The sequence below is a fragment of the Symphalangus syndactylus genome, chromosome 23 (assembly GCF_028878055.3).
Source record: "Symphalangus syndactylus isolate Jambi chromosome 23, NHGRI_mSymSyn1-v2.1_pri, whole genome shotgun sequence".
NCBI lineage: Eukaryota > Metazoa > Chordata > Mammalia > Primates > Hylobatidae > Symphalangus > Symphalangus syndactylus.
The window spans coordinates 7,120,062-7,264,240 of record NC_072445.2 but is presented as its reverse complement, the minus strand read 5'-3'; positions in this window follow the sequence as shown (position 1 = coordinate 7,264,240).

The following is a 144,179-nucleotide window of genomic DNA, read 5'->3' as shown; positions in this document are numbered from 1 at the left end:
GTGAGACCCAGAGCAGAGGATGCAGTTGAGTCACACACTCAGATTCCTGACCCATGGAAAATGTGAAATAATACACTTGTGTTGTGTTACACTTCTAATTTTGTTGTAATCTGTTATGCAGCAAGAGGAAACTGACATATTATGAAGGTTACACAGCTGATGAGGAGTTAAGTATTTTGCTGAGGAAGCTCAGCTGCAAATCCTCTGGCCTCTCCCATTATAGATGGTTGCCTTCAAATTCGAGGACTCAGCCGTGAACCAGTCCAGGGAACTAGCACAACCCTTGTCCTCTGGGCCAAGCTCCTAGGTAGTTCCACTCTCATTAGAGAATTACGGTTTGGTCCTCTGATGACCAAATTTAAAGACAAATTATTGGTGATTTGAAATTTATCTGAATGCTAATATATGATTAGCTCTAACAATCCTTAAAAAGAAAGAAAGATTTTCTAATAATTACTTTTATTCCTTTAGCAAATATAAGTACATCTGAATCAGGTCTTTTAAACTGATTTTCTTTTAATGAAAATAAAAGTTGGGGGCCTGAAAGAATACATACAATGTAAAAGCACAATAGAGCTAAGATATTTGAGGAAGTGTCTATTCAGGGCAGCTTGAATCTATGCTCCTGGAAATAACATTTTAAAAATAAAAAAGAGAAAGATCTAAATATTTTAAAGGGTGTATGTACCTAATAATACCTGTCTTTTCCAATTTTATTTCAAATGTGCCATGCTGCCATAAAATAAAGGTAAGTTTTTTTTCTTTGTTTGTTTGTGTTTGACTTGTATATCTTTATCACAGGAGTATAACAAAGATTATATGTATAGTCATTAATCAATTTGCATTCCAGATTGTTATTATATATATATTTGCATTCCAGATTGTCCATATATAGGGAAATAGATAAGTTGAAACAACTTTCAGAAAGAAATGAAGCAAAAGTGGTTAATAAATATAATAGCATAAAAATTATTGTAAGAAACCGAAAGATTTGTAGCCCGTAAAGATTTCATTAATGTGGTGAGAGACACAGGCTCCGTATCTCTCTGTTGTCAGAGTTAACTTGATTTCCTCACAAAAAAGTGCTTTCAACAATCATTGTGGTTGCTTATCCTAGAATTATAGAATATGTTTTTCTTTGCTCAATTGTAAAGTAGTAATTAGTGCTTATTCTCAGGATATTTTAAATAATGTGCGAGAACAATTTACAATCTCAAGGAAGATGACTGCAAAGCGGCTTTTAAAACACTGTGTATATGATTCAAAAATCATTGGTAAAGACATAACAATCGTGTTGTGTTGAATACTTACTTCCAAATCGATGCCAAAGATTGTTGGCCACTAGTTAACCATATTTTGAACTATAAGAAACAAAATCTTTGGCAAATTCTGTCTGTAAAAGCATCAGAAACCTAAAAAGCCTCTACTTAGAAAATGAAATTTCCCTTATAATAACCTTTCCTCCAAAGGGTTATATTTTTGTAATGTTATGGAAGAAATAAAAATTATTTGACAAAGTAAAATTTTAAATGCCTAAAAATACAGCCTGATATGAGTTTTCACATTCATACCAATTTTTAAACTAAATATAAGCATGTGTATATATATATACACTCACATATATGCTGCCATTTGTAGTTTTACTTAGACATGTTGATTCAGTGCAGTGGTTATTCCAAATTTTGTCTGAAATATTTTAGATTAACTATTTAAAGAATAGTCCCTGTATTGAAAAATTGTCCATCCCATGGCAGTGCAGATGATAAGCTTTCTGTACTTCTGTATTATTCCCTGCTCTCAACAGCTGCTCTTAATTGAACCCTAGGTACGATTTAGGATTGTTTTCTTTTGCTTTGTTGTTCTAAGAATTCTCACTTTAAATCCGTCTAAGGTTACAACAGCCTCTTATCATGTAGCTTTCGTACAAATGTGACATGGTCTCATTATATTTCTGCCAATGGATTTTATCGCTTTAATAATCCTTTGCAATATTTATAGAATGTCATGATGAATCATATTATATTTATCATATCACACAATAAATAGCATGACATGCTAATAAATCATTCCAGTTTGGAGAGTGTTGAAATTATTCTTTGTAAGCTTACATCAAAATGATTAGTCAGCATCCAGTCTCTGCATTAAATCTGTAGTCTTACACCAATTTATAACTTAGAATGGATAATGCAAATGAATACTCAAAATTATTTAATTATTTGCTAATATTTTATATAAGTTAACTTCTTTAGTTGTACAAAATACTAAATTACGGAACCAAATATCTTTTATAATGAACCATTTTCTTAAGAATAATACAATAGACATAAGTCTAATAAGACTTTGCAAAAATTGAGATGTTTGTTGAACATTTTTCAAATTAGCAAGAATAAATTTAAGAGAAAACTTTATTTTAAGGATATTAGAATCCACAGAGAAGAAAGGAATAGAGAAATATGATTTAGTCTGCCAATTTTATATGTGAAAAAACATAGGCTCACCTATGTTAAGGAATGCAATCAGTTAGACTGACAAAGAAATGAAATTAGAAATTAGGTTTTCAGACATTTATCTTAGTGGTACTTTATAACAAGTTCTTTTCTGTTCTCTTTAAAATTTCATGTTGAGTTTTAAGAATTTAAGAAATAATATATAAATATTAAAAGATAATTAAGCTGATAGATATAATCAATCAAGTTAGCTTAGATTGCATCAGAATCTTTTGGAATCCGGGTGTTATCTTCTTGGCTGCGTGTTTGAAGCCAGCAATTTCTTTTCAATTGTCTTTTGCCTTAATGTGAATTCTTTATTAGCTCTTTCGAAACAAAGACACTTTCCATGGACAAATACGAGTCTCCAGCTCGATGACTGTAGGGTTCCTGAGGTTGTGTGGCTGACACAGGAAGCCCGAGGCAATAGCTGAGCAAAGTGGTTCAGGTTGTGAATTCTGGAGTCGGCTTTTTTGGTTTGAATCCCAGATTAGACACAAATCAGAAATGTGATCACAGGCCAGTTATCTGATTTTTCTAAGCCCCAGTTCCCTTCTGTTAAAAATGGGGATAATAAAGAATACAACACAGCTCACATCTGTTGTATGATTAATTATTGTATATCAAGATCAAAGGAGGACAATATCTGCATAATAATCAGCAAATAACAGCTATTGTGTATACTAGTAACAGGGACTAAGAGGAATCTTTCTGAACAAATGTTTGGAAAACATGGTAGAGATTGGCAGCCAAATTTAGTCAAATAGTTTACAGAATTCCTGCGATTCACTGCTTTTCTTTACAATAGATACCAGAGCCTTGGAAATGTTTTTTTTAAAAAAAACTATTGTTTACCTAAAGATCCATAAATATATCAGGCTCCGCACAATTAAGTAGAAAAAGAATCTTTTTTATATTATTATTATCCTGTAGCATTTATCTGTACTTGGTGTCATATCAAAAACCTTTGCGAGAGGGCCTGGTTTCTTCCAATTACAAAGTAGGAAATGTATTTATTTTGTAAACTTTCACCAGTGCTCTAGTTACCAGTATTTATTTTTGCCTTCTAGTCTTACGAGAAATCTCACTGAAAACTACAATACCCTCTAGTGTACATGATTGCATATAGTTTAAACATTGTTGTTTTAGGATTTTTATGCAAAGTAGTAAAAATTTGAGGTTAAGCCCTAAAATATCATTTTATTCATTTATCTGGCAAACTTACTGAACATGTAATATGTGATGGATAGTAATTTAGCTGCTGGATATATAGCAGTGAACGACGGGTAAAAATTTGTGTTCTCTTAAAATCTAAAGGGGTAAGACAATTATCAAAGAAAATATTTAAAACTCTTAATATGTCGTGTATTGGTGAGTGCTAAGGAGAAGAAGTACACGTGGAGGGTGGAGGGTTACAAGGTCAGGAAAGACTTCATTAAGCAGGTGAAATGTGAGCAAAGGCACAAATGAAAAGAGAAGGCAAGCCCTGCAGAATAGCCTAGTTGTTAAGAGCACAGACTTTGCAGGTACAGAGGCGTGCAGGTGTCTGGTGTGTTTGAGGGAGGGTAAGGAGTTCTGTCTGACTGGGCTGTAGTCAGCAAAAGGACAGTGAGAGCAGAAGGGGACAGCGGGGTAATGGAGCCAAATTACATAGTTCCTTGTAGGCCTCCGTAACACCTCAGGCTTTTACTTTGAATGAGATGGAAAGCCACTGAGGAGTTTGTAACCAGCCATACCTTATGGTCTGGTTTAATACGAGAAACTGTCACTGTGGGTGCCATGGAGAAGGTGCCCTAAGAGGCCACAGTGTGTTCATAGGAAATGCTAAGCCTTCTACCTGTGTGCCAGACACTGTCACCTCTCACCTAATGCAGGAACATCATTCCCCCAACTTTTCCCTTTCTTCTGCATCATCAATTCTCCTCTTGCTAATTAATAATATTCTTCATATGCAAACATGCTACAATTATTCTTATTTTAAAATACCTTTCCACATTCTACAAATCTCTCAAGATACTGCCTCCGTTCTCTGATCCTCAGAGCAAAACTCCATGCACCCATTATACCCAAATCCTTTCATCTTGGTTTTTAAAGATTCCACCCCAATCTGCCTTCTCCTTTTCTACTGTCCAAAATTTGTTGTTGCCAAGGACAACATTGATCTCCATATTCTTCAACTTTTAGTCCTTTTCACAGAATTTGACACAGGTAATCACTGACTTCTCCTTGAAACATGTTTGTCACCTGGGTTCCAGGTCACAGTATTGTCAGTTCCATTCACCTTGTTACAGCTGCTGCTTCCTGCGTTCCTTCGTTCACCACCATCTTCCTGATTTCTCAGTTACAGCACAGAAGGGATGATTCTGGCATTTATTTACTTTATTTAAATGCATTTTCTTTTTTATCTCAGATGGTGTCATGCTTTAACTCCTATGCGTATACTGCCGATTTTCAAGTGTTTAATCCCCAGCCTTCATTGTGCTGTAGAACTCTAGAATTGTACATTGAGCCACCTAGTTGATATCACTTCTTGAAATCTAATAAGTAACTCAAGGTTATTATTTGCAAAATTGACCCTCTGATTTTCTCCCTAAACCTGGTTCTGCCGCAACTTGGCCAGCTCAATAAATGACAGTTTTATTCTTCGATAATTTAAACCAAACTCTATGAAGTTATCCTTACCTGCTATTTCTAGTTTTCCCAGATTCAATCCATCAGGAAATCCTGCAAGTCTACTTTTAAACTGAATGCCTGTTGAGGTAATTTGCACTGACACTACTTGGTATAAACCACCATCAGCTCTCAATGGAATATTGCCTTAGTTTCCTGTTTGCGTCTAGAGCTGATGAAGCCGGACAGCAGGCTGATGGCTAGTTTTTTTTTTTTTTCCTGAAAGAAATAAATTATTGTAATTTGGTGGGTCTTAAATAACTGACTTAGAAATTATGTAATCTCATTAAAATTCCTACACTATTTTTTAATGAAAATTAGAAACATCCTAAACTTTGTTTAGTAAAGTCTTGACAAGTTCTTTCTGTGTGAGTTTTAATGGCGAAATCTTGTTCAAGAACAAAGAACACGTCAGACGTGTTAGGTAAGGGAAGGTCTAAGCTAAACTCAGAGAGAAGAGGCCTATTGCTTTATTTGAATTTGTGATTCTTTGAGATTCTTAATGTCACAAAAACAAGTATAAAAAGAAACCATACAAATACCTCATTAGCCATCTAGTTTTTAATATGCTGTCTAACCAAGGGTTGCATTTCTTGAGTCAAAGGTAGCATTTTATGATTCATAGTTTCTACCATTGCTAAAATTTTAAATTTGGTCTTAACATTTGATTGGTTCTCTTTCATAATTGCAATTTCAGGGCCTATAGTTTGTCTGGGTTGATAATTATTCAGATGAATGATTTATCCATTTAGATAAACATCAACTGGTTCTAATAATTTGCAGTTACTGTTTATGTCAGGTTGCTTAATCATAAATGCTTTCTTGAGACCCCCTCTTTGTCAAAACTGTTCTTTAGATTCCCACAAAACACTTTTGGAGTTAGAATTTTCCCTATCATTTCTAAAGATAAATGGAAGAACTCAGAAATTAATTTGACCTCTTTGCTGCCTTGCCATCCTGCTTAATTACTACAGAGTTAACTATAAAAGCTATTATCTCATCAGTAACTATCTAATTTATAATATCCTATATTGAGTATAAAATGTATGAACTGGTTGGGTTATCTGGCTTTATGTTACATAATTGCCCATTCAAATTTTTATTTCAACCTGGTTTATGTGCTTTGCGACATTTCGGATATATTCGTATTTTTAGGTATTTCTCGTTTTAGTAGAGACTGATGTTCTTAAATACAAGCTTTTACTTTGATTTTTATCAGCATTGTGAGCAATTTGCTCATTTTCTAATCGGACGTTTTCAGGTCATAGAAAAATTAAGGAATGATATTGTCATTTAAATTCACTAAGAGAGTTGGAAACACCAGTAGTGATTTACAAGTTAAGGAAAGTAAACAGACGCTTTAAAAATATATATTTTTTAATGATTATATTATTATTAATTGAAAGCTGATTTTTAGGAATGGAAACAAATGTAGATTTGTGGGTTCTTAATGTCAAGCTAACACCTGTTTCTGGTAGTTTAATTTACTTTGGTTCACTGTCTTCTTCATGTAAGAGTAAAAACTGTTTTGTGGAACACACTTCAGTACCAAGAAAAGCTTGTTAATAGCTGTTCTACAGTATATATTCTCAAATTCGTGTCATGCCACATCTTTTCATATGTTGTAAGTCAGTGGTTTAGGACATTAAAAAATGATGTTTCTCAAAACACTTGTTATTTTCTCACACATACTGTGTTCTAGCATTCTAGAAGTGTTTTGGTAGATTTAAAGATTGGTTTGCTCTGTCACACTATAATCTAACAAAGTTTTCTTTGGCTTTTAAATCTAATCTCTGAGGCTGGATAGTAGGCTTTCTTTCCCCCACAAAAAAACTCTTCGTTGGATTTTTTTTCCTTGAGGCATATCAAATTCTTATTTCCTTTAGGTTATAAATAAATAGAGACTCAAAACATTGTGTCAAAACTTTTTCATATTTTACCCCCTATTTTGTGGAGAAATGTTTCGAAAAGTAGCCAATGCTATATTTCTTAGTTGTATTTTATTTTTATTTTTACTTCATATTATGTTGAATATAAAATAAAACTTGAGAGATGCATTTACCAGTTTATTCAATAAGGCCTTTTCTTTATATATACTCCTAGATAAATTTTAGCAGGAAAGTCAGAAACTTGTACTAAATTAAAGCTTAGTTTTTTTTTTGTTTTTTTTTTTTAAGACCTACAAACTCCTCTTGTATCAGCACACTTCATATTATGGCTTAAGCTGTTATCAGAAATACTATTTCTTAATATCATATATTATTTTTAAAGCGCAAAAATTTAATACAGCTCTATTTATTAAGACCCTCACAGATCAAGAGCTGAGGGTGTTTATAAATGAAACATAAAAGATGACAGACATAGGGCCAGTGGTCTCGAGCAATGTCCATGAAACCCCAGTGCAGGAATGCAGGCAGGCCTCAGAGGTAGTAAAGTTATACTAAGAAGTAGAAAGTTGACAATTGTTTCTCTACCTATTCAGACCTCTGTTTCCTCATTTGTCAAATGAAATCAATAATAGAAAGTACCTCCCAGGACAAACGATGGGATGGATATAAAGCATTCTTACACTTTAGCACATAATAATTTTTCAGTGTTCCACAAGAAACCTTTATTTTGATTTATTTTATTTTGTCCCTATTCTTTCCCCAGTCACTTGAAATGTTGGAATGAAGGTGAGGGGACTGATCTGCTTACTGCTCTTGTGTTGTGGCTGAAATTTGTAGGGGAGGCTGCTCTCCATAATTAAGTCTAGTATCATTGTTTCATACGTGTGTCTTTAATATTTTTAAAACATTTATTTAAAAACTTAAGCCTAACTGATTTGTGAACTTCTCAGAATGAGTATTCTTCTGAAAATGTTAAATTAATAAGAAAATTAAGCACAATATAAGGAAGACATTTATATAAAAACTGAACAATAAGTTAAATTGGAGTGTAGTCAAAGGCACTTGGGATGCTAGAGCTGTTATAAGTGAGCTTTCAATTTATGTCAAGAGTCCTGGTAGATGGAAGATTAAGAGTCTTTGTATCTTACCATCTTATAAAGTAAGTTATACGGGTTCAACTAGAGAGATAAGCAGTGTCCTGACAAACGTGAATACGGGTTCCCTTTTAAAAACGTTTCTAATAAAGGCATTGCGTTGAGCTTGCCTCCAATGTGGCATCTCGGTGGAGACCTGAAGCTGAGGCTCCAGGTCCGTGGAGGTCATTTCTCACTCTTCAGTTCCATCAGATGATGTGCCAGGGGTTAGGAGAAGCTACACCCCGTCTCACATTTCAACTCTGCTGCAATGAGAAGGAAATAAGCCAAGGAAAATGCCTTACTGCGTTAAGGCAGGGGCAAGAGAGAAGAAGAGCACCATGGTTTGCTCATGATTAAAAAATATTCAGCCAGATGGCCCACAAGTAAATGTGGCCCAATTAATTGGTAATGTGTAATCAGATTAGAATCTCTTGCCTTCTTAGAGGAGTAAGAAATGGGCAAAGATATGGACAGAGGTGCCAAACATATCTTCTTTCTTAATTTCTCATCAGGAAAAATGTTGATTATGAGTAAAAAGGAAGGAATTAATTGAAGTTAAACTAATATTAAGTGAGATGGATCAATATGTTAGGTTAAATACTTGTCATTAATCTGGAGGAATTAGTATAAAGTAAAATATAAGACTGTTCATTGTAAAATAGTCAATAAAATGAATATAAAGGCACATAGCCCACATATGCTAGTTTTTTAATGAAAAAGGAAAGTTCTGTTTCAGATATGGCCCTTCAAAATATATGTAAAGAAGACACAAAATAAATTGATCAAAAAATGGTAAAGTAACATGTCAGATTACTTTTAAAAATTGTTCCTTTAAGCAAAAGTTAATGAAATGGTGGTAGTTGCATATAAAGAAAGAAATATGTGACAATAGGGTCTTTCATATTCACTAGAAACATACTTGGGGATGAGACTTAACCCATAAGGCATGAATACGAACAGAAATGGAAGACATTCAGACACAAGTGATCATTTGTGAGACATGAGATTGGTCGTATTTATCCTGCTGAGTTCTTTGTTGAAACGACATTGCTTCCCCACATGATATTTCCCACAGCCCGTCTGAATTATGCTGTGTGGAGCCGTGTCACCCAGGCTTTCTGTGCCAGGGCCACCGTGTGATGGCTCATCCAGTATCTACTATAGACTAGCCAGTAACTTCCAAGGCTGAGAGTGGCCAGGGGAGGAAGAAAGATTATGTCATTATTACCAGGAAGGCAAGGTACACTGGTGATATCTACAGCCTGAATGTTTCTACAGGAAGAGTGTTTCAGAAAGGCTCAATCAAAAATATAGTTCAACTCTTTTGGTTGAATGCAAAGAACAGAACGAAGTTTCACAGAATGCTTCTGTGTAGTTTAGGTTTGAATATATTCCTTTTTCACTATTACCCTCTTAGCGCTCCGAATGTCCACTTGCATTTTCTACAGAAAGAGTGTTCAGAACTGCGCAATCAAAAGTATGGTTTAATTCTGTTAGCTGAATGCACATATCAGAAATAAGTTTCACACAATGCTTCTGTGTAGTTTTTATTTGAAGATATTATTTTTCCCAATAGAGGCCTCTTAGCGCTCAGAATGTCCAATTGCAGTTTCTACAGAAAGAGTGTTTCAGAAAGGCTCAATCAAAAGTAAGGTTCAACACCGTTAGTTGAATGCACAGAACAGAAAGAAGTTTCATACAATGCTTCTGTGTAGTTTATATTTGAGCATATTCCTTTTTCCACTGTTACCCACTTAGCGCTCCGAATGTCCAGTTGCATTTTCTACAGACAGAGTGTTTCAAAACTGCTCAATCAAAAGTATGGTTTAACTCTGTTAGCTCAATGCTCAGATCAGAAAGAAGTTTCACAGAATGCTTCTGTGTAGTTTATATTTGAATATATTCCTTTTTCCACTACTACCCTCTTAGCGCTCCAAATGTCCAGTTGCATTTTCTACAGAAAGAGTGTTCAGAACTGCTCAATCAAAAGTATGGTTTAACTCTGTTAGCTGAATGCACAGATCAGAAAGAAGTTTCACAGAATGATTCTGTGTAGTTGATATTTGAAGATATTACTTTTTCCACTATTACCCTCTTAGCGCTCCGAATCTCCACTTGAATTTTCTACAGAAAGAGTGTTTCAGAACGGCTCAATCAAAACTAAGGTTCAACTCTTTTAGTTGAATGCACAGAACAGAAAGAAGTTTCACAGAATGCTTCAGTGTAGTATTTAGTTGAAGATATTCCTTTTTCGACTATTACCGTCTTAGTGCTCCGAATGTCCACTGGCAGTTTCTACACAAAGAGTGTTTCAGAACTGCTACTTCAAAAGTAAGGCTCAGCTCTGTTAGTTGAATGCAGAGAACAGAAAGGAGTTTCAGAGAATGCTTCTGTGTAGTTTTTATTTGGAGATATTCCATTTTCCACTATTACAATCTTAGCGCTCCGAATGTCCACTTGCATTTTCTACAGAAAGAGTGGTCAGAACTGCTCAATCAAAAGAATGGTTTAACTCTGTTAGCTGTATGAACAGATCAGAAAGAAGTTTCACAGAATGCTTCTGTGTAGTTTTTATTTGAAGAAATTCTTTTTCCCAATATAGGCCACTTAGCGCTCTGAATGTCCAATTGCAGTATCTACAGAAAGAGTGTTACAGAACTGTTCAATCAAAAATAAGGTTCAATAGTGTTAGTTGAATGCACAGAACAGAAAGAAGTTTCATACAATGCTTCTGTGTAGTTTATATTTGAAGATATTCCTTTTTCCACTATTACCCACTTAGCGCTCCAAATGTCCACTTGCATTTTCTACAGAAAGAGTGGTCAGAACTGCTCAATCAAAAGAATGGTTTAACTCTGTTAGCTGTATGAACAGATCAGAAAGAAGTTTCACAGAATGCTTCTGTGTAGTTTTTATTTGAAGAAATTCTTTTTCCCAATATAGGCCACTTAGCGCTCTGAATGTCCAATTGCAGTATCTACAGAAAGAGTGTTACAGAACTGTTCAATCAAAAATAAGGTTCAATAGTGTTAGTTGAATGCACAGAACAGAAAGAAGTTTCATACAATGCTTCTGTGTAGTTTATATTTGAAGATATTCCTTTTTCCACTATTACCCACTTAGCGCTCCAAATGTCCAGTTGCATTATCTACCGAAAGAGTGTTTCAGAACTAATCAATCAAAAGTAAGGTTCAACTCTTTTAGTTGAACGCACAGAACAGAAAGAAGTTTCACAGAATGCTTCTGTGTAGTTTATATTTGAATATATTCCTTTTTCCACTATTATCCTCTTAGCGCTCCGAATGTCCACTTGCATTTTCTACAGAAAGAGTGTTCAGAACTGCTCAATCAAACTGTGGTTTAACTCTATTAGCTGAATGCCAATATCAGAAATAAGTTTAACAGAATGCTTCTGTGTAGTTTTTATTTGAAGATATTCTTTTTCCCAATATAGGCCTCTTAGCGCTCAGAATGTCCAATTGCAGTTTCTACAGAAAGAGTGTTTCAGAACGGCTGCATCAAAAGTAAGGTTCAACTCAGTTACTTGAATGCAAAGAACAGAAAGAAGTTTCACAGAATGCTTCTGTGTAGTTTGTATTTGAATATATCCCTTTTTCCACTACTACCCTCTTAGCGCTCCAAATGTCCAGTTGCATTGTCTACAGAAAGAGTGTTCAGAGCTGCTCAATCAAAAGTATGGTTTAATTCTGTTAGCTGAATGCACAGATCAGAAAGAAGTTTCACAGAATGATTCTGTGTAGTTGATATTTGAAGATATTAAGTTTTCCACTATTACCCACTTACCGCTCCAAATGTCCAGTTGCATTTTCTACAGAAAGAGTGTTTCAGAACTGCTAAATCAAAAGTATGGTTTAACTCTGTTAGTTGAATGCAGAGATCAGAAAGAAGTTTCACAGAATGCTTCTGTGTAGTGTTTATATGAAGATATTCTTTTTACCAATATAGGCCTCTTAGCGCTCAGAATGTCCAATTGCAGTTTCTATAGAAAGAGTGTTTCAGAACGGCTCAATAAAAATAAGGTTCACCTCTTTTAGTTGAATGCACAGAACAGAAAGTAGTTTCACAGAATGCTTCTGTGTAGTATTTAGTTGAAGATATTCGTTTTTTGACTATTATCCACTTAGCGCTCCGAATGTCCACTGGCAGTTTCTACACAAAGAGTGTTTCAGAACTGCTCATTCAAAAGTAAGGCTAAACTCTGTTAGTTGAATGCAGAGAACAGAAAGGAGTCTCAGAGAATGCTTCTGTGTAGTTTTTATTTGGAGATATTCCCTTTTCCTCTATTACAATCTTAGCGCTCCGAATGTCCACTTGCATTTTCTACAGAACGAGTGTTTCATAACTGCTCAATCAAAAGTATGGTTTAGCTCTGTTAACTGAATGCACTGATCAGAAATAAGTTTCACAGAATGCTTCTGTGTAGTTTTTATTTGAAGATATTCTTTTTAACAATGTAGGCCACTTAGCGCTTAGAAAGTCCAATTGCAGTTTCTACAGAAAGAGTGTTTCAGAACGGCTCAATCAAATGTAAGGTTCAACTCTGTTAGTTGAATGCACAGAACAGAAAGAAGTTTCACAGAATGCTTCTGTGTACTTTTTATTTGAATATATTCCTTTTTCAACTATTACCCTCTTAGCACTCTGAATGTCCACTTACATTTTCTACAGAAAGAGTGTTCAGAACGGCTCAATCAAAAGTATGGTTTTACTCTGTTAGTTGAATGCACAGATCCGAAAGAAGTTTCACAGAATGCTTCTGTGTAGTTTTTATTTGTAGATATTATTTTTCCCAATATAGGACTTTTAGCGGTCAGAATGTCCGTTTGCAGTTTCTACAGAAAGAGTGTTTCACAACGGCTCCATCAAAAGTAAGGTTCAAATCAGTTAGTTGAATGCACAGAACTGAAAGAAGTTTCACAGAATGCTTCTGTGTAGTTTATAATTTCATATATTCCTTTTCCCACTATTACCGTATTAGCGCTCCGAATGTCCACTTGCATTTTCTACAGAAAGAGTGTTCAGAACTGCGCAATCAAAAGTATGGTTTAGCTCTGTTAGCTGAATGCACATATCAGAAATAAGTTTCACACAATGCTGCTGTGTAGTTTTTATTTGAAGATATTATTTTTCCCAATATAGGCCTCTTAGCGCTCAGAATGTCCAATTGCAGTTTCTACAGAAAGAGTGTTTCAGAACGGCTCAATCAAAAGTAAGGCTCAACTCTGTTACTTGAATGCACAGAACAGAAGGAAGTTTCATACAATGCTTCTGTGTAGTTTATATTTGAACATATTCCTTTTTCCATTTTTACCCACTTAGCGCTCCGAATGTCCAGTTGCATTTTCTACAGACAGAGTGTTTCAAATCTCCACAATCAAAAGTATGCTTTAACTCTGTTAGCTGAATGCTCAGATCAGAATGAAGTTTCACAGAATGCTTCTGTGTAGCTTATATTTGAATATATTCCTTTTTCCACTACTAAACTCTTAGCGCTCAAAATGTCCAGTTGCATTTTCTACAGAAAGAGTGTTCAGAACTGCTCTATCAAAACTATGGTTTAACTCTGTTAGCTGAATGCACATATCAGAAAGAAGTTTCACAGAATGATTCTGTGTAGTATTTAGTTGAAGATATTCCTTTTTTACTATTACCCACTTAGCGCTCCGAATATCCACTGGCAGTTTCTACACAAAGAGTGTTTCAGAACTGCTCCTTCAAAAGTAAGGCTAAACTCTGTTAGTTGAATGCAGAGAACAGAAAGGAGTCTCAGAGAATGCTTCTGTGTAGTTTTTATTTGGAGATATTCCCTTTTCCTCTATTACAATCTTAGCGCTCCGAATGTACACTTGCATTTTCTACAGAACGAGTGTTTCATAACTGCTCAATCAAAAGTATGGTTTAGCTCTGTTAACTGAATGCACTGGTCAGAAATAAGTTTCACAGAATGCTTCTGTGTAGTTTTTATTTGAAGATATGATTTTTAACAATGCTGGACTCTTAGCGCTTAGAAAGTTCAATTGCAGTTTCTAAAGAAACAGTGTTTCAGAACGGCTCAATCAAAAGTAAGGTTCAACTCTGTTAGTTGAATGCACAGAACAGAAAGAAGTTTCAAAGAATGCTTCTGTGTACTTTTTATTTGAATATATTCCTTTTTCAACTATTACCCTCTTAGCGCTCTGAATGTCCACTTACATTTTCTACAGAAAGAGTGTTCAGAACGGCTCAATCAAAAGTATGGTTTTACTCTGTTAGTTCAATGCACAGATCCGAAAGAAGTTTCACAGAATGCTTCTGTGTAGTTTTTATTTGTAGATATTCTTTTTCCCAATATAGGCCTTTTAGCGGTCAGAATGTCCGATTGCAGTTTCTACAGAAAGAGTGTTTCACAACGGCTCCATCAAAAGCAAGGTTCAAATCAGTTAATTGAATGCACAGAACTGAGAGAAGTTTCACAGAATGCTTCTGTGTAGTTTATAATTTCATATATTCCTTTTCCCACTATTACCGTATTAGCGCTCCGAATGTCCACTTACATTTTCTACAGAAAGAGTGTTCAGAACTGCGCAATCAAAAGTATGGTTTAGCTGTGTTAGCTGAATGCACATATCAGAAATAAGTTTCACACAATGCTGCTGTGTAGTTTTTATTTGAAGATATTATTTTTCCCAATATAGGCCTCTTAGCGCTCTGAATGTCCAATTGCAGTTTCTACAGAAAGAGTGTTTCAGAACGGCTCAATCAAAAGTAAGGCTCAACTCTGTTACCTGAATGCACAGAAGAGAAAGAAGTTTCATACAATGCTTATGTGTAGTTTATATTTGAACATATTCCTTTTTCCATTATTACCCACTTAGCGCTCCGAATGTCCAGTTGCATTTTCTACACACAGAGTGTTTCAAATCTCCTCAATCAAAAGTATGGTTTAACACTGTTAGCTGAATGCTCAGATCAGAATGAAGTTTCACAGAATGCTTCTGTGTAGCTTATATTTGAATATATTCCTTTTTCCACTACTAAACTCTTGGCGCTCCAAATATCCAGTTGCATTTTCTACAGAAAGAGTGTTCAGAACTGCTCTATCAAAACTATGGTTTAACTCTGTTAGCTGAATGCACATATCAGAAAGAAGTTTCACAGAATGATTCTGTGTAGTTTATATTTTAAGATATTCCTTTTTCCACTATTACCCCCTTAGCGCTCTGAATCTCCACTTTCATTTTCTACAGAAAGAGTGTTTCAGAACGGCTCAATCAAAACTAAGGTTCAACTCTTTTAGTTGAATGCACAGAACAGAAAGAAGTTTCACAGAATGCTTCTGTGTAGTATTTAGTTGAAGATATTCCTTTTTCGACTATTACCCTCTTAGCGCTCTGAATTTCCACTGGCAGTTTCTACACAAAGAGTGTTTCAGAACTGCTCCTTCAAAAGTAAGCCTCAGCTCTGTTAGTTGATTGCAGAGAACAGAAAGGAGTTTCAGAGAATGCTTCTGTGTAGTTTTTATTTGGAGATATTCTTTTTTCCACTATTACTATCTTAGCACTCCAAATGTCCACTTGCATTTTCTACAGAAAGAGTGTTTCAGAACGGCTCAATCAAAACTACGGTTCAACACTTTTAGTTGAATGCACAGAACAGAAACAAGTTTCACAGAATGCTTCTCTGTAGTTTTTATTTGTAGATATTCTTTTTCCCAATATAGGCCTCTTAGCGCTCAGAATGTCCAATTGCATTTTCTACAGAAAGAGTGTTCCAGAACGGCTCAATCAAAAGCAAGGTTCAACTCAGTTAGTTGAATGCAAAGAACAGAAAGAAGTTTCACAGAATGCTTCTGTGTAGTTTATATTTGAATATATTGCTTTTTCCACTATTACCCTCTTAGCGCTCTGAATGTACATTGCATTTTCTACAGAAAGAGGGTTCAGAACTGCGCAATCAAAAGTATGGTTTAACTCTGTTACCTGAACGCACATATGAGAAATAAGTTTCACACAATGCTTCTGTGTAGTTTTTATTTGAATATATTATTTTTCCCAATATAGGCCTCTTAGGGCTCAGAATGTCCAATTGCAGTTTCTACAGAAAGAGTGTTTCAGAACGGCTAAATCAAAAGTAAGTTTCAACACTGTTAGTTGAATGTACAGAACAGAAAGATGTTTCATACAATGCTTCTGTGTAGTTTATATTTGAACATATTCCTTTTTCCACTATTACCCACTTAGCGCTCCGAATGTCCAGTTGGATTTTCTACAGACAGAGTGTTTCAAAACTGCTCAATCAAAAGTATGGTTTAACTCTGTTAGCTGAATGCTCAGATCACAAAGAAGTTTCACAGAATGCTTCTGTGTAGTTTATATTTGAATATAATCCTTTTTCCACTACTACCCTCTTAGCGCTCCAAATGTCCAGTTGCATTTTCTACAGAAAGAGTGTTCAGAACTGCTCAATGAAAAGTATGGGTTAATTCTGTTAGCTGAATGCACAGATCAGAAAGAAGTTTCACAGAATGATTCTGTGTAGTTTATATTTGAAGATATTACTTTTTCTAGTATTACCCTCTTAGCGCTCCGAATGTCCACTTGCATTTTCTACAGAAAGAGTGTTCAGAACGGCTCAAACAAAAATATGGTTTTACTCTATTAGTTGAATGCCCATATCAGAAATAAGTTTCACAGAATGCTTCTGTGTAGTTTTTATTTGAAGATATTCTTTTTCCCAATATAGGCCTCTTAGCGCTCAGAATGTCCAATTGCAGTTTCTACAGAAAGAGTGTTTCAGAACGGCTGCATCAAAAGTAAGGTTCAACTCAGTTAGTTGAATGCAAGGAACAGAAAGAAGTTTCACAGAATGCTTCTGTGTAGTTTATATTTGAATATATCCCTTTTTCCACTACTACACTCTTAGCGCTCCAAATGTCCAGTTGCATTTTCTACAGAAAGAGTGTTCAGAACTGCTCAATCAAAAGTATGGTTTAATTCTGTTAGCTGAATGCACAGATCAGAAAGAAGTTTCACAGAATGATTCTGTGTAGTTGATATTTGAAGATATTACTTTTTCCACTATTACCCACTTACCGCTCCAAATGTCCAGTTGCATTTTCTACAGAAAGAGCGTTTCAGAACTGCTCAATCAAAAGTATGGTTTAACTCTGTTAGCTGAATGCACAGATCAGAAAGAAGTTTCACAGAATGCTTCTGTGTAGTGTTTATATGAAGATATTCTTTTTACCAATATAGGCCTCTTAGCGCTCAGAATGTCCAATTGCAGTTTCTATAGAAAGAGTGTTTCAGAACGGCTCAATCAAAATAAGGTTCACCTCTTTTAGTTGAAGGCACACAACAGAAAGAAGTTTCACAGAATGCTTCTGTGTAGTATTTAGTTGAAGATATTCCTTTTTTGACTATTACCCACTTAGCGCTCCGAATGTCCACTGGCAGTTTGTACACAAAGAGTGTTTCAGAACTGCTCCTTCAAAAGTAAGGCTAAACTCTGTTAGTTGAATGCAGAGAACAGAAAGGAGTTTCAGAGAATGCTTCTGTGTAGTTTTTATTTGGAGATATTACTTTTTCCTCTATTACAATCTTAGCGCTCAGAATGTGCACTTGCATTTTCTACAGAACGAGTGTTTCATAACTGCTCAATCAAAAGTATTTTTTAGCTCTGTTAACTGAATGCACTGATCAGAAATAAGTTTCACAGAATGCTTCTGTGTAGTTTTTATTTGAAGATATTCTTTTTAACAATGTAGGCCTCTTAGCGCTTAGAAAGTCCAATTGCAGTTTCTACAGAAAGAGTGTTTCAGAACGGCTCAATAAAAAGTAAGTTTCAACTCTGTTAGTTGAATGCACAGAACAGAAAGAAGTTTCACACAATGCTTCTGTGTAGTTTATATTTGAATATATTCCTTTTTCAACTATTACCCTCTTAGCGCTCTTAATGTCCACTTACATTTTCTACAGAAAGAGTGTTCAGAACGGCTCAATCAAAAGTATGGTATTACTCTGTTAGTTCAATGCACAGATCCGAAAGAAGTTTCACAGAATGCTTCTGTGTAGTCTTTATTTGTAGATATTCTTTTTCCCAATATAGGCCTTTTAGCGGTCAGAACGTCCAATTGCAGTTTCTACAGAAAGAGTGTTTCACAACGGCTCCATCAAAAGTAAGGTTCAACTCAGTTAGTTGAATGCACAGAACTGAAAGAAGTTTCACAGAATGCTTCTGTGTAGTTTATAATTGAATATATTACTTTTTCCACTATTACCCTATTAGCGCTCCGAATGTCCACTTGCATTTTCTACAGAAAGAGTGTTCAGAACTGCGCAATCAAAAGTATGGTTTAGTTCTGTTAGCTGAATGCACATATCAGAAAGAAGTTTCACAGAATGATTCTGTGTAGTTTATATTTGAAGATAATATTTTTTCCACTATTACCCTCTTAGCGCTCCAAACGTCAAGTTGCATTATCTACAGAAAGTGTGTTCAGAAGTGCTCTATCAAAACTATGGTTTAACTCTGTTAGCTGAATGCATATATCAGAAAGAAGTTTCACAGAATGATTCTGTGTAGTTTATATTTGAAGATAATATTTTTTCCACTATTACCCTCTTAGCGCTCCGAATCTCCACTTTCATTTTATACAGAAAGAGTGTTTAACAACGGCTCAATCAAAACTAAGGTTCAACTCTTTTAGTTGAATGCACAGAACAGAAAGAAGTTTCACAGAATGCTTCTGTGTAGTATTTAGTTGAAGATATTCCTTTTTCGAATATTAACCTCTTAGCGCTCTGAATTTCCACTGGCAGTTTCTACACAAAGAGTGTTTCAGAACTGCTCCTTCAAAAGTAAGGCTCAGCTCTGTTAGTTGAATGCAGAGAACAGAAAGGAGTTTCAGAGAATGCTTCTGTGTAGTTTTTATTTGGAGATATTCCTTTTTCCACTGTTACTATCTTAGCGCTCCGAAAGTCCACTTGCTTTTTCTACAGAAAGAGTGTTTCAGAACGGCTCAATCAAAACTAAGGTTCAACACTTTTAGTTGAATGCACAGAAGAGAAAGAAGTTTCACAGAATGCTTCTGTGTCGTTTTTATTTGTAGATATTTTTTTTCCCAATATAGGCCTCTTAGCGCTCAGAATGTCCAATTGCATTTTCTACAGAAAGAGTGATCCAGAACGGCTCAATCAAAAGCAAGGTTCAACTCAGTTAGTTGAATGCAGAGAACAGAAAGAAGTTTCACAGAATGCTTCTGTGTAGTTTATATTTGAATACATTGCTTTTTCCAATATTACCCTCTTAGCGCTCCGAATGTCCACTTGCATTTTCTACAGAAAGAGTGTTCAGAACTGCGCAATAAAAAGTATGGTTTATCTCTGTTAGCTGAACGCACATATCAGAAATAAGTTTCACACAAGGCTTCTGTGTAGTTTTTATTTGAATATATTATTTTTCCCAATATAGACCTCTTAGCGCTCAGAATGTCCAATTGCAGTTTCTACAGAAAGAGTGTTTCAGAACGACTAAATCAAAAGTAAGGTTCAACCCTGTTAGTTGAATGTACGGAACAGAAAGCTGTTTCATACAATGCTTCTGTGTAGTTTATATTTGAACATATTACTTTTTCCACTATTAGCCACTTAGCGCTCCGAATGTCCAGTTGCATTTTCTACAGACAGAGTGTTTCAAAACTGCTCAGTCAAAACTATGGTTTAACTCCGTTAGCTGAATGCTCAGATCAGAAAGAAGTTTCACAGAATGCTTCTGTGTAGTTTATATTTGAATATATTCCTTTTTCCACGACTACCCTCTTAGCGCTCCAATTGTCCAGTTGCATTTTCTACAGAAAGAGTGTTCAGAACTGCTCAATGAAAAGTATGGTTTAATTCTGTTAGCTGAATGCACAGATCAGAAAGAAATTTCACAGAATGATTCTGTGTAATTTATATTTGAAGATATTACTTTTTCTAGTATTACCCTCTTAGCGCTCAGAATGTCCACTTGCATTTTCTACAGAAAGAGTGTTCAGAACGGCTCAATCAAAAGTAAGGTTTTACTCTATTAGTTGAATGCCTATATCAGAAATAAGTTTCACAGAATGCTTCTCTGTAGTTTTTATTTGAAGACATTCTTTTTCAAAATATAGGCCTTTTAGCGCTCAGAATGTCCAATTGCAGTTTCTACAGAAAGAGGTTTTCAGAACGGCTCCATCAAAAGTAAGGTTCAAATCAGTTAGTTGAATGCACAGAACAGAAAGAAGTTTCACAGAATGTTTCTGTGTAGTTTATATTTGAATATATTCCTTTTCCAGTATTACCGTCTTAGCGCTGGGAATATCCACTTGCATTTTCTAAAGAAAGAGTGTTTCAGAACGGCTCAATCAAAAATAAGTTTCAACTCTGTTAGTTAAATGCACAGAAGAGAAAGGAGTTCCATACAATGCTTTTGTGTAGTTTATATTTGAATATATTACTTTTTCCACTACTACCCTCTTAGCGCTCCAAATGTCCAGTTGCATTTTTAAAAGAAAGAGTGTTCAGAACTGCTCAATCAAAAGTATGCTTTAACTCTGTTAGCTGAATGCACAGATCAGAAAGAAGTTTCACAGAATGATTCTGTGTGGTTTATATTTGAAGATATTCCTTTTTCCACTATTACCCACTTAGCGCTCCAAATGTCCAGTAGCATTTTCTACAGAAAGAGTGTTTCAGAACTGCTCAATCCAAAGTATGGTTTAACTCTGTTAGCTGAATGCACAGATCAGAAAGAAGTTTCACAGAATGCTTCTGTGTAGTGTTTATATGAAAATATTCTTTTTACCAATATAGGCCTCTTAGCGCTCAGAATGTCCAATTGCAGTTTCTACAGAAAGAGTGTTTCACAACGGCTCCATCAAAAGTAAGGTTCAACTCAGTTAGTTGAATGCACAGAACAGAAAGGAGTTTCACAGAATGCTTCTGTGTAGTATTTAGTTGAAGATATTCCTTTATTGACTATTACCCACTTAGCACTCCGAATGTCCACTGGCAGTTTCTACACAAAGAGTGTTTCAGAACTGTTCCTTCAAAAGTAAGGCTCAACTCTGTTAGTTGAATTCAGAGAACAGAAAGGAGTTTCAGACAATGCTTCTGTGTAGTTTTTATTTGGAGATATTCCTTTTTCCACTGTTACTAACTTAGCGCTCCGAATGTCCACTTGCATTTTCTACAGAAAGAGTGTTTCAGAACGGCTCAATCAAAACTAAGGTTCAACACTTTTAGTTGAATGCACAGAACAGAAATAAGTTTCACAGAATGCTTCTGTGTAGTCTTTATTTGCAGATATTCTTTTTCCCAATATAGGCCTCTTAGCGCTCAGAATGTCCAATTGCATTTTCTACAGAAAGAGTGTTCCAGAACGGCTCAATCAAAAGCAAGGTTCAACTCAGTTAGTTGAATGCAGAGAACAGAAAGAAGTTTCACAGAATGCTTCTGTGTAGTTTATATTTGAGTATATTGCTTTTTCCACTATTACCCTCTTAGCGCTCCGAATGTCAACTTGAATTTTCTACAGAAAGAGTGTTCAGAACTGCGCAATCAAAAGTATGGTTTAACTCTGTTAGCTGAATTCACATATCAGAAATAAGTTTCACACAATACCTCTGTGTAGTTTTTATTTGAATATATTATTTTTCCCAATATAGGCCTCTTAGGGCTCCGAATGTCCAATTGCAGTTTCTACAGAAAGAGTGTTTCAGAACGGCTCAATCAAAAGTAAGTTTCAACTCAGTTAGTTGAATGTACAGAACAGAAGGATGTTTCATACAATGCTTCTGTGTAGTTTATATTTGAACATATTCCTTTTTCCACTATTACCCACTTAGCGCTCCGAATGTCCAGTTGCATTTTCTACAGACAGAGTGTTTCAAAACTGCTCAGTCAAAAGTATGGTTTAACTCTGTTAGCTGAATGCTCAGATCAGAAAGTAGTTTCACAGAATGCTTCCGTGTAGTTTATATTTGAATATATTCCTTTTTCCACTACTACCCTCTTATCGCTCCAAATGTCTAGTTGCATTTTCTACAGAAAGAGTGTTCAGAACTGCTCAATGAAAAGTATGGTTTAATTCTTTTAGCTGAATGCACACATCAGAAAGAAGTTTCACAGAATGATTCTGTGTAGTTTATATTTGAAGATATTACTTTTTCTAGTATTACCCTCTTAGCGCTCAGAATGTCCACTTGCATTTTCTACAGAAAGAGTGTTCAGAACGGCTCAATCAAAAGTATGGTTTTACTCTATTAGTTGAATGCCCATATCCGAAATAAGTTTCACAGAATGCTTCTGTGTAGTTTTTATTTGAAGATATTCTTTTTCAAAATATAGGCCTCTTAGCGCTCAGAATGTCCAATTGCAGTTTCTACAGAAAGAGCTTTTCAGAACGGCTCCATCAAAAGTAAGGTTCAACTCAGTTAGTTGAATGCACAGAACAGAAGGAAGTTTCACAGAATGCTTCTGTGTAGTTTATATTTGAATATATTCCTTTTCCAGTATTACCGTCTTAGCGCTGCGAATATCCACTTGCATTTTCTAAAGAAAGAGTGTTTCAGAACGGCTCAATCAAAAATAAGGTTCAACTCTGTTAGTTAAATGCACAGAAGAGAAAGGAGTTTCATACAATGCTTCTGTGTAGTTTATATTTGAATATATTACTTTTTCCACTACTACCCTCTTAGCGCTCCAAATGTCCAGTTGCATTTTCTACAGAAAGAGTGTTCAGAACGGCTCAATCAAAAGTATGCTTTAACTCTGTTAGCTGAATGCACAGATCAGAAAAAGTTTAACAGAATGATTCTGTGTAGTTTATATTTGAAGATATTCCTTTTTCCACTATTACCCACTTAGCGCTCCAAATGTCCAGTAGCATTTTCTACAGAAAGAGTGTTTCAGAACTCCTCAATCCAAAGTATGGTTTAACTCTGTTAGCTGAATGCACAGATCAGAAAGAAGTTTCACAGAATGCTTCTGTGTAGTGTTTATATGAAAATATTCTTTTTACCAATATAGGCCTCTTAGCGCTCAGAATGTCCAATTGCAGTTTCTACAGAAAGAGTGTTTCACAACGGCTCCATCAAAAGTAAGGTTCAACTCAGTTAGTTGAATGCACAGAACAGAAAGGAGTTTCACAGAATGCTTCTGTGTAGTATTTAGTTGAAGATATTCCTTTATTGACTATTACCCACTTAGCACTCCGAATGTCCACTGGCAGTTTCTACACAAAGAGTGTTTCAGAACTGTTCCTTCAAAAGTAAGGCTCAACTCTGTTAGTTGAATTCAGAGAACAGAAAGGAGTTTCAGACAATGCTTCTGTGTAGTTTTTATTTGGAGATATTCCTTTTTCCACTGTTACTAACTTAGCGCTCCGAATGTCCACTTGCATTTTCTACAGAAAGAGTGTTTCAGAACGGCTCAATCAAAACTAAGGTTCAACACTTTTAGTTGAATGCACAGAACAGAAATAAGTTTCACAGAATGCTTCTGTGTAGTCTTTATTTGCAGATATTCTTTTTCCCAATATAGGCCTCTTAGCGCTCAGAATGTCCAATTGCATTTTCTACAGAAAGAGTGTTCCAGAACGGCTCAATCAAAAGCAAGGTTCAACTCAGTTAGTTGAATGCAGAGAACAGAAAGAAGTTTCACAGAATGCTTCTGTGTAGTTTATATTTGAGTATATTGCTTTTTCCACTATTACCCTCTTAGCGCTCCGAATGTCAACTTGAATTTTCTACAGAAAGAGTGTTCAGAACTGCGCAATCAAAAGTATGGTTTAACTCTGTTAGCTGAATTCACATATCAGAAATAAGTTTCACACAATACCTCTGTGTAGTTTTTATTTGAATATATTATTTTTCCCAATATAGGCCTCTTAGGGCTCCGAATGTCCAATTGCAGTTTCTACAGAAAGAGTGTTTCAGAACGGCTCAATCAAAAGTAAGTTTCAACTCAGTTAGTTGAATGTACAGAACAGAAGGATGTTTCATACAATGCTTCTGTGTAGTTTATATTTGAACATATTCCTTTTTCCACTATTACCCACTTAGCGCTCCGAATGTCCAGTTGCATTTTCTACAGACAGAGTGTTTCAAAACTGCTCAGTCAAAAGTATGGTTTAACTCTGTTAGCTGAATGCTCAGATCAGAAAGTAGTTTCACAGAATGCTTCCGTGTAGTTTATATTTGAATATATTCCTTTTTCCACTACTACCCTCTTATCGCTCCAAATGTCTAGTTGCATTTTCTACAGAAAGAGTGTTCAGAACTGCTCAATGAAAAGTATGGTTTAATTCTGTTAGCTGAATGCACACATCAGAAAGAAGTTTCACAGAATGATTCTGTGTAGCTTATATTTGAAGATATTACTTTTTCTAGTATTACCCTCTTAGCGCTCAGAATGTCCACTTGCATTTTCTACAGAAAGAGTGTTCAGAACGGCTCAATCAAAAGTATGGTTTTACTCTATTAGTTGAATGCCCATATCCGAAATAAGTTTCACAGAATGCTTCTGTGTAGTTTTTATTTGAAGATATTCTTTTTCAAAATATAGGCCTCTTAGCGCTCAGAATGTCCAATTGCAGTTTCTACAGAAAGAGCTTTTCAGAACGGCTCCATCAAAAGTAAGGTTCAACTCAGTTAGTTGAATGCACAGAACAGAAGGAAGTTTCACAGAATGCTTCTGTGTAGTTTATATTTGAATATATTCCTTTTCCAGTATTACCGTCTTAGCGCTGCGAATATCCACTTGCATTTTCTAAAGAAAGAGTGTTTCAGAACGGCTCAATCAAAAATAAGGTTCAACTCTGTTAGTTAAATGCACAGAAGAGAAAGGAGTTTCATACAATGCTTCTGTGTAGTTTATATTTGAATATATTACTTTTTCCACTACTACCCTCTTAGCGCTCCAAATGTCCAGTTGCATTTTCTACAGAAAGAGTGTTCAGAACGGCTCAATCAAAAGTATGCTTTAACTCTGTTAGCTGAATGCACAGATCAGAAAAAGTTTAACAGAATGATTCTGTGTAGTTTATATTTGAAGATATTCCTTTTTCCACTATTACCCACTTAGCGCTCCAAATGTCCAGTAGCATTTTCTACAGAAAGAGTGTTTCAGAACTCCTCAATCCAAAGTATGGTTTAACTCTGTTAGCTGAATGCACAGATCAGAAAGAAGTTTCACAGAATGCTTCTGTGTAGTGTTTATATGAAAATATTCTTTTTACCAATATAGGCCTCTTAGCGCTCAGAATGTCCAATTGCAGTTTCTACAGAAAGAGTGTTTCACAACGGCTCCATCAAAAGTAAGGTTCAACTCAGTTAGTTGAATGCACAGAACAGAAAGGAGTTTCACAGAATGCTTCTGTGTAGTATTTAGTTGAAGATATTCCTTTATTGACTATTACCCACTTAGCACTCCGAATGTCCACTGGCAGTTTCTACACAAAGAGTGTTTCAGAACTGTTCCTTCAAAAGTAAGGCTCAACTCTGTTAGTTGAATTCAGAGAACAGAAAGGAGTTTCAGACAATGCTTCTGTGTAGTTTTTATTTGGAGATATTCCTTTTTCCACTGTTACTAACTTAGCGCTCCGAATGTCCACTTGCATTTTCTACAGAAAGAGTGTTTCAGAACGGCTCAATCAAAACTAAGGTTCAACACTTTTAGTTGAATGCACAGAACAGAAATAAGTTTCACAGAATGCTTCTGTGTAGTCTTTATTTGCAGATATTCTTTTTCCCAATATAGGCCTCTTAGCGCTCAGAATGTCCAATTGCATTTTCTACAGAAAGAGTGTTCCAGAACGGCTCAATCAAAAGCAAGGTTCAACTCAGTTAGTTGAATGCAGAGAACAGAAAGAAGTTTCACAGAATGCTTCTGTGTAGTTTATATTTGAGTATATTGCTTTTTCCACTATTACCCTCTTAGCGCTCCGAATGTCAACTTGAATTTTCTACAGAAAGAGTGTTCAGAACTGCGCAATCAAAAGTATGGTTTAACTCTGTTAGCTGAATTCACATATCAGAAATAAGTTTCACACAATACCTCTGTGTAGTTTTTATTTGAATATATTATTTTTCCCAATATAGGCCTCTTAGGGCTCCGAATGTCCAATTGCAGTTTCTACAGAAAGAGTGTTTCAGAACGGCTCAATCAAAAGTAAGTTTCAACTCAGTTAGTTGAATGTACAGAACAGAAGGATGTTTCATACAATGCTTCTGTGTAGTTTATATTTGAACATATTCCTTTTTCCACTATTACCCACTTAGCGCTCCGAATGTCCAGTTGCATTTTCTACAGACAGAGTGTTTCAAAACTGCTCAGTCAAAAGTATGGTTTAACTCTGTTAGCTGAATGCTCAGATCAGAAAGTAGTTTCACAGAATGCTTCCGTGTAGTTTATATTTGAATATATTCCTTTTTCCACTACTACCCTCTTATCGCTCCAAATGTCTAGTTGCATTTTCTACAGAAAGAGTGTTCAGAACTGCTCAATGAAAAGTATGGTTTAATTCTGTTAGCTGAATGCACACATCAGAAAGAATTTTCACAGAATGATTCTGTGTAGTTTATATTTGAAGATATTACTTTTTCTAGTATTACCCTCTTAGCGCTCAGAATGTCCACTTGCATTTTCTACAGAAAGAGTGTTCAGAACGGCTCAATCAAAAGTATGGTTTTACTCTATTAGTTGAATGCCCATATCCGAAATAAGTTTCACAGAATGCTTCTGTGTAGTTTTTATTTGAAGATATTCTTTTTCAAAATATAGGCCTCTTAGCGCTCAGAATGTCCAATTGCAGTTTCTACAGAAAGAGCTTTTCAGAACGGCTCCATCAAAAGTAAGGTTCAACTCAGTTAGTTGAATGCACAGAACAGAAGGAAGTTTCACAGAATGCTTCTGTGTAGTTTATATTTGAATATATTCCTTTTCCAGTATTACCGTCTTAGCGCTGCGAATATCCACTTGCATTTTCTAAAGAAAGAGTGTTTCAGAACGGCTCAATCAAAAATAAGGTTCAACTCTGTTAGTTAAATGCACAGAAGAGAAAGGAGTTTCATACAATGCTTCTGTGTAGTTTATATTTGAATATATTACTTTTTCCACTACTACCCTCTTAGCGCTCCAAATGTCCAGTTGCATTTTCTACAGAAAGAGTGTTCAGAACGGCTCAATCAAAAGTATGCTTTAACTCTGTTAGCTGAATGCACAGATCAGAAAAAGTTTAACAGAATGATTCTGTGTAGTTTATATTTGAAGATATTCCTTTTTCCACTATTACCCACTTAGCGCTCCAAATGTCCAGTAGCATTTTCTACAGAAAGAGTGTTTCAGAACTCCTCAATCCAAAGTATGGTTTAACTCTGTTAGCTGAATGCACAGATCAGAAAGAAGTTTCACAGAATGCTTCTGTGTAGTGTTTATATGAAAATATTCTTTTTACCAATATAGGCCTCTTAGCGCTCAGAATGTCCAATTGCAGTTTCTACAGAAAGAGTGTTTCACAACGGCTCAATGAAATGTAAGGTTCACCTCTTTTAGTTGAATGCACAGAACAGAAAGGAGTTTCACAGAATGCTTCTGTGTAGTATTTAGTTGAAGATATTCCTTTATTGACTATTACCCACTTAGCACTCCGAATGTCCACTGGCAGTTTCTACACAAAGAGTGTTTCAGAACTGTTCCTTCAAAAGTAAGGCTCAACTCTGTTAGTTGAATTCAGAGAACAGAAAGGAGTTTCAGACAATGTTTCTGTGTAGTTTTTATTTGGAGATATTCCTTTTTCCACTGTTACTAACTTAGCGCTCCGAATGTCCACTTGCATTTTCTACAGAAAGAGTGTTTCAGAACGGCTCAATCAAAACTAAGGTTCAACACTTTTAGTTGAATGCACAGAACAGAAATAAGTTTCACAGAATGCTTCTGTGTAGTCTTTATTTGCAGATATTCTTTTTCCCAATATAGGCCTCTTAGCGCTCAGAATGTCCAATTGCATTTTCTACAGAAAGAGTGTTCCAGAACGGCTCAATCAAAAGCAAGGTTCAACTCAGTTAGTTGAATGCAGAGAACAGAAAGAAGTTTCACAGAATGCTTCTGTGTAGTTTATATTTGAGTATATTGCTTTTTCCACTATTACCCTCTTAGCGCTCCGAATGTCAACTTGAATTTTCTACAGAAAGAGTGTTCAGAACTGCGCAATCAAAAGTATGGTTTAACTCTGTTAGCTGAATTCACATATCAGAAATAAGTTTCACACAATACCTCTGTGTAGTTTTTATTTGAATATATTATTTTTCCCAATATAGGCCTCTTAGGGCTCCGAATGTCCAATTGCAGTTTCTACAGAAAGAGTGTTTCAGAACGGCTCAATCAAAAGTAAGTTTCAACTCAGTTAGTTGAATGTACAGAACAGAAGGATGTTTCATACAATGCTTCTGTGTAGTTTATATTTGAACATATTCCTTTTTCCACTATTACCCACTTAGCGCTCCGAATGTCCAGTTGCATTTTCTACAGACAGAGTGTTTCAAAACTGCTCAGTCAAAAGTATGGTTTAACTCTGTTAGCTGAATGCTCAGATCAGAAAGTAGTTTCACAGAATGCTTCCGTGTAGTTTATATTTGAATATATTCCTTTTTCCACTACTACCCTCTTATCGCTCCAAATGTCTAGTTGCATTTTCTACAGAAAGAGTGTTCAGAACTGCTCAATGAAAAGTATGGTTTAATTCTGTTAGCTGAATGCACACATCAGAAAGAAGTTTCACAGAATGATTCTGTGTAGTTTATATTTGAAGATATTACTTTTTCTAGTATTACCCTCTTAGCGCTCAGAATGTCCACTTGCATTTTCTACAGAAAGAGTGTTCAGAACGGCTCAATCAAAAGTATGGTTTTACTCTATTAGTTGAATGCCCATATCCGAAATAAGTTTCACAGAATGCTTCTGTGTAGTTTTTATTTGAAGATATTCTTTTTCAAAATATAGGCCTCTTAGCGCTCAGAATGTCCAATTGCAGTTTCTACAGAAAGAGCTTTTCAGAACGGCTCCATCAAAAGTAAGGTTCAACTCAGTTAGTTGAATGCACAGAACAGAAGGAAGTTTCACAGAATGCTTCTGTGTAGTTTATATTTGAATATATTCCTTTTCCAGTATTACCGTCTTAGCGCTGCGAATATCCACTTGCATTTTCTAAAGAAAGAGTGTTTCAGAACGGCTCAATCAAAAATAAGGTTCAACTCTGTTAGTTAAATGCACAGAAGAGAAAGGAGTTTCATACAATGCTTCTGTGTAGTTTATATTTGAATATATTACTTTTTCCACTACTACCCTCTTAGCGCTCCAAATGTCCAGTTGCATTTTCTACAGAAAGAGTGTTCAGAACGGCTCAATCAAAAGTATGCTTTAACTCTGTTAGCTGAATGCACAGATCAGAAAAAGTTTAACAGAATGATTCTGTGTAGTTTATATTTGAAGATATTCCTTTTTCCACTATTACCCACTTAGCGCTCCAAATGTCCAGTAGCATTTTCTACAGAAAGAGTGTTTCAGAACTCCTCAATCCAAAGTATGGTTTAACTCTGTTAGCTGAATGCACAGATCAGAAAGAAGTTTCACAGAATGCTTCTGTGTAGTGTTTATATGAAAATATTCTTTTTACCAATATAGGCCTCTTAGCGCTCAGAATGTCCAATTGCAGTTTCTACAGAAAGAGTGTTTCACAACGGCTCCATCAAAAGTAAGGTTCAACTCAGTTAGTTGAATGCACAGAACAGAAAGGAGTTTCACAGAATGCTTCTGTGTAGTATTTAGTTGAAGATATTCCTTTATTGACTATTACCCACTTAGCACTCCGAATGTCCACTGGCAGTTTCTACACAAAGAGTGTTTCAGAACTGTTCCTTCAAAAGTAAGGCTCAACTCTGTTAGTTGAATTCAGAGAACAGAAAGGAGTTTCAGACAATGCTTCTGTGTAGTTTTTATTTGGAGATATTCCTTTTTCCACTGTTACTAACTTAGCGCTCCGAATGTCCACTTGCATTTTCTACAGAAAGAGTGTTTCAGAACGGCTCAATCAAAACTAAGGTTCAACACTTTTAGTTGAATGCACAGAACAGAAATAAGTTTCACAGAATGCTTCTGTGTAGTCTTTATTTGCAGATATTCTTTTTCCCAATATAGGCCTCTTAGCGCTCAGAATGTCCAATTGCATTTTCTACAGAAAGAGTGTTCCAGAACGGCTCAATCAAAAGCAAGGTTCAACTCAGTTAGTTGAATGCAGAGAACAGAAAGAAGTTTCACAGAATGCTTCTGTGTAGTTTATATTTGAGTATATTGCTTTTTCCACTATTACCCTCTTAGCGCTCCGAATGTCAACTTGAATTTTCTACAGAAAGAGTGTTCAGAACTGCGCAATCAAAAGTATGGTTTAACTCTGTTAGCTGAATTCACATATCAGAAATAAGTTTCACACAATACCTCTGTGTAGTTTTTATTTGAATATATTATTTTTCCCAATATAGGCCTCTTAGGGCTCCGAATGTCCAATTGCAGTTTCTACAGAAAGAGTGTTTCAGAACGGCTCAATCAAAAGTAAGTTTCAACTCAGTTAGTTGAATGTACAGAACAGAAGGATGTTTCATACAATGCTTCTGTGTAGTTTATATTTGAACATATTCCTTTTTCCACTATTACCCACTTAGCGCTCCGAATGTCCAGTTGCATTTTCTACAGACAGAGTGTTTCAAAACTGCTCAGTCAAAAGTATGGTTTAACTCTGTTAGCTGAATGCTCAGATCAGAAAGTAGTTTCACAGAATGCTTCCGTGTAGTTTATATTTGAATATATTCCTTTTTCCACTACTACCCTCTTATCGCTCCAAATGTCTAGTTGCATTTTCTACAGAAAGAGTGTTCAGAACTGCTCAATGAAAAGTATGGTTTAATTCTGTTAGCTGAATGCACACATCAGAAAGAAGTTTCACAGAATGATTCTGTGTAGTTTATATTTGAAGATATTACTTTTTCTAGTATTACCCTCTTAGCGCTCAGAATGTCCACTTGCATTTTCTACAGAAAGAGTGTTCAGAACGGCTCAATCAAAAGTATGGTTTTACTCTATTAGTTGAATGCCCATATCCGAAATAAGTTTCACAGAATGCTTCTGTGTAGTTTTTATTTGAAGATATTCTTTTTCAAAATATAGGCCTCTTAGCGCTCAGAATGTCCAATTGCAGTTTCTACAGAAAGAGCTTTTCAGAACGGCTCCATCAAAAGTAAGGTTCAACTCAGTTAGTTGAATGCACAGAACAGAAGGAAGTTTCACAGAATGCTTCTGTGTAGTTTATATTTGAATATATTCCTTTTCCAGTATTACCGTCTTAGCGCTGCGAATATCCACTTGCATTTTCTAAAGAAAGAGTGTTTCAGAACGGCTCAATCAAAAATAAGGTTCAACTCTGTTAGTTAAATGCACAGAAGAGAAAGGAGTTTCATACAATGCTTCTGTGTAGTTTATATTTGAATATATTACTTTTTCCACTACTACCCTCTTAGCGCTCCAAATGTCCAGTTGCATTTTCTACAGAAAGAGTGTTCAGAACGGCTCAATCAAAAGTATGCTTTAACTCTGTTAGCTGAATGCACAGATCAGAAAAAGTTTAACAGAATGATTCTGTGTAGTTTATATTTGAAGATATTCCTTTTTCCACTATTACCCACTTAGCGCTCCAAATGTCCAGTAGCATTTTCTACAGAAAGAGTGTTTCAGAACTCCTCAATCCAAAGTATGGTTTAACTCTGTTAGCTGAATGCACAGATCAGAAAGAAGTTTCACAGAATGCTTCTGTGTAGTGTTTATATGAAAATATTCTTTTTACCAATATAGGCCTCTTAGCGCTCAGAATGTCCAATTGCAGTTTCTACAGAAAGAGTGTTTCACAACGGCTCAATGAAATGTAAGGTTCACCTCTTTTAGTTGAATGCACAGAACAGAAAGGAGTTTCACAGAATGCTTCTGTGTAGTATTTAGTTGAAGATATTCCTTTATTGACTATTACCCACTTAGCACTCCGAATGTCCACTGGCAGTTTCTACACAAAGAGTGTTTCAGAACTGTTCCTTCAAAAGTAAGGCTCAACTCTGTTAGTTGAATTCAGAGAACAGAAAGGAGTTTCAGACAATGTTTCTGTGTAGTTTTTATTTGGAGATATTCCTTTTTCCACTGTTACTAACTTAGCGCTCCGAATGTCCACTTGCATTTTCTACAGAAAGAGTGTTTCAGAACGGCTCAATCAAAACTAAGGTTCAACACTTTTAGTTGAATGCACAGAACAGAAATAAGTTTCACAGAATGCTTCTGTGTAGTCTTTATTTGCAGATATTCTTTTTCCCAATATAGGCCTCTTAGCGCTCAGAATGTCCAATTGCATTTTCTACAGAAAGAGTGTTCCAGAACGGCTCAATCAAAAGCAAGGTTCAACTCAGTTAGTTGAATGCAGAGAACAGAAAGAAGTTTCACAGAATGCTTCTGTGTAGTTTATATTTGAGTATATTGCTTTTTCCACTATTACCCTCTTAGCGCTCCGAATGTCAACTTGAATTTTCTACAGAAAGAGTGTTCAGAACTGCGCAATCAAAAGTATGGTTTAACTCTGTTAGCTGAATTCACATATCAGAAATAAGTTTCACACAATACCTCTGTGTAGTTTTTATTTGAATATATTATTTTTCCCAATATAGGCCTCTTAGGGCTCCGAATGTCCAATTGCAGTTTCTACAGAAAGAGTGTTTCAGAACGGCTCAATCAAAAGTAAGTTTCAACTCAGTTAGTTGAATGTACAGAACAGAAGGATGTTTCATACAATGCTTCTGTGTAGTTTATATTTGAACATATTCCTTTTTCCACTATTACCCACTTAGCGCTCCGAATGTCCAGTTGCATTTTCTACAGACAGAGTGTTTCAAAACTGCTCAGTCAAAAGTATGGTTTAACTCTGTTAGCTGAATGCTCAGATCAGAAAGTAGTTTCACAGAATGCTTCCGTGTAGTTTATATTTGAATATATTCCTTTTTCCACTACTACCCTCTTATCGCTCCAAATGTCTAGTTGCATTTTCTACAGAAAGAGTGTTCAGAACTGCTCAATGAAAAGTATGGTTTAATTCTGTTAGCTGAATGCACACATCAGAAAGAAGTTTCACAGAATGATTCTGTGTAGTTTATATTTGAAGATATTACTTTTTCTAGTATTACCCTCTTAGCGCTCAGAATGTCCACTTGCATTTTCTACAGAAAGAGTGTTCAGAACGGCTCAATCAAAAGTATGGTTTTACTCTATTAGTTGAATGCCCATATCCGAAATAAGTTTCACAGAATGCTTCTGTGTAGTTTTTATTTGAAGATATTCTTTTTCAAAATATAGGCCTCTTAGCGCTCAGAATGTCCAATTGCAGTTTCTACAGAAAGAGCTTTTCAGAACGGCTCCATCAAAAGTAAGGTTCAACTCAGTTAGTTGAATGCACAGAACAGAAGGAAGTTTCACAGAATGCTTCTGTGTAGTTTATATTTGAATATATTCCTTTTCCAGTATTACCGTCTTAGCGCTGCGAATATCCACTTGCATTTTCTAAAGAAAGAGTGTTTCAGAACGGCTCAATCAAAAATAAGGTTCAACTCTGTTAGTTAAATGCACAGAAGAGAAAGGAGTTTCATACAATGCTTCTGTGTAGTTTATATTTGAATATATTACTTTTTCCACTACTACCCTCTTAGCGCTCCAAATGTCCAGTTGCATTTTCTACAGAAAGAGTGTTCAGAACGGCTCAATCAAAAGTATGCTTTAACTCTGTTAGCTGAATGCACAGATCAGAAAAAGTTTAACAGAATGATTCTGTGTAGTTTATATTTGAAGATATTCCTTTTTCCACTATTACCCACTTAGCGCTCCAAATGTCCAGTAGCATTTTCTACAGAAAGAGTGTTTCAGAACTCCTCAATCCAAAGTATGGTTTAACTCTGTTAGCTGAATGCACAGATCAGAAAGAAGTTTCACAGAATGCTTCTGTGTAGTGTTTATATGAAAATATTCTTTTTACCAATATAGGCCTCTTAGCGCTCAGAATGTCCAATTGCAGTTTCTACAGAAAGAGTGTTTCACAACGGCTCCATCAAAAGTAAGGTTCAACTCAGTTAGTTGAATGCACAGAACAGAAAGGAGTTTCACAGAATGCTTCTGTGTAGTATTTAGTTGAAGATATTCCTTTATTGACTATTACCCACTTAGCGCTCCGAATGTCCACTGGCAGTTTCTACACAAAGAGTGTTTCAGAACTGTTCCTTCAAAAGTAAGGCTCAAATCTGTTAGTTGAATTCAGAGAACAGAAAGGAGACTCAGAGAATGCTTCTGTGTGGTTTTTATTTGGAGATAATCCTTTTTCCTCTATTACAATCTTAGCGCTCCGAAGGTCCACTTATATTTTCTACACAAAGAGTGTTTCATAACTGCTCAATCAAAAGTATGGTTTAGCTCTGTTAACTGAATGCACATATCAGAATTATGTTTCACAGAATGCTTCTGTGTAGTTTTTATTTGAAGTTATTCTTTTTAACAATGTAGGCCTCTTAGCGCTTAGAAAGTCCAATTGCAGTTTCTACAGAAAGAGTGTTTCAGAACGTCTCAATGAAAAGTAAGGTTCAACTCTGTCAGTTGAATGCACAGAACAGAAAGAAGTTTCACAGAATGCTTCTGTGTAGTTTATATTTGAATATATTCCTTTTTCTACTATTACCCTCGTAGCGCTCCGAATGTCCACTTGCATTTTCTACAGAAAGAGTGTTCAGAACGGCTCAATCAAAAGTATGGTTTTACTCTGTTAGTTGAATGCACAGATCCGAAAGAAGTTTCACAGAATGCTTCTGTGTAGTTTTTATTTGTAGATATTCTTTTTCCCAATATAGGCGTTTTAGCAGTCAGAATGTCCAATTGCAGTTTCTACAGAAAGAGTGTTTCACAACGGCTCCATCAAAAGTAAGGTTCAACTCAGTTAGTTGAATGCACAGAACAGAAAGAAGTTTCACAGAATGCTTCTGTGTAGTTTATAATTGAATATATTCCTTTTTCCACTATTACCGTATTAGCGCTCCGAATGTCCACTTGCATTTTCTACAGAAAGAGTGTTCAGAACTGCGCAATCAAAAGTATGGTTTAACTCTGTTAGCTGAATGCACATATCAGAAATAAGTTTCACACAATGCTGCTGTGTAGTTTTTATTTGAAGATATTATTATTCCCAATATAGGCCTCTTAGAGCTGAGAATGTCTAATTGCAGTTTCTACAGAAAGAGTGTTTCAGAACGGCTCAATCAAAAGTAAGGTTCAACTCTGTTAGTTGAATGCACAGAACAGAAAGAAGTTTCATACAATGCTTCTGTGTTGTTTATATTTGAACATATTCCTTTTTCCATTATTACCCACTTAGCGCTCCGAATGTCCAGTTGCATTTTCTACATTCAGAGTGTTTCAAATCTCCTCAATCAAAAGTATGGTTTAACTCTGTTAGCGGAATACTCAGATCAGAAAGAAGTTTCACAGAATGCTTCTGTGTAGCTTATATTTGAATATATTCCTTTTTCCACTACTACCCTCTTAGCGCTCCAAATGTCCAGTTGCATTTTCAACAGAAAGAGTGTTCAGAACTGCACTATCAAAACTATGGTTTAACTCTGTTAGCTGAATGCACATATCAGAAAGAAGTTTCACAGAATGATTCTGTGTAGTTTATATTTGAAGATAATCCTTTTTCCACTATTACCCTCTTAGCGCTCCGAATCTCCACTTTCATTTTTTACAGAAAGAGTGTTTCAGAACGGCTCAATCAAAACTAAGGTTCAACTCTTTTAGTTGAATGCACAGAAGAGAAAGAAGTTTCACAGAATGCTTCTGTGTAGTATTTAGTTGAAGATATTCCTTTTTCGACTATTACCCTCTTAGCGCTCTGAATTTCCACTGGCAGTTTCTACACAAAGAGTGTTTCAGAACTGCTCCTTCAAAAGTAAGGCGCAGCTCTGCTATTTGAATGCAGAGAACAGAAAGGAGTTTCAGACAATGCTTCTGTGTAGTTTTTATTTGGAGATATTCCTTTTTCCACTGTTACTAACTTAGCGCTCCGAATGTCCACTTGCATTTTCTACAGAAAAAGTGTTTCAGAACGGCTCAATCAAAACTAAGGTTCAACACTTTTAGTTGAATGCACAGAACAGAAATAAGTTTCACAGAATGCTTCTGTGTAGTCTTTATTTGCAGATATTCTTTTTCCCAATATAGGCCTCTTAGCGCTCAGAATGTCCAATTGCATTTTCTATAGAAAGAGTGTTCCAGAACGGCTCAATCAAAAGCAAGGTTCAACTCAGTTAGTTGAATGCAGAGAACAGAAAGAAGTTTCACAGAATGCTTCTGTGTAGTTTATATTTGAGTATATTGCTTTTTCCACTATTACCCTCTTAGCGCTCCGAATGTCAACTTGAATTTTCTACAGAAAGAGTGTTCAGAACTGCGCAATCAAAAGTATGGTTTAACTCTGTTAGCTGAATTCACATATCAGAAATAAGTTTCACACAATACCTCTGTGTAGTTTTTATTTGAATATATTATTTTTCCCAATATAGGCCTCTTAGGGCTCCGAATGTCCAATTGCAGTTTCTACAGAAAGAGTGTTTCAGAACGGCTCAATCAAAAGTAAGTTTCAACTCTGTTAGTTGAATGTACAGAACAGAAAGATGTTTCATACAATGCTTCTGTGTAGTTTATATTTGAACATATTCTTTTTTCCACTATTACCCACTTAGCGCTCCGAATGTCCAGTTGCATTTTCTACAGACAGAGTGTTTCAAAACTGCTCAGTCAAAAGTATGGTTTAACTCTGTTAGCTGAATGCTCAGATCAGAAAGTAGTTTCACAGAATGCTTCCATGTAGTTTATATTTGAATATATTCCTTTTTCCACTACTACCCTCTTATCGCTCCAAATGTCTAGTTGCATTTTCTACAGAAAGAGTGTTCAGAACTGCTCAATGAAAAGTATGGTTTAATTCTGTTAGCTGAATGCACACATCAGAAAGAAGTTTCACAGAATGATTCTGTGTAGTTTATATTTGAAGATATTACTTTTTCTAGTATTACCCTCTTAGCGCTCAGAATGTCCACTTGCATTTTCTACAGAAAGAGTGTTCAGAACGGCTCAATCAAAAGTATGGTTTTACTCTATTAGTTGAATGCCCATATCCGAAATAAGTTTCACAGAATGCTTCTGTGTAGTTTTTATTTGAAGATATTCTTTTTCAAAATATAGGCCTCTTAGCGCTCAGAATGTCCAATTGCAGTTTCTACAGAAAGAGCTTTTCAGAACGGCTCCATCAAAAGTAAGGTTCAACTCAGTTAGTTGAATGCACAGAAGAGAAAGAAGTTTCACAGAATGCTTCTGTGTAGTTTATATTTGAATATATTCCTTTTCCAGTATTACCGTCTTAGCGCTGCGAATATCCACTTGCATTTTCTAAAGAAAGAGTGTTTCAGAACGGCTCAATCAAAAATAAGGTTCAACTCTGTTAGTTAAATGCACAGAAGAGAAGGGAGTTTCATACAATGCTTCTGTGTAGTTTATATTTGAATATATTACTTTTTCCACTACTACCCTCTTAGTGCTCCAAATGTCCAGTTGCATTTTCTACAGAAAGAGTGTTCAGAACGGCTCAATCAAAAGTATGCTTTAACTCTGTTAGCTGAATGCACAGATCAGAAAAAGTTTAAGAGAATGATTCTGTGTAGTTTATATTTGAAGATATTCCTTTTTCCACTATTACCCACTTAGCGCTCCAAATGTCCAGTAGCATTTTCTACAGAAAGAGTGTTTCAGAACTGCTCAATCCAAAGTATGGTTTAACTCTGTTAGCTGAATGCACAGATCAGAAAGAAGTTTCACAGAATGCTTCTGTGTAGTGTTTATATGAAAATATTCTTTTTACCAATATAGGCCTCTTAGCGCTCAGAATGTCCAATTGTATTTCCTATAGAAAGAGTGTTTCAGAACGGCTCAATGAAATGTAAGGTTCACCTCTTTTAGTTGAATGCACAGCACAGAAAGGAGTTTCACAGAATGCTTCTGTGTAGTATTTAGTTGAAGATATTCCTTTATTGACTATTACCCACTTAGCGCTCCGAATGTCCACTGGCAGTTTCTACACAAAGAGTGTTTCAGAACTGTTCCTTCAAAAGTAAGGCTCAACTCTGTTAGTTGAATTCAGAGAACAGAAAGGAGACTCAGAGAATGCTTCTGTGTGGTTTTTATTTGGAGATAATCCTTTTTCCTCTATTACAATCTTAGCGCTCCGAAGGTCCACTTATATTTTCTACACAAAGAGTGTTTCATAACTGCTCAATCAAAAGTATGGTTTAGCTCTGTTAACTGAATGCACATATCAGAAATATGTTTCACAGAATGCTTCTGTTTAGTTTTTATTTGAAGTTATTCTTTTTAACAATGTAGGCCTCTTAGCGCTTAGAAAGTCCAATTGCAGTTTCTACAGAAAGAGTGTTTCAGAACGGCTCAATCAAATGTAAGGTTCAACTCTGTTAGTTGAATGCACAGAACAGAAAGTAGTTTCACAGAATGCTTCTGTGCAGTTTATGTTTGAATATATTCCTTTTTCAACTATTACCCTCTTAGCGCTCCGAATGTCCACTTGCATTTTCTACAGAAAGAGTGTTCAGAACGGCTCAATCAAAAGTATGGTTTTACTCTGTTAGTTGAATGCACAGATCCGAAAGAAGTTTCACAGAATGCTTCTGTGTAGTTTTTATTTGTAGATATTCTTTTTCCCAATATAGGCCTTTTAGCGGTCAGAATGTCCAATTGCAGTTTCTACAGAAAGAGTGTTTCACAACGGCTCCATCAAAAGTAAGGTTCAACTCAGTTAGTTGAATGCACAGAACAGAAAGAAGTTTCACAGAATGCTTCTGTGTAGTTTATAATTGAATATATTCCTTTTTCCACTATTACCGTATTAGCGCTCCGAATGTCCACTTGCATTTTCTACAGAAAGAGTGTTCAGAACTGCGCAATCAAAAGTATGGTTTAACTCTGTTAGCTGAATGCACATATCAGAAATAAGTTTCACACAATGCTGCTGTGTAGTTTTTATTTGAAGATATTACTACTCCCAATATAGGCCTCTTAGAGCTGAGATTGTCCAATTGCAGTTTCTACAGAAAGAGTGTTTCGGAACGGCTCAATCAAAAGTAAGGTTCAACTCTGTTAGTTGAATGCACAGAACAGAAAGAAGTTTCATACAATGCTTCTGTGTTGTTTATATTTGAACATATTAATTTTTCCATTATTACCCACTTAGCGCTCCGAATGTCCAGTTGCATTTTCTACAGTCAGAGTGTTTCAAATCTCCTCAATCAAAAGTATGGTTTAACTCTCTTAGCGGAATGCTCAGATCAGAAAGAAGTTTCACAGAATGCTTCTGTGTAGCTTATATTTGAATATATTCCTTTTTCCACTACTAGCCTCTTAGCGCTCCAAATGTCCAGTTGCATTTTCTACAGAAAGAGTGTTCAGAACTGCACTATCCAAAGTATGGTTTAACTCTGTTAGCTGAATGCACATATCAGAAATAAGTTTCACAGAATGATTCTGTGTAGTTTATATTTGAAGATAATCCTTTTTCCACTATTACCCTCTTAGCGCTCCGAATCTCCACTTTCATTTTATACAGAAAGAGTGTTTCAGAACGGCTCAATCAAAACTAAGGTTCAACTCTTTTAGTTGAATGCACAAAACAGAAAGAAGTTTCACAGAATGCTTCTGTGTAGTATTTAGTTGAAGATATTCCTTTTTCGACTATTACCCTCTTAGCGCTCTGAATTTCCCCTGGCAGTTTCTACACAAAGAGTGTTTCAGAACTGCTCCTCCAAAAGTAAGGCTCAGCTCTGTTAGTTGAATGCAGAGAACAGAAAGGAGTTTCAGAGAATGCTTCTGTGTAGTTTTTATTTGGAGATATTCCGTTTTCCACTATTACTAACTTAGCGCTCCGAATGTCCACTTGCATTTTCTACAGAAAGAGTGATTCAGAACGGCTCAATCAAAACTAAGGTTCAACACTTTTAGTTGAATGCACAGAACAGAAAGAAGTTTCACAGAATGCTTCTGTGTAGTTTTTATTTGTAGATATTCTTTTTCCCAATATAGGCCTCTTAGCGCTCAGAATGTCCAATTGCATTTTCTACAGAAAGAGTGTTCCAGAACGGCTCAATCAAAAGCAAGGTTCAACTCAGTTAGTTGAATGCAGAGAACAGAAAGAAGTTTCACAGAATGCTTCTGTGTAGTTTATATTTGAGTATATTGCTTTTTCCACTATTACCCTCTTAGCGCTCCGAATGTCAACTTGCATTTTCTACAGAAAGAGTGTTCAGAACTGCGCAATCAAAAGTATGGTTTAACTCTGTTAGCTGAATGCACATATCAGAAATAAGTTTCACACAGTACCTCTGTGTAGTTTTTATTTGAATATATTATTTTTCCCAATATAGGCCTCTTAGGGCTCCGAATGTCCAATTGCAGTTTCTACAGAAAGAGTGTTTCAGAACGGCTCAATCAAAAGTAAGTTTCAACTCTGTTAGTTGAATGTACAGAACAGAAAGCTGTTTCATACAATGCTTCTGTGTAGTTTATATTTGAACATATTCCTTTTTCCACTATTACCCACTTAGCGCTCCGAATGTCCAGTTGCATTTTCTACAGACAGAGTGTTTCAAAACTGCTCAGTCAAAAGTATGGTTTAACTCTGTTAGCTGAATTCTCAGATCAGAAAGGAGTTTCACAGAATGCTTCCGTGTAGTTTATATTTGAATATATTCCTTTTTCCACTACTACCCTCTTATCGCTCCAAATGTCTAGTTGCATTTTCTACAGAAAGAGTGTTCAGAACTGCTCAATGAAAAGTATGGTTTAATTCTGTTAGCTGAATGCACAGATCAGAAAGAAGTTTCACAGAATGTTTCTGTGTAGTTTATATTTGAAGATATTACTTTTTCTAGTATTACCCTCTTAGCGCTCAGAATGTCCACTTGCATTTTCTACAGAAAGAGTGTTCAGAACGGCTCAATCAAAAGTATGGTTTTACTCTATTAGTTGAATGCCCATATCCGAAATAAGTTTCACAGAATGCTTCTGTGTAGTTTTTATTTGAAGATATTCTTTTTCAAAATATAGGCCTCTTAGCGCTCAGAATGTCCAATTGCAGTTTCTACAGAAAGAGCTTTTCAGAACGGCTCCATCAAAAGTAAGGTTCAACTCAGTTAGTTGAATGCACAGAACAGAAATTAGTTTCACAGAATGCTTCTGTGTAGTTTATATTTGAATATATTCCTTTTCCAGTATTACCGTCTTAGCGCTGCGAATATCCACTTGCATTTTCTAAAGAAAGAGTGTTTCAGAACGGCTCAATCAAAAATATGGTTCAACTCTGTTAGTTAAATGCACAGAAGAGAAAGGAGTTTCATACAATTCTTCTGTGTAGTTTATATTTGAATATATTACTTTTTCCACTACTACCCTCTTAGCGCTCCAAATGTCCAGTTGCATTTTCTACACAGAGTGTTCAGAACTGCTCAATCAAAAGTATGCTTTAACTCTGATAGCTGAATGCACAGATCAGAAAGAAGTTTCACAGAATGATTCTGTGTAGTTTATATTTGAAGATATTCCTTTTTCCACTATTACCCACTTAGCGCTCCAAATGTCGAGTAGCATTTTCTACAGAAAGAGTGTTTCAGAACTGCTCAATCCAAAGTATGGTTTAACTCTGTTAGCTGAATGCACAGATCAGAAAGAAGTTTCACAGAATGCTTCTGTGTAGTGTTTATATGAAAATATTCTTTTTACCAATATAGGCCTCTTAGCGCTCAGAATGTCCAATTGCAGTTTCTATAGAAAGAGTGTTTCAGAACGGCTCAATGAAAAGTAAGGTTCACCTCTTTTAGTTGAATGCACAGAACAGAAAGTAGTTTCACAGAATGCTTCTGTGTAGTATTTAGTTGAAGATATTCCTTTATTGACTATTACCCACTTAGCGCTCCGAATGTCCACTGGCAGTTTCTACACAAAGAGTGTTTCAGAACTGTTCCTTCAAAAGTAAGGCTCAACTCTGTTAGTTGAATTCAGAGAACAGAAAGGAGTTTCACAGAATTCTTCTGTGTGGTTTTTATTTGGAGATAATCCTTTTTCCCCTATTACAATCTTAGCGCTCCGAAGGTCCACTTATATTTTCTACACAAAGAGTGTTTCATAACTGCTCAATCAAAAGTATGGTTTAGCTCTGTTAACTGAATGCACATATCAGAAATATGTTTCACAGAATGCTTCTGTGTAGTTTTTATTTGAAGATATTCTTTTTAACAATGTAGGCCTCTTAGCGCTTAGAAAGTCCAATTGCAGTTTCTACAGAAAGAGTGTTTCAGAACGGCTCAATCAAAAGTAAGGTTCAACTCTGTTAGTTGAATGCACAGAACAGAAAGAAGTTTCACAGAATGCTTCTGTGTAGTTTATATTTGAATATATTCCTTTTTCAACTATTACCGTCTTAGCGCTCCGAATGTCCACTTGCATTTTCTACAGAAAGAGTGTTCAGAACGGCTCAATCAAAAGTATGGTTTTACTCTGTTAGTTGAATGCACAGATCCGAAAGAAGTTTCACAGAATGCTTCTGTGTAGTTTTTATTTGTAGATATTCTTTTTCCCAATATAGGCCTTTTAGCGGTCAGAATGTCCAATTGCAGTTTCTACAGAAAGAGTGTTTCACAGCGGCTCCATCAAAAGTAAGGTTCAACTCAGTTAGTTGAATGCACAGAACAGAAAGAAGTTTCACAGAATGCTTCTGTGTATTTTATAATTGAATATATTCCTTTTTCCACTATTACCGTATTAGCGCTCCGAATGTCCACTTGCATTTTCTACAGAAAGAGTGTCCAGAACTGCGCAATCAAAAGTATGGTTTAACTCTGTTAGCTGAATGCACATATCAGAAATAAGTTTCACACAATGCTGCTGTGTAGTTTTTATTTGAAGATATTATTACTCCCAATATAGGCCTCTTAGAGCTGAGATTGTCCAATTGCAGTTTCTACAGAAAGAGTGTTTCAGAACGGCTCAATCAAAAGTAAGGTTCAACTCTGTTAGTTGAATGCACAGAACAGAAAGAAGTTTCATACAATGCTTCTGTGTTGTTTATATTTGAACATATTCCTTTTTCCATTATTACCCACTTAGCGCTCCGAATGTCCAGCTGCATTTTCTACAGTCAGAGTGTTTCAAATCTCCTCAATCAAAAGTATGGTTTAACTCTGTTAGCGGAATGCTCAGATCAGAAAGAAGTTTCACAGAATGCTTTTGTGTAGCTTATATTTGAATATATTCCTTTTTCCCCTACTACCCTCTTACCACTCCAAATGTCCAGTTGCATTTTCTACAGACAGAGTGTTTCAAATCTCCACAATCAAAAGTATGCTTTAACTCTGTTAGCTGAATGCTCAGATCAGAATGAAGTTTCACAGAATGCTTCTGTGTAGCTTATATTTGAATATATTCCTTTTTCCACTACTAAACTCTTAGCGCTCAAAATGTCCAGTTGCATTTTCTACAGAAAGAGTGTTCAGAACTGCTCTATCAAAACTATGGTTTAACTCTGTTAGCTGAATGCACATATCAGAAAGAAGTTTCACAGAATGATTCTGTGTAGTATTTAGTTGAAGATATTCCTTTTTTACTATTACCCACTTAGCGCTCCGAATATCCACTGGCAGTTTCTACACAAAGAGTGTTTCAGAACTGCTCCTTCAAAAGTAAGGCTAAACTCTGTTAGTTGAATGCAGAGAACAGAAAGGAGTCTCAGAGAATGCTTCTGTGTAGTATTTATTTGGAGATATTCCCTTTTCCTCTATTACAATCTTAGCGCTCCGAATGTACACTTGCATTTTCTACAGAACGAGTGTTTCATAACTGCTCAATCAAAAGTATGGTTTAGCTCTGTTAACTGAATGCACTGGTCAGAAATAAGTTTCACAGAATGCTTCTGTGTAGTTTTTATTTGAAGATATGATTTTTAACAATGTTGGACTCTTAGCGCTTTGAAAGTTCAATTGCAGTTTCTACAGAAACAGTGTTTCAGAACGGCTCAATCAAAAGTAAGGTTCAACTCTGTTAGTTGAATGCACAGAACAGAAAGAAGTTTCAAAGAATGCTTCTGTGTACTTTTTATTTGAATATATTCCTTTTTCAACTATTACCCTCTTAGCGCTCTGAATGTCCACTTACATTTTCTACAGAAAGAGTGTTCAGAACGGCTCAATCAAAAGTATGGTTTTACTCTGTTAGTTCAATGCACAGATCCGAAAGAAGTTTCACAGAATGCTTCTGTGTAGTTTTTATTTGTAGATATTCTTTTTCCCAATATAGGCCTTTTAGCGGTCAGAATGTCCGATTGCAGTTTCTACAGAAAGAGTGTTTCACAACGGCTCCATCAAAAGCAAGGTTCAAATCAGTTAATTGAATGCACAGAACTGAGAGAAGTTTCACAGAATGCTTCTGTGTAGTTTATAATTTCATATATTCCTTTTCCCACTATTACCGTATTAGCGCTCCGAATGTCCACTTACATTTTCTACAGAAAGAGTGTTCAGAACTGCGCAATCAAAAGTATGGTTTAGCTGTGTTAGCTGAATGCACATATCAGAAATAAGTTTCACACAATGCTGCTGTGTAGTTTTTATTTGAAGATATTATTTTTCCCAATATAGGCCTCTTAGCGCTCTGAATGTCCAATTGCAGTTTCTACAGAAAGAGTGTTTCAGAACGGCTCAATCAAAAGTAAGGCTCAACTCTGTTACCTGAATGCACAGAAGAGAAAGAAGTTTCATACAATGCTTATGTGTAGTTTATATTTGAACATATTCCTTTTTCCATTATTACCCACTTAGCGCTCCGAATGTCCAGTTGCATTTTCTACACACAGAGTGTTTCAAATCTCCTCAATCAAAAGTATGGTTTAACACTGTTAGCTGAATGCTCAGATCAGAATGAAGTTTCACAGAATGCTTCTGTGTAGCTTATATTTGAATATATTCCTTTTTCCACTACTAAACTCTTGGCGCTCCAAATGTCCAGTTGCATTTTCTACAGAAAGAGTGTTCAGAACTGCTCTATCAAAACTATGGTTTAACTCTGTTAGCTGAATGCACATATCAGAAAGAAGTTTCACAGAATGATTCTGTGTAGTTTATATTTTAAGATATTCCTTTTTCCACTATTACCCCCTTAGCGCTCTGAATCTCCACTTTCATTTTCTACAGAAAGAGTGTTTCAGAACGGCTCAATCAAAACTAAGGTTCAACTCTTTTAGTTGAATGCACAGAACAGAAAGAAGTTTCACAGAATGCTTCTGTGTAGTATTTAGTTGAAGATATTCCTTTTTCGACTATTACCCTCTTAGCGCTCTGAATTTCCACTGGCAGTTTCTACACAAAGAGTGTTTCAGAACTGCTCCTTCAAAAGTAAGGCTCAGCTCTGTTAGTTGAATGCAGAGAACAGAAAGGAGTTTCAGAGAATGCTTCTGTGTAGTTTTTATTTGGAGATATTCTTTTTTCCACTATTACTATCTTAGCGCTCCAAATGTCCACTTGCATTTTCTACAGAAAGAGTGTTTCAGAACGGCTCAATCAAAACTACGGTTCAACACTTTTAGTTGAATGCACAGAACAGAAACAAGTTTCACAGAATGCTTCTCTGTAGTTTTTATTTGTAGATATTCTTTTTCCCAATATAGGCCTCTTAGCGCTCAGAATGTCCAATTGCATTTTCTACAGAAAGAGTGTTCCAGAACGGCTCAATCAAAAGCAAGGTTCAACTCAGTTAGTTGAATGCAAAGAACAGAAAGAAGTTTCACAGAATGCTTCTGTGTAGTTTATATTTGAATATATTGCTTTTTCCACTATTACCCTCTTAGCGCTCTGAATGTACATTGCATTTTCTACAGAAAGAGGGTTCAGAACTGCGCAATCAAAAGTATGGTTTAACTCTGTTACCTGAACGCACATATGAGAAATAAGTTTCACACAATGCTTCTGTGTAGTTTTTATTTGAATATATTATTTTTCCCAATATAGGCCTCTTAGGGCTCAGAATGTCCAATTGCAGTTTCTACAGAAAGAGTGTTTCAGAACGGCTAAATCAAAAGTAAGTTTCAACACTGTTAGTTGAATGTACAGAACAGAAAGATGTTTCATACAATGCTTCTGTGTAGTTTATATTTGAACATATTCCTTTTTCCACTATTACCCACTTAGCGCTCCGAATGTCCAGTTGGATTTTCTACAGACAGAGTGTTTCAAAACTGCTCAATCAAAAGTATGGTTTAACTCTGTTAGCTGAATGCTCAGATCACAAAGAAGTTTCACAGAATGCTTCTGTGTAGTTTATATTTGAATATAATCCTTTTTCCACTACTACCCTCTTAGCGCTCCAAATGTCCAGTTGCATTTTCTACAGAAAGAGTGTTCAGAACGGCTCAAACAAAAATATGGTTTTACTCTATTAGTTGAATGCCCATATCAGAAATAAGTTTCACAGAATGCTTCTGTGTAGTTTTTATTTGAAGATATTCTTTTTCCCAATATAGGCCTCTTAGCGCTCAGAATGTCCAATTGCAGTTTCTACAGAAAGAGTGTTTCAGAACGGCTGCATCAAAAGTAAGGTTCAACTCAGTTAGTTGAATGCAAGGAACAGAAAGAAGTTTCACAGAATGCTTCTGTGTAGTTTATATTTGAATATATCCCTTTTTCCACTACTACACTCTTAGCGCTCCAAATGTCCAGTTGCATTTTCTACAGAAAGAGTGTTCAGAACTGCTCAATCAAAAGTATGGTTTAATTCTGTTAGCTGAATGCACAGATCAGAAAGAAGTTTCACAGAATGATTCTGTGTAGTTGATATTTGAAGATATTACTTTTTCCACTATTACCCACTTACCGCTCCAAATGTCCAGTTGCATTTTCTACAGAAAGAGCGTTTCAGAACTGCTCAATCAAAAGTATGGTTTAACTCTGTTAGCTGAATGCACAGATCAGAAAGAAGTTTCACAGAATGCTTCTGTGTAGTGTTTATATGAAGATATTCTTTTTACCAATATAGGCCTCTTAGCGCTCAGAATGTCCAATTGCAGTTTCTATAGAAAGAGTGTTTCAGAACGGCTCAATCAAAATAAGGTTCACCTCTTTTAGTTGAAGGCACACAACAGAAAGAAGTTTCACAGAATGCTTCTGTGTAGTATTTAGTTGAAGATATTCCTTTTTTGACTATTACCCACTTAGCGCTCCGAATGTCCACTGGCAGTTTGTACACAAAGAGTGTTTCAGAACTGCTCCTTCAAAAGTAAGGCTAAACTCTGTTAGTTGAATGCAGAGAACAGAAAGGAGTTTCAGAGAATGCTTCTGTGTAGTTTTTATTTGGAGATATTACTTTTTCCTCTATTACAATCTTAGCGCTCAGAATGTGCACTTGCATTTTCTACAGAACGAGTGTTTCATAACTGCTCAATCAAAAGTATTTTTTAGCTCTGTTAACTGAATGCACTGATCAGAAATAAGTTTCACAGAATGCTTCTGTGTAGTTTTTATTTGAAGATATTCTTTTTAACAATGTAGGCCTCTTAGCGCTTAGAAAGTCCAATTGCAGTTTCTACAGAAAGAGTGTTTCAGAACGGCTCAATAAAAAGTAAGTTTCAACTCTGTTAGTTGAATGCACAGAACAGAAAGAAGTTTCACACAATGCTTCTGTGTAGTTTATATTTGAATATATTCCTTTTTCAACTATTACCCTCTTAGCGCTCTTAATGTCCACTTACATTTTCTACAGAAAGAGTGTTCAGAACGGCTCAATCAAAAGTATGGTATTACTCTGTTAGTTCAATGCACAGATCTGAAAGAAGTTTCACAGAATGCTTCTGTGTAGTCTTTATTTGTAGATATTCTTTTTCCCAATATAGGCCTTTTAGCGGTCAGAACGTCCAATTGCAGTTTCTACAGAAAGAGTGTTTCACAACGGCTCCATCAAAAGTAAGGTTCAACTCAGTTAGTTGAATGCACAGAACTGAAAGAAGTTTCACAGAATGCTTCTGTGTAGTTTATAATTGAATATATTACTTTTTCCACTATTACCCTATTAGCGCTCCGAATGTCCACTTGCATTTTCTACAGAAAGAGTGTTCAGAACTGCGCAATCAAAAGTATGGTTTAGTTCTGTTAGCTGAATGCACATATCAGAAAGAAGTTTCACAGAATGATTCTGTGTAGTTTATATTTGAAGATAATATTTTTTCCACTATTACCCTCTTAGCGCTCCAAACGTCAAGTTGCATTATCTACAGAAAGTGTGTTCAGAAGTGCTCTATCAAAACTATGGTTTAACTCTGTTAGCTGAATGCATATATCAGAAAGAAGTTTCACAGAATGATTCTGTGTAGTTTATATTTGAAGATAATATTTTTTCCACTATTACCCTCTTAGCGCTCCGAATCTCCACTTTCATTTTATACAGAAAGAGTGTTTAACAACGGCTCAATCAAAACTAAGGTTCAACTCTTTTAGTTGAATGCACAGAACAGAAAGAAGTTTCACAGAATGCTTCTGTGTAGTATTTAGTTGAAGATATTCCTTTTTCGAATATTAACCTCTTAGCGCTCTGAATTTCCACTGGCAGTTTCTACACAAAGAGTGTTTCAGAACTGCTCCTTCAAAAGTAAGGCTCAGCTCTGTTAGTTGAATGCAGAGAACAGAAAGGAGTTTCAGAGAATGCTTCTGTGTAGTTTTTATTTGGAGATATTCCTTTTTCCACTGTTACTATCTTAGCGCTCCGAAAGTCCACTTGCTTTTTCTACAGAAAGAGTGTTTCAGAACGGCTCAATCAAAACTAAGGTTCAACACTTTTAGTTGAATGCACAGAAGAGAAAGAAGTTTCACAGAATGCTTCTGTGTCGTTTTTATTTGTAGATATTTTTTTTCCCAATATAGGCCTCTTAGCGCTCAGAATGTCCAATTGCATTTTCTACAGAAAGAGTGATCCAGAACGGCTCAATCAAAAGCAAGGTTCAACTCAGTTAGTTGAATGCAGAGAACAGAAAGAAGTTTCACAGAATGCTTCTGTGTAGTTTATATTTGAATATATTGCTTTTTCCAATATTACCCTCTTAGCGCTCCGAATGTCCACTTGCATTTTCTACAGAAAGAGTGTTCTGAACTGCGCAATCAAAAGTATGGTTTAACTCTGTTAGCTGAATGCACATATCAGAAATAAGTTTCACTCAATGCTTCTGTGTAGTTTTTATTTGAAGATATTATTTTTCCCAATATAGGCCTCTTAGCGCTCAGAATGTCCAATTGCAGTTTCTACAGAAAGAGTGTTTCAGAACGGCTCAATCAAAAGTAAGGTTCAACTCTGTTAGTTGAATGCACAGAACAGAAAGAAGTTCCACAGAATGCTACTGTGTAGTTTATATTTGAATATATTCCTTTTTCCACTACTGCCCTCTTATTGCTCCAAATGTCCAGTTGCATTATCTACAGAAAGAGTGTTCAGATCTGCTCAATGAAAAGTATGGTTTAACTCTGTTAGCTGAATGCACAGATCAGAAAGATGTTTCACAGAATTATTCTGTGTAGTTTATACTTGAAGACATTCCTTTTTCCACTATTAACCTCTTAGCGCTCCGAATCTCCACTTGCATTTTCTACAGAAAGAGTGTTTCAGAACGGCTCAATCAAAATTAAGGTTCAACACTTTTAGTTGAATGAACAGAACAGAAAGAAGTTTCACAGAATGCTTCTGTGTAGTTTTTATTTGTAGATATTATTTTTCCCAATATAGGCCTCTTAGCGTTCAGAATGTCCAATTGCAGTTTCTACAGAAAGAGTGTTTCAGAACGGCTCAATCAAAAGTAAGGTTCAACTCTGTTAGTTGAATGCACAGAACAGAAAGAAGTTCCACAGAATGCTACTGTGTAGTTTATATTTGAATATATTCCTTTTTCCACTATTACCCTCTTAGCGCTCCGAATGTCCACTTGCATTCGCTACAGAAAGAGTGTTCGGAACTGCGCAATCAAAAGTATGGTTTAACTCTGTTAGCTGAATGCACATATCAGAAATAAGTTTCACACAATGCTTCTGTGTATTTTTTATTTCAAGATATTATTTTTCCCAATATAGGCCACTTAGCGCTCAAAATGTCCAATTGCAGTTTCTACAGAAAGAGTGTTTCAGAACGGCTCAATCAAATGTAAGGTTCAACTCTCTTAGTTGAAAGCACAGAACAGAAAGAAGTTTCACAGAATGCTTCTGTGTAGTATTTAGTTGAAGATACTCCTTTTTGGACTATTACCCACTTAGCGCTCCAAATATCCACTGGCAGTTTCTACACAAAGAGTGTTTCAGAACTGCTCCTTCAAAAGTAAGGCTCAACTCTGTTAGTTGAATGCGGAGAACAGAAAGGGTGTCAGAGAATGCTTCTGTGTAGTTTTTAATTGGAGATATTCCTTTTTCCTCTATTACAATCTTAGCGCTCCGAATGTCCAATTGCATTTTCTCCAAAGGAGTGTTTCATAACGGCTCAATCAAAAATATGGTTTAGCTCTGTTAACTGAATTTACAGATCAGTAATAAGTTTCACAGAATGCATCTGTGTAGTTTTTATTTGAAGATATTCTTTTTCCCAATGTAGGCCTCTTAACGCTTAGAATGTCCAATTACAGTTTCTACAGAAAGGGAGTTTCAGAACGGCTCAATCAAAAGTAAGGTTCAACTCTGTTAGTTGAATGCACAGAACAGAAAGAAGTTTCACAAAATGCTTCTGTGTAGTTTATATTTGAATATATTCCTTTTTCCACTATTACCCTCTTAGCGCTCCGAATGTCCACTTGCATTCTCTACAGAAAGAGTGTACGGAACTGCGCAATCAAAAGTATGGTTTAACTCTGTTAGCTGAATGCACATATCAGAAATAAGTTTCACACAATGTTTCTGTGTAGTTTTTATTTGAAGATATTATTTTTCCCAATATAGGTCTCTTAGAGCTCAGAATGTCCAATTGCAGTTTCTACAGAAAGAGGGTTTCAGAACGGCTCAATCAAAAGTAAGGTTCAACTCTGTTAGTTGAATGCACAGAACAGAAAGAAGTTTCATACAATGCTTCTGTGTAGTTTATATTTGAACATATTCTTTTTTCCATTATTACCCACTTAGCGCTACGAATGTCCATTTGCATTTTCTACAGACAGAGTGTTTCAACACTGCTCAATCAAAAGTATGGTTTAACTCTGTTACCTGAATGCTCAGATCAGAAAGAAGTTTCACAGAATGCTTCTGTGTAGTTTATATTTGAATATATTCCTTTTTCCACTACTACTCTCTTAGCGCTCCAAATGTCCAGTTGCATTTTCTACAGAAAGTGTGTTCAGATCTGCTCAATCAAAAGTATGGTTTAATTCTGTTAGCTGAATGCACAGATGAGAAAGACGTTTCACAGAATGATTCTGTGTAGTTTATATTTGAAGACATTCGTTTTTCCACTATTACCCTCTTAGCGCTCCGAATCTCCACTTGCATTTTCTACAGAAAGAGTGTTTCAGAACGGCTCAATCAAAACTAAGGTTCAACTCTTTTAGTTGAATGAACAGAACAGAAAGAAGTTTCAGAGAATGCTTCTGTGTAGTTTTTATTTGTAGATATTTTTTTCCCAATATAGGCCTCTTAGCGCTCAGAATGTCCAATTGCAGTTTCTACAGAAAGAGTGCTTCAGAACGGCTCAATCAAAAGTAAGGTTCAACCCTGGTAGTTGAATGCACAGAACAGAAAGGAGTTTCACAGAATGCTTCTGTGTAGTTTATATTTGAATATATTCCTTTTTCCACTATTAAACTCTTAGCGCTCCGAATGTCCTCTTGCATTTTCTACAGAAAGAGTGTTCTGAACTGCTCAATCAAAAGTATGGTTTAACTCTGTTAGCTGAATGCACACATCAGAAATAAGTTTCAAACAATGCTTCTGTGTAGTTTTTATTTGAAGATATTATTTTTCCCAATATAGGCCTCTTAATGCTCAGAATGTGCAATTGCAGTTTCTACAGATAGATTGTTTCAGAACGGCTCAATCAAATGTAAGGTTCAACTCTCTTAGTTGAAAGCACAGAACAGAAAGAAGTTTCACAGAATGCTTCTGTGTAGTATTTAGTTGAAGATACTCCTTTTTGGACTATTACCCACTTAGCGCTCCGAATATCCACTGGCAGTTTCTACACAAAGAGTGTTTCAGAACTGCTCCTTCAAAAGTAAATCTCAAATCTGTTAGTTGAATGCGGAGAACAGAAAAGGGTTTCAGAGAATGCTTCTGTGTAGTTTTTAATTGGAGATATTCCTTTTTCCTCTATTACAATCTTAGCGCTCCGAATGTCCACTTGCATTTTCTACAAAAAGAGTGTTTCCAAACAGCTCAATCAAAAATATGGTTTAGCTCTGTTAACTGAATTTACAGATCAGAAATAAGTTTAACAGAATGCATCTGTGTAGCTTTTATTTGAAGATATTCTTTTTCCCAATGTAGGCCTCTTAGCGCTTAGAATGTCCAATTGCAGTTTCTACAGAAAGAGTGTTTCAGAACGGCTCAATCAAAAGTAAGGTTCAACTCTGTTAGTTGAATGCACAGAACAGAAAGAAGTTTCACAGAATGCTACTGTGTAGTTTATATTTGAATATATTCCTTTTTCCACTACTGCCCTCTTATTGCTCCAAATGTCCAGTTGCATTATCTACAGAAAGAGTGTTCAGATCTGCTCAATGAAAAGTATGGTTTAACTCTGTTAGCTGAATGCACAGATCAGAAAGATGTTTCACAGAATTATTCTGTGTAGTTTATACTTGAAGACATTCCTTTTTCCACTATTAACCTCTTAGCGCTCCGAATCTCCACTTGCATTTTCTACAGAAAGAGTGTTTCAGAACGGCTCAATCAAAATTAAGGTTCAACACTTTTAGTTGAATGAACAGAACAGAAAGAAGTTTCACAGAATGCTTCTGTGTAGTTTTTATTTGTAGATATTATTTTTCCCAATATAGGCCTCTTAGCGTTCAGAATGTCCAATTGCAGTTTCTACAGAAAGAGTGTTTCAGAACGGCTCAATCAAAAGTAAGGTTCAACTCTGTTAGTTGAATGCACAGAACAGAAAGAAGTTCCACAGAATGCTACTGTGTAGTTTATATTTGAATATATTCCTTTTTCCACTATTACCCTCTTAGCGCTCCGAATGTCCACTTGCATTCGCTACAGAAAGAGTGTTCGGAACTGCGCAATCAAAAGTATGGTTTAACTCTGTTAGCTGAATGCACATATCAGAAATAAGTTTCACACAATGCTTCTGTGTATTTTTTATTTCAAGATATTATTTTTCCCAATATAGGCCACTTAGCGCTCAAAATGTCCAATTGCAGTTTCTACAGAAAGAGTGTTTCAGAACGGCTCAATCAAATGTAAGGTTCAACTCTCTTAGTTGAAAGCACAGAACAGAAAGAAGTTTCACAGAATGCTTCTGTGTAGTATTTAGTTGAAGATACTCCTTTTTGGACTATTACCCACTTAGCGCTCCAAATATCCACTGGCAGTTTCTACACAAAGAGTGTTTCAGAACTGCTCCTTCAAAAGTAAGGCTCAACTCTGTTAGTTGAATGCGGAGAACAGAAAGGGTGTCAGAGAATGCTTCTGTGTAGTTTTTAATTGGAGATATTCCTTTTTCCTCTATTACAATCTTAGCGCTCCGAATGTCCAATTGCATTTTCTCCAAAGGAGTGTTTCATAACGGCTCAATCAAAAATATGGTTTAGCTCTGTTAACTGAATTTACAGATCAGTAATAAGTTTCACAGAATGCATCTGTGTAGTTTTTATTTGAAGATATTCTTTTTCCCAATGTAGGCCTCTTAACGCTTAGAATGTCCAATTACAGTTTCTACAGAAAGGGAGTTTCAGAACGGCTCAATCAAAAGTAAGGTTCAACTCTGTTAGTTGAATGCACAGAACAGAAAGAAGTTTCACAAAATGCTACTGTGTAGTTTATATTTGAATATATTCCTTTTTCCACTATTACCCTCTTAGCGCTCCGAATGTCCACTTGCATTCTCTACAGAAAGAGTGTACGGAACTGCGCAATCAAAAGTATGGTTTAACTCTGTTAGCTGAATGCACATATCAGAAATAAGTTTCACACAATGTTTCTGTGTAGTTTTTATTTGAAGATATTATTTTTCCCAATATAGGTCTCTTAGAGCTCAGAATGTCCAATTGCAGTTTCTACAGAAAGAGGGTTTCAGAACGGCTCAATCAAAAGTAAGGTTCAACTCTGTTAGTTGAATGCACAGAACAGAAAGAAGTTTCATACAATGCTTCTGTGTAGTTTATATTTGTACATATTCTTTTTTCCATTATTACCCACTTAGCGCTACGAATGTCCATTTGCATTTTCTACAGACAGAGTGTTTCAACACTGCTCAATCAAAAGTATGGTTTAACTCTGTTACCAGAATGCTCAGATCAGAAAGAAGTTTCACAGAATGCTTCTGTGTAGTTTATATTTGAATATATTCCTTTTTCCACTACTACTCTCTTAGCGCTCCAAATGTCCAGTTGCATTTTCTACAGAAAGTGTGTTCAGATCTGCTCAATCAAAAGTATGGTTTAATTCTGTTAGCTGAATGCACAGATGAGAAAGACGTTTCACAGAATGATTCTGTGTAGTTTATATTTGAAGACATTCCTTTTTCCACTATTACCCTCTTAGCGCTCCGAATCTCCACTTGCATTTTCTACAGAAAGAGTGTTTCAGAACGGCTCAATCAAAACTAAGGTTCAACTCTTTTAGTTGAATGAACAGAACAGAAAGAAGTTTCAGAGAATTCTTCTGTGTAGTTTTTATTTGTAGATATTTTTTTCCCAATATAGGCCTCTTAGCGCTCAGAATGTCCAATTGCAGTTTCTACAGAAAGAGTGCTTCAGAACGGCTCAATCAAAAGTAAGGTTCAACCCTGGTAGTTGAATGCACAGAACAGAAAGAAGTTTCACAGAATGCTTCTGTGTAGTTTATATTTGAATATATTCCTTTTTCCACTATTAAACTCTTAGCGCTCCGAATGTCCTCTTGCATTTTCTACAGAAAGAGTGTTCTGAACTGCTCAATCAAAAGTATGGTTTAACTCTGTTAGCTGAATGCACACATCAGAAATAAGTTTCAAACAATGCTTCTGTGTAGTTTTTATTTGAAGATATTATTTTTCCCAATATAGGCCTCTTAATGCTCAGAATGTGCAATTGCAGTTTCTACAGATAGATTGTTTCAGAACAGCTCAATCAAATGTAAGGTTCAACTCTCTTAGTTGAAAGCACAGAACAGAAAGAAGTTTCACAGAATGCTTCTGTGTAGTATTTAGTTGAAGATACTCCTTTTTGGACTATTACCCACTTAGCGCTCCGAATATCCACTGGCAGTTTCTACACAAAGAGTGTTTCAGAACTGCTCCTTCAAAAGTAAATCTCAAATCTGTTAGTTGAATGCGGAGAACAGAAAAGGGTTTCAGAGAATGCTTCTGTGTAGTTTTTAATTGGAGATATTCCTTTTTCCTCTATTACAATCTTAGCGCTCCGAATGTCCACTTGCATTTTCTACAAAAAGAGTGTTTCCAAACAGCTCAATCAAAAATATGGTTTAGCTCTGTTAACTGAATTTACAGATCAGAAATAAGTTTAACAGAATGCATCTGTGTAGCTTTTATTTGAAGATATTCTTTTTCCCAATGTAGGCCTCTTAGCGCTTAGAATGTCCAATTGCAGTTTCTACAGAAAGAGTGTTTCAGAACGGCTCAATCAAAAGTAAGGTTCAACTCTGTTAGTTGAATGCACAGAACAGAAAGAAGTTTCACAGAATGCTACTGTGTAGTTTATATTTGAATATATTCCTTTTTCCCCTATGACCCTCTTAGCGCTCCGAATGTCCACTTGCATTTTCTACAAAAAGAGTGTTCGGAACTGCGCAATGAAAAGTATGGTTTAACTCTGTTAGCTGAATGCACATATCAGAAATAAGTTTCACACAATGATTCTGTGTAGTTTTTATTTGAAGATATTCTTTTTCCCAATGTAGGCCTCTTAGCGCTTAGAATGTCCAATTGCAGTTTCTACAGAAAGAGTGTTTCAGAAAGGCTCAATCAAAAGTAAGGTTCAACTCTGTTAGCTGAATGCACATATTAGAAATATGTTTCACACAATGCTTCTGTGTAGTTTTTATTTGAAGATATTATTTTTCCCAATATAGGCCTCTTAGCGCCCAGAAAGTCCAATTGCAGTTTCTACAGAAAGAGTGTTTCAGAACGGCTCAATCAAAAGTAAGGTTCAACTCTGTTAGTTGAATGCACAGAACAGAAAGAAGTTTCATACAATGCTTCTGTGTAGTTTATATTTGAACATATTCTTTTTTCCACTATTACCCAATTAGCGCTACGAATGTCCAGTTGCATTTTCTACAGAGAGAGTGTTTCAAACTGCTCAATCAAAAGTATGGTTTAACTCTGTTAGCTGAATGCTCAGATCAGAAAGAAGTTTCACAGAATGCTTCTGTGTAGTTTATATTTGAATATATTCCTTTTTCCACTACTACGCTCTTAGCGCTCCAAATGTCCAGTTGCATTTTCTAAAGAAAGATTGTTCAGATCTGCTCAATCAAAAGTATGGTTTAACTCTGTTAGCTGAATGCACAGATCAGAAAGAAGTTTCACCGAATGATTCTCTGTAGTTTATATTTGAAGACATTCCTTTTTCCACTATTACCCTCTTAGCGCTCCGAATCTCCACTTGCATTTTCTACAAAAAGAGTGTTTCATAACTGCTCAATCAAAAATATGTTTTATCTCTGTTAACTGAATTTACAGATGAGAAATAAGTTTCACAGAATGCATCTGTGTAGTTTTTATTTGAAGATATTCTTTTTCCCAATGTAGGCCTCTTAGCGCTTAGCATGTCCAATTGCAGTTTCTACAGAAAGAGTGTTTCAGAATGGCTCAATCAAAAGTAAGGTTCAACTCTGTTATTTGAATGCACAGAACAGAAAGAATTTTCACAGAATGCTACTGTGTAGTTTATATTTGAATATATTCCTTTTTCCACTATTACCCTCTTAGCGCTCCGAATGTCCACTTGCATTTTCTACAGAAAGAGTGTTCAGAACTGCGCAATCAAAAGTATGGTTTAACTCTGTTAGCTTAATGAACATATCAGAAATAAGTTTCACACAATGCTTCTGTGTAATTTTTATTTGAAGATATTATTTTTCCCAATATAGGCCTCTTAGCGCTCAGAATGTCCAATTGCAGTTTCTACAGAAAGAGTGTTTCAGAAAGGCTCAATCAAAAGTAAGGTTCAACTCTGTTAGTTGAATGCACAGAACAGAAAGAAGTTTCATACAATGCTTCTGTGTAGTTTATATTTGAACATATTCTTTTTTCCACTATTACCCACTTAGCGCTACGAATGTCCAGTTGCATTTTCTACAGACAGAGTGTTTCAAAACTGCTCAATCAAAAGTATGGTTTAAATCTGTTAGCTGAATGCTCAGATCAGAAAGAAGTTTCACAGAATGCTTCTGTGTAGTTTATATTTGAATATATTCCTTTTTCCACTACTACTCTCTTAGCGCTCCAAATGTCCAGTTGCATTTTCTACAGAAAGAGTGTTCAGATCTGCTCAATCAAAAGTATGGTTTAACTCTGTTAGCTGAATGCACAGACCAGAAAGAAGTTTCACAGAATGATTCTGTGTAGTTTATATTTGGAGACATTCCTTTTTCCACTATTACCCTCTTAGCGCTCCGAATCTCCACTTGCATTTTCTACAGAAAGAGTGTTTCAGAACGGCTCAATCAAAACTAAGGTTCAACACTTTTAGTTGAACAAACAGAACAGAAAGAAGTTTCACACAATTCTTCTGTGTAGTTTTTATTTGTAGACATTCTTTTTCCCAATATAGGCCTCTTAGCGCTCAGAATGTCCAATTGCAGTTTCTACAGAAAGAGTGTTTCAGAACGGCTCAATCAAAAGTAAGGTTCAACTCTGTTAGTTGAATGCACAGAACAGAAAGAAGTTTCATACAATGCTTCTGTGTAGTTTATATTTGAACATATTCTTTTTTCCACTATTACCCACTTAGCGCTACGAATGTCCAGTTGCATTTTCTACAGACAGAGTGTTTCAAAACTGCTCAATCAAAAGTATGGTTTAACTCTGTTAGCTGAATGCTCAGATCAGAAAGAAGTTTCACAGAATGCTTCTGTGTAGTTTATATCTGAATATATTACTTTTTCCACTACTACGCTCTTAGCGCTCCAAATGTCCACTTGCATTTTCTACAGAAAGAGTGTTCAGATCTGCTCAATCAAAAGTATGGTTTAACTCTGTTAGCTGAATGCACAGATCAGAAAGAAGTGTCACCGAATGATTCTGTGTAGTTTATATTTGAAGACATTCCTTTTTCCACTATTACCCTCTTACCGCTCCGAATCTCCACTTGCATTTTCTACAAAAAGAGTGTTTCATAACTGCTCAATCAAAAATATGTTTTATCTCTGTTAACTGAATTTACAGATCAGAAATAAGTTTCACAGAATGCATCTGTGTAGTTTTTATTTGAAGATATTCTTTTTCCCAATGTAGGCCTCTTAGCGCTTAGCATGTCCAATTGCAGTTTCTACAGAAAGAGTGTTTCAGAACGGCTCAATCAAAAGTAAGGTTCAACTCTGTTAGTTGAATGCACAGAACAGAAAGAATTTTCACAGAATGCTACTGTGTAGTTTATATTTGAATATATTCCTTTTTCCACTATTACCCTCTTAGCGCTCCGAATGTCCACTTGCATTTTCTACAGAAAGAGTGTTCAGAACTGCGCAATCAAAAGTATGGTTTAACCCTGTTAGCTTAATGAACATATCAGAAATAAGTTTCACACAATGCTTCTGTGTAGTTTTTATTTGAAGACATTATTTTTCCCAATATAGGCCTCTTAGCGCTCAGAATATCCAATTGCAGTTTCTACAGAAAGAGTGTTTCAGAAAGGCTCAATCAAAAGTCAGGTTCAACTCTGTTAGTTGAATGCACAGAACAGAAAGAAGTTTCATACAATGCTTCTGTGTAGTTTATATTTGAACATATTCTTTTTTCCACTATTACCCACTTAGCGCTACGAATGTCCAGTTGCATTTTCTACAGACAGAGTGTTTCAAAACTGCTCAATCAAAAGTATGGTTTAACTCTGTTAGCTGAATGCTCAGATCAGAAAGAAGTTTCACAGAATGCTTCTGTGTAGTTTATATTTGAATATATTCCTTTTTCCACTACTACTCTCTTAGCGCTCCAAAGTCCAGTTGCATTTTCTACAGAAAGAGTGTTCAGATCTGCTCAATCAAATGTATGGTTTAACTCTGTTAGCTGAATGCACAGATCAGAAAGAAGTTTCACAGAATGATTCTGTGTAGTTTATATTTGGAGACATTCCTTTTTCCACTATTACCCTCTTAGCGCTCCGAATCTCCACTTGCATTTTCTACAGAAAGAGTGTTTCAGAACGGCTCAATCAAAACTAAGGTTCAACTATTTTAGTTGAACAAACAGAACAGAAAGAAGTTTCACACAATTCTTCTGTGTAGTTTTGATTTGTAGACATTCTTTTTCCCAATATAGGCCTCTTAGCGCTCAGAATGTCCAATTGCAGTTTCTACAGAAAGAGTGTTTCAGAACGGCTCAATCAAAAGTAAGGTTCAACTCTGTTAGTTGAATGCACAGAACAGAAAGAAGTTTCATACAATGCTTCTGTGTAGTTTATATTTGAACATATTCTTTTTTCCACTATTACCCACTTAGCGCTACGAATGTCCAGTTGCATTTTCTACAGACAGAGGGTTTCAAAACTGCTCAATCAAAAGTATGGTTTAACTCTGTTAGCTGAATGCTCAGATCAGAAAGAAGTTTCACAGAATGCTTCTGTGTAGTTAATATCTGAATATATTCCTTTTTCCACTACTACGCTCTTAGCGCTCCAAATGTCCAGTTGCATTTTCTACAGAAAGAGTGTTCAGATCTGCTCAATCAAAAGTATGGTTTAACTCTGTTAGCTGAATGCACAGATCAGAAAGAAGTTTCACCGAATGATTCTGTGTAGTTTATATTTGAAGACATTCCTTTTTCCACTATTACCCTCTTAGTGCTCCGAATCTACACTTGCATTTTCTACAAAAAGAGTGTTTCATAACTGCTCAATCAAAAATATGTTTTATCTCTGTTAACTGAATTTACAGATCAGAAATAAGTTTCACAGAATGCATCTGTGTAGTTTTTATTTGAAGATATTCTTTTTCCCAATGTAGGCCTCTTAGCACTTAGAATGTCCAATTGCAGTTTCTACAGAAAGAGTGTTTCAGAACGGCTCAATCAAAAGTAAGGTTCAACTCTGTTAGTTGAATGCACAGAACAGAAAGAATTTTCACAGAATGCTACTGTGTAGTTTATATTTGAATATATTCCTTTTTCCACTATTAACCTCTTAGCGCTCCGAATGTCCACTTGCATTTTCTACAGAAAGAGTGTTCAGAACTGCGCAATCAAAAGTATGGTTTAACTCTGTTAGCTTAATGAACATATCAGAAATAAGTTTCACACAATGCTTCTGTGTAGTTTTTATTTGAAGATATTATTTTTCCCAATAGAGGCCTCTTAGCGCTCAGAATGTCCAATTGCAGTTTCTACAGAAAGAGTGTTTCAGAAAGGCTCAATCAAAGGTAAGGTTCAACTCTGTTAGTTGAATGCACAGAACAGAAAGTAGTTTCATACAATGCTTCTGTGTAGTTTATATTTGAACATATTCTTTTTTCCACTATTACCCACTTAACGCTACGAATGTCCAGTTGCATTTTCTACAGACAGAGTGTTTCAAAACTGCTCAATCAAAAGTATGGTTTAACTCTGTTAGCTGAATGCTCAGATCAGAAAGAAGTTTCACAGAATGCTTCCGTGTGGTTTATATTTGAATATATTCCTTTTTCCACTACTACGCTCTTAGCGCTCAAAATGTCCATGTGCATTTTCTACAGAAAGAGTGTTCAGATCTGCTCAATCAAAAGTATGGTTTAACTCTGTTAGCTGAATGCACAGATCATAAAGAAGTTTCACAGAATGATTCTGTGTAGTTTATATTTGGAGATATTCCTTTTTCCACTATAACCCTCTTAGCGCTCCGAAACTCCACTTGCATTTTCTACAGAAAGAGTGTTTCAGAACGGCTCAATCAAAACTAAGGTTCAACTCTTTTAGTTGAACAAACAGAACAGAAAGAAGTTTCACACAATTCTTCTGTGTAGTTTTTATTTGTAGACATTCTTTTTCCCAATATAGGCCTCTTAGCGATCAGAATGTCCAATTGCAGTTTCTACAGAAAGAGTGTTTGAGAACGGCTCAATCAAAAGTAAGGTTCAAATCTGTTAGTTGAATGCACAGAACAGAACGAAGTTTCATACAATGCTTCTGTGTAGTTTATATTTGAACATATTCTTTTTTCCACTATTACCCACTTAGTGCTACGAATGTCCAGTTGCATTTTCTACAGACAGAGTGTTTCAAAACTGCTCAATCAAAAGTATGGTTTAACTCTGTTAGCTGAATGCTCAGATCAGAAAGAAGTTTCACAGAATGCTTCAGTGTAGTTTATATTTGAATATATTCCTTTTTCCACTACTACGCTCTTAGCGCTCCAAATGTCCAGTTGCATTTTCTACAGAAAGAGTGTTCAGATCTGCTCAATCAAAAGTATGGTTTAACTCTGTTAGCTGAATGCACAGATCAGAAAGAAGTTTCACCGAATGATTCTGTGTAGTTTATATTTGAAGACATTCCTTTTTCCACTATTACCCTCTTAGTGCTCCGAATCTCCACTTGCATTTTCTACAAAAAGAGTGTTTCATAACTGCTCAATCAAAAATATGTTTTATCTCTGTTAACTGAATTTACAGATCAGAAATAAGTTTCACAGAATGCATCTGTGTAGTTTTTATTTGAAGATATTATTTTTCCCAATGTAGGCCTCTTAGCGCTTAGAATGTCCAATTGCAGTTTCTACAGAAAGAGTGTTTCAGAACGGCTCAATCAAAAGTAAGGTTCAACTCTGTTAGTTGAATGCACAGAACAGAAAGAATTTTCACAGAATGCTACTGTGTAGTTTATATTTGAATATATTCCTTTTTCCACTATTAACCTCTTAGCGCTCCGAATGTCCACTTGCATTTTCTACAGAAAGAGTGTTCAGAACTGCGCAATCAAAAGTATGGTTTAACTCTGTTAGCTTAATGAACATATCAGAAATAAGTTTCACACAATGCTTCTGTGTAGTTTTTATTTGAAGATATTATTTTTCCCAATAGAGGCCTCTTAGCGCTCAAAATGTCCAATTGCAGTTTCTACAGAAAGAGTGTTTCAGAAAGGCTCAATCAAAAGTAAGGTTCAACTCTGTTAGTTGAATGCACAGAACAGAAAGTAGTTTCATACAATGCTTCTGTGTAGTTTATATTTGAACATATTCTTTTTTCCACTATTACCCACTTAGCGCTACGAATGTCCAGTTGCATTTTCTACAGACAGAGTGTTTCAAAACTGCTCAATCAAAAGTATGGTTTAACTCTGTTAGCTGAATGCTCAGATCAGAAAGAAGTTTCACAGAATGCTTCCGTGTAGTTTATATTTGAATATATTCCTTTTTCCACTACTACGCTCTTAGCGCTCAAAATGTCCAGTTGCATTTTCTACAGAAAGAGTGTTCAGATCTGCTCAATCAAAAGTATGGTTTAACTCTGTTAGCTGAATGCACAGATCAGAAAGAAGTTTCACAGAATGATTCTGTGTAGTTTATATTTGGAGATATTCCTTTTTCCACTATAACCCTCTTAGCGCTCCGAATCTCCACTTGCATTTTCTACAGAAAGAGTGTTTCAGAACGGCTCAATCAAAACTAAGGTTCAACTCTTTTAGTTGAACAAACAGAACAGAAAGAAGTTTCACACAATTCTTCTGTGTAGTTTTTATTTGTAGACATTCTTTTTCCCAATATAGGCCTCTTAGCGATCAGAATGTCCAATTGCAGTTTCTACAGAAAGAGTGTTTGAGAACGGCTCAATCAAAAGTAAGGTTCAAATCTGTTAGTTGAATGCACAGAACAGAACGAAGTTTCATACAATGCTTCTGTGTAGTTTATATTTGAACATATTCTTTTTTCCACTATTACCCACTTAGTGCTACGAATGTCCAGTTGCATTTTCTACAGACAGAGTGTTTCAAAACTGCTCAATCAAAAGTATGGTTTAACTCTGTTAGCTGAATGCTCAGATCAGAAAGAAGTTTCACAGAATGGTTCTGTGTAGTTTATATTTGAATATATTACTTTTTCCACTACTACGCTCTTAGCGCTCCAAATGTCCAGTTGCATTTTCTAAAGAAAGAGTGTTCAGATCTGCTCAATCAAAAGTGTGGTTTAACTCTGTTAGCTGAATGCACAGATCAGAAAGAAGTTTCACCGAATGCGTCTGTGTAGTTTATATTTGAAGACATTCCTTTTTCCACTATTACCCTCTTAGCGCTCCGAATCTCCACTTGCCTTTTCTACAAAAAGAGTGTTTCATAACTGCTCAATCAAAAATATGTTTTATCTCTGTTAACTGAATTTACAGATCAGAAATAAGTTTCACAGAATGCATCTGTGTAGTTTTTATTTGAAGATATTCTTTTTCCCAATATAGGACTCTTAGCGCTTAGCATGTCCAATTGCAGTTTCTACAGAAAGAGTGTTTCAGAACGGCTCAATCAAAAGTAAGGTTCAACTCTGTTAGTTGAATGCACAGAACAGAAAGAATTTTCACAGAATGCTACTGTGTAGTTTATATTTGAATATATTCCTTTTTCCACTATTACCCTCTTAGCGCTCCGAATGTCCATTTGCATTTTCTACAGAAAGAGTGTTCAGAACTGCCCAATCAAAAGTATGGTTTAACTCTGTTAGCTTAATGAACATATCAGTAATAAGTTTCACACAATGCTTCTGTGTAGTTTTTATTTGAAGATATTATTTTTCCCAATATAGGCCTCTTAGCGCTCAGAATGTCCAATTGCAGTTTCTACAGAAAGAGTGTTTCAGAAAGGCTCAATCAAAAGTAAGGTTCAACTCTGTTAGTTGAATGCACAGAATAGTAAGGAGTTTCATACAATGCTTCTGTGTAGTTTATATTTGAACATATTCTTTTTTCCACTATTACCCACTTAGCGCTACGAATGTCCAGTTGCATTTTCTACAGACAGAGTGTTTCAAAACTGCTCAATCAAAAGTATGGTGTAACTCTGTTAGCTGAATCCTCAGATCAGAAAGAAGTTTCACAGAATGCTTCTGTGTGGTTTATATTTGAATATATTCCTTTTTCCACTACTACTCTCTTAGCGCTCCAAATGTCCAGTTGCATTTTCTACAGAAAGGGTGTTCAGATCTGCTCAATCAAAAGTTTGGTTTAACTCTGTTAGCTGAATGCACAGATCAGAAAGAAGTTTCACAGAATGATTCTGTGTAGTTTATATTTGGAGACATTCCTTTTCCACTATTACCCTCTTAGCGCTCCGAATCTCCACTTGCATTTTCTCCAGAAAGAGTGTTTCAGAACGGCTCAATCAAAACTAAGGTTCAACACTTTTAGTTGAACAAACAGAACAGAAAGAAGTTTCACACAGTTCTTCTGTGTAGTTTTTATTTGTAGACATTCTTTTTCCCTATATAGGCCTCTTAGCGCTCAGAATGTCCAATTGCAGTTTCTACAGAAAGAGTGTTTCAGAACGGCTCAATCAAAAGTAAGGTTCAACTCTGTTAGTTGAATGCACAGAACAGAAAGAAGTTTCATACAATGCTTCTGTGTAGTTTATATTTGAACATATTCTTTTTTCCACTATTACCCACGTAGCGCTACGAATGTCCAGTTGCATTTTCTACAGACAGAGTGTTTCAAAACTGCTCAATCAAAAGTATGGTTTAACTCTGTTAGCTGAATGCTCAGATCAGAAAGAAGTTTCACAGAATGCTTCTGTGTAGTTTATATTTGAATATATTCCTTTTTCCACTACTACGCTCTTAGCCCTCCAAATGTCCAGTTGCATTTTCTACAGAAAGAGTGTTCAGATCTGCTCAATCAAAAGTATGGTTTAACTCTGTTAGCTGAATGCACATATCAGAAAGAAGTTTCACAGAATGATTCTGTGTAGTTTATATTTGAAGACATTCCTTTTTCCACTATTACCCTCTGAGCGCTCCGAATCTCCACTTGCATTTTCTACAAAAAGAGTGTTTCATAACTGCTCAATCAAAAATATGTTTTATCTCTGTTAACTGAATTTACAGATCAGAAATAAGTTTCACAGAATGCATCTGTGTAGTTTTTATTTGAAGATATTCTTTTTCCCAATGTTGGCCTCTTAGCGCTTAGCATGTCCAATTGCAGTTTCTACAGAAAGAGTGTTTGAGAACCGCTCAATCAAAAGTAAGGTTCAACTCTGTTAGTTGAAGGCACAGAACAGAAAGAATTTTCACAGAATGCTACTGTGTAGTTTATATTTGAATATATTCCTTTTTCCACTATTACCCTCTTTGCGCTCCGAATGTCCACTTGCATTTTCTACAGAAAGAGTGTTCAGAACTGCGCAATCAAAAGTATGGTTTAACTCTGTTAGCTTAATGAACATATCAGAAATAAGTTTCACACAATGCTTCTGTGTAGTTTTTATTTGAAGATATTATTTTTCCCAATATAGGCCTCTTAGCGCTCAGAATGTCCAATTGCAGTTTCTACAGAAAGAGTTTTTCAGAAAGGCTCAATCAAATTAAGGTTCAACTCTGTTAGTTGAATGCACAGAACAGAAAGAAGTTTCATACAATGCTTCTGTGTAGTTCATATTTGAACATATTCTTTTTTCCACTATTACCCACTTAGGGCTACGAATGTCCAGTTGCATTTTCTACAGACAGAGTGTTTCAAAACTGCTCAATCAAAAGTATGGTTTAACTCTCTTAGCTGAATGCTCAGATCACAAAGAAGTTTCACAGAATGCTTCTGTGTAGTTTATATTTGAATATATTCCTTTTTCCACTACTACTCTCTTAGCGCTCCAAATGTCCAGTTGCATTTTCTACAGAAAGAGTGTTCAGATCTGCTCAATCAAAAGTATGGTTTAATTCTGTTAGCTGAATGCACAGATCAGAAAGAAGTTTCACAGAATTATTCTGTGTAGTTTATATTTGGAGACATTCCTTTTTCCACTATTACCCTCTTAGCGCTCCGAATCTCCACTTGCATTTTCTACAGAAAGAGTGCTTCAGAACGGCTCAATCAAAACTAAGGTTCAACTCTTTTAGTTGAACAAACAGAACAGAAAGAAGTTTCACACAATTCTTCTGTGTAGTTTTTATTTGTAGACATTCTTTTTCCCAATATAGGCCTCTTAGCGCTCAGAATGTCCAATTGCAGTTTCTACAGAAAGAGTGTTTCAGAACGGCTGAATCAAAAGTCAGGTTCAACTCTGTTAGTTGAATGCACAGAACAGAAAGAAGTTTCATACAATGCTTCTGTGTAGTTTATATTTGAACATATTCTTTTTTCCACTATAACCCACTTAGAGCTACGAATGTCCAGTTGCATTTTCTACAGACAGAGTGTTTCAAAACTGCTCAATCAAAAGTATGGTTTAACTCTGTTAGCTGAATGCTCAGATCAGAAAGAAGTTTCACAGAATGCTTCTGTGTAGTTTATATTTGAATATATTCCTTTTTCCACTACTACGCTCTTAGCGCTCCAAATGTCCAGTTGCATTTTCTACAGAAAGAGTGTTCAGATCTGCTCAATCAAAAGTAGGGTTTAACTCTGTTAGCTAAATGCACAGATCAGAAAGAAGTTTCACCGAATGATTCTGTGTAGTTTATATTTGAAGACATTCCTTTTTCCACTATTACCCTCTTAGCGCTCCGAATCTCCACTTGCATTTTCTACAAAAAGAGTGTTTCATAACTGCTCAATCAAAAATATGTTTTATCTCTGTTAACTGAATTTACAGATCAGAAATAAGTTTCACAGAATGCATCTGTGTAGTTTTTATTTGAAGATATTCTTTTCCCAATGTAGGCCTCTTAGCGCTTAGCATGTCCAATTGCAGTTTCTACAGAAAGAGTGTTTCACAACGGCTCAATCAAAAGTAAGGTTCAACTCTGTTAGTTGAATGCACAGAACAGAAAGCATTTTCACAGAATGCTACTGTGTAGTTTATATTTGAATATTTTCCTTTTTCCACTATTACCCTCTTAGCGCTCCGAATGTCCACTTGCATTTTCTACAGAAAGAGTGTTCAGAACTGCGCAATCAAATGTATGGTTTAACTCTGTTAGCTTAATGAACATATCAGAAATAAGTTTCACACAATGCTTCTGTGTAGTTTATATTTGAACATATTCTTTTTTCCACTATTACCTGCTTAGCGCTACGAATGTCCAGTTGCATTTTCTACAGACAGAGTGTTTCAAAACTGCTCAATCAAAAGTATGGTTTAACTCTGTTACCTGAATGCTCAGATCAGAAAGAAGTTTCACAGAATGCTTCTGTGTAGTTTATATTTGAATATATTCCTTTTTCCACTACTACTCTCTTAGCGCTCCAAATGTCCAGTTGCATTTTCTACAGAAAGAGTGTTCAGATCTGCTCAATCAAAAGTATGGTTTAACTCTGTTAGCTGAATGCACAGATAAGAAAGAAGTTTCACAGAATGATTCTGTGTAGTTTATATTTGGAGACATTCCTTTTTCCACTATTACCCTCTTAGCGCTCCGAATATCCACTTGCATTTTCTACAGAAAGAGTGTTTCAGAACGGCTCAATCAAAACTAAGGTTCAACTCTTTTAGTTGAACAAACAGAACAGAAAGAAGTTTCACACAATTCTTCTGTGTAGTTTTTATTTGTAGACATTCTTTTTCCCAATATAGGCCTCTTAGCGCTCAGAATGTCCAATTGCAGTTTCTACAGAAAGAGTGTTTCAGAACGGCTGAATCAAAAGTAAGGTTCAACTCTGTTAGTTGAATGCACAGAACAGAAAGAAGTTTCATACAATGCTTCTGTGTAGTTTATATTTGAACATATTCTTTTTTCCACTATAACCCACTTAGCGCTACGAATGTCCAGTTGCATTTTCTACAGACAGAGTGTTTCAAAACTGCTCAATAAAAGTATGGTTTAACTCTGTTAGCTGAATGCTCAGATCAGAAAGAAGTTTCACAGAATGCTTCTGTGTAGTTTATATTTGAATATATTCCTTTTTCCACTACTACGCTCTTAGCGCTCCAAATGTCCAGTTGCATTTTCTACAGAAAGAGTGTTCAGATCTGCTCAATCAAAAGTATGGTTTATCACTGTTAGCTGAATGCACAGATAAGAAAGAATTTTCACCGAATGTTTCTGTGTAGTTTATATTTGAAGACATTCCTTTTTCCACTATTACCCTCTTAGCGCTCCGAATCTCCACTTGCATTTTCTACAAAAAGAGTGTTTCATAACTGCTCAATCAAAAATATGTTTTATCTCTGTTAACTGAATTTACAGATCAGAAATAAGTTTCACAGAATGCATCTGTGTAGTTTTTATTTGAAGATATTCTTTTTCCCAATGTAGGCCTCTTAGCGCTTAGCATGTCCAATTGCACTTTCTACAGAAAGAGTGTTTCAGAACGGCTCAATCAAAAGTAAGGTTCAACTCTGTTAGTTGAATGCACAGAACAGAAAGTATTTTCACAGAATGCTACTGTGTAGTTTATATATGAATATATTCTTTTTCCACTATTACCCTCTTAGCGCTCCGAATGTCCACTTGCATTATCTACAGAAAGAGTGTTCAGAACTGTGCAATCAAAAGTATGGTTTAACTCTGTTAGCTTAATGAACATATCAGAAATAAGTTTCACACAATGCTTCTGTGTAGTTTTTATTTGAAGATATTATTTTTCCCAATATAGGCCTCTTATTGCTCAGAATGTCCAATTGCAGTTTCTACAGAAAGAGTGTTTCAGAAAGGCTCAATCAAAAGTGAGGTTCAACTCTCTTAGTTGAATGCACAGAACAGAAAGAAGTTTCATACAATGCTTCTGTGTAGTTTATATTTGAACATATTCTTTTTTCCACTATTACCCACTTAGCACTACGAATGTCCAGTTGCATTTTCTACAGACAGAGTGTTTCAAAACTGCTCAATCAAAAGTATGGTTTAACTCTGTTAGCTGAATGCTCAGATCAGAAAGAAGTTTCACAGAATGCTTCTGTGTAGTTTATATTTGAATATATTCCTTTTTCCACTACTACTCTCTTAGCGCTCCAAATGTCCAGTTGCATTTTCTACAGAAAGAGTGTTCAGATCTGCTCAATCAAAAGTATGGTTTAACTCTGTTAGCTGAATGCACAGATCAGAATGAAGTTTCACCGAATGATTCTGTGTAGTTTATATTTGGAGACATTCCTTTTTCCACTATTACCCTCTTAGCGCTCCGAATCTCCACTTGCATTTTCTACAGAAAGAGTGTTTCAGAACGGCTCAATCAAAACTAAGGTTCAACTCTTTTAGTTGAACAAACAGAACAGAAAGAATTTTCACACAATTCTTCTGTGTAGTTTTTATTTGTAGACATTCTTTTTCCCAATATAGGCCTCTTAGCGCTCAGAATGTCCAATTGCAGTTTCTACAGAAAGAGTGTTTCAGAAGGGCTCAATCAAAAGTAAGGTTCAACTCTGTTAGTTGAATGCACAGAACAGAAAGAAGTTTCATACAATGCTTCTGTGTAGTTTATATTTGAACATATTCTTTTTTCCACTATTACCCACTTAGCGCTACGAATGTCCAGTTGCATTTTCTACAGACAGAGTGTTTCAAAACTGCTCAATCAAAAGTATGGTTTAACTCTGTTAGCTGAATGCTCAGATCAGAAAGAAGTTTCACAGAATGCTTCTGTGTAGTTTATATTTGAATATATTCCTTTTTCCACTACTACGCTCTTAGCGCTCCAAATGTCCAGTTGCATTTTCTACAGAAAGAGTGTTCATATCTGCTCAATCAAAAGTATGGTTTAACTCTGTTAGCTGAATGCACAGATCAGAAAGAAGTTTCACCGAATGATTCTGTGTAGTTTATATTTGAAGACATTCCTTTTTCCACTATTACCCTCTTAGTGCTCCGAATCTCCACTTGCATTTTCTACAAAAAGAGTGTTTCATAACTGCTCAATCAAAAATATGTTTTATCTCTGTTAACTGAATTTACAGATCAGAAATAAGTTTCACAGAATGCATCTGTGTAGTTTTTATTTGAAGATATTCTTTTTCCCAATGTAGGCCTCTTAGCACTTAGAATGTCCAATTGCAGTTTCTACAGAAAGAGTGTTTCAGAACGGCTCAATCAAAAGTAAGGTTCAACTCTGTTAGTTGAATGCACAGAACAGAAAGAATTTTCACAGAATGCTACTGTGTAGTTTATATTTGAATATATTCCTTTTTCCACTATTACCCTCTTAGCGCTCCGAATGTGCACTTGCATTTTCTACAGAAAGAGTGTTCAGAACTGCGCAATCAAAAGTATGGTTTAACTCTGTTAGCTTAATGAACATATCAGAAATAAGTTTCACACAATGCTTCTGTGTAGTTTTTATTTGAAGATATTATTTTTCCCAATAGAGGCCTCTTAGCGCTCAGAATGTCCAATTGCAGTTTCTACAGAAAGAGTGTTTCAGAAAGGCTCAATCAAAGGTAAGGTTCAACTCTGTTAGTTGAATGCACAGAACAGAAAGTAGTTTCATACAATGCTTCTGTGTAGTTTATATTTGAACATATTCTTTTTTCCACTATTACCCACTTAACGCTACGAATGTCCAGTTGCATTTTCTACAGACAGAGTGTTTCAAAACTGCTCAATCAAAAGTATGGTTTAACTCTGTTAGCTGAATGCTCAGATCAGAAAGAAGTTTCACAGAATGCTTCCGTGTAGTTTATATTTGAATATATTCCTTTTTCCACTACTACGCTCTTAGCGCTCAAAATGTCCATGTGCATTTTCTACAGAAAGAGTGTTCAGATCTGCTCAATCAAAAGTATGGTTTAACTCTGTTAGCTGAATGCACAGATCAGAAAGAAGTTTCACAGAATGATTCTGTGTAGTTTATATTTGGAGATATTCCTTTTTCCACTATAACCCTCTTAGCGCTCCGAATCTCCACTTGCATTTTCTACAGAAAGAGTGTTTCAGAACGGCTCAATCAAAACTAAGGTTCAACTCTTTTAGTTGAACAAACAGAACAGAAAGAAGTTTCACACAATTCTTCTGTGTAGTTTTTATTTGTAGACATTCTTTTTCCCAATATAGGCCTCTTAGCGATCAGAATGTCCAATTGCAGTTTCTACAGAAAGAGTGTTTGAGAACGGCTCAATCAAAAGTAAGGTTCAAATCTGTTAGTTGAATGCACAGAACAGAACGAAGTTTCATACAATGCTTCTGTGTAGTTTATATTTGAACATATTCTTTTTTCCACTATTACCCACTTAGTGCTACGAATGTCCAGTTGCATTTTCTACAGACAGAGTGTTTCAAAACTGCTCAATCAAAAGTATGGTTTAACTCTGTTAGCTGAATGCTCAGATCAGAAAGAAGTTTCACAGAATGCTTCTGTGTAGTTTATATTTGAATATATTCCTTTTTCCACTACTACGCTCTTAGCGCTCCAAATGTCCAGTTGCATTTTCTACAGAAAGAGTGTTCAGATCTGCTCAATCAAAAGTATGGTTTAACTCTGTTAGCTGAATGCACAGATCAGAAAGAAGTTTCACCGAATGATTCTGTGTAGTTTATATTTGAAGACATTCCTTTTTCCACTATTACCCTCTTAGTGCTCCGAATCTCCACTTGCATTTTCTACAAAAAGAATGTTTCATAACTGCTCAATCAAAAATATGTTTTATCTCTGTTAACTGAATTTACAGATCAGAAATAAGTTTCACAGAATGCATATGTGTAGTTTTTATTTGAAGATATTATTTTTCCCAATGTAGGCCTCTTAGCGCTTAGAATGTCCAATTGCAGTTTCTACAGAAAGAGTGTTTCAGAACGGCTCAATCAAAAGTAAGGTTCAACTCTGTTAGTTGAATGCACAGAACAGAAAGAATTTTCACAGAATGCTACTGTGTAGTTTATATTTGAATATATTCCTTTTTCCACTATTAACCTCTTAGCGCTCCGAATGTCCACTTGCATTTTCTACAGAAAGAGTGTTCAGAACTGCGCAATCAAAAGTATGGTTTAACTCTGTTAGCTTAATGAACATATCAGAAATAAGTTTCACACAATGCTTCTGTGTAGTTTTTATTTGAAGATATTATTTTTCCCAATAGAGGCCTCTTAGCGCTCAGAATGTCCAATTGCAGTTTCTACAGAAAGAGTGTTTCAGAAAGGCTCAATCAAAAGTAAGGTTCAACTCTGTTAGTTGAATGCACAGAACAGAAAGTAGTTTCATACAATGCTTCTGTGTAGTTTATATTTGAACATATTCTTTTTTCCACTATTACCCACTTAGCGCTACGAATGTCCAGTTGCATTTTCTACAGACAGAGTGTTTCAAAACTGCTCAATCAAAAGTATGGTTTAACTCTGTTAGCTGAATGCACAGATCAGAAAGAAGTTTCACAGAATGATTCTGTGTAGTTTATATTTGGAGATATTCCTTTTTCCACTATAACCCTCTTAGCGCTCCGAATCTCCACTTGCATTTTCTACAGAAAGAGTGTTTCAGAACGGCTCAATCAAAACTAAGGTTCAACTCTTTTAGTTGAACAAACAGAACAGAAAGAAGTTTCACACAATTCTTCTGTGTAGTTTTTATTTGTAGACATTCTTTTTCCCAATATAGGCCTCTTAGCGATCAGAATGTCCAATTGCAGTTTCTACAGAAAGAGTGTTTGAGAACGGCTCAATCAAAAGTAAGGTTCAAATCTGTTAGTTGAATGCACAGAACAGAACGAAGTTTCATACAATGCTTCTGTGTAGTTTATATTTGAACATATTCTTTTTTCCACTATAACCCACTTAGTGTTACGAATGTCCAGTTGCATTTTCTACAGACAGAGTGTTTCAAAACTGCTCAATCAAAAGTATGGTTTAACTCTGTTAGCTGAATGCTCAGATCAGAAAGAAGTTTCACAGAATGCTTCTGTGTAGTTTATATTTGAATATATTACTTTTTCCACTACTACGCTCTTAGCGCTCCAAATGTCCAGTTGCATTTTCTAAAGAAAGAGTGTTCAGATCTGCTCAATCAAAAGTGTGGTTTAACTCTGTTAGCTGAATGCACAGATCAGAAAGAAGTTTCACCGAATGCGTCTGTGTAGTTTATATTTGAAGACATTCCTTTTTCCACTATTACCCTCTTAGCGCTCCGAATCTCCACTTGCCTTTTCTACAAAAAGAGTGTTTCATAACTGCTCAATCAAAAATATGTTTTATCTCTGTTAACTGAATTTACAGATCAGAAATAAGTTTCACAGAATGCATCTGTGTAGTTTTTATTTGAAGATATTCTTTTTCCCAATATAGGACTCTTAGCGCTTAGCATGTCCAATTGCAGTTTCTACAGAAAGAGTGTTTCAGAACGGCTCAATCAAAAGTAAGGTTCAACTCTGTTAGTTGAATGCACAGAACAGAAAGAATTTTCACAGAATGCTACTGTGTAGTTTATATTTGAATATATTCCTTTTTCCACTATTACCCTCTTAGCGCTCCGAATGTCCATTTGCATTTTCTACAGAAAGAGTGTTCAGAACTGCCCAATCAAAAGTATGGTTTAACTCTGTTAGCTTAATGAACATATCAGTAATAAGTTTCACACAATGCTTCTGTGTAGTTTTTATTTGAAGATATTATTTTTCCCAATATAGGCCTCTTAGCGCTCAGAATGTCCAATTGCAGTTTCTACAGAAAGAGTGTTTCAGAAAGGCTCAATCAAAAGTAAGGTTCAACTCTGTTAGTTGAATGCACAGAATAGTAAGGAGTTTCATACAATGCTTCTGTGTAGTTTATATTTGAACATATTCTTTTTTCCACTATTACCCACTTAGCGCTACGAATGTCCAGTTGCATTTTCTACAGACAGAGTGTTTCAAAACTGCTCAATCAAAAGTATGGTGTAACTCTGTTAGCTGAATCCTCAGATCAGAAAGAAGTTTCACAGAATGCTTCTGTGTGGTTTATATTTGAATATATTCCTTTTTCCACTACTACTCTCTTAGCGCTCCAAATGTCCAGTTGCATTTTCTACAGAAAGGGTGTTCAGATCTGCTCAATCAAAAGTGTGGTTTAACTCTGTTAGCTGAATGCACAGATCAGAAAGAAGTTTCACAGAATGATTCTGTGTAGTTTATATTTGGAGACATTCCTTTTCCACTATTACCCTCTTAGCGCTCCGAATCTCCACTTGCATTTTCTCCAGAAAGAGTGTTTCAGAACGGCTCAATCAAAACTAAGGTTCAACACTTTTAGTTGAACAAACAGAACAGAAAGAAGTTTCACACAGTTCTTCTGTGTAGTTTTTATTTGTAGACATTCTTTTTCCCTATATAGGCCTCTTAGCGCTCAGAATGTCCAATTGCAGTTTCTACAGAAAGAGTGTTTCAGAACGGCTCAATCAAAAGTAAGGTTCAACTCTGTTAGTTGAATGCACAGAACAGAAAGAAGTTTCATACAATGCTTCTGTGTAGTTTATATTTGAACATATTCTTTTTTCCACTATTACCCACGTAGCGCTACGAATGTCCAGTTGCATTTTCTACAGACAGAGTGTTTCAAAACTGCTCAATCAAAAGTATGGTTTAACTCTGTTAGCTGAATGCTCAGATCAGAAAGAAGTTTCACAGAATGCTTCTGTGTAGTTTATATTTGAATATATTCCTTTTTCCACTACTACGCTCTTAGCCCTCCAAATGTCCAGTTGCATTTTCTACAGAAAGAGTGTTCAGATCTGCTCAATCAAAAGTATGGTTTAACTCTGTTAGCTGAATGCACATATCAGAAAGAAGTTTCACAGAATGATTCTGTGTAGTTTATATTTGAAGACATTCCTTTTTCCACTATTACCCTCTGAGCGCTCCGAATCTCCACTTGCATTTTCTACAAAAAGAGTGTTTCATAACTGCTCAATCAAAAATATGTTTTATCTCTGTTAACTGAATTTACAGATCAGAAATAAGTTTCACAGAATGCATCTGTGTAGTTTTTATTTGAAGATATTCTTTTTCCCAATGTTGGCCTCTTAGCGCTTAGCATGTCCAATTGCAGTTTCTACAGAAAGAGTGTTTGAGAACCGCTCAATCAAAAGTAAGGTTCAACTCTGTTAGTTGAAGGCACAGAACAGAAAGAATTTTCACAGAATGCTACTGTGTAGTTTATATTTGAATATATTCCTTTTTCCACTATTACCCTCTTTGCGCTCCGAATGTCCACTTGCATTTTCTACAGAAAGAGTGTTCAGAACTGCGCAATCAAAAGTATGGTTTAACTCTGTTAGCTTAATGAACATATCAGAAATAAGTTTCACACAATGCTTCTGTGTAGTTTTTATTTGAAGATATTATTTTTCCCAATATAGGCCTCTTAGCGCTCAGAATGTCCAATTGCAGTTTCTACAGAAAGAGTTTTTCAGAAAGGCTCAATCAAATTAAGGTTCAACTCTGTTAGTTGAATGCACAGAACAGAAAGAAGTTTCATACAATGCTTCTGTGTAGTTCATATTTGAACATATTCTTTTTTCCACTATTACCCACTTAGGGCTACGAATGTCCAGTTGCATTTTCTACAGACAGAGTGTTTCAAAACTGCTCAATCAAAAGTATGGTTTAACTCTCTTAGCTGAATGCTCAGATCACAAAGAAGTTTCACAGAATGCTTCTGTGTAGTTTATATTTGAATATATTCCTTTTTCCACTACTACTCTCTTAGCGCTCCAAATGTCCAGTTGCATTTTCTACAGAAAGAGTGTTCAGATCTGCTCAATCAAAAGTATGGTTTAATTCTGTTAGCTGAATGCACAGATCAGAAAGAAGTTTCACAGAATTATTCTGTGTAGTTTATATTTGGAGACATTCCTTTTTCCACTATTACCCTCTTAGCGCTCCGAATCTCCACTTGCATTTTCTACAGAAAGAGTGTTTCAGAACGGCTCAATCAAAACTAAGGTTCAACTCTTTTAGTTGAACAAACAGAACAGAAAGAAGTTTCACACAATTCTTCTGTGTAGTTTTTATTTGTAGACATTCTTTTTCCCAATATGCCTCTTAGCGCTCAGAATGTCCAATTGCAGTTTCTACAGAAAGAGTGTTTCAGAACGGCTGAATCAAAAGTAAGGTTCAACTCTGTTAGTTGAATGCACAGAACAGAAAGAAGTTTCATACAATGCTTCTGTGTAGTTTATATTTGAACATATTCTTTTTTCCACTATAACCCACTTAGCGCTACGAATGTCCAGTTGCATTTTCTACAGACAGAGTGTTTCAAAACTGCTCAATCAAAAGTATGGTTTAACTCTGTTAGCTGAATGCTCAGATCAGAAAGAAGTTTCACAGAATGCTTCTGTGTAGTTTATATTTGAATATATTCCTTTTTCCACTACTACGCTCTTAGCGCTCCAAATGTCCAGTTGCATTTTCTACAGAAAGAGTGTTCAGATCTGCTCAATCAAAAGTAGGGTTTAACTCTGTTAGCTAAATGCACAGATCAGAAAGAAGTTTCACCGAATGATTCTGTGTAGTTTATATTTGAAGACATTCCTTTTTCCACTATTACCCTCTTAGCGCTCCGAATCTCCACTTGCATTTTCTACAAAAAGAGTGTTTCATAACTGCTCAATCAAAAATATGTTTTATCTCTGTTAACTGAATTTACAGATCAGAAATAAGTTTCACAGAATGCATCTGTGTAGTTTTTATTTGAAGATATTCTTTTCCCAATGTAGGCCTCTTAGCGCTTAGCATGTCCAATTGCAGTTTCTACAGAAAGAGTGTTTCACAACGGCTCAATCAAAAGTAAGGTTCAACTCTGTTAGTTGAATGCACAGAACAGAAAGAATTTTCACAGAATGCTACTGTGTAGTTTATATTTGAATATATTCCTTTTTCCACTATTACCCTCTTAGCGCTCCGAATGTCCACTTGCATTTTCTGCAGAAAGAGTGTTCAGAACTGCGCAATCAAAAGTATGGTTTAACTATGTTATCTTAATGAACATATCAGAAATAAGTTTCACACAATGCTTCTGTGTAGTTTTTATTTGAAGATATTATTTTTCCCAATATAGGCCTCTTAGCGCTCAGAATGTCCAATTGCAGTTTCTACAGAAAGAGTGTTTCAGAAAGGCTCAATCAAAAGTAAGGTTCAACTCTGTTAGTTGAATGCACAGAACAGAAGGGAGTTTCATACAATGCTTCTGTGGTTTATATTTGAACATATTCTTTTTTCCACTATTACCCACTTAGCGCTACGAATGTCCAGTTGCATTTTCTACAGACAGAGTGTTTCAAAACTGCTCAATCAAAAGTATGGTTTAACTCTGTTAGCTGAATGCTCAGATCAGAAAGAAGTTTCACAGAATGATTCTGTGTAGTTTATATTTGAATATATTCCTTTTTCCACTACTACTCTCTTAGCGCTCCAAATATCCAGTTGCAATTTCTACAGAAAGAGTGTTCAGATCTGCACAATGAAAAGTGTTGTTTAACTCCGTTAGCTGAATGCACAGATCAGAAAGAAGTTTCACAGAATGATTCTGTGTAGTTTATATTTGGAGACATTCCTTTTCCCACTATTACCCTCTTAGCGCTCCGAATCTCCACTTGCATTTTCTACAGAAAGAGTGTTTCAGAAGGGCTCAATCAAAACTAAGGTTCAACTCTTTTAGTTGAACAAACAGAACAGAAAGAAGTTTCACACAATTCTTCTGTGTAGTTTTTATTTGTAGACATTTTTTTCCCAATATAGGCCTCTTAGCGCTCAGAATGTCCAATTGCAGTTTCTACAGAAAGAGTGTTTCAGAACGGCTCAATCAAAAGTAAGGTTCAACTCTGTTAGTTGAATGCACAGAACAGAAAGAAGTTTCATACAATGCTTCTGTGTAGTTTATATTTGAACATATTCTTTTTTCCACTATTACCCACTTAGCGCTACGAATGTCCAGTTGCATTTTCTACAGACAGAGTGTTTCAAAACTGCTCAATCAAAAGTATGGTTTAACTCTGTTAGCTGAATGCACAGATCAGAAAGAAGTTTCACAGAATGCTTCTGTGTAGTTTATATTTGAATATATTCCTTTTTCCACTACTACTCTCTTAGCACTCCAAATGTCCAGTTGCATTTTCTACAGAAAGAGTGTTCAGATCTGCTCAATCAAAAGTATGGTTTAACTCTGTTAGCTGAATGCACAGATCAGAAAGAAGTTTCACAGAATGATTCTGTGTAGTTTATATTTGGAGACATTCCTTTTTCCACTATTACCCACTTAGCGCTCCGAATCTCCACTTGCATTTTCTACAGAAAGTGTGTTTCAGAAGGGCTCAATCAAAACTAAGGTTCAACTCTTTTAGTTGAACAAACAGAACAGAAAGAAGTTTCACACAATTCTTCTGTGTAGTTTTTATTTGTAGACATTCTTTTTCCCAATATAGGCCTCTTAGCGCTCAGAATGTCCAATTGCAGTTTCTACAGAAAGAGTGTTTCAGAACGGCTCAATCAAAAGTAAGGTTCAACTCTGTTAGTGGAATACACAGAACAGAAAGAAGTTTCATACAATGCTTCTGTGTAGTTTAAATTTGAACATATTCTTTTTTCCTCTATTACCCATTTAGCGCTACGAATGTCCAGTTGCATTTTCTACAGACAGAGTGTTTCAAAACTGCTCAATCAAAAGTATGGTTTAACTCTGTTAGCTGAATGCTCAGATCAGAAAGAAGTTTCACAGAATGCTTCTGTGTAGTTTATATTTGCATATATTCCTTTTTCCACTAATACACTCTTAGCGCTCCAAATGTCCAGTTGCATTTTCTACAGAAAGAGTGTTCAGATCTGCTCAATCAAAACTATGGTTTAACTCTGTTAGCTGAATGCACATATCAGAAAGAAGTTTCACCGAATGATTCTGTGTAGTTTATATTTGAAGACATTCCTTTTTCCACTATTACCCTCTTAGCGCTCCGAATCTCCACTTGCATTTTCTACAAAAATAGTGTTTCATAACTGCTCAATCAAAAATATGTTTTATCTCTGTTAACTGAATTTACAGATCAGAAATAAGTTTCACAGAATGCATCTGTGTAGTTTTTATTTGAAGATATTCTTTTTCCCAGTGTAGGCCTCTTAGCGCTTAGCATGTCCAATTGCAGTTTCTACAGAAAGAGTGTTTCAGAACGGCTCAATCAAAAGTAAGGTTCAACTCTGTTAGTTGAATGCACAGAACAGAAAGAATTTTCACAGAATGCTACTGTGTAGTTTATATTTGAATATATTCCTTTTTCCACTATTACCCTCTTAGCGCTCCGAATGTCCACTTGCATTTTCTACAGAAAGAGTGTTCAGAACTGCGCAATCAAAAGTATGGTTTAACTCTGTTAGCTTAATGAACATATCAGAAATAAGTTTCACACAATGCTTCTGTGTAGTTTATATTTGAACATATTCTTTTTTCCACTATTACCTGCTTAGCGCTACGAATGTCCAGTTGCATTTTCTACAGACAGAGTGTTTCAAAACTGCTCAATCAAAAGTATGGTTTAACTCTGTTACCTGAATGCTCAGATCAGAAAGAAGTTTCACAGAATGCTTCTGTGTAGTTTATATTTGAATATATTCCTTTTTCCACTACTACTCTCTTAGCGCACCAAATGTCCAGTTGCATTTTCTACAGAAAGAGTGTTCAGATCTGCTCAATCAAAAGTATGGTTTAACTCTGTTAGCTGAATGCACAGATCAGAAAGAAGTTTCACAGAATGATTCTGTGTAGTTTATATTTGGAGACATTCCTTTTTCCACTATTACCCTCTTAGCGCTCCGAATATCCACTTGCATTTTCTACAGAAAGAGTGTTTCAGAACGGCTCAATCAAAACTAAGGTTCAACTCTTTTAGTTGAACAAACAGAACAGAAAGAAGTTTCACACAATTCTTCTGTGTAGTTTTTATTTGTAGACATTCTTTTTCCCAATATAGGCCTCTTAGCGCTCAGAATGTCCAATTGCAGTTTCTACAGAAAGAGTGTTTCCGAACGGCTGAATCAAAAGTAAGGTTCAACTCTGTTAGTTGAATGCACAGAACAGAAAGATGTTTCATACAATGCTTCTGTGTAGTTTATATTTGAACATATTCTTTTTTCCACTATTACCCACTTAGCGCTACGAATGTCCAGTTGCATTTTCTACAGACAGAGTGTTTCAAAACTGCTCAATCAAAAGTATGTTTTAACTCTGTTAGCTGAAATCTCAGATCAGAAAGAAGTTTCACAGAATGCTTCTGTGTAGTTTATATTTGAATATATTCGTTTTTCCACTACTACGCTCTTAGCCCTCCAAATGTCCAGTTGCATTTTCTACAGAAAGAGTGTTCAGATCTGCTCAATCAAAAGTATGGTTTAACTCTGTTAGCTGAATGCACATACCAGAAAGAAGTTTCACAGAATGATTCTGTGTAGTTTATATTTGAAGACATTCCTTTTTCCACTATTACCCTCTGAGCGCTCCGAATCTCCACTTGCATTTTCTACAAAAAGAGTGTTTCATAACTGCTCAATCAAAAATATGTTTTATCTCTGTTAACTGAATTTACAGATCAGAAATAAGTTTCACAGAATGCATCTGTGTAGTTTTTATTTGAAGATATTCTTTTTCCCAATATAGGCCTCTTAGCGCTTAGCATTTCCAATTGCAGTTTCTACAGAAAGAGTGTTTGAGAACCGCTCAATCAAATATAAGTTTCAACTCTGTTAGTTGAACGCACAGAACAGAAAGAATTTTCACAGAATGCTACTGTGTAGTTTATATTTGAATATATTCCTTTTTCCACTATTACCCTCTTTGCGCTCCGAATGTCCACTTGCATTTTCTACAGAAAGAGTGTTTCAGAACTGCGCAATCAAAAGTATGGTTTAACTCTGTTAGCTTTATGAACATATCAGAAATAAGTTTCACACAATGCTTCTGTGTAGTTTTTATTTGAAGATATTGTTTTTCCCAATATAGGCCTCTTAGCGCTCAGAATGTCCAATTGCAGTTTCTACAGAAAGAGTGTTTCAGAAAGGCTCAATCAAAAGTAAGGTTCAACTCTGTTAGTTGAATGCACAGAACAGAAAGAAGTTTCATACAATGCTTCTGTGTAGTTTATATTTGAACATATTCTTTTTTCCACTATTACCCACTTAGCGCTATGAATGTCCAGTTGCATTTTCTACAGACAGAGTGTTTCAAAACTGCTCAATCAAAAGTATGGTTTAACTCTGTTAGCTGAATGCTCAGATGAGAAACAAGTTTCACAGAATGATTCTGTGTAGTTTATATTTGAATATATTCCTTTTTCCACTACTACGCTCTTAGCGCTCCAAATGTCCAGTTGCATTTTCTACAGAAAGAGTGTTCAGATCTGCTCAATCAAAAGTATGTTTTAACTCTGTTAGCTGAATGCACAGATCAGAAAGATGTTTCACCGAATGATTCTGTGTAGTTTATATTTGAAGACATTCCTTTTTCCACTATTACCCTCTTAGCGCTCCGAATCTCGACTTGCATTTTCTACAAAAAGAGTGTTTCATAACTGCTCAATCAAAAATATATTTTATCTCTGTTAACTGAATTTACAGATAAGAAATAAGTTTCACAGAATGCATCTGTGTAGTTTTTATTTGAAGATATTCTTTTTCCCAATGTAGGCCTCTTAGCGCTTAGCATGTCCAATTGCAGTTTCTACAGAAAGAGTGTTTTAGAACGGCTCAATCAAAAGTAAGGTTCAACTCTGTTAGTTGAATGCACAGAACAGAAAGAATTTTCACAGAATGCTACTGTGTAGTTTATATTTGAATATATTCCTTTTTCCACAATTACCCTCTTAGCGCTCCGAAAGTCCACTTGCATTTTCTACAGAAAGAGTGTTCAGAACTGCGCAATCAAAAGTATGGTTTAACTCTGTTAGCTTAATGAACATATCAGAAATAAGTTTCACACAATGCCTCTGTGTAGTTTTTATTTGAAGATATTATTTTTCCCAATATAGGCCTCTTAGCTCTCAGAATGTCCAATTACAGTTTCTACAGAAAGAGTGTTTCAGAAAGGCTCAATCAAAAGTAAGTTTCAACTCGGTTAGTTGAATGCACAGAACAGAAAGAAGTTTCATACAATGCTTCTGTGTAGTTTATATTTGAACATATTCTTTTTTCCACTATTACCCACTTAGGGCTACGAATGTCCAGTTGCATTTTCTACAGACAGAGTGTTTCAAAACTGCTCAATCAAAAGTATGGTTTAACTCTGTTAGCTGAATGCTCAGATCAGAAATAAGTTTCACAGAATGCTTCTGTGTAGTTTATATTTGAATATATTCCTTTTTCCACTACTACTCTCTTAGCGCTCCAAATGTCCAGTTGCATTTTCTACAGAAAGAGTGTTCAGATCTGCTCAATCAAAAGTATGGTTTAATTCTGTTAGCTGAATGCACAGATCAGAAAGAAGTTTCACAGAATTATTCTGTGTAGTTTATATTTGGAGACATTCCTTTTTCCACTATTACCCTCTTAGCGCTCCGAATCTCCACTTGCATTTTCTACAGAAAGAGTGTTTCAGAACGGCTCAATCAAAACTAAGGTTCAACTCTTTTAGTTGAACAAACAGAACAGAAAGAAGTTTCACACAATTCTTCTGTGTAGTTTTTATTTGTAGACATTCTTTTTCCCAATATAGGCCTCTTAGTGCTCAGAATGTCCAATTGCAGTTTCTACAGAAAGAGTGTTTCAGAACGGCTCAATCAAAAGTAAGGTTCAACTCTGTTAGTTGAATGCACAGAACAGAAAGAAGTTTCATACAATGCTTCTGTGTAGTTTATATTTGAACATATTCTTTTTTCCACTATAACCCACTTAGTGCTACGAATGTCCAGTTGCATTTTCTACAGACAGAGTGTTTCAAAACTGCTCAATCAAAAGTATGGTTTAACTCTGTTAGCTGAATGCTCAGATCAGAAAGAAGTTTCACAGAATGCTTCTGTGTAGTTTATATTTGAATATATTCCTTTTTCCACTACTACGCTCTTAGCGCTCCAAATGTCCAGTTGCATTTTCTACAGAAAGAGTGTTCAGATCTGCTCAATCAAAAGTAGGGTTTAACTCTGTTAGCTGAATGCACAGATCAGAAAGAAGTTTCACCGAATGATTCTGTGTAGTTTATATTTGAAGACATTCCTTTTTCCACTATTACCCTCTTAGCGCTCCGAATCTCCACTTGCATTTTCTACAAAAAGTGTGTTTCATAACTGCTCAATCAAAAATATGTTTTATCTCTGTTAACTGAATTTACAGATCAGAAATAAGTTTCACAGAATGCATCTGTGTAGTTTTTATTTGAAGATATTCTTTTCCCAATGTAGGCCTCTTAGCGCTTAGCATGTCCAATTGCAGTTTCTACAGAAAGAGTGTTTCACAACGGCTCAATCAAAAGTAAGGTTCAACTCTGTTAGTTGAATACACAGAACAGAAAGAATTTTCACAGAATGCTACTGTGTAGTTTATATTTGAATATATTCCTTTTTCCACTATTACCCTCTTAGCGCTCCCAATGTCCACTTGCATTTTCTACAGAAAGAGTGTTCAGAACTGCGCAATCAAAAGTATGGTTTAACTCTGTTAGCTTAATGAACATATCAGAAATAAGTTTCACACAATGCTTCTGTGTAGTTTTTATTTGAAGATATTATTTTTCCCAATATAGGCCTCTTAGCGCTCAGAATGTCCAATTGCAGTTTCTACAGAAAGAGTGTTTCAGAAAGGCTCAATCAAAAGTAAGGTTCAACTCTGTTAGTTGAATGCACAGAACAGAAGGAAGTTTCATACAATGCTTCTGTGTAGTTTATATTTGAACATATTCTTTTTTCCACTATTACCCACTTAGCGCTACGAATGTCCAGTTGCATTTTCTACAGACAGAGTGTTTCAAAACTGCTCAATCAAAAGTGTGGTTTAACTCTGTTAGCTGAATGCTCAGATCAGAAAGAAGTTTCACAGAATGCTTCTGTGTAGTTTATATTTGAATATATTCCTTTTTCCACTACTACTCTCTTAGCGCTCCAAATGTCCAGTTGCAATTTCTACAGAAAGAGTGTTCAGATCTGCACAATGAAAAGTATGGTTTAACTCTGTTAGCTGAATGCACAGATCAGAAAGAAGTTTCACAGAATGATTCTGTGTAGTTTAGATTTGGAGACATTCCTTTTCCCACTATTACCCTCTTAGCGCTCTGAATCTCCACTTGCATTTTCTACAGAAAGAGTGTTTCAGAAGGGCTCAATCAAAACTAAGGTTCAACTCTTTTAGTTGAACAAACAGAACAGAAAGAAGTTTCACACAATTCTTCTGTGTAGTTTTTATTTGTAGACATTCTTTTTCCCAATATAGGCCTCTTAGCGCTCAGAATGTCCAATTGCAGTTTCTACAGAAAGAGTGTTTCAGAACGGCTCAATCAAAAGTAAGGTTCAACTCTGTTAGCTGAATGCACAGAACAGAAAGTAGTTTCATACAATGCTTCTGTGTAGTTTATATTTGAACATATTCTTTTTTCCACTATTACCCACTTAGTGCTACGAATGTCCAGTTGCATTTTCTACAGACAGAGTGTTTCAAAACTGCTCAATCAAAAGTATGGTTTAACTCTGTTAGCTGAATGCACAGATCAGAAAGAAGTTTCACAGAATGCTTCTGTGTAGTTTATATTTGAATATATTCCTTTTTCCACTACTACTCTCTTAGCACTCTAAATGTCCAGTTGCATTTTCTACAGAAAGAGTGTTCAGATCTGCTCAATCAAAAGTATGGTTTAACTCTTTTAGCTGAATGCACAGATCAGAAAGTAGTTTCACAGAATGATTCTGTGTAGTTTATATTTGGAGACATTCCTTTTTCCACTATTACCCTCTTAGCGCTCCGAATCTCCACTTGCATTTTCTACAGAAAGTGTGTTTCAGAAGGGCTCAATCAAAACTAAGGTTCAACTCTTTTAGTTGAACAAACAGAACAGAAAGGAGTTTCACACAATTCTTATGTGTAGTTTTTATTTGTAGACATTCTTTTTCCCAATATAGGCCTCTTAGCGCTCAGAATGTCCAATTGCAGTTTCTACAGAAAGCGTGTTTCAGAACGGCTCAATCAAATGTAAGGTTCAACTCTGTTAGTGGAATACACAGAACAGAAAGAAGTTTCATACAATGCTTCTGTGTAGTTTAAATTTGAACATATTCTTTTTTCCACTATTACCCATTTAGCGCTACGAATGTCCAGTTGCATTTTCTACAGACAGAGTGTTTCAAAACTGCTCAATGAAAAGTATGGTTTAACTCTGTTAGCTGAATGCTCAGATCAGAAAGAAGTTTCACAGAATGCTTCTGTGTAGTTTATATTTGCATATATTCCTTTTTCCACTACTACGCTCTTAGCTCTCCAAATGTCCAGTTGCATTTTCTACAGAAAGAGTGTTCAGATCTGCTCAATCAAAACTATGGTTTAACTCTGTTAGCTGAATGCACAGATCAGAAAGAAGTTTCACCGAATGATTCTGTGTAGTTTATATTTGAAGACATTCCTTTTTCCACTATTACCCTCTTAGCGCTCCGAATCTCCACTTGCATTTTCTACAAAAAGAGTGTTTCATAACTGCTCAATCAAAAATATGTTTTATCTCTGTTAACTGAATTTACAGATCAGAAATAAGTTTCACAGAATGCATCTGTGTAGTTTTTATTTGAAGATATTCTTTTTCCCAGTGTAGGCCTCTTAGCGCTTAGCATGTCCAATTGCAGTTTCTACAGAAAGAGTGTTTCAGAACGGCTCAATCAAAAGTAAGGTTCAACTCTGTTAGTTGAATGCACAGAACAGAAAGAATTTTCACAGAATGCTACTGTGTAGTTTATATTTGAATATATTCCTTTTTCCACTATTACCCTCTAAGCCCTCCGAATGTCCACTTGCATTTTCTACAGAAAGAGTGTTCAGAACTGCGCAATCAAAAGTATGGTTTAACTCTGTTAGCTTAATGAACATATCAGAAATAAGTTTCACACAATGCTTCTGTGTAGTTTATATTTGAACATATTCTTTTTTCCACTATTACCCGCTTAGCGCTACGAATGTCCAGTTGCATTTTCTACAGACAGAGTGTTTCAAAACTGCTCAATCAAAAGTATGGTTTAACTCTGTTAGCTGAATGCTCAGATCAGAAAGAAGTTTCACAGAATGCTTCTGTGTAGTTTATATTTGAATATATTCCTTTTTCCACTACTACTCTCTTAGCGCTCCAAATGTCCAGTTGCATTTTCTACAGAAAGAGTGTTCAGATCTGCTCAATCAAAAGTATGGTTTAACTCTGTTAGCTGAATGCACAGATCAGAAAGAAGTTTCACCGAATGATTCTGTGTAGTTTATATTTGGAGACATTCCTTTTTCCATTATTACCCTCTTAGCGCTCCGAATCTCCACTTGCATTTTCTACAGAAAGAGTGTTTCAGAACGGCTCAATCAAAACTAAGGTTAAACTCTTTTAGTTGAACAAACAGAACAGAAAGAAGTTTCACACAATTCTTCTGTGTAGTTTTTATTTGTAGACATTCTTTTTCCCAATATAGGCCTCTTAGCGCTCAGAATGTCCAATTGCAGTTTCTACAGAAAGAGTGTTTCAGAACGGCTCAATCAAAAGTAAGGTTCAACTCTGTTAGTTGAATGCACAGAACAGAAAGAAGTTTCATACAATGCTTCTGTGTAGTTTATATTTGAACATATTCTTTTTTCCACTATTACCCACTTAGCGCTACGAATGTCCAGTTGCATTTTCTACAGACAGAGTGTTTCAAAACTGCTCAATCAAAAGTATGGTTTAACTCTGTTAGCTGAATGCTCAGATCAGAAAGAAGTTTCACAGAATGCTTCTGTGTAGTTTATATTTGAATATATTCCTTTTTCCACTACTACGCTCTTAGCGCTCCAAATGTCCAGTTGCATTTTCTACAGAAAGAGTGTTCAGATCTGCTCAATCAAAAGTAGGGTTTAACTCTGTTAGCTGAATGCACAGATCAGAAAGAAGTTTCACCGAATGATTCTGTGTAGTTTATATTTGAAGACATTCCTTTTTCCACTATTACCCTCTTAGCGCTCCGAATCTCCACTTGCATTTTCTACAAAAAGTGTGTTTCATAACTGCTCAATCAAAAATATGTTTTATCTCTGTTAACTGAATTTACAGATCAGAAATAAGTTTCACAGAATGCATCTGTGTAGTTTTTATTTGAAGATATTCTTTTCCCAATGTAGGCCTCTTAGCGCTTAGCATGTCCAATTGCAGTTTCTACAGAAAGAGTGTTTCAGAACGGCTCAATCAAAAGTAAGGTTCAACTCTGTTAGTTGAATACACAGAACAGAAAGAATTTTCACAGAATGCTACTGTGTAGTTTATATTTGAATATATTCCTTTTTCCACTATTACCCTCTTAGCGCTCCGATTGTCCACTTGCATTTTCTACAGAAAGAGTGTTCAGAACTGCGCAATCAAAAGTATGGTTTAACTATGTTAGCTTAATGAACATATCAGAAATAAGTTTCACACAATGCTTCTGTGTAGTTTTTATTTGAAGATATTATTTTTCCCAATATAGGCCTCTTAGCGCTCAGAATGTCCAATTGCAGTTTCTACAGAAAGAGTGTTTCAGAAAGGCTCAATCAAAAGTAAGGTTCAACTCTGTTAGTTGAATGCACAGAACAGAAGGAAGTTTCATACAATGCTTCTGTGTAGTTTATATTTGAACATATTCTTTTTTCCACTATTACCCACTTAGCGCTACGAATGTCCAGTTGCATTTTCTACAGACAGAGTGTTTCAAAACTGCTCAATCAAAAGTGTGGTTTAACTCTGTTAGCTGAATGCTCAGATCAGAAAGAAGTTTCACAGAATGCTTCTGTGTAGTTTATATTTGAATATATTCCTTTTTCCACTACTACTCTCTTAGCGCTCCAAATGTCCAGTTGCAATTTCTACAGAAAGAGTGTTCAGATCTGCACAATGAAAAGTATGGTTTAACTCTGTTAGCTGAATGCACAGATCAGAAAGAAGTTTCACAGAATGATTCTGTGTAGTTTAGATTTGGAGACATTCCTTTTCCCACTATTACCCTCTTAGCGCTCTGAATCTCCACTTGCATTTTCTACAGAAAGAGTGTTTCAGAAGGGCTCAATCAAAACTAAGGTTCAACTCTTTTAGTTGAACAAACAGAACAGAAAGAAGTTTCACACAATTCTTCTGTGTAGTTTTTATTTGTAGACATTCATTTTCCCAATATAGGCCTCTTAGCGCTCAGAATGTCCAATTGCAGTTTCTACAGAAAGAGTGTTTCAGAACGGCTCAATCAAAAGTAAGGTTCAACTCTGTTAGTTGAATGCACAGAACAGAAGGAAGTTTCATACAATGCTTCTGTGTAGTTTATATTTGAACATATTCTTTTTTCCACTATTACCCACTTAGCGCTACGAATGTCCTGTTGCATTTTCTACAGACAGAGTGTTTCAAAACTGCTCAATCAAAAGTGTGGTTTAACTCTGTTAGCTGAATGCTCAGATCAGAAAGAAGTTTCACAGAATGCTTCTGTGTAGTTTATATTTGAATATATTCCTTTTTCCACTACTACTCTCTTAGCGCTCCAAATGTCCAGTTGCAATTTCTACAGAAAGAGTGTTCAGATCTGCACAATGAAAAGTATGGTTTAACCCTGTTAGCTGAATGCACAGATCAGAAAGAAGTTTCACAGAATGATTCTGTGTAGTTTAGATTTGGAGACATTCCTTTTCCCACTATTACCCTCTTAGCGCTCTGAATCTCCACTTGCATTTTCTACAGAAAGAGTGTTTCAGAAGGGCTCAATCAAAACTAAGGTTCAACTCTTTTAGTTGAACAAACAGAACAGAAAGAAGTTTCACACAATTCTTCTGTGTAGTTTTTATTTGTAGACATTCTTTTTCCCAATATAGGCCTCTTAGCGCTCAGAATGTCCAATTGCAGTTTCTACAGAAAGAGTGTTTCAGAACGGCTCAATCAAAAGTAAGGTTCAACTCTGTTAGTTGAATGCACAGAACAGAAAGAAGTTTCATACAATGCTTCTGTGTAGTTTATATTTGAACATATTCTTTTTTCCACTATTACCCACTTAGTGCTACGAATGTCCAGTTGCATTTTCTACAGACAGAGTGTTTCAAAACTGCTCAATCAAAAGTATGGTTTAACTCTGTTAGCTGAATGCACAGATCAGAAAGAAGTTTCACAGAATGCTTCTGTGTAGTTTATATTTGAATATATTCCTTTTTCCACTACTACTCTCTTAGCACTCTAAATGTCCAGTTGCATTTTCTACAGAAAGAGTGTTCAGATCTGCTCAATCAAAAGTATGGTTTAACTCTTTTAGCTGAATGCACAGATCAGAAAGTAGTTTCACAGAATGATTCTGTGTAGTTTATATTTGGAGACATTCCTTTTTCCACTATTACCCTCTTAGCGCTCCGAAACTCCACTTGCATTTTCTACAGAAAGTGTGTTTCAGAAGGGCTCAATCAAAACTAAGGTTCAACTCTTTTAGTTGAACAAACAGAAGAGAAAGAAGTTTCACACAATTCTTATGTGTAGTTTTTATTTGTAGACATTCTTTTTCCCAATATAGGCCTCTTAGCGCTCAGAATGTCCAATTGCAGTTTCTACAGAAAGAGTGTTTCAGAACGGCTCAATCAAATGTAAGGTTCAACTCTGTTAGTGGAATACACAGAACAGAAAGAAGTTTCATACAATGCTTCTGTGTAGTTTAAATTTGAACATATTCTTTTTTCCACTATTACCCATTTAGCGCTACGAATGTCCAGTTGCATTTTCTACAGACAGAGTGTTTCAAAACTGCTCAATGAAAAGTATGGTTTAACTCTGTTAGCTGAATGCTCAGATCAGAAAGAAGTTTCACAGAATGCTTCTGTGTAGTTTATATTTGCATATATTCCTTTTTCCACTACTACGCTCTTAGCTCTCCAAATGTCCAGTTGCATTTTCTACAGAAAGAGTGTTCAGATCTGCACAATCAAAACTATGGTTTAACTCTGTTAGCTGAATGCACAGATCAGAAAGAAGTTTCACCGAATGATTCTGTGTAGTTTATATTTGAAGACATTCCTTTTTCCACTATTACCCTCTTAGCGCTCCGAATCTCCACTTGCATTTTCTACAAAAAGAGGGTTTCATAACTGCTCAATCAAAAATATGTTTTATCTCTGTTAACTGAATTTACAGATCAGAAATAAGTTTCACAGAATGCATCTGTGTAGTTTTTATTTGAAGATATTCTTTTTCCCAGTGTAGGCCTCTTAGCGCTTAGCATGTCCAATTGCAGTTTCTACAGAAAGAGTGTTTCAGAACGGCTCAATCAAAAGTAAGGTTCAACTCTGTTAGTTGAATGCACAGAACAGAAAGAATTTTCACAGAATGCTACTGTGTAGTTTATATTTGAATATATTCCTTTTTCCACTATTACCCTCTAAGCCCTCCGAATGTCCACTTGCATTTTCTACAGAAAGAGTGTTCAGAACTGCGCAATCAAAAGTATGGTTTAACTCTGTTAGCTTAATGAACATATCAGAAATAAGTTTCACACAATGCTTCTGTGTAGTTTATATTTGAACATATTCTTTTTTCCACTATTACCCGCTTAGCGCTACGAATGTCCAGTTGCATTTTCTACAGACAGAGTGTTTCAAAACTGCTCAATCAAAAGTATGGTTTAACTCTGTTAGCTGAATGCTCAGATCAGAAAGAAGTTTCACAGAATGCTTCTGTGTAGTTTATATTTGAATATATTCCTTTTTCCACTACTACTCTCTTAGCGCTCCAAATGTCCAGTTGCATTTTCTACAGAAAGAGTGTTCAGATCTGCTCAATCAAAAGTATGGTTTAACTCTGTTAGCTGAATGCACAGATCAGAAAGAAGTTTCACCGAATGATTCTGTGTAGTTTATATTTGGAGACATTCCTTTTTCCACTATTACCCTCTTAGCGCTCCGAATCTCCACTTGCATTTTCTACAGAAAGAGTGTTTCAGAACGGCTCAATCAAAACTAAGGTTAAACTCTTTTAGTTGAACAAACAGAACAGAAAGAAGTTTCACACAATTCTTCTGTGTAGTTTTTATTTGTAGACATTCTTTTTCCCAATATAGGCCTCTTAGCGCTCAGAATGTCCAATTGCAGTTTCTACAGAAAGAGTGTTTCAGAACGGCTCAATCAAAAGTAAGGTTCAACTCTGTTAGTTGAATGCACAGAACAGAAAGAAGTTTCATACAATGCTTCTGTGTAGTTTATATTTGAACATATTCTTTTTTCCACTATTTCCCACTTAGCGCTACGAATGTCCAGTTGCATTTTCTACAGACAGAGTGTTTCAAAACTGCTCAATCAAAAGTATGGTTTAACTCTGTTAGCTGAATGCTCAGATCAGAAAGAAGTTTCACAGAATGCTTCTGTGTAGTTTATATTTGAATGTATTCCTTTTTCCACTACTACTCTCTTAGCGCTCCAAATGTCCAGTTGCATTTTCTACAGAAGGAGTGTTCCGATCTGCTCAATCAAAAGTATGGTTTAATTCTGTTAGCTGAATGCACAGATCAGAAAGATGTTTCACAGAATTATTCTGTGTAGTTTATATTTGGAGACATTCCTTTTTCCACTATTACCCTCTTAGCGCTCCGAATCTCCACTTGCATTTTCTACAGAAAGAGTGTTTCAGAACGGCTCAATCAAAACTAAGGTTCAACTCTTTTAGTTGAACAAACAGAACAGAAAGAAATTTCACACAATTCTTCTGTGTAGTTTTTATTTGTAGACATTCTTTTTCCCAATATAGGCCTCTTAGCGCTCAGAATGTCCAATTGCAGTTTCTACACAAAGAGTGTTTCAGAACGGCTGAATCAAAAGTAAGGTTCAACTCTGTTAGTTGAATGCACAGAACAGAAAGAAGTTTCATACAATGCTTCTGTGTAGTTTATATTTGAACATATTCTTTTTTCCACTATAACCCACTTAGCGCTATGAATGTCCAGTTGCATTTTCTACAGACAGAGTGTTTCAAAACTGCTCAATCAAAAGTATGGTTTAACTCTGTTAGCTGAATGCTCAGATCAGAAAGAAGTTTCACAGAATGCTTCTGTGTAGTTTATATTTGAATATATTCCTTTTTCCACTACTACGCTCTTAGCGCTCCAAATGTCCAGTTGCATTTTCTACAGAAAGAGTGTTCAGATCTGCTCAATCAAAAGTAGGGTTTAACTCTGTTAGCTGAATGCACAGATCAGAAAGAAGTTTCACCGAATGATTCTGTGTAGTTTATATTTGAAGACATTCCTTTTTCCACTATTACCCTCTTAGCGCTCCGAATCTCCACTTGCATTTTCTACAAAAAGAGTGTTTCATAACTGCTCAATCAAAAATATGTTTTATCTCTGTTAACTGAATTTACAGATCAGAAATAAGTTTCACAGAATGCATCTGTGTAGTTTTTATTTGAAGATATTCTTTTTCCCAATGTAGGCCTCTTAGCGCTTAGCATGTCCAATTGCAGTTTCTACAGAAAGAGTGTTTCAGAACGGCTCAATCAAAAGTAAGGTTCAACTCTGTTAGTTGAATGCACAGAACAGAAAGAATTTTCACAGAATGCTACTGTGTAGTTTATATTTGAATATATTCCTTTTTCCACTATTACCCTCTTAGCGCTAAGAATGTCCACTTGCATTTTCTACAGAAAGAGTGTTCAGAACTGCGCAATCAAAAGTATGGTTTAACTCTGTTAGCTTAATGAACATATCAGAAATATGTTTCACACAATTCTTCTGTGTAGTTTATATTTGAACATATTCTTTTTTCCACTATTACCCGCTTAGCGCTACGAATGTCCAGTTGCATTTTCTACAGACAGAGTGTTTCAAAACTGCTCAATCAAAAGTATGGTTTAACTCTGTTAGCTGAATGCTCAGATCAGAAAGAAGTTTCACAGAATGCTTCTGTGTAGTTTATATTTGAATATATTCCTTTTTCCACTACTACTCTCTTAGCGCTCCAAATGTCCAGTTGCATTTTCTACAGAAAGAGTGTTCAGATCTGCTCAATCAAAAGTATGGTTTAACTCTGTTAGCTGAATGCACAGATCAGAAAGAAGTTTCACAGAATGATTCTGTGTAGTTTATATTTGGAGACATTCCTTTTTCCACTATTACCCTCTTAGCGCTCCGAATCTCCACTTGCATTTTCTACAGAAAGAGTGTTTCACAACGGCTCAATCAAAACTAAGGTTCAACTCTTTTAGTTGAACAAACAGAACAGAAAGAAGTTTCACACAATTCTTCTGTGTAGTTTTTATTTGTAGACATTCTTTTTCCCAATATAGGCCTCTTAGCGCTCAGAATGTCCAATTGCAGTTTCTACAGAAAGAGTGTTTCAGAACGGCTCAATCAAAAGTAAGGTTCAACTCTGTTAGTTGAATGCACACAACAGAAAGAAGTTTCATACAATGCTTCTGTGTAGTTTATATTTGAACATATTCTTTTTTCCACTATTACCCACTTAGCGCTACGAATGTCCAGTTGCATTTTCTACAGACAGAGTGTTTCAAAACTGCTCAATCAAAAGTATGGTTTAACTCTGTTAGCTGAATGCTCAGATCAGAAAGAAGTTTCACAGAATGCTTCTGTGTAGTTTATATTTGAATATATTCCTTTTTCCACTACTACGCTCTTAGCGCTCCAAATGTCCAGTTGCATTTTCTACAGAAAGAGTGTTCAGATCTGCTCAATCAAAAGTATGGTTTAACTCTGTTAGCTGAATGCACAGATCAGAAAGAAGTTTCACAGAATCATTCTGTGTAGTTTATATTTGGAGACATTCCTTTTTCCACTATTACCCTCTTAGCGCTCCGAATCTCCACTTGCATTTTCTACTGAAAGAGTGTTTCAGAACGGCTCAATCAAAACTAAGGTTCAACTCTTTTAGTTGAACAAACAGAACAGAAAGAAGTTTCACACAATTCTTCTGTGTAGTTTTTATTTGTAGACATTATTTTTCCCAATATAGGCCTCTTAGCGCTCAGAATGTCCAATTGCAGTTTCTACAGAAAGAGTGTTTCAGAACGGCTCAATCAAAAGTAAGGTTCAACTCTGTTAGTTGAATGCACAGAACAGAAAGAAGTTTCATACAATGCTTCTGTGTAGTTTATATTTGAACATATTCTTTTTTCCACTATTACCCACTTAGCGCTACGAATGTCCAGTTGCATTTTCTACAGACAGAGTGTTTCAAAACTGCTCAATCAAAAGTATGGTTTAACTCTGTTAGCTGAATGCTCAGATCAGAAACAAGTTTCACAGAATGCTTCTGTGTAGTTTATATTTGAATATATTCCTTTTTCCACTACTACGCTCTTAGCGCTCCAAATGTCCAGTTGCATTTTCTACAGAAAGAGTGTTCAGATCTGCTCAATCAAAAGTATGGTTTAACTCTGTTAGCTGAATGCACAGATCAGAAAGAAGTTTCACAGAATGATTCTGTGTAGTTTATATTTGAAGACATTCCTTTTTCCACTATTACCCTCTAAGCGCTCCGAATCTCCACTTGCATTTTCTACAAAAAGAGTGTTTCATAACTGCTCAATCAAAAATATGTTTTATCTCTGTTAACTGAATTTACAGATCAGAAATAAGTTTCACAGAATGCATCTGTGTAGTTTTTATTTGAAGACATTCTTTTTCCCAATGTAGGCCTCTTAGCGCTTAGCATGTCCAATTGCAGTTTCTACAGAAAGAGTGTTTCAGAACGGCTCAATCAAAAGTAAGGTTCAACTCTGTTAGTTGAATGCACAGAACAGAAAGAAGTTTCACAGAATGCTACTGTGTAGTTTATATTTGAATATATTCCTTTTTCCACTATTACCCTCTTAGCGCTCCGAATGCCCACTTGCATTTTCTACAGAAAGAGTGTTCAGAACTGCGCAATCAAAAGTATGGTTTAACTCTGTTAGCTTAATGAACATATCAGAAATAAGTTTCACACAATGCTTCTGTGTAGTTTTTATTTGAAGATATTATTTTTCCCAATATAGGCCTCTTAGCGCTCAGAATGTCCAATTGCAGTTTCTACAGAAAGAGTGTTTCAGAAAGGCTCAATCAAAAGTAAGGTTCAACTCTGTTAGTTGAATGCACAGAACAGAAAGAAGTTTCATACAATGCTTCTGTGTAGTTTATATTTGAACATATTCTTTTTTCCACTATTACCCACTTAGCGCTACGAATGTCCAGTTGCATTTTCTACAGACAGAGTGTTTCAAAACTTCTCAATCAAAAGTATGGTTTAACTCTGTTAGCTGAATGCTCAGATCAGAAGGAAGTTTCACAGAATGCTTCTGTGTAGTTTATATTTGAATATATTCCTTTTTCCACTACTAATCTCTTAGCGCTCCAAATGTCCAGTTGCATTATCTACAGAAAGAGTGTTCAGATCTGCTCAATCAAAGTATGGTTTAACTCTGTTAGCTGAATGCACAGATCAGAAAGAAGTTTCACAGAATGATTCTGTGTAGTTTATATTTGAAGACATTCCTTTTTCCACTATTACCCTCTTAGCGCTCCGAATCTCCACTTGCATTTTCTACAGAAAGAGTGTTTCAGAACGGCTCAATCAAAACTAAGTTTCAACTCTTTTAGGTGAACAAACAGAACAGAAAGAAGTTTCACACAATTCTTATGTGTAGTTTTTATTTGTAGACATTCTTTTTCCCAATATAGGCCTCTTAGCGCTCAGAATGTCCAATTGCAGTTTCTACAGAAAGAGTGTTTCAGAACGGCTCAATCAAATGTAAGGTTCAACTCTGTTAGTGGAATACACAGAACAGAAAGAAGTTTCATACAATGCTTCTGTGTAGTTTAAATTTGAACATATTCTTTTTTCCACTATTACCCATTTAGCGCTACGAATGTCCAGTTGCATTTTCTACAGACAGAGTGTTTCAAAACTGCTCAATGAAAAGTATGGTTTAACTCTGTTAGCTGAATGCTCAGATCAGAAAGAAGTTTCACAGAATGCTTCTGTGTAGTTTATATTTGCATATATTCCTTTTTCCACTACTACGCTCTTAGCTCTCCAAATGTCCAGTTGCATTTTCTACAGAAAGAGTGTTCAGATCTGCACAATCAAAACTATGGTTTAACTCTGTTAGCTGAATGCACAGATCAGAAAGAAGTTTCACCGAATGATTCTGTGTAGTTTATATTTGAAGACATTCCTTTTTCCACTATTACCCTCTTAGCGCTCCGAATCTCCACTTGCATTTTCTACAAAAAGAGGGTTTCATAACTGCTCAATCAAAAATATGTTTTATCTCTGTTAACTGAATTTACAGATCAGAAATAAGTTTCACAGAATGCATCTGTGTAGTTTTTATTTGAAGATATTCTTTTTCCCAGTGTAGGCCTCTTAGCGCTTAGCATGTCCAATTGCAGTTTCTACAGAAAGAGTGTTTCAGAACGGCTCAATCAAAAGTAAGGTTCAACTCTGTTAGTTGAATGCACAGAACAGAAAGAATTTTCACAGAATGCTACTGTGTAGTTTATATTTGAATATATTCCTTTTTCCACTATTACCCTCTAAGCCCTCCGAATGTCCACTTGCATTTTCTACAGAAAGAGTGTTCAGAACTGCGCAATCAAAAGTATGGTTTAACTCTGTTAGCTTAATGAACATATCAGAAATAAGTTTCACACAATGCTTCTGTGTAGTTTATATTTGAACATATTCTTTTTTCCACTATTACCCGCTTAGCGCTACGAATGTCCAGTTGCATTTTCTACAGACAGAGTGTTTCAAAACTGCTCAATCAAAAGTATGGTTTAACTCTGTTAGCTGAATGCTCAGATCAGAAAGAAGTTTCACAGAATGCTTCTGTGTAGTTTATATTTGAATATATTCCTTTTTCCACTACTACTCTCTTAGCGCTCCAAATGTCCAGTTGCATTTTCTACAGAAAGAGTGTTCAGATCTGCTCAATCAAAAGTATGGTTTAACTCTGTTAGCTGAATGCACAGATCAGAAAGAAGTTTCACCGAATGATTCTGTGTAGTTTATATTTGGAGACATTCCTTTTTCCACTATTACCCTCTTAGCGCTCCGAATCTCCACTTGCATTTTCTACAGAAAGAGTGTTTCAGAACGGCTCAATCAAAACTAAGGTTAAACTCTTTTAGTTGAACAAACAGAACAGAAAGAAGTTTCACACAATTCTTCTGTGTAGTTTTTATTTGTAGACATTCTTTTTCCCAATATAGGCCTCTTAGCGCTCAGAATGTCCAATTGCAGTTTCTACAGAAAGAGTGTTTCAGAACGGCTCAATCAAAAGTAAGGTTCAACTCTGTTAGTTGAATGCACAGAACAGAAAGAAGTTTCATACAATGCTTCTGTGTAGTTTATATTAGAACATATTCTTTTTTCCACTATTACCCACTTAGCGCTACGAATGTCCCGTTGCATTTTCTACAGAGTGTTTCAAAACTGCTCAATCAAAAGTATGGTTTAACTCTGTTAGCTGAATGCTCAGATCAGAAAGAAGTTTCACAGAATGCTTCTGTGTAGTTTATATTTGAATATATTCCTTTTTCCACTACTACTCTCTTAGCGCTCAAAATGTCAAGTTGCATTTTCTACAGAAAGAGTGTTCAGATCTGCTCAATCAAAAGTATGGTTTAACTCTGTTAGCTGAATGCACAGATCAGAAGGAAGTTTCACCGAATGATTCTGTATAGTTTATATTTGGAGACATTCCTTTTTCCACTATTACCCTCTTAGCGCTCCGAATCACCACTTGCATTTTCTACAGAAAGAGTGTTTCAGAACGGCTCAATCAAAACTAAGCTTCAACTCTTTTAGTTGAACAAACAGAACAGAAAGAAGTTTCACACAATTCTTCTGTGTAGTTTTTATTTGTAGACATTCTTTTTCCCAATATAGGCCTCCTAGCGCTCAGAATGTCCAATTGCAGTTTCTACAGAAAGAGTGTTTCAGAACGGCTCAATCAAAAGTAAGGTTCAACTCTGTTAGTTGAATTCACAGAACAGAAAGAAGTTTCATACAATGCTTCTGTGTAGTTTATATTTGAACATATTCTTTTTTCCACTATTACCCACTTAGCGCTACGAATGTCCAGTTGCATTTTCTACAGACAGAGTGTTTCAAAACCGCTCAATCAAAAGTATGGTTTAACTCTGTTAGCTGAATGCTCAGATCAGAAAGAAGTTTCACAGAATGCTTCTGTGTAGTTTATATTTGAATATATTCCTTTTTCCACTAATACGCTCTTAGCGCTCCAAATGTCCAGTTGCATTTTCTACAGAAAGAGTGTTCAGATCTGCTCAATCAAAAGTATGGTTTAACTCTGTTAGCTGAATGCACAGATCAGAAGGAAGTTTCACCGAATGATTCTGTGTAGTTTATATTTGAAGACATTCCTTTTTCCACTATTACCCTCTTAGCGCTCCGAATCTCCACTTGCATTTTCTACAGAAAGAGTGTTTCAGAACGGCTCAATCAAATGTAAGGTTCAACTCTGTTAGTGGAATACACAGAACAGAAAGAAGTTTCATACAATGCTTCTGTGTAGTTTAAATTTGAACATATTCTTTTTTCCACTATTACCCATTTAGCGCTACGAATGTCCAGTTGCATTTTCTACAGACAGAGTGTTTCAAAACTGCTCAATGAAAAGTATGGTTTAACTCTGTTAGCTGAATGCTCAGATCAGAAAGAAGTTTCACAGAATGCTTCTGTGTAGTTTATATTTGCATATATTCCTTTTTCCACTACTACGCTCTTAGCTCTCCAAATGTCCAGTTGCATTTTCTACAGAAAGAGTGTTCAGATCTGCACAATCAAAACTATGGTTTAACTCTGTTAGCTGAATGCACAGATCAGAAAGAAGTTTCACCGAATGATTCTGTGTAGTTTATATTTGAAGACATTCCTTTTTCCACTATTACCCTCTTAGCGCTCCGAATCTCCACTTGCATTTTCTACAAAAAGAGGGTTTCATAACTGCTCAATCAAAAATATGTTTTATCTCTGTTAACTGAATTTACAGATCAGAAATAAGTTTCACAGAATGCATCTGTGTAGTTTTTATTTGAAGATATTCTTTTTCCCAGTGTAGGCCTCTTAGCGCTTAGCATGTCCAATTGCAGTTTCTACAGAAAGAGTGTTTCAGAACGGCTCAATCAAAAGTAAGGTTCAACTCTGTTAGTTGAATGCACAGAACAGAAAGAATTTTCACAGAATGCTACTGTGTAGTTTATATTTGAATATATTCCTTTTTCCACTATTACCCTCTAAGCCCTCCGAATGTCCACTTGCATTTTCTACAGAAAGAGTGTTCAGAACTGCGCAATCAAAAGTATGGTTTAACTCTGTTAGCTTAATGAACATATCAGAAATAAGTTTCACACAATGCTTCTGTGTAGTTTATATTTGAACATATTCTTTTTTCCACTATTACCCGCTTAGCGCTACGAATGTCCAGTTGCATTTTCTACAGACAGAGTGTTTCAAAACTGCTCAATCAAAAGTATGGTTTAACTCTGTTAGCTGAATGCTCAGATCAGAAAGAAGTTTCACAGAATGCTTCTGTGTAGTTTATATTTGAATATATTCCTTTTTCCACTACTACTCTCTTAGCGCTCCAAATGTCCAGTTGCATTTTCTACAGAAAGAGTGTTCAGATCTGCTCAATCAAAAGTATGGTTTAACTCTGTTAGCTGAATGCACAGATCAGAAAGAAGTTTCACCGAATGATTCTGTGTAGTTTATATTTGGAGACATTCCTTTTTCCACTATTACCCTCTTAGCGCTCCGAATCTCCACTTGCATTTTCTACAGAAAGAGTGTTTCAGAACGGCTCAATCAAAACTAAGGTTAAACTCTTTTAGTTGAACAAACAGAACAGAAAGAAGTTTCACACAATTCTTCTGTGTAGTTTTTATTTGTAGACATTCTTTTTCCCAATATAGGCCTCTTAGCGCTCACAATGTCCAATTGCAGTTTCTACAGAAAGAGTGTTTCAGAACGGCTCAATCAAAAGTAAGGTTCAACTCTGTTAGTTGAATGCACAGAACAGAAAGAAGTTTCATACAATGCTTCTGTGTAGTTTATATTTGAACATATTCTTTTTTCCACTATTTCCCACTTAGCGCTACGAATGTCCAGTTGCATTTTCTACAGACAGAGTGTTTCAAAACTGCTCAATCAAAAGTATGGTTTAACTCTGTTAGCTGAATGCTCAGATCAGAAAGAAGTTTCACAGAATGCTTCTGTGTAGTTTATATTTGAATGTATTCCTTTTTCCACTACTACTCTCTTAGCGCTCCAAATGTCCAGTTGCATTTTCTACAGAAAGAGTGTTCCGATCTGCTCAATCAAAAGTATGGTTTAATTCTGTTAGCTGAATGCACAGATCAGAAAGATGTTTCACAGAATTATTCTGTGTAGTTTATATTTGGAGACATTCCTTTTTCCACTATTACCCTCTTAGCGGTCCGAATCTCCACTTGCATTTTCTACAGAAAGAGTGTTTCAGAACGGCTCAATCAAAACTAAGGTTCAACTCTTTTAGTTGAACAAACAGAACAGAAAGAAATTTCACACAATTCTTCTGTGTAGTTTTTATTTGTAGACATTCTTTTTCCCAATATAGGCCTCTTAGCGCTCAGAATGTCCAATTGCAGTTTCTACACAAAGAGTGTTTCAGAACGGCTGAATCAAAAGTAAGGTTCAACTCTGTTAGTTGAATGCACAGAACAGAAAGAAGTTTCATACAATGCTTCTGTGTAGTTTATATTTGAACATATTCTTTTTTCCACTATAACCCACTTAGCGCTATGAATGTCCAGTTGCATTTTCTACAGACAGAGTGTTTCAAAACTGCTCAATCAAAAGTATGGTTTAACTCTGTTAGCTGAATGCTCAGATCAGAAAGAAGTTTCACAGAATGCTTCTGTGTAGTTTATATTTGAATATATTCCTTTTTCCACTACTACGCTCTTAGCGCTCCAAATGTCCAGTTGCATTTTCTACAGAAAGAGTGTTCAGATCTGCTCAATCAAAAGTAGGGTTTAACTCTGTTAGCTGAATGCACAGATCAGAAAGAAGTTTCACCGAATGATTCTGTGTAGTTTATATTTGAAGACATTCCTTTTTCCACTATTACCCTCTTAGCGCTCCGAATCTCCACTTGCATTTTCTACAAAAAGAGTGTTTCATAACTGCTCAATCAAAAATATGTTTTATCTCTGTTAACTGAATTTACAGATCAGAAATAAGTTTCACAGAATGCATCTGTGTAGTTTTTATTTGAAGATATTCTTTTTCCCAATGTAGGCCTCTTAGCGCTTAGCATGTCCAATTGCAGTTTCTACAGAAAGAGTGTTTCAGAACGGCTCAATCAAAAGTAAGGTTCAACTCTGTTAGTTGAATGCACAGAACAGAAAGAATTTTCACAGAATGCTACTGTGTAGTTTATATTTGAATATATTCCTTTTTCCACTATTACCCTCTTAGCGCTAAGAATGTCCACTTGCATTTTCTACAGAAAGAGTGTTCAGAACTGCGCAATCAAAAGTATGGTTTAACTCTGTTAGCTTAATGAACATATCAGAAATATGTTTCACACAATTCTTCTGTGTAGTTTATATTTGAACATATTCTTTTTTCCACTATTACCCGCTTAGCGCTACGAATGTCCAGTTGCATTTTCTACAGACAGAGTGTTTCAAAACTGCTCAATCAAAAGTATGGTTTAACTCTGTTAGCTGAATGCTCAGATCAGAAAGAAGTTTCACAGAATGCTTCTGTGTAGTTTATATTTGAATATATTCCTTTTTCCACTACTACTCTCTTAGCGCTCCAAATGTCCAGTTGCATTTTCTACAGAAAGAGTGTTCAGATCTGCTCAATCAAAAGTATGGTTTAACTCTGTTAGCTGAATGCACAGATCAGAAAGAAGTTTCACAGAATGATTCTGTGTAGTTTATATTTGGAGACATTCCTTTTTCCACTATTACCCTCTTAGCGCTCCGAATCTCCACTTGCATTTTCTACAGAAAGAGTGTTTCACAACGGCTCAATCAAAACTAAGGTTCAACTCTTTTAGTTGAACAAACAGAACAGAAAGAAGTTTCACACAATTCTTCTGTGTAGTTTTTATTTGTAGACATTCTTTTTCCCAATATAGGCCTCTTAGCGCTCAGAATGTCCAATTGCAGTTTCTACAGAAAGAGTGTTTCAGAACGGCTCAATCAAAAGTAAGGTTCAACTCTGTTAGTTGAATGCACACAACAGAAAGAAGTTTCATACAATGCTTCTGTGTAGTTTATATTTGAACATATTCTTTTTTCCACTATTACCCACTTAGCGCTACGAATGTCCAGTTGCATTTTCTACAGACAGAGTGTTTCAAAACTGCTCAATCAAAAGTATGGTTTAACTCTGTTAGCTGAATGCTCAGATCAGAAAGAAGTTTCACAGAATGCTTCTGTGTAGTTTATATTTGAATATATTCCTTTTTCCACTACTACGCTCTTAGCGCTCCAAATGTCCAGTTGCATTTTCTACAGAAAGAGTGTTCAGATCTGCTCAATCAAAAGTATGGTTTAACTCTGTTAGCTGAATGCACAGATCAGAAAGAAGTTTCACAGAATCATTCTGTGTAGTTTATATTTGGAGACATTCCTTTTTCCACTATTACCCTCTTAGCGCTCCGAATCTCCACTTGCATTTTCTACTGAAAGAGTGTTTCAGAACGGCTCAATCAAAACTAAGGTTCAACTCTTTTAGTTGAACAAACAGAACAGAAAGAAGTTTCACACAATTCTTCTGTGTAGTTTTTATTTGTAGACATTCTTTTTCCCAATATAGGCCTCTTAGCGCTCAGAATGTCCAATTGCAGTTTCTACAGAAAGAGTGTTTCAGAACGGCTCAATCAAAAGTAAGGTTCAACTCTGTTAGTTGAATGCACAGAACAGAAAGAAGTTTCATACAATGCTTCTGTGTAGTTTATATTTGAACATATTCTTTTTTCCACTATTACCCACTTAGCGCTACGAATGTCCAGTTGCATTTTCTACAGACAGAGTGTTTCAAAACTGCTCAATCAAAAGTATGGTTTAACTCTGTTAGCTGAATGCTCAGATCAGAAACAAGTTTCACAGAATGCTTCTGTGTAGTTTATATTTGAATATATTCCTTTTTCCACTACTACGCTCTTAGCGCTCCAAATGTCCAGTTGCATTTTCTACAGAAAGAGTGTTCAGATCTGCTCAATCAAAAGTATGGTTTAACTCTGTTAGCTGAATGCACAGATCAGAAAGAAGTTTCACAGAATGATTCTGTGTAGTTTATATTTGAAGACATTCCTTTTTCCACTATTACCCTCTAAGCGCTCCGAATCTCCACTTGCATTTTCTACAAAAAGAGTGTTTCATAACTGCTCAATCAAAAATATGTTTTATCTCTGTTAACTGAATTTACAGATCAGAAATAAGTTTCACAGAATGCATCTGTGTAGTTTTTATTTGAAGACATTCTTTTTCCCAATGTAGGCCTCTTAGCGCTTAGCATGTCCAATTGCAGTTTCTACAGAAAGAGTGTTTCAGAACGGCTCAATCAAAAGTAAGGTTCAACTCTGTTAGTTGAATGCACAGAACAGAAAGAAGTTTCACAGAATGCTACTGTGTAGTTTATATTTGAATATATTCCTTTTTCCACTATTACCCTCTTAGCGCTCCGAATGCCCACTTGCATTTTCTACAGAAAGAGTGTTCAGAACTGCGCAATCAAAAGTATGGTTTAACTCTGTTAGCTTAATGAACATATCAGAAATAAGTTTCACACAATGCTTCGGTGTAGTTTTTATTTGAAGATATTATTTTTCCCAATATAGGCCTCTTAGCGCTCAGAATGTCCAATTGCAGTTTCTACAGAAAGAGTGTTTCAGAAAGGCTCAATCAAAAGTAAGGTTCAACTCTGTTAGTTGAATGCACAGAACAGAAAGAAGTTTCATACAATGCTTCTGTGTAGTTTATATTTGAACATATTCTTTTTTCCACTATTACCCACTTAGCGCTACGAATGTCCAGTTGCATTTTCTACAGACAGAGTGTTTCAAAACTTCTCAATCAAAAGTATGGTTTAACTCTGTTAGCTGAATGCTCAGATCAGAAGGAAGTTTCACAGAATGCTTCTGTGTAGTTTATATTTGAATATATTCCTTTTTCCACTACTAATCTCTTAGCGCTCCAAATGTCCAGTTGCATTATCTACAGAAAGAGTGTTCAGATCTGCTCAATCAAAGTATGGTTTAACTCTGTTAGCTGAATGCACAGATCAGAAAGAAGTTTCACAGAATGATTCTGTGTAGTTTATATTTGAAGACATTCCTTTTTCCACTATTACCCTCTTAGCGCTCCGAATCTCCACTTGCATTTTCTACAGAAAGAGTGTTTCAGAACGGCTCAATCAAAACTAAGTTTCAACTCTTTTAGGTGAACAAACAGAACAGAAAGAAGTTTCACACAATTCTTCTGTGTAGTTTTTATTTGTAGACATTCTTTTTCCCAATATAGGCCTCTTAGCCCTCAGAATGTCCAATTGCAGTTTCTACAGAAAGAGTGTTTCCGAACGGCTGAATCAAAAGTAAGGTTCAACTCTGTTAGTTGAATGCACAGAACAGAAAGAAGTTTCATACAATGCTTCTGTGTAGTTTATATTAGAACATATTCTTTTTTCCACTATTACCCTCTTAGCGCTCCGAATCTCCACTTGCATTTTCTACAAAAAGAGTGTTTCATAACTGCTCAATCAAAAATATGTTTTACCTCTGTTAACTGAATTTACAGATCAGAAATAAGTTTCACAGAATGCATCTGTGTAGTTTTTATTTGAAGATATTCTTTTTCCCAATGTAGGCCTCTTAGCGCTTAGCATGTCCAATTGCAGTTTCTACAGAAAGAGTGTTTCAGAACGGCTCAATCAAAAGTAATGTTCAACTCTGTTAGTTGAATGCACAGAACAGAAAGAATTTTCACAGAATGCTACTGTGTAGTTTATATTTGAATATATTCCTTTTTCCACTATTACCCTCTTAGCGCTCCGAATGTCCATTTGCATTTTCTACAGAAAGAGTGTTCAGAACTGCGCAATCAAAAGTATGGTTTAACTCTGTTAGCTGCATGCACAGATCAGAAAGAAGTTTCACAGAATGATTCTGTGTATTTTATATTTGGAGACATTCCTTTTTCCACTATTACCCTCTTAGCGCTCCGAATCTCCACTTGCATTTTCTACAGAAAGAGTGTTTCAGAACGGATCAATCAAAACTAAGGTTCAACTCTTTTAGTTGAACAAACAGAACAGAAAGAAGTTTCACACAATTCTTCTGTGTAGTTTTTATTTGTAGACATTCTTTTTCCCAATATAGGCCTCTTAGCGCTCAGAATGTCCAATTGCAGTTTCTACAGAAAGAGTGTTTCAGAACGGCTCAATCAAAAGTAAGGTTCAACTCTGTTAGTTGAATGCACAGAACAGAAAGAAGTTTCATACAATGCTTCTGTGTAGTTTATATTTGAACATATTCTTTTTTCCACTATTACCCACTTAGCGCTACGAATGTCCAGTTGCATTTTCTACAGACAGAGTGTTTCAAAACTGCTCAATCAAAAGTATGGTTTAACTCTGTTAGCTGAATGCTCAGATCAGAAAGAAGTTTCACAGAATGCTTCTGTGTAGTTTATATTTGAATATATTCCTTTTTCCACTACTACGCTCTTAGCGCTCCAAATGTCCAGTTGCATTTTCTACAGAAAGAGTGTTCAGATCTGCTCAATCAAAAGTATGGTTTAACTCTGTTAGCTGAATGCACAGATCAGAAAGAAGTTTCACCGAATGATTCTGTGTAGTTTATATTTGAAGACATTCCTTTTTCCACTATTACCCTCTTAGCGCTCCGAATCTCCACTTGCATTTTCTACAAAAAGAGTGTTTCATAACTGCTCAATCAAAAATATGTTTTATCTCTGCTAACTGAATTTACAGATCAGAAATAAGTTTCACAGAATGCATCTGTGTAGTTTTTATTTGAAGATATTCTTTTTCCCAATGTAGGCCTCTTAGCGCTTAGCATGTCCAATTGCAGTTTGTACAGAAAGAGTGTTTCAGAACGGCTCAATCAAAAGTAAGATTCAAATCTGTTAGTTGAATGCACAGAACAGAAAGAATTTTCACTGAATGCTACTGTGTAGTTTATATTTGAATATATTCCTTTTTCCACTATTACCCTCTTAGCGCTCCGAATGTCCACTTGCATTTTCTACAGAGTGTTCAGAACTGCGCAATCAAAAGTATGGTTTAACTCTGTTAGCTTAATGAACATATCAGAAATAAGTTTCACACAATGCTTCTGTGTAGTTTTTATTTGAAGATATTATTTTTCCCAATAGAGGCCTCTTAGCGCTCAGAATGTCCAATTGCAGTTTCTACAGAGAGAGTTTTTCAGAAAGGCTCAATCAAAAGTAAGGTTCAACTCTGTTAGTTGAATGCACAGAACAGAAAGTAGTTTCATACAATGCTTCTGTGTAGTTTATATTTGAACATATTCTTTTTTCCACTATTACCCACTTAGCGCTACGAATGTCCAGTTGCATTTTCTACAGACAGAGTGTTTCAAAACTGCTCAATCAAAAGTATGGTTTAACTCTGTTAGCTGAATGCTCAGATCAGAAAGAAATTTCACAGAATGCTTCTGTGTAGTTTATATTTGAATATATTCCTTTTTCCACTACTACTCTCTTAGCGCTCCAAATGTCCAGTTGCATTTTCTACAGAAAGAGTGTTCAGATCTGCTCAATCAAAAGTATGTTTTAACTCTGTTAGCTGAATGCACAGAGCAGAAAGAAGTTTCACAGAATGATTCTGTGTAATTTATATATGGAGACATTAATTTTTCCACTATTACCCTCTTAGCGCTCCGAATCTCCACTTGCATTTTCTACAGAAAGAGTGTTTCAGAACGACTCAATCAAAACTAAGGTTCAACTCTTTTAGTTGAACAAACAGAACAGAAAGCAGTTTCACACAATTCTTCTGTGTAGTTTTTATTTGTAGACATTCTTTTTCCCAATATAGGCCTCCTAGCGCTCAGAATGTCCAATTGCAGTTTCTACAGAAAGAGTGTTTCAGAACGGCTCAATCAAAAGTAAGGTTCAACTCTGTTAGTTGAATGCACAGAACAGAAAGAAGTTTCATACAATGCTTCTGTGTAGTTTATATTTGAACATATTCTTTTTTCCACTATTACCCACTTAGCGCTACGAATGTCCAGTTGCATTTTCTACAGACAGAGTGTTTCAAAACTGCTCAATCAAAAGTATGGTTTAACTCTGTTAGCTGAATGCTCAGATCAGAAAGAAGTTTCACAGAATGCTTCTGTGTAGTTTATATTTGAATATATTCCTTTTTCCACTAGTACGCTCTTAGCGCTCCAAATGTCCAGTTGCATTTTCTACAGAAAGAGTGTTCAGATCTGCTCAATCAAAAGTATGGTTTAACTCTGTTAGCTGAATGCACAGATCAGAAAGAAGTTTCACCGAATTATTCTGTGTAGTTTATATTTGAAGACATTCCTTTTTCCACTATTACCCTCTTAGCGCTCCGATTCTCCACTTGCATTTTCTACAAGAAGAGTGTTTCATAACTGCTCAATCAAAAATATGTTTTATCTCTGTTAACTGAATTTACAGATCAGAAATAAGTTTCACAGAATGCATCTGTGTAGTTTTTATTTGAAGATATTCTTTTTCCCAATGTAGGCCTCTTAGCGCTTAGCATGTCCAGTTGCTGTTTCTACAGAAAGAGTGTTTCAGAACGGCTCAATCAAAAGTAAGGTTCAACTCTGTTAGTTGAATGCACAGAACAGAAAGAATTTTCACAGAATGCTACTGTGTAGTTTATATTTGAATATATTCCTTTTTCCACTATTACCCTCTTAGCGCTCCGAATGTCCACTTGCATTTTCTACAGAAAGAGTGTTCAGAACTGCGCAATCAAAAGTATAGTTTAACTCTGTTAGCTTAATGAACATATCAGAAATAAGTTTCACACAATGCTTCTGTGTAGTTTTTATTTGAAGATATTATTTTTCCCAATAGAGGCCTCTTAGCGCTGAGAATGTCCAATTGCAGTTTCTACAGAAAGAGTGTTTCAGAAAGGCTCAATCAAACGTAAGGTTCAACTCTGTTAGTTGAATGCACAGAACAGAAAGAAGTTTCATACAATGCTTCTGTGTAGTTTATATTTGAACATATTCTTTTTTCCACTATTACCCACTTTGCGCTATGAATGTCCAGTTGCATTTTCTACAGACAGAGTGTTTCAAAACTGCTCAATCAATAGTATGGTTTAACTCTGTTAGCTGAATGCTCAGATCAGAAAGAAGTTTCACAGAATGCTTCTGTGTAGTTTATAGATGAATATATTCCTTTTTCCACTACTACGCTCTTAGCGCTCAAAATGTCCAGTTGCATTTTCTACAGAAAGAGTGTTCAGATCTGCTCAATCAAAAGTATGGTTTAACTCTGTTTGCTGAATGCACAGATCAGAAAAAAGTTTCACACAATGCTTCTGTGTAGTTTTTATTTGAAGATATTATTTTTCCCAATAGAGGCCTCTTAGCGCTCAGAATGTCCAATTGCAGTTTCTACAGAAAGAGTGTTTCAGAAAGGCTCAATCAAAAGTAAGGTTCAACTCTGTTAGTTGAATGCACAGAACAGAAAGAAGTTTCATACAATGCTTCTGTGTAGTTTATATTTGAACATATTCTTTTTTCCACTATTACCCACTTAGCGCTACGAATTTCCAGTTGCATTTTCTACAGACAGAGTGTTTCAAAACTGCTCAATCAAAAGTATGGTTTAACTCTGTTAGCTGAATGCTCAGATCAGAAAGAAGTTTCACAGAATGCTTCTGTGTAGTTTATATATGAATATATTCCTTTTTCCACTACTACTGTCTTAGCGCTCCAAATGTCCAGTTGCATTTTCTACAGGAAGAGTGTTCAGATCTGCTCAATCAAAAGTATGGTTTAACTCTCTTAGCTGAATGCACAGATCAGAAAGAAGTTTCACCGAATGATTCTGTGTAGTTTATATTTGAAGACATTCCTTTTTCCACTATTACCCCCTTAGCGCTCCGAATCTCCACTTGCATTTTCTACAAAAAGAGTGTTTCATAACTGCTCAATCAAAAATATGTTTTATCTCTGTTAACTGAATTTACAGATCAGAAATAAGTTTCACAGAATGCATCTGTGTAGTTTTTATTTGAAGATATAGTTTTTCCCAATGTAGGCCTCTTAGCGCTTAGCATGTCCAATTGCAGTTTCTTCAGAAAGAGTGTTTCAGAACGGCTCAATCAAAAGTAAGGTTCAACTCTGTTAGTTGAATGCACAGAACAGAAAGAAGTTTCATACAATGCTTCTGTGTAGTTTATTTGAACATATTCTTTTTTCCACTATTACCCACTTAGCGCTACGAATGTCCAGTTGCATTTTCTACAGACAGAGTGTTTCAAAACTGCTCAATCAAAAGTATGGTTGAACTCTGTTAGTTGAATGCACAGAACAGAAAGAATTTTCACAGAATGCTACTGTGTAGTTTATATTTGAATATATTCCTTTTTCCACTATTACCCTCTTAGCGCTCCGAATGTCCACTTGCATTTTCTACAGAAAGAGTGTTCAGAACTGCGCAATCAAATGTATGGTTTAACTCTGTTAGCTTAATGAACATATCAGAAATAAGTTTCAAACACTGCTTCTGTGTAGTTTTTATTTGAAGATATTATTTTTCCCAATAGACGCCTCTTAGCGCTCAGAATGTCCAATTGCAGTTTCTACAGAAAGGGTGTTTCAGAAAGGCTCAATCAAATGTAAGGTTCAACTCTGTTAGTTGAATGCACAGAACAGAAAGAAGTTTCATACAATGCTTCTGTGTAGTTTATATTAGAACATATTCTTTTTTCCACTATTACCCACTTAGCGCTACGAATGTCCCGTTGCATTTTCTACAGAGTGTTTCAAAACTGCTCAATCAAAAGTATGGTTTAACTCTGTTAGCTGAATGCTCAGATCAGAAAGAAGTTTCACAGAATGCTTCTGTGTAGTTTATATTTGAATATATTCCTTTTTCCACTACTACTCTCTTAGCGCTCAAAATGTCAAGTTGCATTTTCTACAGAAAGAGTGTTCAGATCTGCTCAATCAAAAGTATGGTTTAACTCTGTTAGCTGAATGCACAGATCAGAAGGAAGTTTCACCGAATGATTCTGTATAGTTTATATTTGGAGACATTCCTTTTTCCACTATTACCCTCTTAGCGCTCCGAATCACCACTTGCATTTTCTACAGAAAGAGTGTTTCAGAACGGCTCAATCAAAACTAAGCTTCAACTCTTTTAGTTGAACAAACAGAACAGAAAGAAGTTTCACACAATTCTTCTGTGTAGTTTTTATTTGTAGACATTCTTTTTCCCAATATAGGCCTCCTAGCGCTCAGAATGTCCAATTGCAGTTTCTACAGAAAGAGTGTTTCAGAACGGCTCAATCAAAAGTAAGGTTCAACTCTGTTAGTTGAATTCACAGAACAGAAAGAAGTTTCATACAATGCTTCTGTGTAGTTTATATTTGAACATATTCTTTTTTCCACTATTACCCACTTAGCGCTACGAATGTCCAGTTGCATTTTCTACAGACAGAGTGTTTCAAAACCGCTCAATCAAAAGTATGGTTTAACTCTGTTAGCTGAATGCTCAGATCAGAAAGAAGTTTCACAGAATGCTTCTGTGTAGTTTATATTTGAATATATTCCTTTTTCCACTAATACGCTCTTAGCGCTCCAAATGTCCAGTTGCATTTTCTACAGAAAGAGTGTTCAGATCTGCTCAATCAAAAGTATGGTTTAACTCTGTTAGCTGAATGCACAGATCAGAAGGAAGTTTCACCGAATGATTCTGTGTAGTTTATATTTGAAGACATTCCTTTTTCCACTATTACCCTCTTAGCGCTCCGAATCTCCACTTGCATTTTCTACAGAAAGAGTGTTTCAGAACGGCTCAATAAAAATTAAGGTTCAACTCTTTTAGTTGAACAAACAGAACAGAAAGAAGTTTCACACAATTCTTCTGTGTAGTTTTTATTTGTAGACATTCTTTTTCCCAATATAGGCCTCTTAGCGCTCAGAATGTCCAATTGCAGTTTCTACAGGAAGAGTGTTTCAGAACGGCTCAATCAAAAGTAAGGTTCAACTCTGTTAGTTGAATGCACAGAACAGAAAGTAGTTTCATACAATGCTTCTGTGTAGTTTATATTTGAACATATTCTTTTTTCCACTATTACCCACTTAGCGCTACGAATGTCCAGTTGCATTTTCTACAGACAGAGTGTTTCAAAACTGCTCAATCAAAAGTATGGTTTAATTCTGTTAGCTGAAGGCTCAGATCAGAAAGAAGTTTCACAGAATGCTTCTGTGTAGTTTATATTTGAATATATTCCTTTTTCCACTACTACGCTCTTAGCGCTCCAAATGTCCAGTTGCATTTTCTACAGAAAGAGTGTTCAGATCTGCTCAATCAAAAGTATGGTTTAACTCTGTTAGCTGAATGCACAGATCAGAAAGAAGTTTCACCGAATGATTCTGTGTAGTTTATATTTGAAGACATTCCTTTTTCCACTATTACCATCTTAGCGCTCCGAATCTCCACTTGCATTTTCTACAAAAAGAGTGTTTCATAACTGCTCAATCAAAAATATGTTTTATCTCTGTTAACTGAATTTACAGATCAGAAATAAGTTTCACAGAATGCATCTGTGTAGTTTTTATTTGAAGATATTCTTTTTCCCAATGTAGGCCTCTTAGCGCTTAGCATGTCCAATTGCAGTTTCTACAGAAAGAGTGTTTCAGAACGGCTCAATCAAAAGTAAGGTTCAACTCTGTTAGTTGAATGCACAGAACAGAAAGAATTTTCACAGAATGCTACTGTGTAGTTTATATTTGAATATATTCCTTTTTCCACTATTACCCTCTTTGCGCTCCGAATGTCCACTTGCATTTTCTACAGAAAGAGTGTTCAGAACTGCGCAATCAAAAGTATGGTTTAACTCTGTTAGCTTAATGAACATATCAGAAATAAATTTCACACAATGCTTCTGTGTAGTTTTTATTTGAAGATATTATTTTTCCCAATAGAGGCCTCTTAGCGCTCAGAATGTCCAATTGCAGTTTCTACAGAAAGAGTTTTTCAGAAAGGCTCAATCAAAAGTAAGGTTCAACTCTGTTAGTTGAATGCACAGAACAGAAAGGAGTTTCATACAATGCTTCTGTGTAGTTTATATTTGAACATATTCTTTTTTCCAGTATTTCCCACTTAGCGCTACGAATGTCCAGTTGCATTTTCTACAGACAGAGTGTTTCAAAACTGCTCAATAAAAGTATGGTTTAACTCTGATAGCTGAATGCTCAGATCAGAAAGAAGTTTCACAGAATGCTTCTGTGTAGTTTTTATTTGAATATATTCCTTTTTCCACTACTAATCTCTTAGCGCTCCAAATGTCCAGTTGCATTTTCTACAGAAAGAGTGTTCAGATCTGCTCAATCAAAAGTATGGTTTAAATCTGTTAGCTGAATGCACAGATCAGAAAGAAGTTTCACAGAATGATTCTGTGTAGTTTATATTTGGAGACATTCCTTTTTCCACTATTACCCTCTTAGCGCTCCGAATCTCCACTTGCATTTTCTACACAAAGAGTGTTTCAGAACGGCTCAATCAAAACTAAAGTTCAACTCTTTTAGTTGAACAAACAGAACAGAAAGAAGTTTCACACAATTCTTCTGTGTAGTTTTTATTTGTAGACATTCTTTTTCCCAATATAGGCCTCTTAGCGCTCAGAATGTCCAATTGCAGTTTCTACAGAAAGAGTGTTTCAGAACGGCTCAATCAAAAGTAAGGTTCAACTCTGTTAGTTGAATGCACAGAACAGAAAGAAGTTTCATACAATGCTTCTGTGTAGTTTATATTTGAACATATTCTTTTTTCCACTATTACCCACTTAGCGCTACGAATGTCCAGTTGCATTTTCTACAGACAGAGTGTTTCAAAACTGCTCAATCAAAAGTATGGTTTAACTCTGTTAGCTGAATGCTCAGATCAGAAAGAAGTTTCACAGAATGCTTCTGTGTAGTTTATATTTGAATATATTCCTTTTTCCACTACTACGCTCTTAGCGCTCCAAATGTCCAGTTGCATTTTCTACAGAAAGAGTGTTCAGATCTGCTCAATCAAAAGTATGGTTTATCACTGTTAGCTGAATGCACAGATAAGAAAGAATTTTCACCGAATGATTCTGTGTAGTTTATATTTGAAGACATTCCTTTTTCCACTATTACCCTCTTAGCGCTCCGAATCTCCACTTGCATTTTCTACAAAAAGAGTGTTTCATAACTGCTCAATCAAAAATATGTTTTATCTCTGTTAACTGAATTTACAGATCAGAAATAAGTTTCACAGAATGCATCTGTGTAGTTTTTATTTGAAGATATTCTTTTTCCCAATGTAGGCCTCTTAGCGCTTAGCATGTCCAATTGCACTTTCTACAGAAAGAGTGTTTCAGAACGGCTCAATCAAAAGTAAGGTTCAACTCTGTTAGTTGAATGCACAGAACAGAAAGAATTTTCACAGAATGCTACTGTGTAGTTTATATTTGAATATATTCTTTTTCCACTATTACCCTCTTAGAGCTCCGAATGTCCACTTGCATTTTCTACAGAAAGAGTGTTCAGAACTGTGCAATCAAAAGTATGGTTTAACTCTGTTAGCTTAATGAACATATCAGAAATAAGTTTCACACAATGCTTCTGTGTAGTTTTTATTTGAAGATATTATTTTTCCCAATATAGGCCTCTTAGCGCTCAGAATGTCCAATTGCAGTTTCTACAGAAAGAGTGTTTCAGAAAGGCTCAATCAAAAGTGAGGTTCAACTCTCTTAGTTGAATGCACAGAACAGAAAGAAGTTTCATAAAATGCTTCTGTGGAGTTTATATTTGAACATATTCTTTTTTCCACTATTACCCACTTAGCACTACGAATGTCCAGTTGCATTTTCTACAGACAGAGATTTTCAAAACTGCTCAATCAAAAGTATGGTTTAACTCTGTTAGCTGAATGCTCAGATCAGAAAGAAGTTTCACAGAATGCTTCTGTGTAGTTTATATTTGAATATATTCCTTTTTCCACTACTACTCTCTTAGCGCTCCAAATGTCCAGTTGCATTTTCTACAGAAAGAGTGTTCAGATCTGCTCAATCAAAAGTATGGTTTAACTCTGTTAGCTGAATGCACAGATCAGAAAGAAGTTTCACCGAATGATTCTGTGTAGTTTATATTTGGAGACATTCCTTTTTCCACTATTACCCTCTTAGCGCTCCGAATCTCCACTTGCATTTTCTACAGAAAGAGTGTTTCAGAACGGCTCAATCAAAACTAAGGTTCAACTCTTTTAGTTGAACAAACAGAACAGAAAGAATTTTCACACAATTCTTCTGTGTAGTTTTTATTTGTCGACATTCTTTTTCCCAATATAGGCCTCTTAGCGCTCAGAATGTCCAATTGCAGTTTCTACAGAAAGAGTGTTTCAGAACGGCTCAATCAAAAGTAAGGTTCAACTCTGTTAGTTGAATGCACAGAACAGAAAGAAGTTTCATACAATGCTTCTGTGTAGTTTATATTTGAACATATTCTTTTTTCCACTATTACCCACTTAGCGCTACGAATGTCCAGTTGCATTTTCTGCAGACAGAGTGTTTCAAAACTGCTCAATCAAAAGTATGGTTTAACTCTGTTAGCTGAATGCTCAGATCAGAAAGAAGTTTCACAGAATGCTTCTGTGTAGTTTATATTTGAATATATTCCTTTTTCCACTACTACGCTCTTAGCGCTCCAAATGTCCAGTTGCATTTTCTACAGAAAGAGTGTTCAGATCTGCTCAATCAAAAGTCTGGTTTATCACTGTTAGCTGAATGCACAGATAAGAAAGAATTTTCACCGAATGATTCTGTGTAGTTTATATTTGAAGACATTCCTTTTTCCACTATTACCCTCTTAGCGCTCCGAATCTCCACTTGCATTTACTACAAAAAGAGTGTTTCATAACTGCTCAATCAAAAATATGTTTTATCTCTGTTAACTGAATTTACAGATCAGAAATAAGTTTCACAGAATGCATCTGTGTAGTTTTTATTTGAAGATATTCTTTTTCCCAATGTAGGCCTCTTAGCGCTTAGCATGTCCAATTGCACTTTCTACAGAAAGAGTTTTTCAGAACGGCTCAATCAAAAGTAAGGTTCAACTCTGTTAGTTGAATGCACATAACAGAAAGAATTTTCACAGAATGCTACTGTGTAGTTTATATTTGAATATATTCTTTTTCCACTATTACCCTCTTAGCGCTCCGAATGTCCACTTGCATTTTCTACAGAAAGAGTGTACAGAACTGTGCAATCAAAAGTATGGTTTAACTCTGTTAGCTTAATGAACATATCAGAAATAAGTTTCACACAATGCTTCTGTGTAGTTTTTATTTGAAGATATTATTTTTCCCAATAGAGGCCTCTTAGCGCTCAGAATGTCCAATTGCAGTTTCTACAGAAAGAGTGTTTCAGAAAGGCTCAATCAAAAGTGAGGTTCAACTCTCTTAGTTGAATGCACAGAACAGAAAGAAGTTTCATACAATGCTTCTTTGGAGTTTATATTTGAACATATTCTTTTTTCCACTATTACCCACTTAGCACTACGAATGTCCAGTTGCATTTTCTACAGACAGAGTGTTTCAAAACTGCTCAATCAAAAGTATGGTTTAACTCTGTTAGCTGAATGCTCAGATCAGAAAGAAGTTTCACAGAATGCTTCTGTGTAGTTTATATTTGAATATATTCCTTTTTCCACTACTACTCTCTTAGCGCTCCAAATGTCCAGTTGCATTTTCTACAGAAAGAGTGTTCAGATCTGCTCAATCAAAAGTATGTTTTAACTCTGTTAGCTGAATGCACAGATCAGAAAGAAGTTTCACCGAATGATTCTGTGTAGTTTATATTTGGAGACATTCCTTTTTCCACTATTACCCTCTTAGCGCTCCGAATCTCCACTTGCATTTTCTACAAAAAGTGTGTTTCATAACTGCTCAATCAAAAATATGTTTTATCTCTGTTAACTGAATTTACAGATCAGAAATAAGTTTCACAGAATGCATCTGTGTAGTTTTTATTTGAAGATATTCTTCTTCCCAATGTAGGCCTCTTAGCGCTTAGCATGTCCAATTGCACTTTCAACAGAAAAAGTGTTTCAGAAAGGCTCATTCAAAAGTGAGGTTCAACTCTCTTAGTTGAATGCACAGAACAGAAAGAAGTTTCATACAATGCTTCTGTGTAGTTTATATTTGAACATATTCCTTTTTCCACTATCACCCACTTAGCGCTACGAATGTCCAGTTGCATTTTCTACAGACAGAGTGTTTCAAAACTGCTCAATCAAAAGTATGGTTTAACTCTGTTACCTGAATGCTCAGATCAGAAAGAAGTTTCACAGAATGCTTCTGTGTAGTCTATATTTGAATATATTCCTTTTTCCACTACTACTCTCTTAGCGCTCCAAATGTCCAGTTGCAGTTTCTACAGAAAGAGAGTTCAGATCTGCTCAATCAAAAGTATGGTTTAACTCTGTTAGCTGAATGCACAGATCAGAAAGAAGTTTCACAAAATGATTCTGTGTAGTTTATATTTGGAGACAGTCCTTTTTCCACTATTACCCTCTTAGCGATCCGAATCTCCACTTGCATTTTGTACAGAAAGAGTGTTTCAGAACGGCTCAATCAAAACTAAGGTTCAACTCTTTTAGTTGAACAAACAGAACAGAAAGAAGTTTCACACAATTCTTCTGTGTAGTTTTTATTTGTAGACATTCTTTTTCCCAATATAGGCCTCTTAGCGCTCAGAATATCCAATTGCAGTTTCTACAGAAAGAGTGTTTCAGAACGGCTCAATCAAAAGTAAGGTTCAACTCTGTTAGTTGAATGCACAGAACAGAAAGAAGTTTCATACAATGCTTCTGTGTAGTTTCTATTTGAACATATTTTTTTTCCACTATTACCCACTTAGCGCTACGAATGTCCAGTTGCATTTTCTACAGACAGAGTGTTTCAAAACTGCTCAATCAAAAGTATGGTTTAACTCTGTTAGCTGAATGCTCAGATCAGAAAGAAATTTCACAGAATGCTTCTGTGTAGTTTATATTTGAATATATTCCTTTTTCCACTACTACGCTCTTAGCGCTCCAAATGTCCAGTTGCATTTTCTACAGAAAGAGTGTTCAGATATGCTCAATCAAAAGTATGGTTTAACTCTGTTAGCTGAATGCACAGATCAGAAAGAAGTTTCACAGAATGATTCTGTGTAGTTTATATTTGAAGACATTCCTTTTTCCACTATTACCCTCTTAGCGCTCCGAATCTCCACTTGCATTTTCTACAAAAAGAATGTTTCATAACTGCTCAATCAAAAATATGTTTTTTCTCTGTTAACTGAATTTACAGATCAGAAATAAGTTTCACAGAATGCATCTGTGTAGTTTTTATTTGAAGATATTCTTTTTCCCAATGTAGGCCTCTTAGCGCTTAGCATGTCCAATTGCAGTTTCTACAGAAAGAGTGTTTCAGAACGGCTCAATCAAAAGTAAGGTTCAACTCTGTTAGTTGATTGCACAGAACAGAAAGAATTTTCACAGAATGCTACTGTGTAGTTTATATTTGAATATATTCCTTTTTCCACTATTACCCTCTTAGCGCTCCGAATGTCCACTTGCATTTTCTACAGAAAGAGTGTTCAGAACTGCGCAATCAAATGTATGGTTTAACTCTGTTAGCTTAATGAACATATCAGAAATAAGTTTCAAACACTGCTTCTGTGTAGTTTTTATTTGAAGATATTATTTTTCCCAATAGAGGCCTCTTAGCGCTCAGAATGTCCAATTGCAGTTTCTACAGAAAGGGTGTTTCAGAAAGGCTCAATCAAATGTAAGGTTCAACTCTGTTAGTTGAATGCACAGAACATAAAGAAGTTTCATACAATGCTTCTGTGTAGTTTATATTAGAACATATTCTTTTTTCCACTATTACCCACTTAGCGCTACGAATGTCCCGTTGCATTTTCTACAGAGTGTTTCAAAACTGCTCAATCAAAAGTATGGTTTAACTCTGTTTGCTGAATGCTCAGATCAGAAAGAAGTTTCACAGAATGCTTCTGTGTAGTTTATATTTGAATATATTCCTTTTTCCACTACTACTCTCTTAGCGCTCAAAATGTCAAGTTGCATTTTCTACAGAAAGAGTGTTCAGATCTGCTCAATCAAAAGTATGGTTTAACTCTGTTAGCTGAATGCACAGATCAGAAGGAAGTTTCACCGAATGATTCTGTATAGTTTATATTTGGAGACATTCCTTTTTCCACTATTACCCTCTTAGCGCTCCGAATCACCACTTGCATTTTCTACAGAAAGAGTGTTTCAGAACGGCTCAATCAAAACTAAGCTTCAACTCTTTTAGTTGAACAAACAGAACAGAAAGAAGTTTCACACAATTCTTCTGTGTAGTTTTTATTTGTAGACATTCTTTTTCCCAATATAGGCCTCCTAGCGCTCAGAATGTCCAATTGCAGTTTCTACAGAAAGAGTGTTTCAGAACGGCTCAATCAAAAGTAAGGTTCAACTCTGTTAGTTGAATTCACAGAACAGAAAGAAGTTTCATACAATGCTTCTGTGTAGTTTATATTTGAACATATTCTTTTTTCCACTATTACCCACTTAGCGCTACGAATGTCCAGTTGCATTTTCTACAGACAGAGTGTTTCAAAACCGCTCAATCAAAAGTATGGTTTAACTCTGTTAGCTGAATGCTCAGATCAGAAAGAAGTTTCACAGAATGCTTCTGTGTAGTTTATATTTGAATATATTCCTTTTTCCACTACTACGCTCTTAGCGCTCCAAATGTCCAGTTGCATTTTCTACAGAAAGAGTGTTCAGATCTGCTCAATCAAAAGTATGGTTTAACTCTGTTAGCTGAATGCACAGATCAGAAGGAAGTTTCACCGAATGATTCTGTGTAGTTTATATTTGAAGACATTCCTTTTTCCACTATTACCCTCTTAGGGCTCCGAATCTCCACTTGCATTTTCTACAGAAAGAGTGTTTCAGAACGGCTCAATAAAAATTAAGGTTCAACTCTTTTAGTTGAACAAACAGAACAGAAAGAAGTTTCACACAATTCTTCTGTGTAGTTTTTATTTGTAGACATTCTTTTTCCCAATATAGGCCTCTTAGCGCTCAGAATGTCCAATTGCAGTTTCTACAGGAAGAGTGTTTCAGAACGGCTCAATCAAAAGTAAGGTTCAACTCTGTTAGTTGAATGCACAGAACAGAAAGTAGTTTCATACAATGCTTCTGTGTAGTTTATATTTGAACATATTCTTTTTTCCACTATTACCCACTTAGCGCTACGAATGTCCAGTTGCATTTTCTACAGACAGAGTGTTTCAAAACTGCTCAATCAAAAGTATGGTTTAATTCTGTTAGCTGAAGGCTCAGATCAGAAAGAAGTTTCACAGAATGCTTCTGTGTAGTTTATATTTGAATATATTCCTTTTTCCACTACTACGCTCTTAGCGCTCCAAATGTCCAGTTGCATTTTCTACAGAAAGAGTGTTCAGATCTGCTCAATCAAAATTATGGTTTAACTCTGTTAGCTGAATGCACAGATCAGAAAGAAGTTTCACCGAATGATTCTGTGTAGTTTATATTTGAAGACATTCCTTTTTCCACTATTACCATCTTAGCGCTCCGAATCTCCACTTGCATTTTCTACAAAAAGAGTGTTTCATAACTGCTCAATCAAAAATATGTTTTATCTCTGTTAACTGAATTTACAGATCAGAAATAAGTTTCACAGAATGCATCTGTGTAGTTTTTATTTGAAGATATTCTTTTTCCCAATGTAGGCCTCTTAGCGCTTAGCATGTCCAATTGCAGTTTCTACAGAAAGAGTGTTTCAGAACGGCTCAATCAAAAGTAAGGTTCAACTCTGTTAGTTGAATGCACAGAACAGAAAGAATTTTCACAGAATGCTACTGTGTAGTTTATATTTGAATATATTCCTTTTTCCACTATTACCCTCTTTGCGCTCCGAATGTCCACTTGCATTTTCTACAGAAAGAGTGTTCAGAACTGCGCAATCAAAAGTATGGTTTAACTCTGTTAGCTTAATGAACATATCAGAAATAAATTTCACACAATGCTTCTGTGTAGTTTTTATTTGAAGATATTATTTTTCCCAATAGAGGCCTCTTAGCGCTCAGAATGTCCAATTGCAGTTTCTACAGAAAGAGTTTTTCAGAAAGGCTCAATCAAAAGTAAGGTTCAACTCTGTTAGTTGAATGCACAGAACAGAAAGGAGTTTCATACAATGCTTCTGTGTAGTTTATATTTGAACATATTCTTTTTTCCAGTATTTCCCACTTAGCGCTACGAATGTCCAGTTGCATTTTCTACAGACAGAGTGTTTCAAAACTGCTCAATAAAAGTATGGTTTAACTCTGATAGCTGAATGCTCAGATCAGAAAGAAGTTTCACAGAATGCTTCTGTGTAGTTTTTATTTGAATATATTCCTTTTTCCACTACTAATCTCTTAGCGCTCCAAATGTCCAGTTGCATTTTCTACAGAAAGAGTGTTCAGATCTGCTCAATCAAAAGTATGGTTTAAATCTGTTAGCTGAATGCACAGATCAGAAAGAAGTTTCACAGAATGATTCTGTGTAGTTTATATTTGGAGACATTCCTTTTTCCACTATTACCCTCTTAGCGCTCCGAATCTCCACTTGCATTTTCTACACAAAGAGTGTTTCAGAATGGCTCAATCAAAACTAAAGTTCAACTCTTTTAGTTGAACAAACAGAACAGAAAGAAGTTTCACACAATTCTTCTGTGTAGTTTTTATTTGTAGACATTCTTTTTCCCAATATAGGCCTCTTAGCGCTCAGAATGTCCAATTGCAGTTTCTACAGAAAGAGTGTTTCAGAACGGCTCAATCAAAAGTAAGGTTCAACTCTGTTAGTTGAATGCACAGAACAGAAAGAAGTTTCATACAATGCTTCTGTGTAGTTTATATTTGAACATATTCTTTTTTCCACTATTACCCACTTAGCGCTACGAATGTCCAGTTGCATTTTCTACAGACAGAGTGTTTCAAAACTGCTCAATCAAAAGTATGGTTTAACTCTGTTAGCTGAATGCTCAGATCAGAAAGAAGTTTCACAGAATGCTTCTGTGTAGTTTATATTTGAATATATTCCTTTTTCCACTACTACGCTCTTAGCGCTCCAAATGTCCAGTTGCATTTTCTACAGAAAGAGTGTTCAGATCTGCTCAATCAAAAGTATGGTTTATCACTGTTAGCTGAATGCACAGATAAGAAAGAATTTTCACCGAATGATTCTGTGTAGTTTATATTTGAAGACATTCCTTTTTCCACTATTACCCTCTTAGCGCTCCGAATCTCCACTTGCATTTTCTACAAAAAGAGTGTTTCATAACTGCTCAATCAAAAATATGTTTTATCTCTGTTAACTGAATTTACAGATCAGAAATAAGTTTCACAGAATGCATCTGTGTAGTTTTTATTTGAAGATATTCTTTTTCCCAATGTAGGCCTCTTAGCGCTTAGCATGTCCAATTGCACTTTCTACAGAAAGAGTGTTTCAGAACGGCTCAATCAAAAGTAAGGTTCAACTCTGTTAGTTGAATGCACAGAACAGAAAGAATTTTCACAGAATGCTACTGTGTAGTTTATATTTGAATATATTCTTTTTCCACTATTACCCTCTTAGCGCTCCGAATGTCCACTTGCATTTTCTACAGAAAGAGTGTTCAGAACTGTGCAATCAAAAGTATGGTTTAACTCTGTTAGCTTAATGAACATATCAGAAATAAGTTTCACACAATGCTTCTGTGTAGTTTTTATTTGAAGATATTATTTTTCCCAATATAGGCCTCTTAGCGCTCAGAATGTCCAATTGCAGTTTCTACAGAAAGAGTGTTTCAGAAAGGCTCAATCAAAAGTGAGGTTCAACTCTCTTAGTTGAATGCACAGAACAGAAAGAAGTTTCATAAAATGCTTCTGTGGAGTTTATATTTGAACATATTCTTTTTTCCACTATTACCCACTTAGCACTACGAATGTCCAGTTGCATTTTCTACAGACAGAGATTTTCAAAACTGCTCAATCAAAAGTATGGTTTAACTCTGTTAGCTGAATGCTCAGATCAGAAAGAAGTTTCACAGAATGCTTCTGTGTAGTTTATATTTGAATATATTCCTTTTTCCACTACTACTCTCTTAGCGCTCCAAATGTCCAGTTGCATTTTCTACAGAAAGAGTGTTCAGATCTGCTCAATCAAAAGTATGGTTTAACTCTGTTAGCTGAATGCACAGATCAGAAAGAAGTTTCACCGAATGATTCTGTGTAGTTTATATTTGGAGACATTCCTTTTTCCACTATTACCCTCTTAGCGCTCCGAATCTCCACTTGCATTTTCTACAGAAAGAGTGTTTCAGAACGGCTCAATCAAAACTAAGGTTCAACTCTTTTAGTTGAACAAACAGAACAGAAAGAATTTTCACACAATTCTTCTGTGTAGTTTTTATTTGTAGACATTCTTTTTCCCAATATAGGCCTCTTAGCGCTCAGAATGTCCAATTGCAGTTTCTACAGAAAGAGTGTTTCAGAACGGCTCAATCAAAAGTAAGGTTCAACTCTGTTAGTTGAATGCACAGAACAGAAAGAAGTTTCATACAATGCTTCTGTGTAGTTTATATTTGAACATATTCTTTTTTCCACTATTACCCACTTAGCGCTACGAATGTCCAGTTGCATTTTCTGCAGACAGAGTGTTTCAAAACTGCTCAATCAAAAGTATGGTTTAACTCTGTTAGCTGAATGCTCAGATCAGAAAGAAGTTTCACAGAATGCTTCTGTGTAGTTTATATTTGAATATATTCCTTTTTCCACTACTACGCTCTTAGCGCTCCAAATGTCCAGTTGCATTTTCTACAGAAAGAGTGTTCAGATCTGCTCAATCAAAAGTCTGGTTTATCACTGTTAGCTGAATGCACAGATAAGAAAGAATTTTCACCGAATGATTCTGTGTAGTTTATATTTGAAGACATTCCTTTTTCCACTATTACCCTCTTAGCGCTCCGAATCTCCACTTGCATTTACTACAAAAAGAGTGTTTCATAACTGCTCAATCAAAAATATGTTTTATCTCTGTTAACTGAATTTACAGATCAGAAATAAGTTTCACAGAATGCATCTGTGTAGTTTTTATTTGAAGATATTCTTTTTCCCAATGTAGGCCTCTTAGCGCTTAGCATGTCCAATTGCACTTTCTACAGAAAGAGTTTTTCAGAACGGCTCAATCAAAAGTAAGGTTCAACTCTGTTAGTTGAATGCACATAACAGAAAGAATTTTCACAGAATGCTACTGTGTAGTTTATATTTGAATATATTCTTTTTCCACTATTACCCTCTTAGCGCTCCGAATGTCCACTTGCATTTTCTACAGAAAGAGTGTACAGAACTGTGCAATCAAAAGTATGGTTTAACTCTGTTAGCTTAATGAACATATCAGAAATAAGTTTCACACAATGCTTCTGTGTAGTTTTTATTTGAAGATATTATTTTTCCCAATAGAGGCCTCTTAGCGCTCAGAATGTCCAATTGCAGTTTCTACAGAAAGAGTGTTTCAGAAAGGCTCAATCAAAAGTGAGGTTCAACTCTCTTAGTTGAATGCACAGAACAGAAAGAAGTTTCATACAATGCTTCTTTGGAGTTTATATTTGAACATATTCTTTTTTCCACTATTACCCACTTAGCACTACGAATGTCCAGTTGCATTTTCTACAGACAGAGTGTTTCAAAACTGCTCAATCAAAAGTATGGTTTAACTCTGTTAGCTGAATGCTCAGATCAGAAAGAAGTTTCACAGAATGCTTCTGTGTAGTTTATATTTGAATATATTCCTTTTTCCACTACTACTCTCTTAGCGCTCCAAATGTCCAGTTGCATTTTCTACAGAAAGAGTGTTCAGATCTGCTCAATCAAAAGTATGTTTTAACTCTGTTAGCTGAATGCACAGATCAGAAAGAAGTTTCACCGAATGATTCTGTGTAGTTTATATTTGGAGACATTCCTTTTTCCACTATTACCCTCTTAGCGCTCCGAATCTCCACTTGCATTTTCTACAAAAAGTGTGTTTCATAACTGCTCAATCAAAAATATGTTTTATCTCTGTTAACTGAATTTACAGATCAGAAATAAGTTTCACAGAATGCATCTGTGTAGTTTTTATTTGAAGATATTCTTCTTCCCAATGTAGGCCTCTTAGCGCTTAGCATGTCCAATTGCACTTTCAACAGAAAGAGTGTTTCAGAAAGGCTCATTCAAAAGTGAGGTTCAACTCTCTTAGTTGAATGCACAGAACAGAAAGAAGTTTCATACAATGCTTCTGTGTAGTTTATATTTGAACATATTCCTTTTTCCACTATCACCCACTTAGCGCTACGAATGTCCAGTTGCATTTTCTACAGACAGAGTGTTTCAAAACTGCTCAATCAAAAGTATGGTTTAACTCTGTTACCTGAATGCTCAGATCAGAAAGAAGTTTCACAGAATGCTTCTGTGTAGTCTATATTTGAATATATTCCTTTTTCCACTACTACTCTCTTAGCGCTCCAAATGTCCAGTTGCAGTTTCTACAGAAAGAGAGTTCAGATCTGCTCAATCAAAAGTATGGTTTAACTCTGTTAGCTGAATGCACAGATCAGAAAGAAGTTTCACAAAATGATTCTGTGTAGTTTATATTTGGAGACAGTCCTTTTTCCACTATTACCCTCTTAGCGATCCGAATCTCCACTTGCATTTTGTACAGAAAGAGTGTTTCAGAACGGCTCAATCAAAACTAAGGTTCAACTCTTTTAGTTGAACAAACAGAACAGAAAGAAGTTTCACACAATTCTTCTGTGTAGTTTTTATTTGTAGACATTCTTTTTCCCAATATAGGCCTCTTAGCGCTCAGAATATCCAATTGCAGTTTCTACAGAAAGAGTGTTTCAGAACGGCTCAATCAAAAGTAAGGTTCAACTCTGTTAGTTGAATGCACAGAACAGAAAGAAGTTTCATACAATGCTTCTGTGTAGTTTCTATTTGAACATATTTTTTTTCCACTATTACCCACTTAGCGCTACGAATGTCCAGTTGCATTTTCTACAGACAGAGTGTTTCAAAACTGCTCAATCAAAAGTATGGTTTAACTCTGTTAGCTGAATGCTCAGATCAGAAAGAAATTTCACAGAATGCTTCTGTGTAGTTTATATTTGAATATATTCCTTTTTCCACTACTACGCTCTTAGCGCTCCAAATGTCCAGTTGCATTTTCTACAGAAAGGGTGTTCAGATATGCTCAATCAAAAGTATGGTTTAACTCTGTTAGCTGAATGCACAGATCAGAAAGAAGTTTCACAGAATGATTCTGTGTAGTTTATATTTGAAGACATTCCTTTTTCCACTATTACCCTCTTAGCGCTCCGAATCTCCACTTGCATTTTCTACAAAAAGAATGTTTCATAACTGCTCAATCAAAAATATGTTTTTTCTCTGTTAACTGAATTTACAGATCAGAAATAAGTTTCACAGAATGCATCTGTGTAGTTTTTATTTGAAGATATTCTTTTTCCCAATGTAGGCCTCTTAGCGCTTAGCATGTCCAATTGCAGTTTCTACAGAAAGAGTGTTTCAGAACGGCTCAATCAAAAGTAAGGTTCAACTCTGTTAGTTGATTGCACAGAACAGGAAGAATTTTCACAGAATGCTACTGTGTAGTTTATATTTGAATATATTCCTTTTTCCACTATTACCCTCTTAGCGCTCCGAATGTCCACTTGCATTTTCTACAGAAAGAGTGTTCAGAACTGCGCAATCAAAAGTATGGTTTAACTCTGTTAGCTTAATGAACATATCAGAAATAAGTTTCACACAATGCTTCTGTGTAGTTTTTATTTGAAGATATTATTTTTCCCAATAGAGGCCTCTTAGCGCTCAGAATGTCCAATTGCAGTTTCTACAGAAAGAGTGTTTCAGAAAGGCTCAATCAAAAGTAAGGTTCAACTCTGTTAGTTGAATGCACAGAACAGAAAGAAGTTTCATACAATGCTTCTGTGTAGTTTATATTTGAACATATTCCTTTTTCCACTATTACCCACTTAGCACTACGAATGTCCAGTTGCATTTTCTACAAACAGAGTGTTTCAAAACTGCTCAATCAAAAGTATGGTTTAACTCTGTTAGCTGAATGCTCAGATCAGAAAGAAGTTTCACAGAATGCTTCTGTGTAGTTTATATTTGAATATATTCCTTTTTCCACTACTACTCTCTTAGCGCTCCAAATGTCCAGTTGCATTTTCTACAGAAAGAGTGTTCAGATCTGCTCAATCAAAAGTATGGTTTAACTCTGTTAGCTGAATGCACAGATCAGAAAGAAGTTTCACAAAATGATTCTGTGTAGTTTATATTTGGAGACATTAGTTTTTTCCACTATTATCCTCTTAGCGATCCGAATCTCCACTTGCATTTTCTACAGAAAGAGTGTTTCAGAACGGCTCAATCAAAACTAAGGTTCAACTCTTTTAGTTGAACAAACAGAACAGAAAGATGTTTCACACAATTCTTCTGTGTAGTTTTTATTTGTAGACATTCTTTTTCCCAATATAGGCCTCTTAGCGCTCAGTATGTCCAATTGCAGTTTCTACAGAAAGAGTGTTTCAGAACGGCTCAATCAAAAGTAAGGTTCAACTCTGTTAGTTGAATGGACAGAACAGAAAGAAGTTTCATACAATGCTTCTGTGTAGTTTCTATTTGAACGTATTCTTTTTTCCACTATTACCCACTTAGCGCTACGAATGTCCAGTTGCATTTTCTACAGACAGAGTGTTTCAAAACTGCTCAATCAAAAGTATGGTTTAACTCTGTTAGCTGAATGCTCAGATCAGAAAGAAGTTTCACAGAATGCTTCTGTGTAGTTTATATTTGAATATATTCCTTTTTCCACTACTACGCTCTTAGCGCTCCAAATGTCCAGTTGCATTATCTACAGAAAGAGTGTTCAGATCTGCTCAATCAAAAGTGTGGTTTAACTCTGTTAGCTGAATGCACAGATCAGAAAGAAGTTTCACCGAATGATTCTGTGTAGTTTATATTTGAAGACATTCCTTTTTCCACTATTACCCTCTTAGCGCTCCGAATCTCCACTTGCATTTTCTACAAAAAGAGTGTTTCATAACTGCTCAATCAAAAATATGTTTTATCTCTGTTAACTGAATTTACAGATCAGAAATAAGTTTCACAGAATGCATCTGTGTAGTTTATATTTGAAGATATTCTTTTTCCCAATGTAGGCCTCTTAGCGCTTAGCATGTCCAATTGCAGTTTCTACAGAAAGAGTGTTTCAGAACGGCTCAATCAAAAGTAAGGTTCAACTCTTTTAGTTGAATGCACAGAACAGAAAGAATTTTCACAGAATGCTACTGTGTAGTTTATATTTGAATATATTCCTTTTTCCACTACTACTCTCTTAGCGCTCCAAATGTCCACTTGCATTTTCTACAGAAAGAGTGTTCAGAACTGCGCAATCAAAAGTATGGTTTAAGTCTGTTAGCTTAATGAACATATCAGAAATTAGTTTCACACAATGCTTCTGTGTAGTTTTTATTTGAAGATATTATTTTTCCCAATAGAGGCCTCTTAGCGCTCAGAATGTCCAATTGCACTTTCTACAGAAAGAGTGTTTCAGAAAGGCTCAATCAAAAGTAAGGTTCAACTCTGTTAGTTGAATGCACAGAACAGAAAGAAGTTTCATACAATGCTTCTGTGTAGTTTATATTTGAACATATTCTTTTTTCCACTATTACCCACTTAGCGCTACGAATGTCAAGTTGCATTTTCTACAAACAGAGTGTTTCAAAACTGCTCAATCAAAAGTATGGTTTAACTCTGTTAGCTGAATGCTCAGATCAGAAAGAAGTTTCACAGAATGCTTCTCTGTAGTTTATATTTGAATATATTCCTTTTTCCACTACTACTCTCCTAGCGCTCCAAATGTCCAGTTGCATTTTCTACAGAAAGAGTGTTCAGATATGCTCAATCAAAAGTATGGTTTAACTCTGTTAGCTGAATGCACAGATCAGAAAGAAGTTTCACAGAATGATTCTGTGTAGTTTATATTTGGAGACATTCCTTTTTCCACTATTACCCTGTTAGCCTTCCGAATCTCCACTTGCATTTTCTACAGAAAGAGTGTTTCAGAACGGCTCAATCAAAACTAAGGTTCAACTCTTTTAGTTGAACAAACAGAACAGAAAGAAGTTTCACACAATTCTTCTGTGTAGTTTTTATTTGTAGACATTCTTTTTCCCAATATAGGCCTCTTAGCGCTCAGAATGTCCAATTGCAGTTTCTACAGAAGTAGTGTTTCAGAACGGCTCAATCAAAAGTAAGGTTCAACTCTTTTAGTTGAATGCACAGAACAGGAAGAAGTTTCATACAATGCTTCTGTGTAGTTTATATTTGAACATATTCTTTTTTCCACTATTACGCACTTAGCGCTACGAATGTCCAGTTGCATTTTCTACAGACAGAGTGTTTCAAAACTGCTCAATCAAAAGTATGGTTTAACTCTGTTAGCTGAATGCTCAGATCAGAAAGAAGTTTCACAGAATGCTTCTGTGTAGTTTATATTTGAATATATTCCTTTTTCCACTACTAATCTCTTAGCGCTCCAAATGTCCAGTTGCATTTTCTACAGAAAGAGTGTTCAGATCTGCTCAATCAAAAGTATGGTTTAACTCTGTTAGCTGAATGCACAGATCAGAAAGAAGTTTCACCGAATGATTCTGTGTAGTTCATATTTGAAGACATTCCTTTTTCCACTATTACCCTCTTAGCGCTCCGAATCTCCACTTGCATTTCCTACAAAAAGAGTGTTTCATAACTGCTTAATCAAAAATATGTTTTATCTCTGTTAACTGAATTTACAGATCAGAAATAAGTTTCACAGAATGCATCTGTGTAGTTTTAATTTGAAGATATTCTTTTTCCCAATGTAGGCCTCTTAGCGCTTAGCATGTCCAATTGCAGTTTCTACAGAAAGAGTGTTTCAGAACGGCTCAATCAAAAGTAAGGTTCAACTCTGTTAGTTGAATGCACAGAATAGAAAGAATTTTCACAGAATGCTACTGTGTAGTTTATATTTGAATATATTCCTTTTTCCACTGTTACCTCTTAGCGCTCCGAATATCCACTTGCATTTTCTACAGAAAGAGTGTTCAGAACTGCGCAATCAAAAGTATGTTTTAACTCTGTTAGCTTAATGAACATATCAGAAATAAGTTTCACACAATGCTTCTGTGTAGTTTTTATTTGAAGATATTATTTTTCCCAACAGAGGCCTCTTAGCGCTCAGAATGTCCAATTGCAGTTTCTACAGAAAGAGTGTTTCAGAAAGGCTCAATCAAAAGTAAGGTTCATCTCTGTTAGTTGAATGCACAGAACAGAAAGAAGTTTCATACAATGCTTCTGTGTAGTTTATATTTGAACATATTCTTTTTTCCACTATTACACACTTAGCACTACGAATGTCCAGTTGCATTTTCTACAGACAGAGTGTTTCAAAACTGCTCAATCAAAAGTATGGTTTAACTCTGTTAGCTGAATGCTCAGATCAGAAAGAAGTTTCACAGAATGCTTCTGTGTAGTTTATATTTGAATATATTCCTTTTTCCACTACTACTCTCTTAGCGCTCCAAATGTCCAGTTGCATTTTCTATAGAAAGAGTGTTCTGATCTGCTCAATCAAAAGTATGGTTTAACTCTGTTAGCTGAATGCACAGATCAGAAAGAAGTTTCACAGAATGATTCTGTGTAGTTTATATTTGGAGACATTCCTTTTTCCACTATTACCCTCTTAGCGCTCCGAATCTCCACTGGCATTTTCTACAGAAAGAGTGTTTCAGAACGGCTCAATCAAAACTAAGGTTCAACTCTTTTAGTTGAACAAAGAGAACAGAAAGAAGTTTCACACAATTCTTCTGTGTAGTTTTTATTTGTAGACATTCTTTTTCCCAATATAGGCCTCTTAGCGCTCAGAATGTCCAATTGCAGTTTCTACAGAAAGAGTGTTTCAGAACGGCTCAATCAAAAGTAAGGTTCAACTCTGTTAGTTGAATGCACAGAACAGAAAGAAGTTTCATACAATGCTTCTGTGTAGTTTCTATTTGAACATATTCTTTTTTCCACTATTACCCACTTAGCGCTACGAATGTCCAGTTGCATTTTCTACAGACAGAGTGTTTCAAAACTGCTCAATCAAAAGTATGGTTTAACTCTGTTAGCTGAAGGCTCAGATCAGAAAGAAATTTCACAGAATGCTTCTGTGTAGTTTATATTTGAATATATTCCTTTTTCCACTACTACGCTCTTAGCGCTCCAAATGTCCAGTTGCATTTTCTACAGAAAGAGTGTTCAGATCTGCTCAATCAAAAATATGTTTTATCTCTGTTAACTGAATTTACAGATCAGAAATAAGTTTCACAGAATGCATCTGTGTAGTTTTTATTTGAAGATATTCTTTTTCCCAATGTAGGCCTCTTAGCGCTTAGCATGTCCAATTGCAGTTTCTACAGAAAGAGTGTTTCAGAACGGCTCAATCAAAAGTAAGGTTCAACTCTGTTAGTTGAATGCACAGAACAGAAAGAATTTTCACAGAATGCTACTGTGTAGTTTATATTTGAACATATTCCTTTTTCCACTATTACCCTCTTAGCGCTCCGAATGTCCACTTGCATTTTCTGCAGAAAGAGTGTTCAGAACTGCGCAATCAAAAGTATGGTTTAACTCTGTTAGCTTAATGAACATATCAGAAATAAGTTTCACAGAATGCTTCTGTGTAGTTTTTATTTGAAGATATTATTTTTCCCAATAGAGGCCTCTTAGCGCTCAGAATGTCCAATTGCAGTTTCTACAGAAAGAGTGTTTCAGAAAGGCTCAATCAAAAGTAAGGTTCAACTCTGTTAGTTGAATGCACAGAACAGAAAGAAGTTTCATACAATGCTTCTGTGTAGTTTATATTTGAACAAATTCTTTTTTCCACTATTACCCACTTAGCGCTACGAATGTCCAGTTGCATTTTCTACAGACAGAGTGTTTCATAACTGCTCAATCAAAAATATGTTTTATGTCTGTTAACTGAATTTACAGATCAGAAATAAGTTTCACAGAATGCATCTGTGTAGTTTTTATTTGAAGATATTCTTTTTCCCAAAGTAGGCCTCTTAGCGCTTAGCATGTCCAATTGCAGTTTCTACAGAAAGAGTGTTTCAGAACGGCTCAATCAAAAGTAAGGTTCCACTCTGTTAGTTGAATGCACAGAACAGAAAGAATTTTCACAGAATGCTACTGTGTAGTTTATATTTGAATATATTCCTTTTTCCACTATTACCCTCTTAGCGCTCCGAATGTCCACCTGCATTTTCTACAGAAAGAGTGTTCAGAACTGCGCAATCAAAAGTATGGTTTAACTCTGTTAGCTTAATGAACATATCAGAAATAAGTTTCACACAATGCTTCTGTGCAGTTTTTATTTGAAGATATTATTTTTCCCAATAGAGGCCTCTTAGCGCTCAGAATGTCCAATTGCATTTTCTACAGAAAGAGTGTTTCAGAACGGCTCAATCAAAACTAAGGTTCAACTCTTTTATTTGAACAAACAGAACAGAAAGAAGTTTCACACAATTCTTCTGTGTAGTTTTTATTTGTAGACATTCTTTTTCCCAATATAGGCCTCTTAGCGCTCAGAATGTCCAATTGCAGTTTCTACAGAAAGAGTGTTTCAGAACGGCTCAATCAAAAGTCAGATTCAACTCTGTTAGTTGAATGCACAGAACAGAAAGAAGTTTCATACAATGCTTCTGTGTAGTTTATATTTGAACATATTCTTTTTTCCACTATTACCCACTTAGCGCTACGAATGTCCAGTTGCATTTTCTACAGACAGAGAGTTTCAAAACTGCTCAATCAAAGTATGGTTTAACTCTGTTAGCTGAATGCTCAGATCAGAAAGAAGTTTCACAGAATGCTTCTGTGTAGTTTATATTTGAATATATTCCTTTTTCCACTACTACGCTCTTAGCGCTCCAAATGTCCAGTTGCATTTTCTACAGAAAGAGTGTTCAGATCTGCTCAATCAAAAGTATGGTTTAACTCTGTTAGCTGAATGCACAGATCAGAAAGAAGTTTCACCGAATGATTCTGTGTAGTTTATATTTGAAGACATTCCTTTTTCCACTATTACCCTCTTAGCGCTCCGAATCTCCACTTGCATTTTCTACAAAAAGAGTGTTTCATAACTGCTCAATCAAAAATATGTTTTATCTGTGTTAACTGAATTTACAGATCAGAAATAAGTTTCACAGAATGCATCTGTGTAGTTTTTATTTGAAGATATTCTTTTTCCCAATGTAGGCCTCTTAGCGCTTAGCATGTCCAATTGCAGTTTCTACAGAAAGAGTGTTTCAGAACGACTCAATCAAAAGTAAGGTTCAACTCGGTTAGTTGAATGCACAGAACAGAATGAATTTTCACAGAATGCTACTGTGTAGTTTATATTTGAATATATTCCTTTTTCCACTATTACCCTCTTAGAGTTCCGAATGTCCACTTGCATTTTCTACAGAAAGAGTGTTCAGAACTGCGCAATCAAAGGTATGGTTTTACTCTGTTAGCTTAATGAACATATCAGAAATAAGTTTCACACAATGCTTCTGTGTAGTTTTTATTTGAAGATATTATTTTTCCCAATAGAGGCCTCTTAGCGCTCCGAATGTCCACTTGCATTTTCTACAGAAAGAGTGTTCAGAACTGCGCAATCAAAAGTATGGTTTAACTCTGTTAGCTTAATGAACATATCAGAAATATGTTTCACACAATGCTTCTGTTTAGTTTTTATTTGAAGATATTATTTTTCCCAATATAGGCCTCTTAGCGCTCAGAATGTCCAATTGCAGTTTCTACAGAAAGAGTGTCTCAGAAAGGCTCAATCAAAAGTAAGGTTCAACTCTGTTAGTTGAATGCACAGAACAGAAAGAAGTTTCATACAATGCTTCTGTGTAGTTTATATTTGAACATATTTTTTTTCCACTATAACCCACTTAGCGCTACGAATGTCCAGTTGCATTCTCTACAGAAAGAGTGTTTCAAAACTGCTCAATCAAAAGTATGGTTTAAATCTGTTAGCTGAATGCTCAGATCAGAAAGAAGTTTCACAGAATGCTTCTGTGTAGTTTATATTTGAATATATTCCTTTTTCCACTACTACTCTCTTAGCGCTCCAAATGTCCAGTTGCATTTTCTACAGAAAGAGTGTTCAGATCTGCTCAATCAAAAGTATGTTTTAACTCTGTTAGCTGAATGCACAGATCAGAAAGAAGTTTCACAGAATGATTCTGTGTAGTTTATATTTGGAGACATTCCTTTTTCCACTATTACCCTCTTAGCGCTCCGAATCTCCACTTGCATTTTCTACAGAAAGAGTGTTTCAGAACGGCTCAATGAAAACTAAGGTTCAACTCTTTTAGTTGAACAAACAGAACAGAAATAAGTTTCACACAATTCTTCTGTGTAGTTTTTATTTGTAGACATTCTTTTTCCCAATATAGGCCTCTTAGCGCTCAGAATGTCCAATTGCAGTTTCTACAGAAAGAGTGTTTCAGAACGGCTCAGTCAAAAATAAGGTTCAACTCTGTTAGTTGAATGCACAGAACAGAAAGAAGTTTCATACAATACTTCTGTGTAGTTTATATTTGAACATATTCTTTTTTCCACTATTACCCACTTAGCGCTACGAATGTCCAGTTGCATTTTCTACAGACAGAGAGTTTCAAAACTGCTCAATCAAAAGTATGGTTTAAATCTGTTAGCTGAATGCTCAGATCAGAAAGAAGTTTCACAGAATGCTTCTGTGTAGTTTATATTTGAATATATTCCTTTTTCCACTACTACGCTCTTAGCGCTCCAAATGTCCAGTTGCATTTTCTAGAGAAAGAGTGTTCAGATCTGCTCAATCAAAAGTATGGTTTAACTCTGTTAGCTGAATGCACAGATCAGAAAGAAGTTTCACCGAATGATTCTGTGTAGTTTATATTTGAAGACATACATTTTTCCACTATTACCCTCTTAGCGCTCCGAATCTCCACTTGCATTTTCTACAAAAAGAGTGTTTCATAACTGCTCAATCAAAAATATATTTTATCTCTGTTAACTGAATTTACAGATCAGAAATAAGTTTCACAGAATGCATCTGTGTTGTTTTTATTTGAAGATATTATTTTTCCCAATGTAGGCCTCTTAGCGCTTAGCATGTCCAATTGCAGTTTCTACAGAAAGAGTGTTTCAGAACGGCTCAATCAAAAGTAAGGTTCAACTCTGTTAGTTGAATGCACAGAACAGAAAGAATTTTCACAGAATGCTACTGTGTAGTTTATATTTGAATATATTCCTTTTCCCACTATTACCCTCTTAGCGCTCCGAATGTCCACTTGCATTTTCTACAGAAAGAGTGTTCAGAACTGCGCAATCAAAAGTATGGTTTAACTCTGTTAGCTTAATGAACATATCAGAAATAAGTTTCACACAATGCTTCTGTGTAGTTTTTATTTGAAGATATTATTTTTCCCAATAGAGGCCTCTTATTGCTCAGAATGTCCAATTGCGGTTTCTACAGAAAGAGTGTTCAGAACTGCGCAATCAAAAGTATGGTTTAACTCTGTTAGCTTAATGAACATATCAGAAATAAGTTTCACACAATGCTTCTGTGTAGTTTTTATTTGAAGATATTATTTTTCCCAATAGAGTCCTCTTAGCGCTCAGAATGTCCAATTGCATTTTCTACAGAAAGAGTGTCTCAGAAAGGCTCAATCAAAAGTAAGGTTCAACTCTGTTAGTTGAATGCACAGAACAGAAAGAAATTTCATACAATGCTTCTGTGTAGTTTATATTTGAACATATTCTTTTTTCCACTATTACCCACTTAGCGCTACGAATGTCCAGTTGCATTTTCTACAGACAGAGTGTTTCAAAACTGCTCAATCAAAAGTATGGTTTAACTCTGTTAGCTGAATGCTCAGATCAGAAAGAAGTTTCACAGAATGCTTCTGTGTAGTTTATATTTGAATATATTCCTTTTTCCACTACTGCTCTCTTAGCGCTCCAAATGTCCAGTTGCATTATCTACAGAAAGAGTGTTCAGATCTGCTCAATCAAAAGTATGGTTTAACTCTGTTAGCTGAATGCACAGATCAGAAAGAAGTTTCACAGAATGATTCTGTGTAGTTTATATTTGGAGACATTCCTTTTTCCACTATTACCCTCTTAGCGCTCCGAATCTCCACTTGCATTTTGTACAGAAAGAGTGTTTCAGAACGGCTCAATCAAAACTAAGTTTCAACTCTTTTAGTTGAACAAACAGAACAGAAAGAAGTTTCACACAATTCTTCTGTGTAGTTTTTATTTGTAGACATTCTTTTTCCCAATATAGGCCTCTTAGCGCACAGAATGTCCAATTGCAGTTTCTACAGAAAGAGTGTTTCAGAACGGCTCAATCAAAAGTAAGGTTCAACTCTGTTAGTTGAATGCACAGAACAGAAAGAAGTTTCTTACAATGCTTCTGTGTAGTTTATATTTGAACATATTCTTTTTTCCACTATTACCCACTTAGCGCTACGAATGTCCAGTTGCATTTTCTACAGACAGAGTGTTTCAAAACTGCTCAATCAAAAGTATGGTTTAACTCTGTTAGCTGAAGGCTCAGATCAGAAAGAAGTTTCACAGAATGCTTCTGTGTAGTTTATATTTGAATATATTCCTTTTTCCACTACTACGCTCTTAGCGCTCCAAATGTCCAGTTGCATTTTCTACAGAAAGAGTGTTCAGATCTGCTAAATCAAAAGTATGGTTTAACTCTGTTACCTGAATGCACAGATCAGAGAGAAGTTTCACCGAATGATTCTGTGTAGTTTATATTTGAAGACATTCCTTTTTCCACTATTAACCTCTTAGCGCTCCGAATCTCCACTTGCATTTTCTACAAAAAGAGTGTTTCATAACTGCTCAATCAAAAATATGTTTTATGTCTGTTAACTGAATTTACAGATCAGAAATAAGTTTCACAGAATGCATCTGTGTAGTTTTTATTTGAAGATATTCTTTTTCCCAAAGTAGGCCTCTTAGCGCTTAGCATGTCCAATTGCAGTTTCTACAGAAAGAGTGTTTCAGAACGGCTCAATCAAAAGTAAGGTTCCACTCTGTTAGTTGAATGCACAGAACAGAAAGAATTTTCACAGAATGCTACTGTGTAGTTTATATTTGAATATATTCCTTTTTCCACTATTACCCTCTTAGCGCTCCGAATGTCCACCTGCATTTTCTACAGAAAGAGTGTTCAGAACTGCGCAATCAAAAGTATGGTTTAACTCTGTTAGCTTAATGAACATATCAGAAATAAGTTTCACACAATGCTTCTGTGTAGTTTTTATTTGAAGATATTATTTTTCCCAATAGAGGCCTCTTAGCGCTCAGAATGTCCAATTGCATTTTCTACAGAAAGAGTGTTTCAGAACGGCTCAATCAAAACTAAGGTTCAACTCTTTTATTTGAACAAACAGAACAGAAAGAAGTTTCACACAATTCTTCTGTGTAGTTTTTATTTGTAGACATTCTTTTTCCCAATATAGGCCTCTTAGCGCTCCGAATGTCCACTTGCATTTTCTACAGAAAGAGTGTTCAGAACTGCGCAATCAAAAGTATGGTTTAACTCTGTTAGCTTAATGAACATATCAGAAATATGTTTCACACAATGCTTCTGTTTAGTTTTTATTTGAAGATATTATTTTTCCCAATATAGGCCTCTTAGCGCTCAGAATGTCCAATTGCAGTTTCTACAGAAAGAGTGTCTCAGAAAGGCTCAATCAAAAGTAAGGTTCAACTCTGTTAGTTGAATGCACAGAACAGAAAGAAGTTTCATACAATGCTTCTGTGTAGTTTATATTTGAACATATTCTTTTTTCCACTATAACCCACTTAGCGCTACGAATGTCCAGTTGCATTCTCTACAGACAGAGTGTTTCAAAACTGCTCAATCAAAAGTATGGTTTAAATCTGTTAGCTGAATGCTCAGATCAGAAAGAAGTTTCACAGAATGCTTCTGTGTAGTTTATATTTGAATATATTCCTTTTTCCACTACTACTCTCTTAGCGCTCCAAATGTCCAGTTGCATTTTCTACAGAAAGAGTGTTCAGATCTGCTCAATCAAAAGTATGTTTTAACTCTGTTAGCTGAATGCACAGATCAGAAAGAAGTTTCACAGAATGATTCTGTGTAGTTTATATTTGGAGACATTCCTTTTTCCACTATTACCCTCTTAGCGCTCCGAATCTCCACTTGCATTTTCTTCAGAAAGAGTGTTTCAGAACGGCTCAATCAAAACTAAGGTTCAACTCTTTTAGTTGAACAAACAGAACAGAAAGAAGTTTCACACAATTCTTCTGTGTAGTTTTTATTTGTAGACATTCTTTTTCCCAATATAGGCCTCTTAGCGCTCAGAATGTCCAATTGCAGTTTCTACAGAAAGAGTGTTTCAGAACGGCTCAATCAAAAATAAGGTTCAACACTGTTAGTTGAATGCACAGAACAGAAAGAAGTTTCATACAATGCTTCTGTGTAGTTTATATTTGAACATATTCTTTTTTCCACTATTACCCACTTAGCGCTACGAATGTCCAGTTGCATTTTCTACAGACAGAGAGTTTCAAAACTGCTCAATCAAAAGTATGGTTTAACTCTGTTAGCTGAATGCTCAGATCAGAAAGAAGTTTCACAGAATGCTTCTGTGTAGTTTATATTTGAATATATTCCTTTTTCCACTACTACGCTCTTAGCGCTCCAAATGTCCAGTTGCATTTTCTAGAGAAAGAGTGTTCAGATCTGCTCAATCAAAAGTATGGTTTAACTCTGTTAGCTGAATGCACAGATCAGAAAGAAGTTTCACCGAATGATTCTGTGTAGTTTATATTTGAAGACATACCTTTTTCCACTATTACCCTCTTAGCGCTCCGAATCTCCACTTGCATTTTCTACAAAAAGAGTGTTTCATAACTGCTCAATCAAAAATATATTTTATCTCTGTTAACTGAATTTACAGATCAGAAATAAGTTTCACAGAATGCATCTGTGTTGTTTTTATTTGAAGATATTCTTTTTCCCAATGTAGGCCTCTTAGCGCTTAGCATGTCCAATTGCAGTTTCTACAGAAAGAGTGTTTCAGAACGGCTCAATCAAAAGTAAGGTTCAACTCTGTTAGTTGTATGCACAGAACAGAAAGAATTTTCACAGAATGCTACTGTGAAGTTTATATTTGAATATATTCCCTTTCCCACTATTACCCTCTTAGCGCTCCGAATGTCCACTTGCATTTTCTACAGAAAGAGTGTTCAGAACTGCGCAATCAAAAGTATGGTTTAACTCTGTTAGCTTAATGAACATATCAGAAATAAGTTTCACACAATGCTTCTGTGTAGTTTTTATTTGAAGATATTATTTTTCCCAATAGAGGCCTCTTATTGCTCAGAATGTCCAATTGCGGTTTCTACAGAAAGAGTGTTCAGAACTGCGCAATCAAAAGTATGGTTTAACTCTGTTAGCTTAATGAACATATCAGAAATAAGTTTCACACAATGCTTCTGTGTAGTTTTTATTTGAAGATATTATTTTTCCCAATAGAGGCCTCTTAGCGCTCAGAATGTCCAATTGCATTTTCTACAGAAAGAGTGTCTCAGAAAGGCTCAATCAAAAGTAAGGTTCAACTCTGTTAGTTGAATGCACAGAACAGAAAGAAATTTCATACAATGCTTCTGTGTAGTTTATATTTGAACATATTCTTTTTTCCACTATTACCCACTTAGCGCTACGAATGTCCAGTTGCATTTTCTACAGACAGAGTGTTTCAAAACTGCTCAATCAAAAGTATGGTTTAACTCTGTTAGCTGAATGCTCAGATCAGAAAGAAGTTTCACAGAATGCTTCTGTGTAGTTTATATTTGAATATATTCCTTTTTCCACTACTACTCTCTTAGCGCTCCAAATGTCCAGTTGCATTTTCTACAGAAAGAGTGTTCAGATCTGCTCAATCAAAAGTATGGTTTAACTCTGTTAGCTGAATGCACAGATCAGAAAGAAGTTTCACCGAATGATTCTGTGTAGTTTATATTTGAAGACATTCCTTTTTCCACTATTACCCTCTTAGCGCTCCGAATCTCCACTTGCATTTTCTACAAAAAGAGTGTTTCATAACTGCTCAATCAAAAATATGTTTTATCTCTGTTAACTGAATTTACAGATCAGAAATAAGTTTCACAGAATGCATCTGTGTAGTTTTTATTTGAAGATATTCTTTTTCCCAATGTAGGCCTCTTAGCGCTTAGCATGTCCAATTGCAGTTTCTACAGAAAGAGTGTTTCAGAACGGCTCAATCAAAAGTAAGGTTCAACTCTGTTAGTTGAATGCACAGAACAGAAAGAATTTTCACAGAATACTACTGTGTAGTTTATATTTGAATATATTCCTTTTTCCACTATTACCCTCTTAGCGCTCCGAATGTCCACTTGCATTTTCTACAGAAAGAGTGTTCAGAACTGCGCAATCAAAAGTATGGTTTAACTCTGTTAGCTTAATATACATATCAGAAATAAGTTTCACACAATGCTTCTGTGTAGTTTTTATTTGAAGATATTATTTTTCCCAATAGAGGCCTCTTAGCGCTCAGAATGTCCAATTGCAGTTTCTACAGAAAGAGTGTTTCAGAAAGGCTCAATCAAAAGTAAGGTTCAACTCTGTTAGTTGAATGCACAGAACAGAAAGAAGTTTCATACAATGCTTCTGTGTAGTTTATATTTGAACATATTCTTTTTTCCTCTATTACCCACTTAGCGCTACGAATGTCCAGTTGCATTTTCTACAAACAGAGTGTTTCAAAACTGCTCAATCAAAAGTGTGGTTTAACTCTGTTAGCTGAATGCTCAGATCAGAAAGAAGTTTCACAGAATGCTTCTGTGTAGTTTATATTTGAATATATTCCTTTTTCCACTACTACTCTCTTCGCGCTCCAAATGTCCAGTTGCATTTTCTACAGAAAGAGTGTTCAGATCTGCTCAATCAAAAGTATGGTTTAACTCTGTTAGCTGAATGCACAGATCAGAAAGAAGTTTCAGAGAATGATTCTGTGTAGTTTATATTTGGAGACATTCCTTTTTCCACTATTACCCTCTTAGCGCTCCGAATCTCCACTTGCATTTTCTACGGAAATAGTGTTTCAGAACGGCTCAATCAAAACTAAGGTTCAACTCTTTTAGTTGAACAAACAGAACAGAAATAAGTTTCACACAATTCTTCTGTGTAGTTTTTATTTGTAGACATTCTTTTTCCCAATATAGGCCTCTTAGCGCTCAGAATGTCCAATTGCAGTTTCTACAGAAAGAGTGTTTCAGAACGGCTCAATCAAAAGTAAGGTTCAACTCTGTTAGTTGAATGCACAGAACAGAAAGAAGTTTCATAAAATGCTTCTGTGTAGTTTCTATTTGAACATATTCTTTTTTCCACTATTACCCACTTAGCGCTACGAATGTCCAGTTGCATTTTCTACAGACAGAGTGTTTCAAAACTGCTCAATCAAAAGTATGGTTTAACTCTGTTAGCTGAAGGCTCAGATCAGAAAGAAGTTTCACAGAATGCTTCTGTGTAGTTTATATTTGAATATATTACTTTTTCCACTACTACGCTCTTAGCGCTCCAAATGTCCAGTTGCATTTTCTACAGAAAGAGTGTTCAGATCTGCTCAATCAAAATTATGGTTTAACTCTGTTAGCTGAATGCACAGATCAGAAAGAAGTTTCACCGAATGATTCTGTGTAGTTTATATTTGAAGACATTCCTTTTTACACTATTACCCTCTTAGCGCTCCGAATCTCCACTTGCATTTTCTACAAAAAGAGTGTTTCATAACTGCTCAATCAAAAATATGTTTTATCTCTGTTAACTGAATTTACAGATCAGAAATAAGTTTCACAGAATGCATCTGTGTAGTTTTTATTTGAAGATATTCTTTTTCCCAATGTAGGCCTCTTAGCGCTTAGCATGTCCAATTGCAGTTTCTACAGAAAGAGTGTTTCAGAACGGCTCAATCAAAAGTAAGGTTCAACTCTGTTAGTTGAATGCACAGAACAGAAAGAATTTTCACAGAATGCTACTGTGTAGTTTATATTTGAATATATTCCTTTTTCCACTATTACCGTCTTAGCGCTCCGAAAGTCCACTTGCATTTTCTACAGAAAGAGTGTTCAGAACTGCGCAATCAAAAGTATGGTTTAACTCTGTTAGCTTAATGAACATATCAGAAATAAGTTTCACACAATGCTTCTGTGTAGTTTTTATTTGAAGATATTATTTTTCCCAATAGAGGCCTCTTAGCGCTCAGAATGTCCAATTGCAGTTTCTACAGAAAGAGTGTTTCAGAAAGGCTCAATCAAAAGTAAGGTTCAACTCTGTTAGTTGAATGCACAGAACAGAAAGAAGTTTCATACAATGCTTCTGTGTAGTTTATATTTGAACATATTCTTTTTTCCACTATTACCCACTTAGCGCTATGAATGTCCAGTTGCATTTTCTACAGACAGAGTGTTGCAAAACTGCTCAATCAAAAGTATGGTTTAACTCTGTTAGCTGAATGCTCAGATCAGAAAGAAGTTTCACAGAATGCTTCTGTGTAGTTTATATTTGAATATATTCCTTTTTCCACTACTGCTCTCTTAGCGCTCCAAATGTCCAGTTGCATTATCTACAGAAAGAGTGTTCAGATCTGCTCAATCAAAAGTATGGTTTAACTCTGTTAGCTGAATGCACAGTTCAGAAAGAAGTTTCACAGAATGATTCTGTGTAGTTTATATTTGGAGACATTCCTTTTTCCACTATTACCCTCTTAGCGCTCCAAATCTCCACTTGCATTTTGTACAGAAAGAGTGTTTCAGAACGGCTCAATCAAAACTAAGGTTCAACTCTTTTAGTTGAACAAACAGAAGAGAAAGAAGTTTCACACAATTCTTCTGTGTAGTTTTTATTTGTAGACATTCTTTTTCCCAATATAGGCCTCTTAGCGCTCAGAATGACCAATTGCAGTTTCTACAGAAAGAGTGTTTCAGAACGGCTCAATCAAAAGTAAGGTTCAACTCTGTTAGTTGAATGCACAGAACAGAAAGAAGTTTCATACAATGCTTCTGTGTAGTTTATATTTGAACATATTCTTTTTTCTACTATTACCCACTTAGCGCTACGAATGTCCAGTTGCATTTTCTACAGACAGAGTGTTTCAAAACTGCTCAATCAAAAGTATGGTTTAACTCTGTTAGCTGAAGGCTCAGATCAGAAAGAAGTTTCACAGAATGCTTCTGTGTAGTTTATATTTGAATATATTCCTTTTTCCACTACTACGCTCTTAGCGCTCCAAAGGTCCAGTTGCATTTTCTACAGAAAGGGTGTTCAGATCTGCTCAATCAAAAGTATGGTTTAACTCTGTTAGCTGAATGCACAGATCAGAGAGAAGTTTCACCGAATGTTTCTGTGTAGTTTATATTTGAAGACATTCCTTTTTCCACTATTACCCTCTTAGCGCTCCGAATCTCCACTTGCATTTTCTACAAAAAGAGTGTTTCATAACTGCTCAATCAAACATATGTTTTATCTCTGTTAACTGAATTTACAGATCAGAAATAAGTTTCACAGAATGCATCTGTGTAGTTTTTATTTGAAGATATTCTTTTTCCCAAAGTAGGCCTCTTAGCGCTTAGCATGTCCAATTGCAGTTTCTACAGAAAGAGTGTTTCAGAACGGCTCAATCAAAAGTAAGGTTCAACTCTGTTAGTTGAATGCACAGAACAGAAAGAATTTTCACAGAATGCTACTGTGTAGTTTATATTTGAATATATTCCTTT